The sequence below is a fragment of the Tachysurus fulvidraco genome, chromosome 1 (assembly GCF_022655615.1).
Source record: "Tachysurus fulvidraco isolate hzauxx_2018 chromosome 1, HZAU_PFXX_2.0, whole genome shotgun sequence".
Taxonomy (NCBI): Eukaryota; Metazoa; Chordata; class Actinopteri; order Siluriformes; family Bagridae; genus Tachysurus; species Tachysurus fulvidraco.
Window position 1 is genome coordinate 18797077 of NC_062518.1, and position 141179 is coordinate 18938255.

At 42.4% G+C, this 141179-nt stretch overlaps 12 protein-coding genes across 18 annotated transcripts in view; 4 read left to right on the forward strand and 8 right to left on the reverse strand.

Annotated features, from left to right (window-relative positions):
• Positions 1–5225, reverse strand: part of tsc22d2 (TSC22 domain family 2) — a 20037-nt gene extending 14812 nt beyond the window's left edge. The window contains exon 1 of one of the 2 annotated variants that reach the window (XM_027142432.2): positions 3431–5225. In XM_027142432.2, coding sequence (XP_026998233.1) covers positions 3431–4581 — 1151 coding nt within the window. In that variant the 5' untranslated portion in view covers positions 4582–5225. The remainder of the gene's footprint in view (positions 1–3430) is intronic. The other variant, XM_027142433.2, reaches the window with a different exon arrangement.
• An 8174-nt stretch (positions 5226–13399) lies between these two features.
• On the forward strand, positions 13400–20012 carry pfn2a (profilin 2a). 2 transcript variants are annotated; one of them, XM_027142449.2, is made up of 3 exons: positions 13400–13765; positions 15517–15709; positions 17707–18031. In XM_027142449.2, the coding sequence occupies exons 1-3, from the start codon at positions 13637–13639 to the stop codon at positions 17802–17804; spliced, it is 420 nt and encodes a 139-aa protein (XP_026998250.1). In that variant the 5' UTR covers positions 13400–13636; the 3' UTR covers positions 17805–18031. The 2 variants fall into 2 exon arrangements, with proteins under 2 accessions (XP_026998250.1, XP_026998249.1); XM_027142448.2 differs by lacking the exon at positions 17707–18031 and adding an exon at positions 18038–20012 and having other exon boundaries at positions 13404–13765.
• A 6478-nt stretch (positions 20013–26490) lies between these two features.
• ahsg2 (alpha-2-HS-glycoprotein 2) lies at positions 26491–29207 on the reverse strand. Its single transcript, XM_027142428.2, has 7 exons — positions 28961–29207; positions 28404–28514; positions 28071–28155; positions 27815–27969; positions 27229–27333; positions 27063–27131; positions 26491–26922 (listed from the first exon to the last, which is right to left on the reverse strand). Exons 1-7 carry the CDS (start codon positions 29165–29167, stop codon positions 26674–26676), a joined length of 981 nt encoding a protein of 326 aa, XP_026998229.1. The 5' UTR covers positions 29168–29207; the 3' UTR covers positions 26491–26673.
• A 931-nt stretch (positions 29208–30138) lies between these two features.
• On the reverse strand, positions 30139–37950 carry crb1 (crumbs cell polarity complex component 1). Its single transcript, XM_027142429.2, has 9 exons — positions 37090–37950; positions 35071–36015; positions 34260–34810; positions 33848–34013; positions 33265–33496; positions 32390–33064; positions 32186–32227; positions 31925–32047; positions 30139–31078 (listed from the first exon to the last, which is right to left on the reverse strand). The coding sequence occupies exons 1-9, from the start codon at positions 37136–37138 to the stop codon at positions 30826–30828; spliced, it is 3036 nt and encodes a 1011-aa protein (XP_026998230.1). The 5' UTR covers positions 37139–37950; the 3' UTR covers positions 30139–30825.
• Positions 37951–39076: 1126 nt separating this feature from the next.
• zbtb41 (zinc finger and BTB domain containing 41) lies at positions 39077–47278 on the forward strand. Of its 3 annotated transcripts, none has more exons than XM_047819681.1 (11): positions 39077–39233; positions 40117–41236; positions 41653–41860; positions 41962–42070; positions 42150–42297; positions 42391–42520; positions 42997–43092; positions 43831–43937; positions 44484–44589; positions 44719–44807; positions 45892–47278. In XM_047819681.1, exons 2-11 carry the CDS (start codon positions 40117–40119, stop codon positions 46383–46385), a joined length of 2607 nt encoding a protein of 868 aa, XP_047675637.1. In that variant the 5' UTR covers positions 39077–39233; the 3' UTR covers positions 46386–47278. The 3 variants fall into 3 exon arrangements, with proteins under 3 accessions (XP_047675637.1, XP_026998260.2, XP_047675645.1); XM_027142459.2 differs by having other exon boundaries at positions 42001–42070; XM_047819689.1 differs by having other exon boundaries at positions 39094–39233; positions 40074–41236.
• A 6333-nt stretch (positions 47279–53611) lies between these two features.
• Positions 53612–59134, reverse strand: LOC113640104 (complement factor H-like). The gene is made up of 11 exons (XM_027142466.2): positions 58977–59134; positions 58125–58301; positions 57706–57882; positions 57444–57623; positions 56610–56780; positions 56151–56330; positions 54733–54786; positions 54483–54644; positions 54240–54395; positions 53876–53889; positions 53612–53734 (listed from the first exon to the last, which is right to left on the reverse strand). Exons 1-10 carry the CDS (start codon positions 59026–59028, stop codon positions 53882–53884), a joined length of 1317 nt encoding a protein of 438 aa, XP_026998267.2. The 5' UTR covers positions 59029–59134; the 3' UTR covers positions 53612–53734; positions 53876–53881.
• A 3790-nt stretch (positions 59135–62924) lies between these two features.
• LOC113640105 (complement factor H-like) lies at positions 62925–70183 on the reverse strand. Its single transcript, XM_047822570.1, has 5 exons — positions 70041–70183; positions 64147–64317; positions 63684–63854; positions 63225–63404; positions 62925–63100 (listed from the first exon to the last, which is right to left on the reverse strand). Exons 1-5 carry the CDS (start codon positions 70051–70053, stop codon positions 62982–62984), a joined length of 654 nt encoding a protein of 217 aa, XP_047678526.1. The 5' UTR covers positions 70054–70183; the 3' UTR covers positions 62925–62981.
• A 2272-nt stretch (positions 70184–72455) lies between these two features.
• cdc73 (cell division cycle 73, Paf1/RNA polymerase II complex component, homolog (S. cerevisiae)) lies at positions 72456–98696 on the reverse strand. The gene is made up of 17 exons (XM_027142430.2): positions 98526–98696; positions 96281–96386; positions 95929–95998; positions 95759–95821; positions 93520–93572; positions 93344–93432; positions 92746–92959; positions 91267–91365; positions 88393–88471; positions 87877–87941; positions 82044–82101; positions 78405–78440; positions 77054–77141; positions 76723–76884; positions 74303–74403; positions 73097–73238; positions 72456–72799 (listed from the first exon to the last, which is right to left on the reverse strand). The coding sequence occupies exons 1-17, from the start codon at positions 98654–98656 to the stop codon at positions 72763–72765; spliced, it is 1593 nt and encodes a 530-aa protein (XP_026998231.1). The 5' UTR covers positions 98657–98696; the 3' UTR covers positions 72456–72762.
• Positions 83425–87156, forward strand: LOC113640086 (beta-1,3-galactosyltransferase 2). 2 transcript variants are annotated; one of them, XM_027142431.2, is made up of 2 exons: positions 83425–83873; positions 85476–87156. In XM_027142431.2, exon 2 carries the CDS (start codon positions 85494–85496, stop codon positions 86589–86591), a length of 1098 nt encoding a protein of 365 aa, XP_026998232.2. In that variant the 5' UTR covers positions 83425–83873; positions 85476–85493; the 3' UTR covers positions 86592–87156. The 2 variants fall into 2 exon arrangements, with proteins under 2 accessions (XP_026998232.2, XP_047668098.1); XM_047812142.1 differs by lacking the exon at positions 83425–83873 and adding an exon at positions 84771–85172.
• Positions 98697–100489: 1793 nt separating the features above from the next.
• On the reverse strand, positions 100490–110552 carry ro60 (Ro60, Y RNA binding protein). Of its 2 annotated transcripts, XM_027142468.2 has the most exons (9): positions 110175–110548; positions 104068–104652; positions 103761–103981; positions 103409–103555; positions 103135–103272; positions 102939–103055; positions 102380–102496; positions 101934–102080; positions 100490–101846 (listed from the first exon to the last, which is right to left on the reverse strand). In XM_027142468.2, the coding sequence occupies exons 1-9, from the start codon at positions 110233–110235 to the stop codon at positions 101694–101696; spliced, it is 1686 nt and encodes a 561-aa protein (XP_026998269.2). In that variant the 5' UTR covers positions 110236–110548; the 3' UTR covers positions 100490–101693. The 2 variants fall into 2 exon arrangements, with proteins under 2 accessions (XP_026998269.2, XP_047678816.1); XM_047822860.1 differs by lacking the exon at positions 101934–102080 and having other exon boundaries at positions 110175–110552.
• Positions 110553–116686: 6134 nt separating this feature from the next.
• On the reverse strand, positions 116687–118972 carry LOC113640097 (E3 SUMO-protein ligase ZBED1-like). Its single transcript, XM_047800307.1, has 2 exons — positions 118086–118972; positions 116687–117735 (listed from the first exon to the last, which is right to left on the reverse strand). Exons 1-2 carry the CDS (start codon positions 118942–118944, stop codon positions 116687–116689), a joined length of 1908 nt encoding a protein of 635 aa, XP_047656263.1. The 5' UTR covers positions 118945–118972.
• A 12971-nt stretch (positions 118973–131943) lies between these two features.
• Positions 131944–141179, forward strand: part of htr5ab (5-hydroxytryptamine (serotonin) receptor 5A, genome duplicate b) — a 15979-nt gene continuing 6743 nt past the window's right edge. Inside the window, exons 1-2 of the mRNA XM_027156822.2 lie at positions 131944–132018; positions 139520–141179. The exon at positions 139520–141179 is cut by the window's right edge and continues 118 nt beyond it. Of these exons, the coding sequence (XP_027012623.1) occupies positions 140590–141179 (590 nt within the window). The 5' untranslated portion in view covers positions 131944–132018; positions 139520–140589. The remainder of the gene's footprint in view (positions 132019–139519) is intronic.

The following is a 141179-nucleotide window of genomic DNA, read 5'->3' on the forward strand; positions in this document are numbered from 1 at the left end:
AGGGTGATAAAACTTGTATGAAAACAAATTAAGGAATTGAAACTGATTATTTTTATAATGAACTGCCGTCTGATTAGGACGTTTTGTCCGATTCATCTAGAAAAGTCACGCAGACGCGAAGGCTGCTTTCGAGAGCGTGGGGAAGTTCTTACGTATCTCGGATACCAGCAGCCCGAAGGTATCCTCATGTAGACGCCGCTGGGTCCAAATGAGTGACAAGGCTGCGGAAAAGAACAGGTAAAGCAGGAACCGGAGTGTGTGTGTGTGTGTGTGCGTGTGTGTGTGTGTGTGTGTGTGTAAAGAAGCATCATGTGGTTGACGGTTTGCATCTCGGAGCGTGCACTGAGATACACATCAAAGCGGCTCACGCGCTGCGTTTCCTCAGAAGCAGGGGAACCAACGTGCAACTCAGGAACCGAAAGACTGCCGTTTGAGAGGAAGCCGAGTAAAAGAGGGGCAAAAACAACTGCATCAGCAAACATCCTTCATTGCTTTTGCTTCTAAACCACAACTCATTTATCATAATCATCATCCTCCTCCTCTTCCTCAGAGCCAGGCAGCAAAGTGACCCGACTGCACGGCCCTTTTCCTTCAGACACGTCGCCCTTTTTAGTCACGTGAGGTTAAACATATTGCTGAATTAAATCTAATAATTATGGATTAAACTGTAAACTGTTTACTGCCAGATCATCATCATGTCTCTCAACTACTTTTTTCTTTTATGCTTTAGCTTCTGATGTAAACAACTTAACGTTCGTTCTGACAGGATGTCCTACTTTCGTTTTCTATCCGAGATGAAACAAACTCGGTCGTAGCGATTAATGTACAAGTTTATATACATCAATAAACCATCACTGAACACTAACCCGAGCTCCTGACCCATGAAACCACACACACCAACACCACAATCCCAACCCTGTAACACTCACAGACCAAACCGTAACCCTGTCTCCTAAACCCTGAAGGTCACAACCTGCCCCTGAAATCCCATTGTTATGGTCTGTCCCCTAAAACCCCAACCACTCGATCCTGATCCCACGACCTATAAACCCTCCCACTCAAGCCCTAGTAAACCCCTAACATTACACCCCAACAGCACAAAACTAACCCTTTAAACCTCAAAATCGCCACCTAACTCTTAAAGTTGGGGTCTCCGTTGTTTGAAAGCCAATGTTGACATTTGAAATCAACAAATCAAACACGCCCCTAACCCAAATGGGTCCTGCCTGTTTTGATAGCGCTGGAAAGCTGATCCTATATTAACACGTCCTACATCTTGCCTTATCGTAAGCCTTTCTTTGCTTTCTTTCTTTGTTTTTATCCTCCGTGTCAATGTTAAAACCGCTTTCTGCTAATGTCACACATGCACACTGAACACTCTCTCCGCCCATATCAACAAGACACGCCCCTTTCTGCTCGTTGACTACACGTTTGTTTTGTTTTTCGTTCCGACGCAGTTCTCTGAAGCATTTCTCAAACGATGGAGACCCCACCTTTAAGTACTAATCCCCAATTGCTTGAGTCTGACCACTAAAAACCAGCCATCACAGATCACAGCCTGACCTTTAAACACAAACAGCTGAAGCACAAACTTTAGACCCCCTTTAGAACCACAAGCACACATTTCTGCTCGAAGTGGCTCCCTGTTTACCAACCAGGAGAAAAAGTACCAATTCTACCAAATTGTAGCCGCGACTCGATCAGAAACCTCGCGGCCAATAAAGAATTTGTAAGCGCTTGTAATAACGCTGTAGTTCCTGGAATCATTCATATCTGTGGCAATAAGCTAATGTCGGTACACAGCTGTAGCCTGCAGATGATGTGTGATTTTAATAATAGCACCATCAGCACTTTGGAGTTCCTGAAACACACCAACCACAAATATGTATTTCTGGTATTGAGATCATAGTCATAATCTGGTCTGAGTGTCGTGCCCTCGGGTGTGCAACACACACACAGTTGCTACAAAGCTTCCCTACACCAATGGTGTTGAGTGAGAAGATAAACAACTCCGACGTAAGATTCTGATTTGCTCTTCCTTTTTTTTTTTTTTGATTTCTTCTCATGTTACGCCGCAAATTACCTCAAGGTTTGATCAGCAGCGGTGCGGCACTGTGTGTGGTGTCGCTCTTTTTCCCCCTCTGAGGTTTAACGAGACAAATGAGGAGTTTGTGCTTGACTAAAATAAAAGGAAGTGGAAAGCGAACTTCTGATTAGCAGCTAGCGGTACGGCGGCCACTTCTTTATTCCTGCGTCATCACGAAACAAGTGCGCTAAGTTAAAACTCGGTGTGTGGAGAGAGAGAGAGAGAGAGAGAGAGAGCGAGAGAGAGAGAGAGAGAGAGAGAAAGACAGAGTGAGAGACACAGAGAGACCCAGACAGAGAGACACAGAGAGAGACACACACAGAGACAGACAGACAGAGAGAGACACACACACACACAGACAGACAGACAGACAGACAGACAGACAGAGACACACACAGAGACAGACAGAGACACAGAGAGAGAGAGAGAGAGAGAGACACACACACAGAGACAGAGACACAGAGAGAGAGAGAGAGAGAGAGAGATAGACAGAGAGAGAGACAGACGGACAGAGAGAGAGACACACACAGAGACAGACAGAGAGAGAGACACACAGAAGCTATTTTAAGAACAAGTTGGCCTTATCTTGCACTCGACTGCTTTAAAAGGGCTAAAAAAAAAAAAAGGGGGACTTCCTCTGTGCAAAGGTTTGTATTAACATGCACAAATCTAAATAACACTTCTTTAAGCCACACACACACACACACACACAAACACAGACACACACACAGACACACACACAGACACACACACAGACACACACACAGACACACACACAGACACACACACAGACACACACACAGACACACACACAGACAAGTGAAGCAAAAAAATATATGTTAAGTGAACAAGTGATGGGACGTTCCCTAGATGTGCTTTAAATCAGACATGATGATCCCTAGAGTCAACATAACCCTAGACACCTGGACAGTAAACAGGCGATGAGAAGTTCTCCAGACTGTAAACAAGCTCTGTGGAGGAACATTTACCACGTGGAGCATAAAGTGACGACGTTCCCTACGTTATAAACGAGCGAAACCTTTTTATGAGGTTCCCTGTGTTACGTGTACATGAATGACATGAAGTTCCCTAGACGAGAGGATGTGAAGAGGAAAGTTCACTAGATTAAAATGGTAACCACTGGAGTCCCCTAGGTTAAAACCAATAAACCAATAAATGATATTTCCTTCATTTAGCACAGCTGTAAGTCATGAGGCATGAGATTAAGAGTGTAAAGTGCACGTCGTTGACTGGGCGACAGGTTTAAAGAATTAAAAGCAGATAGAGTTTGTAAACCAAAGGGGAGATGTTCAGAAGAAAGGAAGTAATGTCCACTAAACTCACCTGTCCTCGTCCCCGTCAATGGGGATGGGGATCCCAAACAGGCTGTTTACCCCAGGGTTGGGTATGAGGGGCAACTCCTCTGTAATCAAGGGTTTCCCAGACTCTTTAACAGCGGCTATAAGGGGAGCAGAGGCCGCAGCATCAGACTTCCTCCGACTCTGTTCGGGCACTAGGATGTTTACTGTACTCAGAACAGGTGAATTTTGGCCAGCAGTCATGGCTACACCTGAATACGGTCCAATCTGAACTGAGGGTGCAGGGGCGAGAGGCGCCATCACTGCTGCCCAGTCAATTAAGTTCGGAATGGATGCACCCGCCTGGCTGACTGGCACAGGCATGCTGATCTCCCCTTGCATGGGGACAGCATGGGGCAAGTGCTGCTGTCCGTAGTCAGGCATCATGCTTGTTTGGCTTGGTATGTGGAGGCCTACAGGTAAGTGAGGATTGTGCTGCGTCTGAGTTTGATAAGCTTGAGGAGTAGCAGGTGAAATCTGCACGTGAGAGCCTTGGGTTAAGCCTGGCGCAAGAAGAGCCTGAGGGGGGTCGTTACCGGATTCCAAAGGGAGCACAGAGGTATGTGACGTGGACGAATCGAGCATCATGGTGGTGGTGGTGCTGGTGGCGGCGGTGACATCCGTCGCCTGACTGGACTGAACCACTACAGAGGCACCTAATCCGCTGTCCCGGTCAGGGGTGTGTTCGGTGGCATGCTTGGGCGGCTCTGATGTTCTACCAGCCGCCACATCGGGTTCCCTCTCATAAAACTCTGTGCATGTCCACCTACCCCTGCGAAAAGGCTCTCCTGTGCCATGGTCGAGCTTAATCACACGGAAGCGTGAACTGCAGCTGGTGGGGGTGGTGTTAGAGGTGACCTGGTGACCAGGACCACCTGCTGAACCAGGAGCTCCAGGGTGGTGAGCAAGCTGCCCCTGCTGTGCCCCTCTGTGCCCGGCCTCGCTTTCTCCGACGCTGTGCACTGACGAGCTCCTCCGCTCACACACTTCCGGCTCGTAGATCTCCGACGATCCGTCCTCGGCTCTGGACTCATCCGGATCGTCCAGACTCTCGGAGTCATCGGCGCAGCCGCCCGTGGCCACCTGAGCCTGGGTCACGCTGGTGATCTGGAAGCAGCTCTTCTTCTTGGCTGACATCCTGAGACGTGTTCGACACTCGTGTAGGCGACCGAACGCGCTGTTTAAACACACTGACAAAGTCAAAGCGATGCTGCTGCTTTTCTCAGCTAAACACACACAAGTCAGGGGGGAAACTGGCGTCGGATCAACAGGAGGTTTTTAGCTGTTAAGCTAAATGATTATACGTCATGCCGCTTCCTCTTCGACTGCTGTCCTGGTGCGTTCCTAAAGCGCGATCAAACCAAGAGATGGCCATTAAAACCGAGATCCGACTTGAATACAGACTGTTTGTTTTTTTTCAGCCGGAGTGACCCCCGGCCTCCGTCCCGGGTCCGCGGTGCACACAAGGCCGAGTGAGAGAGCGCTGCTCCCGGGCGTGAGCTGCCACTTTAGTCCGAGGCGCGAGCTGGGGGCCCGCTTCCCCCCGGCCTCACATTTAGCATCTTATACAAAATAAACGCTTTTGTAGCGACTACAATAATCTCATGGTGTAAACGCCGACTCGCGCTGCTCCGCTTGTACACACGCTCCCGAGGCGATAACGCGCTGGGACCGAATCGGGATCACGGACTTTCGGGAAACAAAATTTGTGATGAGAAAAAAAATTCCACCTCTCAACAAGATGGCTAAAGCCCACGGTGCATGCTGGGTAATGCGCGCAACAGGCGGCCACGGGCGCTACGTCAGACACCGGGGCTACGCAAAAGGCGTAAACGGATGCTTGCTGCGTCACCAGTGACGTCACTCACGCAGGGGAACTTTACTAATATGTCGTAAGTCTAGCAATAATAATATTAATAATAATAATAACAATAAAAATAATAACAACAGTAATAATACAAAATAATAACAATAATAATAATAAAAAAATAATAATAAAAGCATAACAATCGTTAATATGTACGTTATAATCTATCTAATGTCTTTGTTATATTAAAAATATTTAATGTTTAAAAAATATCCGTCATATTTTGTATATATAGCATATTTTCGTGTGTTTTTATATATGTGTGTGTGTGTGTATTTTTATTTTTTCAATGACAAATGATAACAGATCACAAAATGCAACGCCATATTATTCAAATCTTATAGAATAGTAACATAACATAAAGGAAAGAAAAGAAAAATACAAAGAAGGGGAATCGAGCAATACATTAATACATTAATTAATTTAGAAAAGAGGAATTAAATTAACAGCCTTGTAAAAATGTTGACAGGTTTTCAGCTTGTGGGTCTTTTTTAAAGTTTCACAAATTATTTTCATTTCCAGCTTAAAACGGAGTGTTTGGGTTTTTTTTTTTTCAGATCACTTTACATTTATGGATATGAAACTTTGGAAATAAAATAAAAAGATTTGGTATCTATATCACAGAATGTACAATAATCTGAACTATTTATTTATTTATTTATGTATTTATTTATTGTAGAAATTGGTTTGTTGGATAAATTAGGTGTATAATTTCATCGTGTCTGTGTGTTTATGCCATTTGTTGTGCCTTGTTATTACGTAAGCACCGTCTCCACCAATCAGGTGTCGCCGTTTTATCCGGGGACTTCCACACTAGTTGGCTTCTTCATCAGCTAAAATCTGTTTATGGGATTTGTAGTTTTTACACCGTGATTAAACTACAGTCCCGTAATTGCACTAAAATCCCTTTAAAAGTGAAATGGAGAACCACAGAAAGTTCAAGCCAGCACCTAAAATGGACTCCGTCTGAATATACGGCATGGCTGTCATTTAGAAAGCTGTTTTAATGTGGAATTCAGGAACTAGTGTGTAAACAGCTGTAGCTGTTATTATGGAGCTATTTATAGTTTATAATTAAGTCTAATAATCCGATTATTTCAGTCGAATGGGTTCATTTTAATGCTCCAGGAAATGAAAATAAAACATTCAAATCTTGAAGCTAACTGTAATAAAATGATATTCTTAATATTACCTAAATTATATGAGAACCTTTTAACCCTCAAACCCCAAAACCGGTGTGGAATTAGATTTTAATACCAGGGTTAATTTGTCTGATTTATTCTTTTACTTTTTAATCCACCCGTTTAATCATCTTCAGCACCATGGACAGCGTCAAGTCCATTCCATTGTCCAAAAATTTTCGATGCTTAAAATCGTCAATTCTTAAAGGTAATCAGACTTTATGATTAAAATCAGATTCTAAACCCTGAACACGACATGACTTGTTCTTCCGCTAGGGGGAGCTCGTGAAAGAGTTGAAAAATGGGACTGTATGTATATTTCTCACACCAACGTAAAACCGTGTAAGGTTTACTGTAAGAAGGTGAACATAGAATATACGGTTAAGGTGTAGTCTAGGACCTTTTATCTAAACATCTAAACAACTTTCCTTTTCAACAACCATGAAACATTAAATGATATTCCACCTATTGCATTACAAATATACAGGCCATGAAACACTAACTGACATTTTAGTCAGGAATTAAAACTAAATTACTTTATGTTTTCTTTTGTCATAACCACAGACTGGGTTTATTTACAAAAAAGAGTGATTTTATACATATTTTAAAATGTTTACTTCAAAATGTAGTTCTTTTCTGTTTTCGTTGTGAGATTAAGGTAATGAACCGAAGACATCGTACAGTATATATCTTCAGTGAGGGTGCCAATACTTCTGGAGTTGTCTGTAGAAAAAATATAATGCTGGTGATCACAAAATGCGTCACAAATCAAACTCGTTTGATTCGTTTCAAAACTGGAAGCGGGAAAAAAAAACATTGGTAAATTTAGTAATAGTAACAAGGTTTGGAAGTTTAGAAGAGACAAACGTGGCAGACAATGACGTGGCCATGAGATATTTACATTACATTTGAATGTATTACTTAAGCACAAACTCTTCTCCAAAGCAAATGAGGAAGGCTGAAGTTCACGTCTGAAGCATGGCATCACAGGGTTAAAGTGACGAGGCTATAGCAGCAATTTATATATATATATGTATATATATATATACATATATATATATATATATATATATATATATATATATATATATATATATATATATATATATATATACACACACACACACACAGTATATAATTAATTATAATTATTATATCACCCCATTAAATATTCTGTTCTTTATTGAGAAATTCAATGTCAATGTCAATGTCAATTTCTGATCTTGTTTTAATTTGTACTTGTAGATGTAAGTGATGTAATTGAATGTAAACAACAAAAAAAATCACTTTGTTTGCACTTGTTTCAATAAATAGGAATATTTAATCTGAGTAAAAAGTTGGTGTTTCCTTCTTTGGCTGAAATAACCTCAGTGAGATGTTTCTTGTCAACTAAAACAAAGATTCCCTCAGTCCTCAATGCAGAATTCTTTCAGCTGTGTGTTTTAGGAGGTTCTCACATACACAGTAGGTTTTAAATCACCACACAGGATCTCAGTAGGATTTAGATCTGGACTTTGACTCGGCCATTTGAGAATTCTCCATTTTTTTACTGTTCAGCCAGTCCTCGGTGGATTTACTGGGATGTTTTTGTCATGTTTCAAGATCCAGTTCCACTTCAGCTTCAAGTTTTTGTCAGATATTTTCACATGTTCTTCAAGCACCTTCTTATACAATGTAGAAATCATAATGGGTTCTATGATGATGATCTGACCAGGTACTGCTGCAGCAAAACATCTCCAAACCAGAACACTTCCACCTCCATGTTTCACAGTTGGTATGAGGATCTTTTCCTGAAATGCTGTATTTGGTTTATGCCAAACATTCCATCTGTCATGGTGGCCAAATAATTTAGCTTTAGACTCATCTGTCCAAAGCACAATATTCCAGAAGTCTTGGCCTTTGTCCCTGTGTCCTTTGGCAAACTTCAGTCTTTCCCTCATTTTGTTCTTAGACAGCGAAGGTTTCCTGCTTGAAAACCTCCCACGATAATGAAAGTTGTTCAGTCTCGGTCCCGTGATGATATTTTAGGGTTTATTGGGGACTTCTTCAAAATGTTCTGTAACAATAATAATTTGCACATGATGTGATACAAAAAGACCTTTCTCAAAATTGTTAAAATGAAGATAAAATGCCTGTGTGTTTAACTATCTAAAAAAATCGTTTATTAATGTTAATATTAAAAAATATTCTTAAAAAGTCCTAATTTTTCACTTAAATCTGCATCTGAATCAACACCCTGGGAAAAAATTCTACAGTGAATTAAAATCTCCATAATGTTCCAGAATTCAGCTACACAGTGACGTTAAGATGGTGTGTGTAGATGAAAGAAATGTGGTGTGTGTGTGTGTATGTGTGTGTGTGTGTGTGTGTGTGTGTGTGTGTGTGTGTGTGTGTGTGTGTGTGTGTGTGTGTGTGTGTGTGTGTGTTTAGATGACAGTAAGGTGGGGTGTAGATGACAGTAATGTGGTGTGTAGATGACAGTAATGTGGTGTGTAGATGACAGTAAGGTGGTGCGTGTAGATGATAGTAAGGTGGTGCGTGTAGATGACAGTAAGGTGGTGTGTGTAGATGAAGTTAAAGTGGTGTGTAGATGACAGTAAGGTGCTGGTGTAGATGACAGTAAGGTGGTGCGTGTAGATGACAGTAAGGTGGTGCGTGTAGATGACAGTAAGGTGGTGTGTAGATGACAGTAAGGTGGTGTGTGTAGATGAAGTTAAGGTGGTGTGTAGATGACAGTAAGGTGGTGTGTGTAGATGAAGTTAAGGTGGTGTGTATAGATGACAGTAAGGTGGTGTGTGTAGATGAAGTTAAGTTGGTGTGTGTAGATGGCAGTAATAAGGTGGTGTGTGTAGATGACAGTAATAAGGTGGTGTGTGTAGATGAAGTTAAGGTGGTGTGTGTAGATGGCAGTAATAAGGTGGTGTGTAAATGACAGAAAGGTGGTGTGTGTAGATGACAGTAAGGTGGTGTGTGTAGATGACAGTAAGGTGGTGTGTGTAGATGGCAGTAATAAGGTGGTGTGTGTAGATGAAGTTAAGGTGGTGTGTGTAGATGACAGTAAGGTGGTGTGTGTAGATGGCAGTAATAAGGTGGTGTGTGTAGATGAAGTTAAGGTGGTGTGTGTAGATGAAGTTAAGGTGGTGTGTGTAGATGACAGTAATAAGGTGGTGTGTGTAGATGGCAGTAAGTTCCGCTGTGCCCCAAAACCACATTAGCGGCTCTGTGGATGTGGTTTGAGGCTTATATTAGCTACAGTAGCCTTGGTGTTGAGGAAGGGGTTGATAAACTGACAGATACCAAGTATGTCATGACTTACTGACTAATCTGAAAATATGGGAAATAGCGTGTTTTTGTTTTCTTTTCACCATCATGTACATTTCGCATCCTCTTATGCCATACCGTGCAAACATTTTGCTCATAATCTACTTGTAGACATTCAAATTCCTACATTTACATCTGTTTACATAGCAGTTGCTTTAGTTCTAGGAAAAACACAGACAGCACCACGCATGCATCTATACCACTCTTGAATTATCCAGTCGGAAAGTGTGTTTATTTTCTATAACACCGTCTCTGACAACAGCGCAGCTGCAGATCTTATTGATCACATATTGATCATAGAAATGCGCTCGTGCTAACGTGTTATCCTTGTTATAGAAACCGCCCAATCACAGGGACACGAGCAGTGACTTTTTATTTCACGTTTCTCTCCAAAGTCGGTGTGTGTGTGTGTGTGTGTGTGTGTGTGTGTGTGTGTGTGTGTGTGTGTGTGTGTGTGTGTGTGTGTGTGTGTGTGTGTGTGTGTGTGTGTTTGTGTGTGTAGGTGTGTGTGTGTATATGTGTGTATGTGTATGTGTGTGTGTGTGTGTGTGTGTGTGTGTATACAGAGGCTGAACACGGTTATGCATCAGTATTACCCTACAGTTCAGACTTCAGCAGGAAGAAAAAAGCACAGCTGCTCTCAGGCAGACCAAATAACAACACCAACAACAACAACATGTACATAATTACCTTCATCACCAAGTCAAGTCACTTTTATTGTCACAACACCACAGCACATGTGCCTTGGCGAGTGAAACTCTTGAAAGCGAACTCCGAAATTGCAGAAACATACAGGTGAAATTATTGTGTGAATGTGCAATATGCTCATACATATAGTCAGTACACACAGTGTACTATTAGACATACGTACAGTAGCACTACATATTATATGCAATATGTACCTAGAGATGTACAAATTTATATATATAACGTGCAACAGATTGTACGGATACAATCATCATCATCATTCACATGTTTACAGGCTTATTTTCCTATTTTTTTTTTAGATCTTCACACAATGAGTTGGAGAAACACAAGTGAGAGATTTATACTGTTCTGTTCTTATTCTTTACTGTTAGTGTTATTCATTCTTCTTTTTACTCATTGGCAGGTTTAATGTGATCTCCTGAACAGATAAATTCATCTGCATCAGAAGATCACATTAAACATTGTTATTTTACAGAGAAAATATAAAGGCATTTGTCCTGAAGAGTTAAAGCACAGCTTTACCTGTGACTGTTTCAAACTCCTCTCATAAATGTAATATATACTGTAAATAAAAAATGTTAATATATGAAATGGTTGGTCGTTTATTATGTACATTATTATAATAATTACTATTTACTACAGAAGACCCTCCAGTTTCTTTTCACCTTTGCACAAAACAATACGGTTGAATCGCTATATTGCATATGTTATTTTATTGTATGTTTTTTCCTTTTAGTTATGATCATTCTTTGTATTCAAAGGATACAGCAAAACATTGCGTCAGCTCGTGCTTTTGTGTAAGACATGCTTAACTTTCAGCTAAGATAAAAGATGAAAATGATGAGTTCTAGGTAAAAAGTTGCTGATCCTGTTCGTTCTCCCCCCTGTGGAAGTCCCTCCTGAGTGCACATGACTCGTTCGCTGCCTCCAAACCCTTTCCTGCCATGCAGAACAATCTCATGTCAGGAGAGAAAAAATTCCAGTGCTGCACTGTAAACTAGATCTGTGCTGAGAAAAAGCAGGAAGTGTCACAATGGCTCACTTCAACAGACCCCCCCCCCACACACACACACGGCATTGTGGATTTTAGAAAAATCTATAAGGAACCACTGAACTGTTCCTCCCTTCTCCGATTGCTACTTCATGTAATCCTTTTAAACAGATTTGAGTTTTGACTCTTATGGATCTGTGAAAGTCTTAAACACGTCACACACTGCAGTGACTTTTCCCTGTGGGTGTGTGACTGAATATCAACAGGCACCAGAAGCAGGCAGCTGTGTTTGTCCCGTTGCTGAGTGATCCACCCTTGTCCTTAGCACACTGTGGCTTTAGAACCTATCCTAACCAAGATACCGGGTACAAAGGACATGTGTTTGGTTTTAAAAAAATATACAAAAAATCAGTGCCAGCAGTGACGCTTTATGGTCAGCTGAATTAACATTAGTAATATTTTAATATTACCATTGGATTCTTAGAAAATTTACATAACTATCTCAGCAGCTGACATGTTAGGGCACTTATCACATGTCCATCTAGTGAACCTTGCCTCCTAGAAACACTCCCATGTTTCAAATGTTCTTTGGGCTGGGACGTAGAGACGATAAAATAAGCCAATGAGGTGTCTGACAAAACTACCTTTTATATTTAGCAGAATATCATATATGTGACGTATATAAGGAAAAAGTTTCTGATAAGTTTCATATTCTGGTGTGGAGTATGAAAGAGAATCAAGTGTAGGATACTTATAACTCTACTTGTACTTCTGACCTGTGTTTACCTATACGTCAGGTACCTGACGGTAATATATTACTATATGTAGGAAGAATCTATCTTCTGTTTCTCCTTAAACAAATAGGAGCATTAAGTAAACATAGAAAGATGTGAGAAAGAAAGGAAAAAGTAGTAAATTTGACATGATTGATTGTGCATGAGGCAAAACATGACAACTATAATCAGTCTTTTATTTTCTATGTATTTTTCCGTCGATAGTTTTCATATATCCATTTGCACACTGTAAAGTCCTAGTGTAAGACATGCTTCTCTGCTTCTCTGTTTTAACTAGAGGTTCGACAGATTCTTTACATATATTGTAGAGATTTATGCATATTTCGTAACACACGATGCCATGTGTAGGCATAGTCTTAGATGGTTCATGAATAATGCTGAAAATTCCTAGGATTTGGCGGATTTCCTGCATAAAGTCTGTCCTATATTTTCTTCGTAAACCACGGGTTACTTCATGAATGAATCCATTTTCTCAATTGTTGCTCATAATTTAAATGTATAATGAGCGTTTTCATGACTGAATAAAATCTAAAATCTGGTATAAAAAACAAAAAACAAAACCAGTTTCACCAGATGTTTGTATGGACTTTTAGGTCCAGGAAACTTCTATCTATCTTGATATCTAACTACTTATTATTATTATTATTATTATTATCATCATCATTTTGAATTAATTATATGAGTCTAATTAGATCAATAGTCGGTATGGTAGAAAATGTCATTTATGCATTTCACAAAACATGTATGGAAAAAAAGTATGAATTAAAAACAACAGGACGTATAGTTTACAGGGTAATTTTTTTAATCAATGGGCGATTTAGACCATGGAGTGTTTTTTTTAACCCGGAAAAAAGCCTGCAAAAAAAAGTTTGCGAGGGTTTGAGAGGGTGTGGCTTTAAAATTGAAAAAAAAAATCCTAAATCTTTTTTTATTATGTTTTTAAAAGCTGGAAGCGAATTTGAAAGAAACTCTGAGGAAACGTGTGTGTTTTTTGACCGTAACGTGTCAGTAATTAAGATTAGAAAGAGGAACTAGTTTGTTGGCAGCTGTGAAGGCTTTGCTGTGGCCAGCATAAAAATGAGTAAAAGGGAGTGACGCGGCGTGCGCGGAGTGATCTGGAGCACGGACTACACCCAAGGCGCTGTCTCGCTTCACATCGGCTTTTCTTCCCTCAGCCCCCCAAAAAGCAGATCGCGGCAGCACGCAGCTAGGCGCTTTTTGGAGAGGCGAGGCTCGAATCGGCGTCTTTAAACCTTCTTTAACCTTCAATCCATCCAAAGAGTCTCAGTAAAGCTCCGTAATATCTCTTTGTTTACAAATTGCAGCAAACATGTCTTGGCAAAGCTACGTGGATAACCTGATGGCCGACGGCAGCTGCCAGGATGCCGCCATTGTCGGCTACTCGGACGCTAAATACGTCTGGGCATCGTCAGAAGGGGGCACTTTTAGCGGTATAACGGTGAGATTTAGACATTATCGCACTGTTAAACGTCTGTATCGTTTCCTGTGTGTTCGGTGTAACGTGTAAAATCGTTGGTCTTTTGTGTCTGTCTGTGTGTGTGTGGGGCCACGTTACGGTTAGCTAGCAGCGGCTAACACGAACAAGCGCGCGCGCGCGTGCTTCGGAGAAAAGGAGCCGTTAGCGCTTTTAAAACACGTCGTTTGTCCTCGTGACGTTTTGCTTGTCGCTTAAAAAGAAAAAGAAGGGAAAAAACGAAGGTGTAGGTTTCTGTTGAAGGTCTCTGGGTTTCTATTTTGTGTCCCCTGATGAAGCGAATACAGCAGCGTTAAGCAGGTCCGTAGGCCTCGGACACACACTCTGTGTCTGTCTCTCTTTATCTATCTCTCTCTTTCTGTCTCTATCTCTCTTTTTTCTTCGTGCTTGATAAGAAGCTAAGTAACTCGTCTATGAATGAAACTGAAACGATAAAAGGGTAGTGAAACCCGACCCCCAGAGTATTTCCAGAATATTCCCGAATCCATTAAGTTGCCCGACTGTTAGTAACCGGTTTGTCTGTTTTATTTATTTATTTATTTATTATGAAGCAAATAAAATTAGCCTAGCGCTAGTTAGCACGGCGGCTAAGTTATACGTTGAAGATACTTAAAGAAAATGCACTTGAGTGTTTTTTTTGTTTTTTTTTGATAGAACACGCAACGCGTTTTGCTTCCAACGCTTTAATAGTCGACATGGATTCTATCGGTATTTCCGTGAAAAATTCATATTCGACGTGTTTGATTATAAGGACGTCTGGGGTTTTTTTTTTTTTTTTAGCCTAATTTCCTCTAATCATGCTGGAGATTTAGGCGTAGGCCCCATCGATGGAAGGAAGTTAGCCGCTGCTGCTGGGGCACAAGCTTTCTGCCTTTAGGCTCGGTCCTGATTCGGTCGTGTCTGTGCACTGACTAGGGCACTGGATATTAGTATTGCTCGAGCTGCCTAGTGCCCTTGGTGTGGAGGGTGTAGAGAGGGATTTGGGACGTGTCCCGTGCTTCCCTTTTCCACTCTTCTCCTTACAGGAACATGCCAGTGTCTTCAAAGATGGCGTCCGGTTTCCCATTTATCCGAGCTTTCCAGTCATTACAGATTACAACGTGTTCATTAAGCTGAAATGCAGTCTGTTCCTCATAGGCTTTATTTTCTGATTTTATTTTTACGTTCAAACTAGAATTAAAAAAAAAAAAAAAGCAAAGCTGGATGACCGCTTTATACACGATCAGATCTGGAGATTAGATGTTAAATGAGAATTTTTATACACCTCTGTATATTTACAGCTGGTGTTTTATCCGTATGTTGGCATGTTTTTAGGTATTCCATGATGAAGGAGAGAACTTGTGCAGTATTTATTTAAAAGAAGGAAAAAGAAAAACTGTGCACATCTTAGCTAAGAGAACTTTGTACCTTTTTTTATTTATTTTAAAAAGGTTATTTCTGAGCTTTACAACCACAAATTCTTTGTACATTACATTAACATACCATACAGATTCTTTACAAGTTGTAATAACTTTCCTTTTGCATTAAAAGAAAGTGAATTATGTTTTTTACATATAGATAACTTGTTCAGAATGCGATCATAAGCCTTAGTAAAGAAAGTGAGGCAAGCTGTCTGGATGTGCCCAACAGACCTTTATTGTAAAACCACGCCCCAGTGTTAAGGAATAATCAATATCTTTTCTGAACACCTTCCTGTGTCTTATCCCTTTTTACAGGCCGACGAAATCGATGTTATAGTCGGCAAGGACCGGGAGGGATTCTTTACCAATGGGCTGACCCTAGGGAAAAAGAAGTGCTCTGTGATCAGAGACAGCCTGCAGGCTGATGGCGACTGGACTATGGACATCAGGACGAAGAGTCAAGGTGGAGAGCCGACATACAACGTTTCCATAGGCAGAGCTGGCAAAGGTACACTTGTTTTGGGTATTTGCAAATGACCTCCACATTTACATACGAAAAAGAAAGTGTAACTCAACCAATGACTTCAAACAACCTCAGAAGGTTTGTACAGTTGTGCAAGTCTGAAGCTTGGCTTCCGGTTTGCTCATTTTCAGGTGACTGACAGGCGTTCTCTGAGGATGTTTGTTGTGATTATTTTTACTTTATTGATTTGCTTGCTAGAGCAAAAGGGTGGATTGTTACAATGTTGCCTGCAATGCAGTAAATAGTTATATGCCTGATTTTATAAATGCTAATAAAGTAGTCAACTTCTGTGCACAAACATGCCATTTGGCTTACAAAATCGTAAAAATTCAAAGGTAATGAACAGTATCAAAAATCGTTATCCGGACTTTAAGTCTTTTATGACTTGCCTTTTATGTTTGCTATTATAATATTTGTAGATGTTCTTCTCTGGTAATGAACATCTAACAGTCATTTGTTAATCCCATCACTTTTAACAGTATTTGGCACTAGAGAAGCCGGAACAATTAAAAAGCTCCTTATGAGATTTTTTGCATTAAAATGAAAGCATTCCTATGTAAGAGATTAGCAATCGAGCATGTACAGGTACAGAGTGAAAATAAACAAGTCAATTATTGTCTGGATAATTAGATCAAAATGGATTTACCCTGCTGTCTGTCTTGCATTAGTGTGTGTAAGTGTACAGTCTGCCTTTGTGGTCCTCGTTCTGATAGTGTCACTAAAAAGGTATGGTTGTTTTAAAAAAAAAAAAAAAAAAAAGGCTTTAAAAAGCTCTTCACTTTCCCCTTTCCTTGTTTCCCTCTTGAGTTTTTCCCACCTACTTAACCACCTGTACAACTGGAAGCTGTGGCTGAGCATGTACAGGCTGCTTTCTTTTCTGAAACCGGTTTAAAATTGGCACGTGTTTATTTAGAGTACATGTAGTGAATGAGCAGTTTTTAACCATTCACAGCCATTAGCTTATCAATGTCAGTAAATCTGCACGTCATTGCTTCGTTTGCACTTGTCCCATGGTGCAGTTTACTGTAAATGACTAACAGCCCTCGCCCTTCTCCATACAGACTAAATTAATGAATAAGCTAAGTTTAGGTCGTGCCTTTGTCAAACCCAAGGTCACGTTACACACGGCTGCCTCGCGCGGTGCAGAACACGGAGCTGTACGATTTTCCATAGCCAGCATAAATTTTAGTGTTTGTAACACTGACCCACTTTATGATTCAGTAACGAACAGATGATGGGATATCGAAGGTTGACGGTGCTGTTTAACATTCACCAGCATTTGCTGTACACTTGTAGTGATCACGTCTTCAAACACCAAAGGATTTTTTTATTTTTTTTTGCCGTACACTCCGTCTGTAATTTAGGTATTGCTTGGGTCGCTGGTTAGGCTGCTGTAAATAGTCCGTGCACAGTCAGCCGAAGTGATATCCTGTTCCCAAGAATAGTCCTTATCAGTTGATTCAGGAAGCTGCGTGTAGCGTAGACTAGACTTTAGAAGGGATAGAATCAAATTCTCAACACAGACTGATCCATAAAAGGAGCTGTAAATGGGATTAGCAGCTCTTCACTACTTAATGCCTGTTCGGCTAGATGCCTTGACATGGCTGTTCAAGAAGAAACTAAATTCTTACAAGGATCCTGCAGTGCCTTTGAAATTTGACTGACTAAACCGGGTAACCATGATATAATTACCAGTTCCTGGTGGTGGGATGAATTCAGGAATTCCCTTCTTGCATCCTCTGTCCTGTCTTCTGACTTGTAATCGGGTCTCAAAAGTATTCAAACGCTCAAAGAGGTTGATTCACTTTTTCTATTTCTGGGTTTGCTTGTTTATTATTATTATTATTATAATAACATGCAGCATGCAACACTTTGGACTGCAATTACAATTTATCTCTCCCCCCCCCCCCCAACCAACAGCACTTCTCAACTTTTTCTTTCTCTCTCTCTTTTTTTTCTTTCTTCTATCTCTTCTCTTTCAGTCTTGGTTCTTGTAATGGGCAAAGAAGGGGTCCATGGAGGCGGATTGAATAAGAAGGCATACTCGATGGCAAAATACTTGAGGGATTCAGGGTTCTAACGTAATTAACGCTCGCTTAGCTTCAATTTTGAGGGACAGAAAGAAGAGGGTTTGCTGTTTAAGCTTTCTCCTTCACACAGTTAAAATGTCTTTAATGAGAAGAACGGTGGTAAGATCTTATAATGTCCCCGTATTACGGGGGGGAAAGACTTTTTCTTTCCTTTCTTTTTTCAATTTTTTCATTTGTCGTTTTTTTCTTTCTCCCCCTCCCTCCCCCCTTTTATGTACCCCAGTATTGGTTTTAGTCATGGGAAAAGAAGGTATCCACGGAGGACAGCTCAACAAGAAAGCATTTACCATGGCTGATTACCTGAGGAGAGCTGGATACTGAAGCAGCCCCCTATCCATCCACACAGCAGCTCACTGTAACATCCTACCATCCCTTTATCCCTCCTTGTTTTCTTTTTTTTTTTTTTTCTTCTGCCTTCACAGCACTACAGATACTTAGTGGATGCATCATCGTCTATCCGTTCCCTTTATTTTTTATTTTTTATTTTAAACGTACACTATTTCTCCTTCCTTTTTATTTAGCATATCTATCCCATTCCCATTTCCCTCATCCTTCCATATTAGTGCCACAAAAAAAGCATGTTCATTTTACGAAGGCTTAAAACAAAAACACAGTACTGTACATACATAAAGCATTTAAAACGATAATCGGGCTTTTCAAATTTTGCATAAACGAATAGTCACTGTCCAGTTTTCCTGAGGCGCTTATCTAGAGGTCCGTCGATGCCGCTCGAGTGCTTTGAGCCTTGCTGAGCTGTCGGTCTTCCCCTAGCGACTTCTTTTTTCTTTCCAGCATGGCAAGGATGGTTTAAAAAATGCATGCATATCTCTTTTTAGCTCAAGATCATTAAACGACTAACTACCATATACACTACCGGTGTCGTCCAAAAAAAAAAAAAACGCTAATAAAATGATCAATTGAACCTCACTACATAATTCTTGCCCTTATACCTGTGACCCATTTTATTCAAATACAACATCCAATGCTTTTACTGTTGTATCTGGATGTGGTGTTGTGAGTCCTTGATGTAATGTTGGACTTTTTTTTTTTCTTTTCTTTTCTTTTCTTTTTGAATGTGATGGCAGATCAGCATTTACATCTAGCTTTAAAACAAAAATCCCTTCTGGACTCTTAAGGACATTCCACCGCTAATATAGCCACATAGCAACTTATTTACCAGCTAGTGATTTTGATTTATTGTTCTCTTTTGCTTTTTTTTTTTTTTTTTTTTTTTTTTTAAAGCACTGCCCTTCTGATGTAACTCTGGTTTGGTGTCCAGTCATTATAGATATATATATATATATTTTTTTTTCTCCAGTAGGACCAATTTTCTTTCCTGCATTTTGGAGGATTAACAGATTATGGAAGGACTGACTGCTAGCTTCATCTGTTCGTAGAACACTAAATGAAACATTTCAAATGCACAGTTTTAACGCTAACCTCTTGACGATTCACTAGTTAACGGACGCTATCCGTGTCCTGGGGAGGGATTACCAAGCTCTAATCTAATGTTAACTACCCTGTATTCTTTTCTTCCTTACGATGAACGTCTCGAATAGATGAAACGGCAGTCTTATCGTTGACCTTAAATCCTTTAACCCCTTTTTTTTTGTCTGTTAATCCTGTCATGTTTTCAAATGACTAACGTCATTTGTGCTTCATTCGACTGCGATGTATCAACTTGTCATAGCACGGTACAAATATTTCATCAAATAGGCAAAAAAAAAAAAAAACACAAAGAAGTAACTGTGTACACTAAATTTTCATGGGTTATGGTGGTAATAGTTAAAGAAGAAAAAAGACCACTAGTCAGTTGTATTGTTAACTTTAATCAAAAAGAAAAAAAAAAAAAAAAAGCAGTGTATCCTGTGCCATAATGTAGATCTGATCTGTTGCTACTGTGAGATGGATTTTAAAACCGCTGCCTTGTAAGGAGTCGATTTGCGAATGGCACCTTCTTTGGGATATCTGACAAAAGTTTTCAAACTCTCCAGGGCTTGTGGAATATGTACAGATTAAAGTGAAACATGTCAACAAATCCATGTTCATTTCTCTCCTTTCTTTCATTGCACCCGATTTATGACCTTCAAATCCTGACCAGCCGATATATCTATACAACCCTAAATTTTTGTGTGGAAAATGCCATGAATTAACCACCTTGTTTACAGACAGATCAAATAAATCTATTTCAACCAGAATGAAATGGTTTTTTTTTTTTGGTTTTTTTTCTCCTTCTCCTCCCCCTTCTTACCTTCCTTACTTCCTGAGTGGTGTGATGGGTGTGAAATTGCTATTTAACCCTTTAATGTGTAGCTGTTCTAAAGAAGCGTATTTGTGATGTTTGAGGTTCATTCAAAGGGTCAACAATGCAAACAAGTTTGTGATGCTAAATTGCTGGTATAAAAATAAATAAATGTAATTGTAGATAATCACAATGTAAAATCACAGTACCAAATTTGCTGGCTTTGGTTACACAATGCTATATATAAAAATTTAGTAGTTTTTGGGGAGAGCTTATTTATCAAATAGAGCTGCAATCTGCTGAGTAGGATGATTTTGTTAAAAATGAACACATTTGGTGCTAATGATTTACTCTGCTTTACTAAACTGAATGGAATCAAAATGCTCAGATGGTTTAACCTTTTTATATAAAGATTAATAGAGTACAAAACTCAAGATTATTATAAGATGTATATATTTAGTTCACAATGTGTATGTATTTATCCCCAATGAGCAAGTCTGAGGTGACTCAGGTGACTGTGGGGAGGAAAAAGTCTCTTAAATTGGTAAAGGAAGAAACCGTGAGAGGAACCGGACTCAAAGGGGAACCTCATCCTCGTATGGATGACACTGGAGGGTGTGATTATAAATATACAGTCAAACAAATGTTGTATTGGTGTAAAAGATCACACTGAGTTCACATCTCCTCTGTAGTATCAGTCTAACTGTAGCTGGTAGATCTCTAGATGGCTCAGGATTCTCACAGTCGGCCTCATCTCAACGGAGGTCCAAATTCTTCATCGCACGGAAGATGATCGGAGCAAATATCCACGACTGCTGTGCTTTAGTCTCAGTAAGTGTTCTTCGAATGGGATTGTATATCCAGATGGATGTTATGATGTAGTAACATCCATAGCGAGAGATTTGGGGGTGTTTTGATCACGTACAGACGGTCATCTGATAAGTTCCAATCGTTCAACACTACAAGCGCAAACCGTAATCGTGTGAGCTAACTAATGTACCTATGGATGGTACTGTGAAGATGGTTCTGGGTTGGAACTGCTACAGCCAGTTTGGTACTCGTATCTCCTTCAGTGTGCACCTGATAACTTTGGTTAATCTTCAGATCTGATGTCTCCCAGATGAGGATCGGTTCCGGTTCCTCTCAAGGTTGCTCACTCGTATCATCTCGGAGTTTTTCCTTGTCATAAGCACCTCCGGTTTAGTCCTTAAGGATGAATTAAAAATTGATCTTAAAAGTCCATTGTTTGAAGCAATATACCGATTGAACTGATTGAATTGTATTGTTCTGTGTATTCAACATGTGACTGATTTGGACAGCTAAAATCCCAGAGATCGGTACTGAAAACTAATGCATTACAAATATAGCTTTGAGTTATTTGGGAAATAAAGCAGGCTCACGTTAGAACTGTTTGCAGCTTTAGCAGGTTTCACAGTGTCTTCTTTTGGGGTCGATGGCAAATGGCTTCCGAAACAATCCCCGTGGAAGTGCCTCGGCAAATCGGCGGCTGTTTTTTGTTCTAGTAAAACCAGATTTTCCAGAAGGATTTCAACCCCGCTACAGAACAGAAGCCGTCTGGTAAACAAAAGCCTACATTACTGATGCTTTGTGCTGGGCTTTGTTTCATACTGCAGTGTGTATATACTGTAAACACAGAACGCTCACACAGTAATTCTATACCTTCAGCGTCAAGAGCCAATAAGGTAGGTTTAACGATCGCAAATATAATTGGAAATCAGCAAAATCGCCTTAACTTTCTTTTAAAAAAAAAACACTTGATGGGTATGAAATGAATCAGTTATATGATGCATAAATATATAAAAAGTTAAGAGATAATGCACGTCATGCTGTGCACACATACGTTCCTTTCATTTAGCCCTAGTGATCTTAACTCGTCTGGTTGAAAAGGGATGTTTAAATATCATTGTGAAGCGTGTTTTTTGCAAGTAATCCGATATCCGATCGTGATATCGTAAATGGTGATGAACAACTGGAGGTCCAGTGAGACGGACGACATCATGTTTAAAATTTGCAAAATGAATAAATGTTGTTCTACATGTCCTGTAAATGTTTGCTTGTCGTTCAGATGATGAACCATCAGCTTTTTTTTGCAGGTGCAAGAAAGTTAATATTTGTTTATGGTTATTGGGTTAAAGACAAAGAACACAATCTTGTTTGTATAAAAAGTGATTTATTACAAATCTGCATTTATGTTTTAACTCATTTTTGTGTACAGATATTAATGTAGTCAGTATACACCGAACTAAAACTAATGAGTGAAGTGAATACTATTATTCTGTAGCGCCGGCACCTGTAAAGGAATGGGATGTGTTAGGTTGACAGTGAACAACCAGTTCTCAGAGGAAAATGGTCTAAATTGTGGTGATGGGGTCGGATTATCTACAAAACCCCAGGTCATGTGGGGTCCTCCTGTTGTGCAGATGTTAGTACCTGCCTAAAATGGTCCAAGGAACGACGACTGATGAATCGGTGACAGGGTCATGGGAGCACATGGTTCACTGATTCCACAGCTGACCAAGTTAACGCTGGCTATGATAGAAATATGTCAGAATATGTGTCGGGTGTGTAGGTGTAGACTGCTCAGAGTGACCAAGCTGGCCTCGTCCACTAGAGTGATCATGTGAACATCAGAACCGGACAATGGAGCAGTGGAAGAAGGTGGCCTGCTTTGATGAACCACATTTTTGTTTACATCATGGGTGAGATTTTGTATACCTGCGGATGAGACGGCACCCAGATGCACTACGGGAAGAAGGCAAGCTGGCAGAATCGGTGTGATGTCCTGGGCAATGTCCTTCTGGGGAAACCCTAGATCTTGGTATTCATGTGGATGATAATTTCACAGGTACCATCTACCTAAACATTGTTGCAGACCAAGAAAACCAAGAACCTGACAAATAGTTTAAGGGTTTCAATTACCTCCAAATTCCCCAGATCTCAAACCGATCGAACATCTGTGGGATGTTCTGGACAACTACATCTGATCCATGGAGGCTGCATAGCACAACTTGTGCACTTTTGGCACATGGCTGTGTGATTGAGCAATGAGAATAAATGTACACTAAATACTAAATACTTGTTGCATACAGTCATAAATGTAATACAGCGATGCCTCGAGATACAAGTGCATTGACATACGAATTTTTTGAGATTTTTGAGCTGTGATTCAACCAAATTTTTCCTTGAGATACGAATAATTTTATAAGTGAAGAGTTTTAAGTGAAGAGAAAAGCGATGAAGAAAATTAAGCGAAATTCATTAATTCATTCATTTCATACCGCTCGTCCGAACCACCTCGGTTGACGGGGAGCCTGTGCCTTTAAAGAAAACAGAAATTGTAGCAATTAAGTTCAGTTCAGTTAAGAGAATTTCGGTTAAGTTGATTAATTTTAGTGAAGTTTAATTAAGTTCCATTTAAGTGTAAAGTAGCATTAAGAGTGTACAGTAGCGAGTAAGTGAACGAAAGTAAAAGTGTAATTCCTCCTAACTCCTCCGCCTGTTCACTCCTCCCTCAAACTCCGTGCGCATTTTCCGTTAGCTCGAGTCGTCTGATCTCCAAGGTAAATAATACACTTTATAGTAAAACCATTTTTTTTAACATTCTCTTTTATTACTGTATGTTTTTATACAATGTTTGTAATTTATAATTACAGGTACTGTAACATTGATTTAAATGGGGAGAATTGCTTTGAGATACGAGCAAATTGAGATACGAATTAAGGTCACGGAACGGATTAAACTCGTATCTCAAGGTATTCCTGTATATCGGGCATCCGATATAATCTAGTATATCCGTAATCTAGTTATTACGACAGGAGTGTCATCAAAAGCCAAGCCAAAAACAGATTGTTTCTGTTCCATACTCCAGAGCAGAAGGTGGCAGTAATGCACCTAATTACGCTGGCAGGACAATTAAGATTCAAACTGCTGGAAGGACAGTTACATGCCTATGTCTCTCAGTAGGAACGAAAGATGGAAAGGGAGTAAGGAGAGGTGGAAAGGAGAGAGGAAAAAGGTCTGCACTTTTCTTTTATTCAGTAAATTCTGCCCTGTTCTATTTTACCTGAAATGTCCTTTTGCCTGAGGTTCCTGTGTTATTAATGTAGTTAATGTTTCAAAAAGGGGCAGCTCAAAAGTCTTCTGTTTAACTTTTTTTCTTAAAGATTAAAAGCACTTTTATTTTATTCAAAAGATTCTGAATGTTTTACATTACATGAAATCTAGGCCCTAAGGTCAGGCTGCACGAAGCTGTGTTTGCACTTTTTATTTATTTTATTCAGAAGAAATTCAGTGTCTGTTGTCTGTTACTTGACATGTAGTAAAGACAACTACAGGATTGTTTTTCATTCAAGTGCCATACAAGTTCAGACTGAAAACACTTGAAATTTAACAATAAATTATATAGAAATGTGTGTATGTTATTGAGTTTATTAACATGAGGTACACTATTTTAAGTGACAATATAAGATTCGGACCTTTGCTGGGAGGAAATTTTAGTAACTGAACCTCTTTGAATTTTAATCGAATACCCCTGCTGTATATCTTTGCATGCTTTAACATTTATATTACACTTCACTAGAGCTGAGGGGTCAAAACCTGCAACCCTGCAAGCCCCAGATCATTATCCCTCCTCCACTAAACTTTACTGGTGTCAATTTTCTTAATGGTATGTATACACATTTTTTCCCCTGGTAAAATGTTTACGTGCCATGGTACACATCCAAATAGAAAGCAATAGGTGGCATTGATGGCTCAGATCATGGCTTTGGGTTACTGTTAATATGTCGTGAGTAGGGTTGGAAAGGGGTGGAACGTTTCCAGAAACTTTCCACAGGAACTTTTATTCATTCATTCATTTTCTACCGCTTATCCGAACTTCTCGGGGCACGGGGAGCCTGTGTCATCGGGCATCGAGGCAGGATACACCCTGGACAGAGTGCCAACCCATCACAGGGCACACACACTCTCATTCACTCACACACTACGGACAATTTTCCACAGATGCCAATCAACCTACCATGCATGTCTTTGGACCGGGGGAGAAAACCGGAGTACCCGGAGGAAACCCCCGAGGCACAGGGAGAACATGCAAACTCCACACACACAAGGTGGAGGCGGGAACCGAACCCCCAACCCTGGAGGTGTGAGGCGAACGTGCTAACCACTAAGCCACTGTGCCCCCCTCCAACGGGAACTTAATCTGGGGAATTTTGGAAATATTCGAAATTGGAAACTTTATGGAAATTTATGGGAATTATTTGAAAATATAGGGAAATGTATATAAACTATATCATATTCAAACATAAATAAACATTTTAAAAAATGATGTCTTGACTGATTTAATTGTAAGAAGAACTTTCATTCTTTCATTAATAAACATTATTACGCTTGTAATAAACATCATTAACTTAATAATTGTAATAAACATATTTCCCTATGATTGCTGTAAAATAAAAGTGTCCCTCACAACTTGCCCTTCTAAAAAAGTCCCAATCAAAATGTAAAATGAAGAATTTTTCCTCAAGCTTCTTAGGTCTCTGCTTCTGTTGTAGTCAAGGCCTGGAAAATGGAGGTTAATCGGATTTTTTTTTATTTCAGGGGGAGTGAGTGTGTGTGTGGAGGGTGTGTGTGTAATCGAATAATCTGTGTACGTGGTAACACTCCTAATTTACTGCTCATTAAGAGTTAGTAAGGTAGTTGTTAAGTTTAGGTATTGGGTACAGTTAAGAATGTAGAATAAGGTCGTGCAGAATAAGGCATATATGTGCTTAATAAGCACTAATAAATAGCCAATAATCTATTAATATTCATGCTAATAAACACCTAGTTAAATGACCCTAAAATAAAGTGTTACTGTGCATGTTATAGAAGAATGTAAGTACCTGCAGGGAGTTTGGCCTCAATGGCCTTCCAGTAAGCAGTGTGCAAGTGACCGAGAAACGCAGGGTTCAAATTTGAGTACTTAAATTGCATTAAATCTTGTTGTTTTAAACAAAATTATGCTGCAAGATTTTTAACTACATTTAAGTTCCTTGTTATAGGCAACTCTGCATTTTTTTTCTAAATTCCCAGTTTATTCCCATATATTTCCGTTAATTCCCATTTATTCCTGTTAATTCCCATATATTCCCATTAATTCCCATATATTTCCAGTTAATTCCCATATATTCCCGTTAATTTCAATATATTCCCGTTAATTCCCATTAATTCCCATGAAAAGTTTCCAGCCTTGAAAATTCCCGGAATTTTGCTCTAGTCATGAGCCAGGAGCTGGCACTTTTTCAACCTCGACAAAGGCCGTAAATCCCACAGCCGCTCAATCGTATTCTAACACGGTTGTAATTTGACCTTGTAAACATTGTTTTTTCCCCCCTTGTTGACCATAACTTGGCATACAAAAGGAAGAGTCTTAATATGGTGACCATTTTATTACACTAAAATGATACAGATCAAAACAGCCTACAAGTCATTTGAAACAGGAGCTGCTCTTGTTTGAAGGACAGCAGTGCTGAACACACGGGTCCAATGTTTCCACAAAGAACAACAAGCTGGAAAAATCAACATATATCAAGGGAACATTGAGTTGAACAGCGGAATTAAAAGTGCTTGAGTTTTCCTGGGCATCTCGGAACCAGAACTACTGGTTCAGCAGATAATAGCCCATTCGGTTGAGGATCTGCTGCTGATCTTTTGACGATCGGTGCTTTCTCGGCTGATTCGGTGCTTTCTGCAGATAAGAGGCCGGTAGCATTAGGATCATGCAGGGCTGTAACTCTGTGGTTCTTGAAGCCATGGCTGATGGACGGATTTGGCTCAGCTGGGAGAACAATATGTGTAGCATTGTTCTATTGAAAGGAAAAGGAAGATTTATGCTTAGTTTATTTCATGCAAATGGGGTAGTCAAGTCAAATCTTGTAAAAAAAATTTCATTCTTTAAATAAATTGCTAGGTAGTCATTAAAAATAATTTATTAGCGCTTAGTTACGGTTGGGAAGATTTCACAGTCGACTTTCACTTCAGGTTCACGGCCTTCAGAATGACAGAACCCGTGGCGCTAAGGGGAAAAAATAAAGCGCATCATATTCAGGCTGCATTTTACTTAAAAGTGGTTTCATTTATTGTTAGGTGTCTGTGTTGAAATCCACACTTACAGCATCAGCTTGGGCAAGAGGAACACAGTTACCATCATCCACATTTGTGCAATTGGTTTCGATAATTGCGTATTCGGCTCTGATAAGAGCCCCACCAGACACCACCTGCAAAAACAACACTTTCAAATTCCCGTGAATTCAAAATCAAGTGTTTATGAGGACTCATGACACGTCACCGAGCGCTAGAACTTACAAGAGGAGTACATGTGCTAAACCTGACATTCACGTCCAGGGTGATTTCAGTATCTTGCTAATTCCTGCACTTGTGTACATTTGTTATATCTTGTTTTCCTTTCTACACCTTGAAACTTTGCTCTGTTTACCAGACCATTTGTCCTTGTTGATACTCACCCCTGCACACCTTATCATCTTTGTGGATATTTGGGTAGTGTTCATAATCATAATCACTTTATTTGCCCCGATCTCCTGGATCAACATAATATTTCTGTCTCCGTTGTTACAGTATGCTGAGATTATAGGCTTGACTTTGGCTTGTTGTCTTTGTATTTGTTTAAAAACCAAAACACCACTTTATCCAAGGATTTCACCAGTTCTACCCTTGCTGTATTCAGGGTCACAGTATTACCTGAGAAGACAGCCGTCCGATGTCGAGGACAGTAAAAGCAGCGTTGAGGGTGTGTTTATTGTTGAATTGCCCCAGTGAGGCTTCTACCAGCTGAGAGCCACTTGTGTGGTTCAGCGGCTGCAGAACACTGCAGCCTACACAAGGGCTAAATGATTCTGCTCTTCCCCCCAAAAAAAACAACAAAACATGCACAAGAATTAGAATACTAACGTATGTACAGTATATTGGATAAAATCTGACATCTACGTCGTCTGACCTAATTCCGTCTTGCACTTGAATGCTACGACAGAAAACTGTCCGTCAGCTTCGGAGAGAGCTATGTCGCAGTCCGCTTCAACCGCCTAAAGGAAAAACAGGGAAAAGAACAAATACATAACAAAGACGGACGCAATCCAGAGCGTAACGGCGTTATTGTCTATTTGGCAACCGTTACTCCAACAAATAGGACGTCTTCGTCTGTGTCACATGACATTTGCAAACCGATTTACTGTCGAATTTCATAGTCAAAATGAACAGATGCACTCTTTAAAGCCAATAAAAAAGCATCCGTTATAATAACAGCACATATGAGATAAAAAGGGAAACGTACCGTTTCGATTTTGGGTCTGACCTCGCAATCAGGCACAGATTTCGGGTCGTAGACGTGGCACTTAGTCTCGAGGAACTCCAGCTCCAAGAGATATATATGCGTTCCGTCAACCTACAGCAAAACAACAAAGACTTTTAGTCGTAATTTTTGTCTAATTGATTAGGCTTAATAAGAATAAAGGACGTTGATATTTCATTAATTCAACGCTGGTCCGGCTTGATTCATATCCCAGGAATACTTAGCATGGGCCAGGAATATATGCCATTTTATATGAATTAATAATAGTCAGCCTGTAGCCTGTACGGCTTCATATGGCCAAACCCTAACTCTAACCCTAACCACATGTGACCTTATTAGTAACAATGATTAAAAGATCCTTGAATGTTTATCGCGTTAAATACTTTTGTATTGTGTTTCCAATATGAAGGGTTTATGTCCCAGGAGAGACAAGCTGCAATCGCTGGGCCCTTTAAATTTGAGAGATATAAACTGTCCTACACATGAATCACTCTGTACAGCCAGTGCTGTGCATCAGTAACTCATAATAAGGTCTTTACCTTATTAATAACCTTGATGTCCTCGATTTGGTTTAAAGTGTACTTGTAGCCATGAGTGTGCTGCGCGTTGATGAAATTCAGAGCCTCCTGAGCGGCGGCTTCGGCCTCTGGAGAGTCGCAGAGAGGCAGAGTGAAGTTGTGTCCCACAGGTTTACACGATCCGCACGCTACAAGCCCCAGAAGGGCGACGACAAAGCCGAGATTCATCGCGCCGTGTGGAAGTAAAAAGGCTGACACGGGTTCGCCTGGCTGATTGGTCATATATACGCCAAAGCTGACCCTTCATCACATGGGAGGGATAAAACACAAACAATTCTGACCAATGTCATGGAAGTGTGTGGGGACAGGAATAAGTCCATTCACCTGGAATGCTCTTGCTTGACTCCCTGGAATAGACTTACATAGTCCATTCATAGTCTATCACATTCACGTGCACCTCATTGTACATTATAACAAGCCTTTTAGGGTGTTATTATATATATCATATAATGAGTTCATGATGATGTACGTGTAACTTTTACATATAATGTGAAAATGTTCTGATAGGATTCATTTATTTTACCGCTGTTTAACTGCTGACTTTTCAGATCCATTGTAAGGCTTATAGTGCCTTATAGTACATGCAATTTGTGCGCTATTATATGTCTCATAGTAGATTATAGGCGTCGTTCTATAGCTTACAGTACAATGAAATTGTATTTCTATTTAAAAAGCTCACTCTTGTCCTATGGTCAGGAGAGTAAAGAGGATTCTATTATTTACTCTAGGGATTCAAGTTCAGGTCTGTGCCCACGTTTGTCTGTTTTACTGCAGATAACATCCAGGTTCGTGAGTTCACTGGCTTTTAACTGTATGGTCCGCTTTTTTTTCATCCACATTGATAAATGTGCTTATAACAGAACAGAACCTTACTTCCTTTACAGTGTCCTGTAGGTAAGGCGTGGTAAAGGTAAAGGCATTGTTCTTCTCAGGTCATCCTGGTCGAGATGTCATGCTGCGTTCTCTTGTTTATTCTCACAGAAGACACTTCAACCTGGTAACCCTTTACTTATGGAGCCATTCTTCAAAAACAGACTATTAAAGAAATTCTGCATTTCAGGATAGGACCCCTAGATAGGGTTCAGATAAAGAACACCTTACGAATAAATCAGCCTGTATTTTTATTTTTTTTATTTTTATTTTTTTTCATAAGGAATGTAATTCTGTGTCGGACTGATAGGGGGCGATGTTTTATGAAACACAATTGCGTCACAGCTCCCTTCACTCAGACCCTTGTGCACTTTGCCTTTTATGAGAATAGGGACCGGTTTGGAGTCAACACTTCTCAGAGGCTTTGAGGCAAAAGTAAACACTAATTCAAAGGGACGCATACTTGGAATACAAGACAACTGGCTCAGAAATAACTCTGAGGCTAAAGCAGAACTGTATATGGCTTGGGTGAACAAATCTTTAAACAGACTCCTAGAATAGAATAATACTAAGACAACATGTACTATAACATTTAGTGAGTACATTTATTTTCTGGCCTGCTAGACAAAAAAAAAAACCCTCAGAATACGATTTACAGAATACAAGCAGCTCAAACATGTAAAAGGAAAAAAAAACATGACGTATCTTCAAGGAATAATTTAATGCTTGTAGCTGTTGGCAGGTTGCAGCGGTATAAGATTTTCATCCAAACATCTTCAGAGGTTAAAACTTTTTCGTGAGGGCACTTTTCATTTAAAACGTCTTTCATTTAAACTTTCTATTCTGTAGTTATGAATGATGTCATTGTTACTACTGACATGCTGTGTTTCATACAGACCCCCACCCTCCCTTATTTAGACATCTCGTCCGTCGTCACTTATTCCTGTGATTTTTCTTTACTCCTCGTTGGCAGCGTTCCACTCAATCTCAGGCTCGTCGTCCATGCGCAGGATGAGGTAGGAGAGCAGCTGAAAGATATTCTGACACATCAGCAGGAAACCATAGAGGTAGAAATCGCTGATGTCGATCTGGCAGTGTTCGCCGGCGAAGCTGATCTCACACACACAGTGGAATTTGTCGATGAGGTTGCGGCAGTATCCGTCGTTCAGGCACGGGCCAGACGCGCACTCGTCCAGTTCCAGCTCACACCTATACACAATCGGGACAGTAGGAATAAATAGAGGATGTGATTTCAGGCCATTTTGTCTTTTGTCTCCACCCCATGTTCTGTCATCGCTCTGTTCCTCAAATGTGATTGATTCATACATGTATATTATAGTGACACTCCAGTCATGATTTAGATTAAGTTTTTAGATTTATTTTTTAATTCTGACTGAACAGACCCAGGGGCTTTTTACACTTGGTCACTTCCTGAGTTTTCTGTGATCCGATATCTACCCGATGGTAAAAAGACCAGGTCTAAATTCCCTCCGAAACGTTTTGGAGACGGATATAAATCCGATGGTACAAACCCCTTCAGGAGGTGGTCTGGGACGCGTTTCAGATGAAACTGGACAGGTGTAAATGAATGTGGTTGTTGAAGCCACATACGTCAGCGCTATACTCCTCCCAAACGGAAGTACGTCACTTGCAGGTGATCTTTCACCCAGGCGTCTCGTAGGGTCTTAAAACGCGCTGCTGCCACCAGCAAAAATGCAGCAAACAGTAAATGCTGTTTTTTGTAGCATAACCGTCGTAACGAGACACCAAAGTGTGTTCCATTTCAATTACCCCGGAAATGAGGTAAAATATATTTGCATATTGGGCGGGAGAAGAAAGATCGGATCGATATCTGATTCGCCGATTTACGTGGCCTAATGTAAATGGAACAGTTTTAACAAATCAGATAGCTATCGGATCAGAGAAAGCATAACTTTCAGAAGTGACCAGGTGTAAAAAGGCCCTCAGACAATGGATGCAGAAATAGAGCTCCACACTGGGCTAAAATGCCCGATTTACCCTTCAAATTTCATGCTACTATTACTGCAAGCTTACCACTGTCCGCTAAAACCAGACAGGCAGTCACACTTGTTCTCAAACCTAGAGCAGTTTCCACCATTAAAGCAGCTGTATGTCCACTTATCATTCCCACAGATGGACACGGGCAGCCTGGGAGACCTACCAAGACAATTTATACATTATACGACGGTATGATAATCATACAGGTTACAGCTCTACTGGTAATCATTTTTTTCTTCAGTCGTTACAACCATATTAACGTGCCATCAGGGATTACATCAAGAAAAGGTAACTCACGGAATTCTGTCGATGTACCAAGGCATTTCTGGCATCCGTTCTCTGAAATCGTGAGAAACAATGATGTAAGGTAACACTGATTACAAAATACACAATATATCGTTGCTTCGTCATCGTCGGCAATTTCTACTCAGAATTTCTACTTAACAATTTCTTATCGAAAAAAAAGAATGTATAAAGGAAATGTGTGTTATGGTCACGTACTGGCAGAGAGCTCCGGTTGTGTTTCTTGGGCAAAGACAGGCGTATTGCTTGATTCCTCTGAGGCAGGTACCTCCATTACGGCACTTGTGTCCCATACACACGTCCTCTTTATTTTCACAGAGATGACCAGTGTATCCTGGCTCACACACACACTCAAATCCTTCATAAACGGTGACACAGGATCCATGAAGACAAGGATTCGAGTAGCAGGCATCAGTCCTGACTTCGCAAAACTGACCGTGCCAATCAGCTGGGCATCGACATTTAAAGAGGTCGAAATGATCCTCACACTGGCCTCCATTGTGGCAAGGGTTCGGATTGCAAATATCAGAGCCCCAACACCCTAAGGTCAGCATTCCAGACAACCTCAAGAACCTTTCCTCCTGAGGTCTGGGCATGCTGAGATCTGTTTCTGCATAAAATGGCAAAACAAGACCACCAATTTCCACATAACCAAAACATCCTTCCAAATCGGCCCCAGTATCGAGCTCCCAGCCTCCCAGAAGGATGTCCGTGTCTTCCCTCAGGAAGTCCAGATCTCCAGAAGTGGTGCTGGAGATGGACGCTTGGTCTCTGCGGTCATCAAGAACCATGGACCATCTAGAGGTAGGTGCGGATGGGGTGTTCATACTTAGGATGGCACTATGCCAGCGTCCATCGTTCACCATTACACGGCTATAAAAATTATTAGAGAGAGAAAGTGTAAATAAAAGAGAAATTATTACCATATTTCTGATTCTTCCCTAGAACCCTTTTTGTACTGTTAATGTGGATGCCAAGTTGAGTTAGATCAAGATTAGCAAACATAGCTTACATCTAGCTTAGCTAATGTTGTTCAATACATTAATGGATGCTACGTTGATTCATTCCCTCACCGGTTTTGCACTCGGAGTGGGAAGTTTGCGCCACTCCGAAACTCCAGAACAAGTCGTCCGTCTTTGATTAAAAGTGTAAGGAAGTTGTTTTCTCTTGAAGCGTGCAGCAATGTAGCATCACGTCGCCTCGTGCGGAATGTCAGGGCCACGCTGCGGAGGGACCGGTGGATTTTGCCGTTACCTCTAAACACGATGATGGGGTTTCCTTCACGGACAGTGACGTTTGTAACACCTCAGAGATGGAGAGGAAAAGGAGCGTTTGTAATTCTTATTTCCACTCAAACCTGAAAATCAATGAGGATCCCTGAGCACAGGGGAGCAACTTTAGTCTAACCTCCATCCTAATTATCCATCATCACTGAGAAGAGAAACTATATGTGAACAACCGCTGCATAAACGTGTTCTTGGTATAAAGCAACTCATGCTGTAAATGAGATTTGACTCGTACGTGAAATCTTACAACCTCAGCATACAGATGGTTAAATCCAGACTGAAATAATCCCTGATCGAAAGAAATCCCATGCTCCTAATAAAGAGGTGAGACCTATATAGCGTCTCAGTGTTTCTGCATAGCCGTACTCACAGTCGAAACCCTGGGCGTGTGCGAGACACCTTGCAGAACCTGGGCACGGAGAACGCACACACCACTTCAGCTCCTCGCAGCGACGTCCTGCTGTGTTCGGAGGGCATCTGCAGGTGAAATCATCCCACATGGAGTAACACACCCCGCCATTCAGACAGGGGTTCATCTGTAAATTTATAACAGAGGGAGCGATAAGTTACCAAGGTAAAACAATGTTACTCTCGTGACACGAGTCCATAGACGATTGGAAAAGGTGAGTATGTGTACTGTGTGAAACAGATGGACTGTTGATGACAGACAGATAGACAGATACACAAAAAGACGTATAATGTAGATAAATATACCAGACAGATAAAAACAGATTGACAGACAGACTGAATAATAACCAGACAGATAAAGAAAGAATACATACCCTGCAGTAATTATCGCCTGTACAGCCCTGTGTGACCTGCACCATCGTTTTAAGCCTGTAGGAAGTCAGTGGCATGCTGATTGGGTAAAACTGCAGGTAATTAAAGTTAAGCCGCAGGTCCTGGATACATCCATTAAAGTAGCCACCGAATGCTAATGAGGCTTTTCGATCCTCTAATCCTCCCACATGAACCGTGTCACCTGCTTGGATTGTCAAACCTCGGCTGGCCATCACGACCTGAGTCCTAGCCGAATGCACAAGCGTGAGCGTTCCCCGCTCCACGTGCAGGCTCACCAGGTGAAAATGTCCATCATTAACTCGGTCGTGACCCTGCAGAATTTCAAAGTGATTCACCTGAACTTTGACCTTCCCACCATCCAACCATATGTGCAGGTAACGGCTCGTGGTGTTGGAAAAAACAAGGAGCAGACCATTTATATGGCGAGTGCGAATGAACACAGACACTGTAAAAGCGTCCATGGGGTCATCTTCCACATAAAAAATCGCATAGCTTTCCACATCTTCATTTCCAAACCGTGCAGCGATGTGTTCTGTGAACACACACAGTGTTTTAGCATCAGGCAATATGCATTTATAAACTAAAGGATATACTTCCATTTCCATTTCCTGTTAGAACCACTAGACTTATATCTTCAGTGCAAAACCAAAGGCTGACTGGCGAAGAGACAAACTAACAGGAAGAAAGACAAAAGACAGACACAAGAACAGACAGAGAGATAGACAGGAAGACAGATAGCAACACAGACCCAGCACTAATTAACACGCACGTAAAATCGGAGTAAAGCCTTACCCTCGGAGCAGACCTTTCCTTCATAAGGACGATGGCACTCACAATCGTGTTTCTTCCATCCTAAGCCGAGGCACTTCCCTCTGTTCCTGCATGGATTATTCTCACAGCCATCACTTTCCCTGCAGCCCAAAGTCATACTGAACTGCTCAGCCCTGAACTTTAACTCTGGAACCACCAGGTGGGACTGAATGTAGACATCCCGCATGCAGCCCAGGAAATAGGATTCTGGGTTTACTTGCCCATTCCCTGTTCCACCTATATAGACACTCTGGACCAGAGTGAAAGACGACTGCCCTGACCCAGATCCCAGATCCTGTTCCACTAACACTTCTTTGTGGCAAGTTTTCACAGTGCACAGTGGGTCCTGCAAATCGAGTCCTAGCACACTTCCATAAAAGAAAAGCTGCACTGTATGCCAATGTCCATCAGCTACATCTTGAAACAGTTCCACCAGATCTGACCTGCTGTGGTTGTCCCATTGGACGGAGTGACGTAGTCTGCCATTTTGCAACTGCAGTGTGAGTACATACTCTTCCACTTCGCAGTGCAGTAAAGTCACTGTTTTTTGAACTGTGCGAAAACTCAAAGTAGTGTTCAGAAGGGCTACTGTGTCTTCAAGGTCTGTTTTGATGTGTAAGAATCCACTTTTTTCAAATGAGAATGTGGTGGATATCTCACACCTTGTGCCGGTATATCCTTCAGGGCAGATGCAGCGGTATCTGTGTCGACCACTGCTGAGAAAAGGAAAGCATTTGGCACCATTTTGGCATCGGTTACGCTCACAGCCCTGCAGTGCAACTGTGCAGTTCGGCCCACCGTAGAGTTGCCCGTTTTGAGAGTGGTTAGAACATTGGCAAGCATAACTGTCTTTATTCTTTATGCAAACACCAGCATTTTGACATGGACTGTTTTTGCAGGCACTGAAGTCCTTGTAAGAAACAGCATCTGTTGCAAAATAAAAACCTTGTAGTTTACCTGAGTATAAGAGTGTATTTGAAACACTACCACGCTAAAGACTATTAACACATAACATGGTCTCTTTATTGGTTGAATTGCTTAAGCTACAACAGGAGTGGAAAGGTAAAACTAGGTGCATACCAGACAAACCTAATGAAAGCCAGGATCAACTGATTTAAACAGGTGGAATCAGGTGGGGCTCCTGCTTGGAATCCCACACTGAGAATTTGGGAATAAATTGGAAAACCTGCTGTAATTTTGTAAAGGAGCGCATAAACATAATTCTATATCGGTGAATCAATGACTAATTCAGATGTATAGATTTACTATGAAGAAATCTGTTGAGACAGCTGTTGTTTTATTTAGATTTGGACGGCTAAGATGCTCAGAAGTACTCATTTTTTACAGTTTGACAAATTATGTTTGTCAGAATAGATTGTGGTGAGGTGCCAACAAAAATAACTACGCAAGAAGAAGGATTGAACAAGAGTAACTGTGGGAGCATGGGGGAGTTGTAAAAGAGAGCCTGCAGAAGTGGGAATGGTTGGGAATGTCTGATGGAGCTGGAAGGATTGGTCAAAATTATCTGATGGAAAATGACTGGTCTGGAGTGTCTCATAAGAGGGCTGAGTTTGGTGGAACTGATCAATAGTGTCTGAGGGAATGGGATTGGTCAAGTGTGTTGGATAGAGCAGGTGGAATTGGCAATACCTGCCTGAGGGACTGAGACTGGTCAAGAGAGACTGATAGGACACATGGGACTGGTCAATACTGTCTGAAGGAACAGACAGGTTTGGTCTATAACATTAACTAAATTTTAATTTCTAGATGTATGCTGAATTTTGGACAACCAGGATGTAAAATATTTAAATATGGATCCTTGCTGTAAAGATTTCTTTATTTGATGAGGTTATGGAGGTAAACAATTGTTGTTTTTAGTTACACCAGCCTTTTAGATTCATTGCAAAACTAAAGCAACAAACTTTAGACACCAGGAATGTTTATAATGACAAACTACATTTAGAATAATTGGAGCAAACAGACAAAGTAGCCAATCTTTACCTGCAAAAAGCAACAGGACGATCCAGACTAGAATGTTCACTCCTGACATGACTCAAAACTGATGAGTGAAGACCTGGGTGTTTCTCACCATCACAGCGAATGACTTCTACAATATATCTTCATTCATGTGTGTAGGAGTGACTGACTGAGGTAAATCTTGGATTAACAGCAGACAGATCCAAAGGATTAGGCCAACACGCTTACATGTCCACTGGCTTATTAATGTGATGTCACACATGTTCATGAAGGAGACTTTACACAAAGATCTGCCATTACTTATGTCACAGCACTTTTCAGTTCTCAAATCTAATTGCTTTAAAGATATTGAGACATTGTTTATAACAGCAGTGCTGGCAATAGTGAAGTTTTTTCAATAAATGTTCATTAAACATCTGAAACAATGACAGGATATGATTTTTTTTTTGTCTTATTAACTTCAGGTGAGAAAAAAAGAGGCTGGTGAGGGAATGACCATTTTATCATATAGCATATATTTACTGTTGGTATAAAAGGTGTTCAGTGGGGTTGAGATCTGTGTAGGACAATCAAGCTCCTTTGGCCCTACAGTGTAGTACAGGGCTGTCAAGTGTCACGCACTGAGTGTGACAGTGATGCATTTCTGTCTTTTGTCACGCTCCCGCCACACATCGTATTTGTCACTCAGAATAACGTACTATTTATCACTGTCACACTCAGTGCGTGACAAATACTAAAGCAATTAGTATTTGTCACTCAGTATAACGTACTATTTATCAAATATTTAATAAGCCACAGCGCCCAAAATGTAAAGTGCCAATCAGAAAATAGCACTATTGTATCTGGGTAAGATTTAACACAACAACCAATGAAAAAAAGCAGATCCTGGAATTGTTCATCATCATCCTCATTCACCCACAGAGAAAAGCACTGGAGCTGCGAGCATCACTTTGAGCACAGAGTAAGTCATGATCTCCTGTTTAATGTTACAACTAATTCACAACTTGTTTGACACAAACAGTGACATTGTGACTGCTGTTACAGACGTTTCCCAGATCATCAGCAGGAGTTTTTCATGTTAGAGTGTCTGTAACTCAGTTTACCAGTTTTACAGTTTTACCAACAGTTTTACAGCCTGTTCACTGACAACACCTGCTCAGGACAAGTAGTCTAGGGCCAGTGGTTCTCAAACTGGGGGCCCTGAGATGGTGCCAGGGGGCCTTGGTTCGCTGACAAAACCTGCTCAGAACAAGTAGTCTAGGGCCAGTGGTTCTCAGACTGGGGGCCCTGAGATGGTGCCAGAAAACATCTGAGTAATAGAGGCCACTGGTTCCTTTTTTTAAAGGTGACTGGATTGAACCAATTTGGGAGGCTATCAAAGATCGCAGCCTTGGTTTTAGTGCTTCCACATTCTAATGCTGATGCCCAGAGGGTAATTTTGATCGTCGGTTTGAACAAAAACTCAACAGGAAACAGCTTGTCTCTGGATGGGACATTGTCCTCAATGACCCTAAAAATGTCTGGGCTTGTGCTGAACTGTTTTATATGAGAGCCCAAAAAGGCAACAAGCACTTACAATAAACAACAGCAGTCATAACCTCTCTCTCTCTCTCTCTCTCACACACACACACACACACACACTCTCTCTCTCTCACACACACACACACACACTCTCTCTCACACACACACACACACACACACTCTCTCTCACACACACACACACACACACACTCTCTCTCACACACACACACACACACACACTCTCTCTCTCTCTCTCACACACACACACACACACAAATTAATAAATGGAAATTGAAGTAGGTGTAGTGATGGTTATTAAGCATAACCAAGGTACAAGTTCACAATATGCAAGGAAGATCTTTATGAAGGAGGTTATGCGAATGTGGTGTTCTATACTTGGTATCGATAAAAAATAATGGCACCCTGAGATATAGTGCACTTCACAGACGCCATTACACAGTTATGGTTAACATTTGGCACGTGGTAACAAGCCAATGAGCTGCGAGCTTATTGAGACGTCAGGAGGAGGTGCAGCGCCGTGTGTTTGTTCTGGACATATTCTCTTCGCTCACTGTTTCCTGATGGAAATTCCATTCATACTTAGTTTTTTTAGAGATATAAATACCACGTGAAGCTGTTTAATAAAGGTAGGAACCACAGAGAGATATATAACTACAACGACTGCTGTGTCGTTAGTCGACATTCTCCCTCTAAAGGGGGACCTTTTGTCTGTTCCGGGTGTGGTGTATTTTCCTGCACTGACAGGACCCATTATTTGTGGTCGCGATGATGTTCGCCTGATCTAAAATAACACAATATCGACGCGTCAATAATCACAGGCGCATTATTATAATTACAGGCAAAAAAAACAAAACAAAATGTAGTAGTTTAAATAATACTTCTTATTTTTTTATCCTTTGCGTCTTAAGGACAATTTGGTGCCTTTCGTAATCGCCTGATTTAAAACCATACCCTCCGCTAGCATAGATAATGCTATGCTAATGTAAACAATGCTATGCTAATGTAAACAATGCTATGCTAATGTAAACAGTAGAAAACATCAAACATTTTATTTCACCTTAGGAACGTGAAACAGCAAATGAGCAATAATAATAATAACAAAAATAACAACAACAACAATAATTATAATAATAATAGTTTTAACACTGGAGACTCTTCCTTAATGTTAAATCCTTACACAAAACTTCACCATGTTAACAGCTGCTCACCTTTTCATCTAAACATTTACACTGATAAATTAACCTGTGATTTGTAATTTTACTGATGCTTATCGTTTAACAACCGTTCAACATTTTCTGACCGATCAGATTGAAGAATTACGACAGAAATAATAAATCTGTCGCAAGATTCTGCATCAGGTTTTGTTTGTTAGGTCATTTATTTATTTATTTATTTATTTATTTATTTATTTATTTATTTATTATTATTTTTTTTACATTTACATTGATATTATTTCTTACTCTTGGTATTTACAACTCCATTGCGAAACGCTTCTGTTAAACCCTAAAGATGAAGAAGAAAGTGAAGTACAACATGGTGAAGAAAAAGGTGGAAGAAGATGGAGACGTTTTGGTGCCTTTAGCGAACGATCATGAGGTCTCGACCGGTGACGAGTCCACACAGGAAAAACGGCATCTTCGGATTTCCCAAAGCGACAGCTGCTTCCTCGAGTTCTTAAACAAGGACCGACGTGCAGTGCCTTCGTTTTGTGACATAGCCGTAAGTGTGCGTGGGGAAGTGTACCCTGCACACAAGGTGGTGCTAGCGTTCGGGAGCAGCTACTTCCATGCTAAACTGAGTGAAAACCCTCGGCTGGACCGCATGAGCTTTGACAACATAGACGGTCCTACGTTTGAACACTTGCTCAACTTTCTGTACATGTCCGAAATGGAAGTGCGGCAGAACCAAATCCCGTCCTTATCTGAGGCAGCGTGCTTCTTTGACATGATGGAGGTGGTGAATCTTCTAGCAGGTGAAGCAATGCAGAATCAAACGCTGGAAGGTGGCGAGAAGGAGGAGGAAGTGCCAATGGACGAATCTAAGAGTTTTTCATCAGGAGCGCTTAAAAAAACTCAATCTCTAAGAGAAACACAGTGTTTGCTATGTAGCCGGACATTTTGTTACAAAACGTCGCTGGAGAATCACATGGCCAAGATGCACAGTCAAGCTGAGGACATCGAAACGGCGGTTCCTTCCAGCAGCAAACGCATTTCGACCCGTCAGAGGAGGAGACCAAGCAAATTTGAGAGCCAAGTGAACAAGAACCCCATTGGAATGGAGAACCTTGGGCACAATGTAGACGACGGAACTACCTCTGTCGAAGAGGATGACAACGATGAAGATGGTAATGGTGAAGAGAATCAGCATGACCAAAGAAAAGAAAAAGAACAGAAAGAAACAGAAGCCAATCTGGAAGCGGAGACAGGTTTACGAAATGAGGAGAATGCAGAAGGCAGGAAGGAGGAGGAGGAGACAAGCTCTAGTCATGCGACCAAGGACCATGATGCATCAGTGGCTCAGAGCAGTGGCGGCCATGTTTACCCAGAGGGCTTAGCGCCAGTGATCATCCAAAGTGGCAACAAAAAGACGCTCAAATGCCCAAAGTGTGACAAGACGTTTGACCGTATAGGTGAGAGTCTTAATGCTGTTCGTGATGACTGTTTGTAATGTGATTAATATCCAAAATTACGCTTTTATTTCAAAGATACTTTAGAAAATCGTAAGTATATATTTATATGTATATATACAGTAAAGATTTTTCTGATGCGCTCTGCCTCAGCTCTAAAGAGTGCTGCTCTCTTCTGCCTGTATTGTTTTTGTTTAAAAAAGCAGACAGCAGAGGGTGCTACATATTACAAATGGCTTCTCTACTATGTGACCACACTTACCCTGTCTTACACCGTCTTTTGAAACATAACATTGGACATATTTGCATATCTAGGCCTTATTTTAATTATAATTTTACATATTTGAATGTCTCCGCCTCCTTTACCGTGCATTTTTCATTAGCGCTTCTTCTGTCGCTCTGACTTCTTCATATGACAGGAAAATACGAGAGTCACACGCGAGTGCACACGAGAGAAAAGCCATTTCAGTGTGACGTGTGTCTGCAGCGCTACTCCACCAAATCCAACCTCACCGTGCACAAGAAGAAGCACACCGCTGATGCTCCGGTGCAGAGAAAAGACCACAAGTGTCCATTCTGCAACAAACTCCATGCCAGCAGAAAGACGCTAAGCAAACACGTGAAAAGGTGAGAGGGAGAAGTTTATTAAGAACCAACACACACGATGTTCAGGGAACTTCTGAGAAACGAGTCAGTCCCTGAGTCAACCCTAACTCTTTCCTTAAAAGTCCATTACCCCTCCCTCCCTCTCTCTCTCGCTCTCTCAGGTTCCATCCTGACCACATGCAGGAGTTTTTGAGTATGAGGAAGAGGAAGAGCGAAGGCTGGAAGTGTGACGTGAGTTTTTCAGACTATGAGACATTTGTCCCTCACCTCATTCCCGGTCATTAATCCCTTGTAATTACTCATCCTGTAGATCTGCCTCAAGTCGTTCACACGGCGCCCCCACCTGGAGGAGCACATGATCTTACACTCTCAGCACCGGCCGTTCAAATGCGCCTACTGCGAAGACTACTTCAAGTCCCGCTTTGCTCGATTGAAACACCAAGAAAAGTTCCACTTAGGTGTGAAACACTTCCTGTTTTTGGTTTCTTCTGTGTAAAAAAAAAAAAGGTTTTCTTTGCCGCTGATGTTTTCCATGTTGCGTGTTATGGCAGGACCTTTCCCATGTGACATCTGTGGACGGCAGTTTAACGACACCGGGAACAGAAAGCGGCACATCGAGTGCACCCATGGAGGGAAGAGGAAGTGGACGTGCTTCCTGTGCGGCAAGTCGGTCCGTGAGAGGTGAGCGAGTGTGATGTAGCCTGTCGTAATATCGTAGTTTCATATCTTTAAAACCGTGTAAGGTTCTAATACATTATAGTTTCTATGGTAACGGCTCACTGACAGCGACGTGTACGGTGGACGTGGCGTGAATCGCTTTAAGGAGAAGGTTTCATGGACGTTCCACTTTGTTTTTATTTTATAAATGAACATTTGTAAGCTTTGCCAAATCTCTATGCCTACGTAAACATGTTATTGATGGATCGTCGTGTTTAATGTCAATTTATTTCAATTAAAAACCTGTAATAATATCAACTAGATATTATAGTGTATATTATATATGTATTTTCAACACAAACTCACAGAGTTTGGAACACAGACCTGCTCAGAAATGGATCTAAATCCAAATCTGAATGAAGGTGGTGTAGAAGTAGCTTTGTGTCTAGTGTCATTACTTTAGGAACAGTTATACTCACCTTGACCTTTTCCTCTCCCAGGACGACATTACGGGAGCACATGAGGATCCACAGTGGGGAGAAACCTCACCTGTGCAGCATCTGCGGACAGAGTTTCCGCCACGGCAGCTCCTACAGGTACGGGTCCGGAGATATGTGCTGTACGTTACCGCCCTCTTGAGGCTGAACGCTGTAACTGCAAATAAGCCCCGCCCACTTCACTTGACTTCAATTTATGTGCCCAGAAATATGTAACAATCGTTTATACAACAGAATGAACTCAAACAAATACTGCCATTATTACTAAATAATAATAGTATTGGATTAGACGTGTTAGACAAATGTATCGGCTCTTTGAGTCGACTCTTTTTTTGGTGAATCAATGAGAGTCGACTCGCATGTGTGAGCCATTGTTTTTTTATTATTATTATGATTATGGTTATTATTATTATTATTATTATTATTATTATATATGAATCTCCTTAAACATTTGTTTACATAGATTTTCTAAAATTTCTTGCAGTTATTTTGTTCATTTAAAGGTAAAACCCTTAAACAAAACAATCAGTGGTGAAAATATCACAGACTCGACAGATGCGGTCTTGTGGGGGGGGGGTGTGTGTGCAAGGAGTCATTTGGGAGTTAGAAAGAGTCGACTCCGAATCAAATGATCTCGATAAGTGTTTTGAAAAACCTTAGGTCTCATAACAAAGATAAACTAACACAGAGAACCGATATGTGTTCGCCATATTTGCATGGTGCCATTTAGTCATTCTTTGGACGTCACTCACGCACGTTAAGGCTCCTCAATTTGCAGGTCAGTAAATAAAAACCTTTCCTTTTTTGTGAGATTGAAATTTGTTTTCTTCTCCACAGGCTCCACCTTCGCGTCCATCATGATGATAAACGTTACGAGTGTGAAGAATGTGGAAAAGCTTTCATTCGGCACGATCATCTTAAGAAACACAAGAAAATACACACCGGTAATGTGTGTGTGTGTGTGTGTGTGTGTGTGTGTGTATGAGAGAGAGAGAGTGAATGAGATGCTTTAAACTTTATATTTTATATTAAAACGTGTAAAAGTGTGAACAGTTCTACTTTACTGTCTGCTCCTCACTATGGTCACCATGTAGAAGCTTTATAAAGATTTTATTTATTTATATTTATATTTTTGAAGACATTACATCAAACACAAATAAAGCCTTATTTAACAGAAATATTTAGTAAGCAACTAAGATAAAATAAATGCTGTTTGATATCACTTTATATTTTTTTAATTTTTAAATCATCTTCATTTCTCCTGAATCCTTTTATCTTCTTATATTCTACACTCTGATGTTCTGATTGGCTACTGGTCCTGCCCGTCACCGTAGCAGGTCTTCTTTCGTTTGACGTTCGTATGATCGAGAGTACGGTGTATGATGACCGTGAAAAACTGTAACTGTATTGTCAGGATTTTACGTCTAAAAAAGAAAAGAGTAACTGGAAGGTTAGGATTTAACGACTTTGTACAACTCGTCCCCCCGCAGGCGAGAGGGCGCACCAGTGTGAAGAGTGCGGGAAGTGTTTCAGACGCGCCGATCACCTGAACGTCCACTACAAAAGTATTCACCTGGGAGAGAAAGTGTGGAGAAAGTAAAAAAACAAACAAACTAAACATCGACACTTCTACATGCTTTAACGACTTCACTGTCATTCTGTTCCGTTGCGTTTGAACACTTTTTCCAGTCTGTAGGTTTTTTTCTTACTGTGTTTTCTCTGCAGGTATAAAGCTGTAGTGCACCAGTGTGAAGTGTGTAAGAAAGAGTTCAGAGGAAAAACCAATCTGATGACGCACTTCAGAACGCATTCAGGTAGACATACAGGCCACGCCCCCTTTTTTCCATGACTGACAGTCACAGAAGCCACACCTCCATCTCTGGAGAGGCAAAGAGTTTACACGCCCTTTATTAAGATAAAAATCAGAGGTCACACCTCTTTTATTCAAATAAAAAGCAGATGCCACACCCCCTTTATTAAGATAAAAAGCAGAGGCCACACCCCCTTTATTAAGATAAAAATCAGATGCCACACCCCCTTTAGTAAGATAAAAATCTGAGGCCACACCTCTTTTGTTAAAATAATTATGATGCCACTCCCCCTTTATTAAGCTAAAAATCAGAAGCCACACCCCCTTTATTAAGATATAAAAGCAGAGGCCACACCCCTTTATTAAGCTAAAAATCAGAAGCCACGCCCCCTTTATTAAGATATAAAAGCAGAGGCCACACCCCTTTATTAAGATAAAAATCAGAGGCCACACCTCTTTTATCCAAATAAAAAGCAGATGCCACACCCCTTTTATTAAGATAAAAATCAGATGCCACACCCCCTTTAGTAAGATAAAAATCTGAGGCCACACCTCTTTTGTTAAAATAATTATGATGCCACTCCCCCTTTATTAAGCTAAAAATCAGAAGCCACACCCCTTTATTAAGATATAAAAGCAGAGGCCACACCCCTTTATTAAGCTAAAAATCAGAAGCCACGCCCCCTTTATTAAGATAGAAAGCAGAGGCCACACCCTCTTTATTAAGACTGACAAGCAGAGCCATTGTTCCATTTGAAATTATGATATAGGCCACGCCTCCAACAGGTACAGGGACCACACCGAGGACTGGAGACAGAGGCCACACCTCTGGGTTAAAGTTAGGGTTAGAAAAGCCACGCCTCCTTTCCTAAAACTAACACACAGCCCATGCGTCCTTAATGAGATTGACTGATAGAGTCAAGCCGCACCTTCTTTTATAAGTAGGGCATACACGCCGGCCAAACGCAGGCCACGCCTCCTTTAGTGTGACTGACAAGCGCAAATAGCCACGCCCCTTATCCTGCATGTCGTAAGCCGGTGCTGTGATTTGATGATAAATTTCATTCTGCTCATTTTGGGTTATTCAGGAGAGAAGCCTCACCGCTGTGTGATCTGTAACCAGACCTTCCGCATCAAGAAAACTCTGACCAAGCACATGGTCATCCATTCTGAAGTGCGTCCTTTCAGCTGCCCTCACTGCAGTGCCGCCTTCAAACGCAAGGACAAGCTCAAATACCACGTGGACCACGTCCACAGTGTACGCCCTGCCATCCCAGCCTCGTCCCAAACACCTGAAACCTCGCCCCAGACTTCCAAACCCACGGAAGTGTCCATCCCTGTCGCTCTGGTGCCGGTCCAGATTCCTGAGGAAACCGGTGCCGATCTGCAGCAAGAGCAGCAGCAGCCGGGTGGATATCAGCCATCCACCGATCTGGTGTTTCTGGAAAAATACACGCTCACTCCTCAGCCGGCCAACATCGTGCACCCGGTGAGATCAGATCAGATCCTGGACCCGAGGGAGCCCTCGTACCTCAGTACGCTACTCGGTCTCGACTCGGCCTCCTCTGAGCATGCTCAGTAGTGCTTTAAAAACCTCGTGGAATACCAGTGGACTTTTATTAACCTTTCCAATTGCAGTAGTCTTTTTAGTAAAAGTACTGTCAAGTGCAAAAGTTTGCATCCCCTTAGAGAGGGGAAAAAAAGCCAACGAAGACAAAAGTGTAATTAATATGATTCATTTAATATATTTTGCAAATAAATGTACCATACTGAAAACTGTATGATAAGATTATAATAAAAATAAATAAATAATAATAATTAGAGTTACATCAGACAAAGTACACCACAGTGTCGTAAAAGTCTCAAATCTGATTGGTTTGTGGTGACGATTAATTTTCAGATCTAACGCATACAATAAAGTTATCGCTTCTTCACAGGAAATTGTACAGCAGACGCTCCATTTAATCCGTAATAACTTAATTAAATAATAATAATTAACTTAAATAAATAATTAGAACAAACACGTTTAAAGAGGAGATTGAGGAGTTTACTATCTCTTTTTATTACCTTTTTTCTCTGTTGCATTTTTAACATGGTTATGAAGAACAGTGTGCACACTGAGCATGTTCGCTACGTATCCGTCAAACATGGACGTGTTTACGGCTAATACGCAGAAGATAATTCCCATAAACGGTATCTGACCTGGTGTTTTCTCTAATGAGAAGATCGCACTTATATCATGTAATGCAAACTTTACATATCATGTGTCCTTACTGATGTAACCGATAATGAAATGTCGTTATTTTACTGTTGTATCTTGTGTTCTTTCTATAGTCCTTAACGGTATTCTTGGGTTTAATATGTGGCACTTATATTGTTGGGAATGTTGGATAAATTTCCATGTCAATTTGTGTTGCTGAAGGAACAATATGGAATATGTTCTGGTATTAAAATGCAACGGTATTTGAAGTCAAACCAGTTTTCTCTCATCTTCATGACTGCATCACTGTTACCAGTTCAGTGTTTGGGTAAAACCCCAAGGAGAACATTCATTCATTCATTCATTTTCTACCATCGAGGCAGGATACACCCTGGACGGAGTGCCAACCCATCACAGGGCACACACACTCTCTCATTCACTCACACACTCACACACTACGGACAATTTTCCAGAGATGCCAATCAACCTACCATGCATGTCTTTGGACCGGGGGAGGAGACCGGAGTACCCGGAGGAAACCCCTGAGGCATGGGGAGAACATGCAAACTCCACACACACAAGGCGGAGGCGGGAATCGAACCCCCAACCCTGGAGGTGTGAGGCAAACGTGCTAATCACTAAGCCACCGAGACCGTCCAAGGAGAACATCTCCATCTCCAAACCCGGCACCCTGGATCTCAAAATATATTTATCCCTATCACTATGTTAGTGGTAGCCATCAGAAATGACATTCCATTGTGTAAATACTACACCTACCTACACCTGGTCCTGGAACAAGCCAGAGATTTAGACAAGACAAAGAAGCTACCAAAAGGACAGAGTTCTGGAAAACGGACGTTGGGTTTGATTTGTGGTATAATAGCTGCTCTGACCAATCAGATTTGAGAATTTAGCAGCACTGTGCTATTATGTTAAGTATTGGAAAATTTATTCCTGATAAGTAACAACCTTAAGACCCACATCCTGATTGTCTTAATTGATGTTGTTTACGCTCCTTATGAAGTTTGGGCTGTATTTTAGCTTTATCCATTAGATATACCGGTTTATATATCGATATGGTATAATATCGTATTATATAAGTAATAATCATGGGCGTAAATCCCGGAGGAACGGAGGGGGCATCCCCCCCCCCATCCGAGGGTTGTCCCCCCCCATCCGAGGATTGTCGCCCCCCTCAAAAAATTTTTTTAAATATTGCACTCTCTATTGTGAAAAATATATGTATGTATACCTAAATAATTGTGTAAGTAGAAAAAAAATAAACAAACGCAAAAACTGCATTCAGAAACAGTTGAGTTCCCCCTCCCCTTCTTCACACTGGTTTGACGCACAGTTCCCCCTCCCCTTCCTCACAGTGGTTAGACTCACAGTTCCCCCTCCCCTTCCTCACAGTTGTTTGACCCACTGCCTCCTTTCCCGGTACATCTCACCTACTCTACACACACGAGTCAGGTGTGTGGCTGCGGCTCAGTTAAAGCATTGTTGATTTTTATAGTGTTGGTTTTTGTTGTTCTCTCAGCTGATTAATCAGGAGTAGTTTCAGTCTCCCTTAAGGTGTGAATTGGGGGCAGGGCTTACCTATTTAAATTGAAGGTGAACCAGCCTACTCTTCAGTGTGCTTTAACTCTCTACATTTGATTATATTGTCTTCTGGTAAAGTAGGTTCCTGTCTTTTGTATACTATCTGCTTAACTCACTTTGTTCTAGAGTAATGTGATTTGAATCGTGTTATATTCTATAGCATTGTTGATTTTTATAGTGTTGGTTTTTGTTGTTCTCTCAGCTGATTAATCAGGAGTAGTTTCAGTCTCCCTTAAGGTGTGAATTGGGGGCAGGGCTTACCTATTTAAATTGAAGGTGAACCAGCCTACTCTTCAGTGTGCTTTAACTCTCTACATTTGATTATATTGTCTTCTGGTAAAGTAGGTTCCTGTCTTTTGTATACTATCTGCTTAACTCACTTTGTTCTAGAGTAGTGTGATTTGAATCGTGTTATATTCTATAGCATTGATTTTTATAGTGTTGGTTTTTGTTGTTCTCTCAGCTGATTAATCAGGAGTAGTTTCAGTCTCCCTTAAGGTGTGAATTGGGGGCAGGGCTTACCTATTTAAATTGAAGGTTCTCAGCTACAGACACTAGCGTCTGTAGCGGTTTGTTAGTAGCTCTCTCTCTCTCTCTCTCTCTCTCTCTCTCTCTCTCTCTCTCTCTCTCTCTCTCTCTCTCTCTAACATTAGTGTCTAGTACTGTTTTGATATATTCTACCATACCTCAATTCTCACTCTTGTTTGACTACAAATATGTGCCTTAAACCCATCTCTGTACTCAAGGCCTACTCTCGCAGACGCTCTCATCCACAAAGCAGAGGTCACAATCCCAATAACCTCATCTACCCTCCTCTGTTATGTAAGTCTCAAACAGTAGTGGTAGGTGGGCTCTGGAATTGTCAGTCTGCGGTAAAGAAAGCTGATTTTATCTCTGCTTTAACTTCCCATTACTCCTTTGATTTTCTTGCTCTAACAGAAACCTGGATATCCACACAGAACACTGCTACACCAGCTGCTTTATCCTCTGCCGATGCTTTCTCTCACTCACCACGAGAAACAGGCAGGGGTGGTGGTACAGGTTTATTGTTGTCAAAGAAATGGTGCTTTAAACCTCTACTCTTCTCTAATTTAACCATCTCTTCTTTTGAATTTCATGCCATTTCAGTTACCTCTCCTATCAACCTTGTTATCATTGTTGTCTACCGCCCTCCTGGTCCCCTAGGAAACTTCCTGGAAGAAATGGACTCACTGCTTAGTGCTTTCCCTTCCGATAGCTCCCCCCTGACAGTGCTTGGTGACTTCAACCTCCCCTCTGACAAGCTACATTCTTCTTCCCTCCTGTCTCTTCTCGACTCTTTCTCCCTCACACTCAACAGCTACATCCCCACACACAAAGGAGGCAATGTCCTGGACCTGGTTTTCACCCGTCCTTCTCCAGCTACAGATGTGACTGCTACCCCACTCCACGTCTCTGATCATCACCTGGTATCCTTCACCATCACTCTACCTATCTTACCTAAAACTACCTCTCACCCCCTTGCTCTTACTCGCCGCAACCTTCACTCTGTCTCACCTTCATCTGTAGCTTCTGGCACTCTTTCTTCCCTTCCTGATGCTAAGTCTTTTTCCTCACTACCCTTAGACTCAGCCACAGATACTTTCCTCTCATCTCTTTCCTCAACTATGGACTCCCTCTGCCCTATGTTCGCTAAACCCAAGAAAACTTCTTCTTCTGCTCCTTGGCTTTCAGATGTGCTGCGCAACAATCGAAGAGAGCTAAGATCATCAGAGAGAAAGTGGAAGAAATCACAACTTGATGCAGATCTTGATTTTTACAGAACACTTCTTGTCAAGTTCTCCTCAGATGTGACTTCTGCCAAGACTTCCTTCTACAAGGAAAAGCTTGAAGCTTCCTCACATGACCCTCGGAAATTCCACAACATCATCTCTTCTCTGCTCAACCCCCCGGCTCCACCTTCTTCATCCTCCCTGACTGCAGAAGACTTTGCTTCTTTCTACCAGGAGAAGATTGAGGAAATCTGCTGGACCTTCACTTCAGCCCCGACTGCACTTACATCTCAGAGTATGGATTCCCCTACACCTTCGTTGTCACATTTTTCAACTGTGGCAGCAGAAGAGATTTTACAACTCATCCAGTCCTGCAATCCTACCACCTGCCCATTGGATCCACTCCCTACCACTATGCTCCAGACCATCTCACAAGACCTCTTGCCCTTCATTTCCACTATCGTCAATAGATCCATAGCATCTGGTCAGGTACCAACTACTTTCAAGAGAGCAAGGGTTATTCCCATCCTAAAGAAACCTGCTCTGGATCCATCAGACATCAGTAACTACAGACCGGTATCACTTCTCTCATTTCTTTCAAAAATTCTTGAACGCATTGTCTGTAATCAACTGTCTGTCTATCTCTCACAGAACAACCTCCAAGATCCCAAACAGTCTGGCGTTAAAGCAGCTCACTCTACAGAGACAGCCCTTTTGGATGTCTCTGAGAAGCTACATACTGCTAGATCAGCCAAACTATCATCCGTCCTTATCCTCCTTGACCTTTCAGCAGCGTTTGATACGGTCAACCACAAGACTCTCTTATCCTCCCTCAAGAGTCTTGGGATTTGCGGATCAGCTTGGGAATGGTTTGCCTCCTACCTGGAAGGACGCTCATATCAAGTAACATGGAGGGGAGTGACATCTGCTCCATGCAGACTCTCCACTGGCGTCCCACAGGGCTCAGTACTTGGTCCTCTTCTTTTCTCCTTGTATACTCACTCTCTTGGTGAAGTTATTTCATCACATGGGTTCTCTTACCACTGCTATGCTGATGATACACAACTTATCTTCTCTTTCCCACCCTCAGATGCCACAGCTTCTGACCGGATCTCAGCATGTCTGGCAGAAATTTCATCATGGATGACTGCTCATCAGTTAAAGCTCAATCCTAGCAAAACTGAACTGCTGTTCATCCCAGGTGATTCATCCCCAGGTCACGATCTTGCTATATCCTTGCACAACGATCTGATCTCCCCTTCAGCCACAGCTCGCAACCTTGGGGTAACCATGGACAATCAACTGTCCTTTTCCTCTCATGTTACAAATGTGACTCGCTCATGTCGGTTTCTTCTCTACAACATTAGAAGGATTCGGCCATTTTTGTCCACACAGACTGCCCAGGTACTTGTTCAGTCTCTTGTCATTTCTAGACTGGATTACTGCAATGCACTGCTGGCAGGTCTACCTATGAACGCAATCCGTCCTCTGCAAATGATCCAAAATGCAGCTGCCCGCACTGCACCCCGCATTCCTCGCACTGCACCCCGCAACCTCCGATCTACCAGCACTGCTCGACTGGTTCCACCATCTCTCAGGGTAAGAGGCAAGTATACTACAAGACTCTTCTCTGTACTGGCACCAAGGTGGTGGAATGAACTTCCCATAGAGGTCCGGACAGCCGAGTCACTGGCTATTTTCAAGCGGCGGTTGAAGACCTACTTATTCAGGAAGCACTTCAACTAGCACTTCTTTCCTTATCTTTTGCATTTAAAAAAAACAAAACACCTTTGACACTTTTTCATTGTAACTTTGAACAAATGTTTTAAACTCATGGTATCTTAAGTATGTAAACTAGTGAACCAGCATTAATGTATTCAGTGTTAGAGATTTAAGCACTTATGTACGTCGCTCTGGATAAGGGCATCTGCCAAATGCTGTAAATGTAAATGTTCCACTCCATTAAGTAGGGGATTTTATTCACTTTAAATAAAGCGATTCTCTTTAATGTAGTTGATGCAGACTCATTCATAAATTAGTTGCGGCAAAAATGCCGATTACCGACGTAATTTTCCACGAATCTGTTATATTAGTGATTAAAATATGACTTCTCTAGTTAACGTTAGCTTGTTTACAATAGCTTGTTACATAGTGCACTGTAACTAACACGCCATGTCTTTAAAAGTACAATTTGACTGTATTATTGGTGTCCCCTTCAAAAATTGCTTATGACAAATTTAATATTTATTGCCCCCCACACTGTTACATGAAATTTACGCCCATAGTAATAATAAAGTTTTAAAGTATCCGTTTAACAATGTTCATTTATCAAGAAATACAATTCACTATTAACTTGATCATTATAAGTAAATGTTACTACATTCGAATTACACCGATGTCCTACTTCCTGTTTTCTGAAGTAGCCAATCAGCGCCACGCCTGTCTATTTTATTATTACTTTTACACAATTGACTTTAACATTATACCAAACGCATGAAAATTCGACATTCGAGTTGCATTTCAATTTTACAATGTTTTTGTACTCGCGTTAAGAAACTTGAGAAAAAAAAACAATTTCTTATTGTCCTTTTTTAAATTTGGAAATGCTTGTCTTAGCCAATCGGATGCCTTTACATTGATCACGTGATCGATTGGCGGGATAAATGTAATCGTTCTGCTTAATTGAAACGGCTCATTTGTGACATTTCTCCTGCTGAAAGTAGCAGCTTGAACTTTGGATATAAAGTCGGTGCCTTGAAAGAGCTGAAAGTTGAAAAAAAAAAAGGGATTTGGGCAACAACAACAACAAAAAACACCTCCCCCCACCCTCTGGTTAGGTTAGCATAGCTTTACCTCATAGCATGGTCAGAATGTGTTGTATAGTAAATATAATTTTCTTATGCTAAGTAGTTTAGTGAGATTGTGTTCTTGTGTTATAATGATGCTCCCTTTACAGTACTTTAGTTGTCCTTGAAGCTTTAACGTGAAACATAATAAACGGTTTCCTGTCCAAACTGATGCTAAGGAAGCTAACGACATCGAATTATCAAGTGAAGCGTTAAACAAACCTTTTTTTTTCTTCCTTCGAATGACAAGTGTTGTGTCTGGTGTTTGTTATTTTATAGTGACGAATTTCCTTTTTCAATCCCACAATGCACCTTTACAATAAGCATCGTCATCCAGTCAGCACGGTGGATCGATCTCATGAAAGAATCTCTGTGAATCTGTTTGTCTAGCGATAAGAAAACACAAACCCACGAGTGATATGCTTTTATTTTGGTTAAAAAGCAAGCTTTAATTGTGAGAAGGAATATTTCTGATCATCAGCAGGAGCTCTGCGGGTGTCGGTTTGTCCGATCGAGCCGTCGATACAGATCACTGTGGAAACACAATATATCTGAGTGAGCATCAGTATTAACACTGCAGCACAGACAGTCCTGCTCTACTGATACACTTACTATTCTATATTAACTGCATTTAGATTTTAGCCATAATGAAAATAGGTGTTTATGAACTTACCCAGGCCTAGCCACCTATAAACAAAAGAAACAGCCATCAGAGATCGTCTCAGTTAAATCCCCCACATGATAAACTGATCAAATAAACCCTGTGAGCCTTGTGGAGCATAACAACAACCAGCACGGGTTCTAATATAAATCCTGGATGCTGATTGGACCGAGGGAGTCGAAACATTTTGTATGAGAGCAGCTACAGATTCCTAAAGATCATCATTGTCATAATTAACAATTATTTTCCCATTACAGCAGACATTGAGGTTTTATACATAATACATTGATAATAACGGAAATAAAGAATAAAGTATAAACACATGTAACTAGATAAACTGAGTCATTTTAGTCTAGAAAACACAGGATACACTTACAAGCACCATAGATGGCTTGTCCATTAGTGCACTGGATGGTTATAGTATAATAGTAATTGTAGTTTCTTAAAGTACAGTAAAAATCCTTCTTTTCACCCTCTGGCAGATATACATCAACATTAGAAGAAAAGCGCGTCCTGTCCAGTTTACATGGCGCTGTGAAAATGGAGAACCAAAATGAACCATTTAGAAATGCTGCAGAATTCTGACGTTATTTGTATAAAGTGCGTAATTAATACTCACGTTTACACACTGGAAGCTGCGACCACACTCCAGAAACACATGTTACCGTTTCAGGTCCCACTCTTTTATATAAGAACTTACACTGAACCTGTAATGTATTTCCACCTGGTAGCTCTGTGAAGTCTCCATTTTCAATAAGGGGTCGAGGTCCACAATCAAGGCCTGAAATCAGAGACACTTTGTGAGATTAAAGGAATAATAGTAACGTATAATGAGAGAAAACTCTGATTGAACCTGTGGTCATTGTTACCAGATAAAGACGGATCTTTATTCTCAGGAACAGTTCGGCCGCCAGTCACTGCTCCTGTAAGAGTTCATCAGTCTAACTTTAGACCCAGCAGCACAGTTTCAGATGTTTAAGGGAACCCTTAAAGGTTCTGAAAGACTTTATATGGAACCATTTTAGCTGGATCAGAACCCTTAATTATCCAGTGAAACTGTAGAGAGCTTTCATAGCTGTTTAGTTCCATCACAGCAAAATTTGTTAAAAAAGCCAACATTTTTTTCCTTGAACAATTAATTTTTAAATGCTTCTCCTAGAGCTTTTAAGCTACATGCACCAAACTTGGCCAAGTTTCAACTGACATAAGCAGCTATTACTTTAATAAGCAATCAGAATTCATTTTTTTCCGGTATGGAAGATCAAATCTGCCTAAATTCCTACAGAATTCCATTCAAAAAGTTTTTTTTTTGACTATCAAGCTTATAATCTATCTATGTATTTAGTCAGCATTAAAGGTGGGGTGTACGATGTTTGAGGAATGCTTCTGAAAACTGAGTCGGGCTGACAAACATAACAAACGTGTAGCTAATGAGCAGAAACGGGCGTGTCTTGTCATGTGTGACATTAGCATAAAACGATTGAAACATTGACATTGATAAAGCAAGAAGTAGGACGTGTTAATATACTGTAGGATCAGCTTTCCAGCGCTGGAGAGAACTGAAGGAGCAGGAAGACCTGCGATGGGACGCTGTGATCCCTTTTTTCCCTCTCGATAGGTGAGTAACGTTGGATTTGCTTTGTTTCACAGAACTAATATATGCCTTTGTCCTTTACATGATTATGCTTGTGTGTCATTTTTGCTTGTTTGTTTATCTACAATCGTATTGTTCTTCCCTTCAGCTATGATAAAGACACATTTCTTTCTGTTAGTCGCCTTGGTTACGTATGTAGGTATGGGCGGAGCTATCGATACAGGGATGGGACCCATTTGGGTTAGGGGCGTGTTTGTTTTGGTGATTTCAAACATCGTACACCCCAACTATAATTGGAATCAGAAAATTACCTCAACATACATGTGAGGTATCAAAATGTCCGGCACAAGGAGGAAGACTGCGTTTTGTGTATTCTGTGTAATGTACTTGCTTTTTCGAACCAACATCAAAGTTTCTCGTGACAATCTTTAAAAATCTAGTTTCCCGTTTGGTTTGTTTTGTTTTTACACGCTCCAATGAGCTGTGGCATGAACACACTTAACACTCACAGATAATGAGGATTTAATCAATAAGATTAAGATTCACTGGTGAGGGTGAAGAAAAGCAGAGCTACTGAAACGTCTCCCAGGCAACTATTTAATCACGTGTCTAAGGTTTTACTGTGAAATAACAATTTCATCTTGAACATGTCTATGTTTATAAAAGAGTCAGATTTGTAATGAGGACACTTACGTTTACACACAGGCAGCTTCCATTGTCCATTATTACACTGTGCATAATGTGTTCCTTCAAACTCATAGCCGTCATCACATACAAACTGTACCGAAATTCCTGCAGCATAGCTAAATGCTGAAACTACTGCAAGACGGCCGTTTTGGACACTTGGTTGGTTACACCTCAATTCACCTCGACCTGAAAACAGAGCATTTATACATGGTTTTAATTTAGAATGTGTTGAGTTACATGTCTTTACACACAGAGTCATTTACATCTGAACATTTTACTAACCAGAGAATAAAAAAGTTTTCTTTTTTCTGTTTGTTAAATCCACATGTCCTCCATTTAAAACACAATAAAAACACAACCAGCTCAAAATTGATGGGAAATCACACATGAAGCTTTTCCAGTGCAATAATCTTGTCTTTAACAGATAATCACAGTGTTGTTCAGTAATGAAATGAGGACACTTACGTCGACACACTGGCAGCCTCCAGGATCCATCTACACACTCCGCAGTGTCACTGCCTTCGAACTCGTAGCTGGGGCGGCACCTAAACCGAATCGTCTCTCCAATGTCATAGGAGAATTTTAACTCCTCAGGTTCTGTATATTGCACTTGTGGTTTACGACACGTTATTTTTTCTGGGGGGAAAAAAACAGTTCTTATTTCAAGTTCTGGATTCTGATTGGTCAGAATGTGCTGATTAATTTTCTAGAACCGCAGCTCTGACAGCAGCACATGTTTGTGTTAACAAACAAAAATCTTAAAAACCTTAATTGCCACATTTATAACTTTATGCTGTCACTATAAACTTGTTTTAAAATTGTTACTTGCAAGCAATTGTTGGTAAATTACTGTGGTGTAAGGCAGTAAAACACTTTAGCCACAAGGGGGCAACTTTGGGAGATTTGGGCCCTGGACAACAGCTTGTATGACCGAATTCCTAAACACACAGTTATACTTGATGCAGATTACATAAAGACGTCTGACATCTGATCATCTTTACATTTTCAAAGATGCCTCCCATGGTCATGAACACATGAGGGTTTAATGTTGATATTTCCGGGGTACGTGGAAGTACAGATGTAACATGGGACACCTTTTGGTTTCAGTGAAATTGTTCGAATAAACGAATGTTTATTAAAATCACTATTGAGCGATGAAACTGTATATTTCTCCTAATATTTGCCCTTAGTTTCAGTTTATTATTATTATTTTGCCATTGCTAGCAAATCAAATCAATAGAACAGATGTAATCATGTGTAAAATTTTATAACGCAACCTGAAGTGTGTGAAAATCTTACCGCATTTAATCGTATTGGTCCATCTGCCTGAGTTGCAGTCACTATATTGTTGGCCACTTATCTTGTATCCTTTTGCACAAACATAATCGAGCCGATGCCCGTGTTCGAAAGCATCCTGGTAAGGTTGTTTAATCATCCCGTTGTCAACACGGAGAGGGGGATCACAAGTGTAACGCTTTCCTGCCGAATCACAAACTTTCTTTTATAACAACACAATGCTGCTCAGAGAAATTAATCATGTGAGAAATGAAGGGTCACTTACTTTTGCACGTCGGCAAATTCCATTTTCCATCTTTGCACACTGCGACTTGACTTGCTCCTTCAAACTCGTAGGCGACGTTGCACTTAAACCACAGTCTGGAACCAGGAGTGTAGAACGGATCTAACTCCCCTGTAGTCTGGGCATTTGGCACGTGAGGAGGAATACACCAAGTTTTCTCTGGAACAGTCCATATCATAACACGATTCAATTATTATATACATTTTAACATTCATATATGTGTTTATTTCTTCGTCCCATTTTGGGTCTCCTTTTATAAAAGTCTACTCTTCTAGTCAGTATTGCAGTAAAACTGAACACAGGATGAGAACAAACTAACAAACAGGATATTGATATCATAAAGAACCACTAATGATGATGATGATGATGATGATGATGATGATTGTTGGTAAATTACTCACCGATACATCGAGGGGTGTGTGACCATATGCCATTACTGCATGTTATCTGTCCCCACCATGTTTCCAGGGCAGGTTTCAGTCCTGAATCACAGCCGTATGAAACAGAATCGCCGTCCTTGTAAGTATCTCGGTGGGGAACGAAAAAGCCTTTCTTGAGATCCGGACGGAGACAGACCTCTGGTTTTTGAAATGACATGAGAAAACAACGGCACCCGATTCACTGTATATACAATAGCAAACATTTTTGGGAAAAAAATAATGTTTGTAAATCTAAAAACTTATTTTATTAATGCTCCCGATTAGGGTGAAAGAAAAACATTTGCCCCATCCATAAGGTGCTTCTACCATTATTTACGAAATACACTTTGTTCTAATTTCACTAAAATAGCTGTAGGTGCGAGTCTGTTACATTGAGTTATATGGAAAAAGCTCTAAATCTCTAAATTGTCATCGTAAATTAACTTTAATGATTTTTTTTATTGTCTCGAATAGATATTCTGACTAATCGCTATCTACCGTCTCTGTGTTGTTATCTGTAAAATAAATTCTTTTCAGCAAGATGTTACACACGAACGACATCATTTACATATAAACTGTGTATGGGTATATATATATATATATATATATCAAGATGTTTAAAGATTATATATATATATATATATATATATATATATATATATATATATATATATATATATATATATATATATATATAATCTTTAAACATCTTATGTTAATCTTTTAACATCTTATATATATATATAAAATCTTTAAACATCTTCATGTATATGAACATGATGAGCTAGCTTATGACCGTTTGAACAGAAATATAACCTTGTTTGAATTTCTTACCCTTCGCCGCCTGACATGACCAAATAGCTAAAACCAGGATAATAATCCTCATCTTCTCTGTAGTTCTTCAACTCAGACCACAGTGTAAAACCTTCAGGTCGCTTTATTTATTAGCACATTAATCATTTACTTTTCTGCCTCCCTTTACCAGAAACCACGACTCTACTGCAGTATTTCATCAATGCAGATTTCACAACTCCAAACACTGACGTGCCAAAGTAAAGAAAAGGCAAACTTTCTTTCTTTCTTTCTTTCTTTCTTTCTTTCTTTCTTTCTTTCTTTCTTTCTTTCTTTCTTTCTTTTTTTTCCTGCAGGATTTTTCCGCTCATATTGAATGATTTATACATTCTTCTTTTCTTCGCACTATACAACACTTCGCCGTTCAATTCTGAATTCTGATTGGTCAGAAGACGTCCATTCATTTTCCATAATGCAGCTGCAAATCTTTTTTTTTTTTTTTTTTTTTGAATTTTTTTTTTATTTTACGTGAGGGGAAAAAACAGTCTGATGAGAGAACGACTGTTCAGTAAACCTAAGGTTTAATTTGAATTCGGGCGAGACGCAACCTCAAAGTGTGATGCTGCAGCCACCGTGCCTCACCGTAGCTATGGTGATGGATGCAATTGCAGTTTGGATTTGTATTAAAACTGAAAAACCCGAAGCCATCGAAAAAAGCAATATATAAACAGCGGTATATGATTTGGAAACTCCTGTCCTCTCTCTGCAAATGTTGTCATCAAGGTTCAGCCTTTTAATCATTCACTAAAAATCAATTGATCACACAGAGCAGTTCATACAGCATTCAGTCGTGTCCCGTCCGTCTCTTTAAGTGCTACGTTACATTACACCGTCCAGAGTTTTTGATGGAAAACAAACAACGAGGCAGAAATATCCCTAAACATAAGATTTATTGATTTAGCAGATCTGCTGTTCTTTTTTTCATGTAACAATCCACCATCTTCACAGATGAGCCATGTTATTTATTTATTTTTATAAAATTTTCCTTATTTCATTGTTTCACTGTAGTTACCAAACACCAACAGCTGATTAATAAGTCAGGAATTAAACAAGTTAAGTTTATATTTTCAGCTCTGCGGGTGTCGGTTTGTCCGATCGAGCCGTCGATACAGATCACTGTGGAAACACAATATATCTGAGTGAGCATCAGTATTAACACTGCAGCACAGACAGTCCTGCTCTACTGATACACTTACTATTCTATATTAACTGCATTTAGATTTTAGCCATAATGAAAATAGGTGTTTATGAACTTACCCAGGGCTGGCCACCTATAAACAAAAGAAACAGCCATCAGAGATCGTCTCAGTTAAATCCCCACATGATAAACTGATCAAATAAACCCTGTGAGCCTTGTGGAGCATAACAACAACCAGCACGGGTTCTAATATAAATCCTGAATGCTGATTGGTCCGAGGGAGTCGAAACATTTTGTATGAGAGCAGCTACAGATTCCTAGAGATCACTATTTAAAAGTGTTCACTAACAGAGTAAAAATAAAGGAGAGCAATGGAAGGAGTCTCCAGTGTCAGTGTAAAACTTTTGTGTGGTTTAATAACAGTGCAGAAATAAAGGATAAACACACGTGTAACTAGATAAACTGAGATATTTTTGTCTAGAAAACACAGGATACACTTACAAGCACCATAGACGGCTTGTCCATTAGTGCACTGGATGGTTATAGAATAAAGGGTCTGTCTTCTAAGACAGGAAAAATGCTTCATTTCACCCTCCTTTAGATATTCATCAGCATTAGAATCAGAGTAAAAGCGCGTCCTGTCCAGTTTACATGGCGCTGTGAAAATGGAGAACCAAAATAAACCATTTAGAAATGCTGCAGAATTCTGACATTATTTGTATAAGAACTTACACTGAACCTGTAATGTATTTCCACCTGGTAGCTCTGTGAAGTCTCCATTGTCAATAAGGGGTCGAGGTCCACAATCAAGGCCTGAAATCAGAGACACTTTGTGAGATTAAAGGAATAATAGTAACGTATAATGAGAGAAAACTCTGATTGAACCTGTGGTCATTGTTACCAGATAAAGACGGATCTTTATTCTCAGGAACAGTTCGGCCGCCAGTCACTGCTCCTGTAAGAGTTCATCAGTCTAACTTTAGACCCAGCAGCACAGTTTCAGATGTTTAAGGGAACCCTTAAAGGTTCTGTGCAGTATATTACTGACAGAAAGACTTTATATGGAACCATTTTAGCTGGATCAGAACCCTTAATTATCCATTAAACCTGTAGAGAGCTTTCATAGCTGTTTAGTTCCATCACAGCAAAATTTGTTAAAAAAGCCAACATTTTTTTCCTTAAACAATTAATTTTTAAATGCTTCTCCTAGAGCTTTTAAGCTACATGCACCAAACTTGGCCAAGTTTCGACTGACATAAGCAGCTATTACTTTAATAAGCAATCAGAATTCATTTTTTTCCGGTATGGAAGATCAAATCTGCCTAAATTCCTACAGAATTCCATTCAAAAAGTTTTTTTTTGACTATCAAGCTTATAATCTATCTATTTATTTATTCAATATTAAAGGTGGGGTGTACGATGTTTGAGGAATGCTTCTGAAAACTGAGTCGGGCTGACAAACAAAACAAACGTGTAGCTAATGAGCAGAAACGGGCGTGTCTTGTCATGTGTGACATTAGCATAAAACGATTGAAACATTGACATTGACATTGATAAAGCAAGAAGTAGGACGTGTTAATATACTGTAGGATCAGCTTTCCAGCGCTGGAGAGAACTGAAGGAGCAGGAAGGCCTGCAATGGGACGCTGTGATCCCTTTTTCCCCTCTCGATAGGTGAGTAACGTTGGATTTGCTTTGTTTCACAGAACTAATATATGCCTTTGTCCTTTACATGATTATGCTTGTGTGTCATTTTTGCTTGTTTGTTTATCTACAATCGTATTGTTCTTCCCTTCAGCTATGATAAAGACACATTTCTTTCTGCTAGTCGCCTTGGTTACGTATGTAGGTGTGGGCGGAGCTATCGATACAGGGATGGGACCCATTTGGGTTAGGGGTGTGTTTGTTTTGGTGATTTCAAACATCGTACACCCCAACTATAATTGGAATCAGAAAATTACCTCAACATACATGTGAGGTATCAAAATGTCCGGCACAAGGAGGAAGACTGCGTTTTGTGTATTCTGTGTAATGTACTTGCTTTTTCGAACCAACATCAAAGTTTCTCGTGACAATCTTTAAAAATCTAGTTTCCCGTTTGGTTTGTTTTGTTTTTACACGCTCCAATGAGCTGTGGCATGAACACACTTAACACTCACAGATAATGAGGATTTAATCAATAAGATTAAGATTCACTGGTGAGGGTGAAGAAAAGCAGAGCTACTGAAACGTCTCCCAGGCAACTATTTAATCACGTGTCTAAGGTTTTACTGTGAAATAACAATTTCATCTTGAACATGTCTATGTTTATAAAAGAGTCAGATTTGTAATGAGGACACTTACGTTTACACACAGGCAGCTTCCATTGTCCATTATTACACTGTGCATAATGTGTTCCTTCAAACTCATAGCCGTCATCACATACAAACTGCTATGCTGAGTTCTGGATTCTGATTGGTCAGAATGTGTTGATTAATTTTCTAGCACTGCAGGTCTGACAGTAGCACAAGTTTGTGTTAACAAACAAAAATCTTAAAAACCTTAATTGCCACATTTATAACTTTATGCTGTCACTATAAACTTGTTTTAAAATTGTTACGTGCAAGCAATTGTTGGTAAATTACTGTGGTGTAATTCAGTAAAACACTTTAGCCACAAGGGGGCAACTTTGAGAGATTTGGGCCCTGGACAACTGCTTGTATGACCGAATTCCTAAACACACAGTTATACTTGATGCAGATTACATAAAGACGTCTGACATCTGATCATCTTCCCCCCCACTTACAAAACTCTTGCACGTCGGCAAATTCCATTTTCCATCTTCGCACACTGCGACTTGACTTGCTCCTTCAAACTCGTAGGCGACTTTTGCACTTAAACCACAGTCTGGAACCAGGAGGGTAGGACGGATCTAACTCCCCTGTAGTCTGGGCATTTGGCACGTTAGGAGGAATACACCAAGTTTTCTCTAGAACAGTCCATATCATAACACGATTCAATTATTATATACATTTTAACAGTGTTTATTTCTTCGTCCCATTTTGTGAAAATCACTTTCATAAAAGAGTCAGGTTTGTAATGAGGACACTTACGTTTACACACAGGCAGCTTCGATTGTCCATTATTACACTGTGCATAATGTGTTCCTTCAAACTCATAGCCGTCGTCACATACAAACTTGACCGAGCTTCCTGTAACATAGCTCCATGCTGAACCTACTGCAAGACGGCCGTTTTGGACACGTGGTTGGTTACACCTCAATTCACCTCGACCTGAAAACAGAGCATTTATACATGGTTTTAATTTAGAATGTGTTTAGTTTACATTTACATTTACAGCATTTGGCAGACTCCCTTATTTGGAAAGACGTACAGAAGTGCTTAAGTGTCTATCATTGGTTTTAGTTACATGTCTTTACACATGGAGTCATGAACATTTTACTGACCAGAGAGTAAAAAACATTCTATCGTTGCTTTTTATTTTCTTTTTTCTGTTTGTTAAATCCACATGTCCTCCATTTAAAAACACAACCAGCTCAAATTGACACTTACGTCGACACACTGGCAGCCTCCAGGATCCGTCTACACACTCTGCAATATCACTGCCTTCGAACTTGTAGCTGGGGCGGCACCTAAACTGAATCGTCTCTCCAATGTCATAAGAGACTTTTAACTCCTCAGGTTCTGTATACTGCACTTGTGGTTTACGACACGTTATTTTTTCTGGGGAAAAAAACACAGTTCTCATTTTAATCTGATGCTTGTATATGTAAAATGTGCCATCGCTTTCCCTTTCTTCTATAGTTCCACTTCTGGTCCACCAGTCTGAAGCTACTCAGATCCATACACAGCAAACATCACTTGACCTGTCAGTGTTTTTAATGTCATGACTGACAGGTCTGTGTATATTTCTCCTGATTTAAATTTTATCCACTGATTACTAACTGCTTTAAAACCAGCACCACCCCACGTATGTCTTGTCTGCTCAGAAATATTAATAATTTGTACACCTTACCTTTGCACACTGGCAGCCACCATGTTCCATGATCACAAACTGCATAAGATGTTTCTTCAAACTCATAGTTCCCGTCACATACAAATCTAACAGTGTGTCCACCTGCATAGGATGATTCTAACTTCTTTTCAGGTTTGGCATTCGCCACGTGTGGAGCTATACATGTTGCGTCTAAAGCCAGAAACAAGGAGCAAAGGAATATTTTATTTTTTGAGAATGACACTCTTTAATTTTCACAAAGTCTGCTGCTTCAGTGTTTTTAGATCTTTTATCAGATGTTACGTTACTGTGGTATACAAAAGTATAATTGCAAGCATATAAGTCTCAAAGGCTTTTATTGATGGTTACATTAAGTTTATGCAAAGAGTTAATATTTGCATTGTTGACCCTTCCTTTTCAAGACCTCTGCATTTCGCCCTGGCATGCTGCCAATCAAGTTCTGGGCCACATCCTGACTGATGGCAGCCCATTTTTACATAATCAATGCTTGGCATACGTCAGAATTTGTAGGTGTATTTTTTTTGTACACCCATGTTCTCAATGGGATTAAGATCTGGGGAGTTGATATTTGTCTCATTCACTTTTGTAAGTGACGTGATGTGACATACGGCTAAATATGGTGACCCAATTCACATTTAACCCATCCAAAGTGCACACACACAGCAGTGAACACACATACACCGTGAACACACACCCAGAGAGCGGGCAGCCATTTATGCTGTGGTGCCCACGAAGCAGTTGGGGTTGCTCAAGGGCACCCCAGTCGTGGCCGACGCAAGACTCGAATCCACAACCTTAGGGTTAAGAGTTATACTCTCTAACCATTAGGCCACGATCCCCCCCCCCAACTTTGGCCACGACCCCCCCCCCCCCCAACTTTGGCCACAACTCTACTACGCTACATGTATTACTCTCTCTCCATCACATCCCACGGATACCATTTGAATTGTTTTAAAGAATTTGTTGTAATTGAGACACCCTGTGAAACACCTTTATGCTGAATACAGCAGAGCTTAGGTAGGTAGTATATGGATTCAGCATGGTCACTCACAGCAAGTTGCGATGCCCTGTGTGCTCTGGTACCATTCTAGCAATCCAGCACGACTTCCATAACAATCCTTTAAATCCTCACCTTCGAGCGCACCTACGCATCGGCGCTGCTGCGATCCAACCAGCTTCACTGTTGCCGCGATTTAAACGGCGCTTTGCTGCTGCTGCAATTTAAACGGCGCTTTGCTGCTGCCGCGACTTAAACTCGGCGGCCCTTCAGAGTCTCAACCGCAAGCCATCTCCCTTCTTGTTCGCGATATGGAACTATAAGCGGTCACGTTTACCACCGGATACCCGAGCCGAAAGGAAAGTTTGAATATGCTTTAATCCTACGGTTAATCGATACGGCGCACTTGTTCGTGTTTTCATGGCGCGTTTTTGAACCGGAAGGGACCTTAGGGCTGGCGTGTTGTACAGTCTGTTAATGCCACAGCACGTTATGCTACGCTTCGCTATGCTATGCTATTATGCATGCTAGGTTACGTCACTTTATGTTACACTGTTATGCCACGCTATGTCATGCTAGGCTACGCAATTTTATGCTAGGCGTGTTCCGTCATAGTAGGCTATGGTATTCCTCGCGGCGTCAAGCCACGTCATGCTATGTAATGCTACGTTTTGCCATACATGTCACGATGGGTCATGCCATACAATGCTTGCCTTGCTATGTCACGTTATGCTAGGTAATGCTATGCCTCGCTGTTCCTTGCTACGCCAGGTTATGCTATGCACGCCATGTCCCGTTATGTTGTGCCAGGTTACGCTATGCCTTGCTAGTTCATGTCATGTCACGTTAGCTTTATGCCACGCCTTGCTAGGCTATGTTACACCACATCATGTTAGGCTATATTATGCTACATTATTCCATGCCTGCTAGGCCATGTTACGTTATGTTACGCAGGACGGGTTAAATGCAGAGAACTTATTCTGAGTATGGGTCCCATACTTAGCTGTATATCACGTCACCCTCACGTTACGTTACGCTATGTTCTTTTACGTTAAGTTACATCATGTTAGGCACGTATGTTACATCATGTTATGCTACATCGTGCTAGGTTACCTCATTCCTCTCATTCCTCTCGAAAAGTGGCATGGACGAGCAAAGCCGACTTGCAGATGCCTTAAAAAAAAATTAAAAAAGAAAAAATTGTCGCCAAAAGGAGCTCAAGGAGACAGAGCAGAGACACAAACCCACCACCATCGACAAGATACCTGCGGAGCAGCTTTTAAGTTCCCTGTGTCTACATCAGCTAGGATCTCACCTTGACCTACACACTGACGCAGCACCGAAGAAGGCACATCAATGCCTTTTCTTCCCAAGACGGCGAGGAAGATAGGAATGGGCCCTCGCATCCCCAGAACATTCTACACCTGCACTATAAAGCGCATCCTGGGGGGCTGCACCACTGGCCGGTTCGGAAACAGCACGCTGGCAACCGTAAAGCTCTGGTAGGGTTGGGCGAACCGCCGGCCCCATCGTCGGAGGTGAGCTTCCCTCCCTCCAGGACATCTGCACTAGGCAATGTATAAGGAAAGCTGGAGGATCATCAATGACTCCAGCCACCCGTCCCACAGACTGCTCTCTCTGCTCCCTCAGGAAGACGTCTCCGCAGCATCCGATCCCGCACTAGTCGAATGAGGGATAGCTGAGGGATGCTGCTCTATACCCGAGTGGACGTACAACATGCTCATTGCAAATATGCCGCCATCCACTCACCCCAGGGCGAAGCTTCCCCTGTCGCACTATATATTTATATATATAAAAAATAAATTTAAAAAAAGCCCAGATGCCTCTCCTCCAGGCCTGCGTTTGCCCCGACACCCTCGACCAAGCTCCACTCTGCAATCCTACCTTTCTGCAGCTTCGTAGTATGTGAGATCACGTATAGCCAAATCGATTTTAAAAGGCCTTTAGCCCTTATCAGGATCTTCTCCCGGAAGTGGTGTTTCTGTGTGCTTTTACGTTTTCCCTAGGCGGGTAAGTTCACGACACGCAACAATACATTCGACGCCGCCCATGACCTCACGGTGTCTGATATCACCCTAGATGATTTTTCCATTTTTCTAAAGCACTCAAAGTCCGGCAAAGATTCTAAAGGTATTCCCATCGCAATCGCTTGCACTAATACTGATTTCTGCCCTTTCTTTTCCATGTCCCGGTATCTGGGCCTTTGCCCTCACACATGCCCTGATGAACCGCTGTTCTTAACAGAGAGCAAAGCCACGTCGAGATCCTGTTTCGCCGGACGTCTACGTACGGCCAGCTAATCCTGCAGCCTCTCACCGGAGCTCTACACGCCCCCCTCCTTCCGCATCGGAGCCGCGACAACTGCAGCCTCTGTCACCACGGTTCCCACCTTTAAAAGTCTAGGACGATGGTCCTCCGTGGCATACGAACGTTACGTCCGTCCGGGAACCATGGACATGTTAAACGCCCAAAAAGCCATGGACCTCCACTGATCACGTCTGCCTTCCTAATGCATGTTAACTTCCCTCTCTCTCCTCTCCTGCTTGCCTACGCTCTCATTCACGCCCCTGCCACAACCCAGCCTCGCACATCGCATGCCGCTCGCTCGGCCAATATGCCCCAATCGTGTTTTGCGGCTTACGGCACCACGCATCAGTTATGTTGGGGGGTCCCCTCTGGCATATGGTTTTGTTTTGGGGGTCTATTCATTCCCCAGCGCTGCCTTCCCGCCCCCGTCCATGCATGCGCACAGACAGGCGCGTGGGAAAATTCTCCCAGAACAGAACCATTCCGCCAACACTAACTGTATGCTCGCTAACCTTCATTTACGAAGTGGTCCTGACTGAACTCTTATTACTAAGCAGCACAATCAACTACATGATTAAATCCACTGTCAGGTGATGTGAATAAGGTTTATCGTCTTGCTATACTGACAGCTGTCAGGGGGTATTAGGCAGCCAGTGAATAGTCAGGTCCCAAAGTCGAGACAAGTTGGAAACATAGAAAAACATGCAAGTGTAATTATCTGAGCGAGTCAAAGCATCTCCAAAACAGCAGGTCTTGTGCAGTGCTCCCAGTATGCAGTACTGTGCTCCAAGCAAGGAGAAGCAGTGACCCAGTGACAGGCTTTTTTTGTTCTGCACTGTTTACACCAGGTTGCACAGATACACTTTATATATCTAATAGAGGTCTTCTTGGGTCTAAAAAAATGTACCCGAACCGAAGTGACCCAAATCACTTTTTACCCGAACCCTATGTGCACATATATATATATATATATTAAGAAAGACCCGATCCGAGACAAACTCGAAAAAATTAGACCCGAGTCCGACCCGACGGCAATTTTTTTTTAACCCGACTGGACCCGACTGGACTTTAGTGTAACCGCTACAGCGTGGATTCAAAATTGAATGACAGGTCTGTTTCAACAAAGATTAGCTTACCGCCAGCCACACGATGTCACAAGCGGTCTTGGCAAACAGAGGAGAGGCTGGAAAAGGACTAGAATCGATGAACACACACGAGATAGAGTAGTTTGGGTCTTCTCGGGTCCATTCGTTAAAAACACGATTTTAAATGACCCGAGACCGCTATTATTATACCCGACCTGTGCCCGAGGCACTCGTGAAACTTTTAGACACGAACCCGCTCGGGTCTCGGGTCGGACCTCGGGTTTTCGGATCTAAGTGGACCCGTGAAGACCTCTAGTATCTAACCTAACTTTCTAAGTCCTTATAGCTCTGTCTTTGTTTTATGTAACACCATGATCCTGGAGAAACATTGTCTCATTTCACTGTGTACTGCATCAGCTTTATACAGTATTGTTCAGAATAATAGCAGTACAATGTGACTAACCAGAATAATCCAGGTTTTTAGTATATTTTTTTATTGTTACATGGCAAACAAGTAGGTGCAAGACCCAGCATTCATGATATGCACGCTTGAAAGGGGTGTGTTAAAAAAATAGCAGTGTCTGCCGTTGACTGTACAAAGTTTTTGTTTCTAGGATTTAGCAATCCTGTGAATCACTAAACTAATATTTAGTTGTATGACCAGAGTTTTTTAAAACGTCTTCACATCTTTGTGGTATGGAGTCAACTTGTAAGAGGGTGCATATCATGAATGCTTTGTCTTGTTTGTCTTCTGAGAATCTACTGCACCTACTGGTAACTTGTTTGCCGTGTAGCAATAAAGAAATATACTAAAAACCTGGATTATTTCTGGTTAGTCACATTGTACTGCTATTATTTTGAACAATACTGTATGGTTGTAATGACAATAAAAGCTTCTTGACTATTGACTCTGATGGCAGCCTGTTTTTACATAATCACTGCTTGGTGTTTGTCAGAATTTGTAGGGGATTAAGGTCTGGGGAGTTGATATTTGTGTCATTCACAAAACATTTTCTCAACGCTTTAGACACTGAGCCCCCCCCCAATAAATAAATAAATAAACAAACAAACAAAATGAACACATTTTCCATACAACCTTATCCAGAGAGATTTACATTTCGTCTCAATTGTTGTTTTTTTTCCCAACTAAGCAATTCAGGGTTAAGAACCTCGCTCAGCGGCCCACATTGGCAGGTTGGTAGACCTGGGATTCGAGCTTGCAACCTTCAGGTCAGTAGTCTGGCTATTACTAGGCTCCCACATCTCTGATGTGAACGTTAACTGAAGCTATTGGCCACATCTGCACTGTAACTGACACTGGCTGATTTTAGATAATGACATGAGCACAACAGATTATTAAAGTGTCCAGTGAGTGTTATATTTACACACAAGGCTCTTTTACTATGAACATTACATTACTGTTAACTTCTCCTGAAAAAACTTTGAGCATTCGGAGAGTAATACTGAAAGCTAACAGATCTTACCCCTCACAGTCATAAGCAAACTGAAAAGGTCAGGATGAAAATCTTCATCTTCTCTGTTGCTCTTCTTCAAATCGCAGCAGAAAACTTTCAGGTTAACGGATATATGACTGCAAAATCAACTTGCGTTAAACATTTACCCTTCAACCCTCCTTTACCAGAAAACACCAAACATTTCGTCATTACATATCCCGGAACTCATTCAAATGTAAACAATAAGGAACAAAATAGATTTTTTTTTTGTAACATCAGAGTTCAATCTTTCAAACATTCTCCAGAAATCAAATGAACACAGACTATAGACTGATAGAGAAATCAAGTGTTGACAGTTTTACAGCCCTGAAATTGTTACCAAGAGATTTTGTTCTCGATGCACTTCCAAAGAGTGTCGTATATCTTTTAAAGAATTCTAGTTCATTGTAAATTAATATACCCTTTGTTTTGTTTCTTTTCCTTCAGCAAGGTTTTTTTTTGGTCTTCCTTATTTGGTACTAAATGCTGGGACAAAACATGGAAAATACTGAACAAGTTTTCTGTCAATGATAAAATTAAGGAGGTGTCTTACACAATTCTACATAGGATTTTTGTGAGAATAATTGTATAAAATACTTTTCTGATAATGTTGCAGACTTTATGTACAGAGCATAATGTTCTTCTCTCTCTCTCTCTCACACACACACACTCTCTCTCTCATACACACACACAGATACATTGACCTTAGCATAACCTCCTCTCCCTGGTACATCTGCTCTGCTTTGTATGAAAGAAGTTATGACAAACATGATACTGCAGCTGGGAGGTTCCTGCTTCACGATAACTGTCAAGCCTGCTTCTGCAGATACTAGCATTAAGCTCCGCACACACACATTACGCCAACTTCTCTTTAAAAGACTTGTATGTTTCATTGAGACTTCCCCAAGGCCTTGTGGAGGACAGAAACCTAGCAGAGGGAGAGGGGCTCAGAAATCCTGTCCAAGCAGCAGACGAGAGGGAAATAATTCCTTACAAACATGTTTTGGAAAGATTTAAGTTTAATATTTCTTATGCTTGCGAATTTTGTGGTTATGAAAAAGAAACCATTTTGCATCTGTTTTATTATTGTATCTACTCAAGACTTTTTTGGAAAGATGTGGAAAATTATATTAGTAGAAAATTGGGTTGTGTGGCAGAAATTGGTGTATTTGATTTTTTTTTTTTTTGAGGGAGATAATTTGGAAAATAATGAACCATTTTATAACTATTATACAGCTATTTATTTGTATTAGGAAAGTACACAAAGTTTGCCCTTTGTAAACCAAATCTGTCCCAATTTATAAATGATTATAAATTATACAGCACTCTTTTGGAAAAAGTAAAAAACAAAAAAGCTCAGAAAACATGTAATACTTTAATTCATTCATTTTCTGACGCCTATCTGAACTTCCCGGGTCACGTGGAGCCTGTGCCTATCTCAGGCGTCATCGGGCATCAAGGCAGGATACACCTTGGACGGAGTGCCAACCCATCGCAGGGCACACACACACACACACTCATTCACACACACACACACACACTCTCATTCACACACACTACAGACAATTTTCCAGAGATGGCAATCAACCTACCATGCATGTCTTTGGACCGGGGAGGAAACCGGAGTACCCGGAGGAAACCCCCGAGGCACGGGGAGAACATGCAAACTCCACACACACAAGGAGGAGGCGGGAATCAAACCCCCAAACCTGGAGGTGAGGGGCAAACGTGCTAACCACTAAGCCAACGTGCCCCCTAAAATAATTCGATTTTTTCTTTCTTTTCCGGTAACCGATTTGACAGATACCTCTTGTTCATGTGGCATTGAACAAAATGTGTATTTTGTGTTTGTCGTTATGCAATAAAAAAAAAAAAAAAAGCTCTGAAATTGTTGCCCAATATTGCCACCTAGTGCAGGAACATTCAGTTACAATCTGTGAAAGTCACTTCCATCGTCCATCCTCATCAAAGAGCTTCAGTTTACAGCTTTGTGGAGTCACTTTACTTCAGGAGAATAAAGAAATATTAAAAAAAAAGTTTTACTATTTATTATTTAATATGTTTACATTTGAATGACATGCAGTGTATAATTAGTCAGTTATACACTTTGTTTATTCCTTCTTTTTCGGCTGACTGTAAAAGAAAAGCAAGAAGAGCGAAAGGCTTGATGTGGAGCTGCTACACAAGCCAGTCGTTGTGAAGGTGTTGGGTCTCATTTGGGTTTTTTTGTGTTGTTGTTTTTGAACTGTATTGCTGTGTTGTGCAGTTGCGGTCAGTCAGGATCCTTCCTTTACATCAGTTTGTTAGTGGATGTGACTCGTTGTGCAACAGCGCCCCACATGTGAAACCGTGTCACTGCAAGTGAGCTGCAGCTCCTGAAGAAAAGAAACTCGTTTTACAGCGGGAGCTTTTACAAATGGCAGTTCATTTATTAACCTCAGTAAGGGACATTTTCCACTTTTAACCATTTTACACCAGAATACTACTACAAAAAAAAAAAAAAGAAAAAAAAAAAGAAGAAAACCCCAAAAGAAATGAAAAATAATAGAAACAGAATACAAGTTCTAAATGATCTCAATTTCTCGTGAGATCTTTTTTTCTTCTTTCTCTCTCTCTCTCACACACATCTGCTGTTGAATGCCTGACAAAGTGCTGCTGGCTGCATCAAGATGAATCCACACATGTTGAGCATGTAGATGAATATAAAACAGATTCAGAAGCGCAGATGTGACTTGTGCTTCACCATGTACCTGTAACACACGCACACACACAGAGGACATGAGTAAGAAGGAAAACGTGTGTAGTGGACAGTGTAACCAGTGTGTACGTTTACAATACACAATTAAAGTACAAAATGTGTGTGTGACAGAGGTGTGCGTGAGGGAGAGAGAGACAGACTGCAGGCACATACACAAATCTTACTGCAACATACGCACACACAACTCCTCCCTCTCCCCATCAGTATATTTAGTCCTTAAGGCAACAAACCCCCCTCTGTGCTACACACTCATCACGCACTGCCTCAGTAGAGTTGTGTTGCGTCATACCTGTCCAGTGTCTCCCAGAAGCGCAGGAAGACTGGCCGGTCCAGGTGGCGTTTATGGTGGCTCAGCTCCAGCACAGTCACATCCCATTTCTGCACGTTGGGGTCCATGCGTGCTTCATCATACTTCAGATGGAACGCTCGGACTGAGAGACAAAAGGACACGACACCGAGTCAGCACCGAGAACAGGATCAACAAGGTCTACGGTGGACGAGTCTCAACACAGCTGCTGCTCTGAAAACAACATCTCACCGTGCGACCCTCCAGCCAGAACACTTCCTCCCCATGTGTTCACTGCTTAAAGCTTTCAAACCTTTTATTTCTTTTTTTTTAAACTTGCAACTGGAACCTTTTACTCTGAGACGCTGGAATTGATCATCTGTCACTCCTTCACCTGCGAGCTGGCTTCAGTTTGTAAGTGTTTTAATTCAATTCTGTGCAAATTAGATACGTAGCTCTAAAGCATCTGATCCAGGGGTCACAACCTTAAACACTCAGAGAGCCATTAGGATCCGTTTCCCGCAGAAAAAAAACAGGGAGCCACAAAAGCCATTTAACATCTAAAATTAAGATAAAACTGCATATATCGTTTTTTACCTTTATGGAAAGTGTAGAAAAAAACTGTAGTTTGTTGTATTTATGAAATCAATGAACTTCTACCGAGTAAATGAGATATTATTTCTGCAGACAAACAAAAATATTTTGAGCAGTTTAAACTGACCTTAAGAAAAAAGACGCTGGGTCGAAAGTACCTTTCAAAACGTCTAATCGAGTCATCTTCGTATCCATGACAACATTTTAACTTGCGCCTGCAGCAAACCAAAAACTCGTCTGCTTCCATGTCGGATTTCGCAAGTCGGCGGTTATGTATCTTTTTTTTTTTATGCAACATTTATTTTAATGTTACAAGAGCATCATAATCTTAGGATTTAGGATTAAAAACTAACTAACTAAAAATAAATTCAAATTAAATATTTATTTTCCAAATCTACAGGGAGCCGCAGGAGAGGGATGAATGGGCCACTTGTGGCTCCGGAGCTGCGGGTCGCCGACCCCTGGTCTAATCAAAGCAATTGGCTCAGACTTAACTGGACGACGCTCGCCGCTTTACCTCCTGTAGAAAGCATGTGTTCTCCCGTTAGCTTTCGAAAGTGTATGAGTTCTTCAATTAGGAATCTGAAAATAAATAAATAAAACAGACAAACATACTTTTTGCAAAAATGTCCACAGGAGATCCGTCTGGCAGAAGCCACGGCCAGCCCTTAAACTGCCAGGCAGGACCCTGGACGAACACGGCCACCACACGATCCCTGCAGGAGCGAGAACACAACATAACGTCAAAAATAGCTCAACCTCAATAATCACTTCTTTTGTTGTTCTTTGGTCTTTTGGGTGAATTACTACTGCATATTTAAAACTAAAATTGTCAAAGTGAGCAATTAGGAATTCCAACTGTAATACCATCATCACCTCCTCCATGCTGAGGTAATTTAATAAATTAGAAACAATCATGGAGAACAAGCCAACAAAAAAAAAGCTAGAGGTACCTTTAAGCCCCACCCACCCGTTAGCCGAACAGGTTCTGCTGACATTTTACTACACGTTTAATCTTAAAGTTTATTGATCATCAAAAACCCGATAGTTCAGATAGTAGAAGTGTGTGTGTGTGTGTGTGTGAAGAAAACTTCATGAATTAAATCAATTTCCTTGGTAAAAAGGAAAGCTCTTACAATACGGAACTGGACGTTGTAGAGTCGGAGAACATTTGTTTAAAGAATGAACTGCTTTGAATTTTCTGAACGATGGCGAAACTTTTACAGTGAAAGCGTCCAGAGAGAGACGAGACGATGTGAGTAAAGGTGAGGTCTCTGATGTGTGAGAAATGCTTCAGAAAACTGAGTCGGAACGACAAACTAAACAAAATCAAAACAAACGTGTAGCCAATGAGCAGAAAGGGGCGGGGCTTGTCGATATGTGCGGAGAGAGTGTTCAGTGCGCGTGTGTGACGTTAGCAGAAAGCGGTTTTAACATTGACATGGAGGATAAAAACAAAGAAAGAAAGAAGAAAGGCTTACGATAAGGCAAGAAGTAGGACGTGTTAATATAGGATCAGCTTTCCAGCGCTGGAGAGAACTGAAGGAGCAGGAAGTTGGCCACATATTCACAGGTTGGAGATTCCTGAGTCAATAACTCCTGAGCTAAACTCTGTTACTACACAAATAACACCTCTTTTCTATCGTAGTAATGTAGAGAGGCAGCTACAACCGTGTTTTGTGTAGTAACAACGTTTAGCTCAGGAGTTATTGACTCAGGAAACTCCAACCTGTGAATATGTGGCCGACTTAAGACGCCGAGGCACTTTTTTCCTTCTCGATAGGTGAGCAACGTTGGTTTTGCTTTGTTACACAGAACTAATATATGCCTTTGTCCTTTACATGATTATGCTTGTGTGTCAATTTTTGCTTGTTTGTTTATCGTAGCTGAAGGGAAGAACAATACGATTGTAGATAAAGACACATTTCTTTCTGTTAGTCGCCTGGGTTACGTATGTATGTGTGGGCGGAGCTATCGATACAGGGGTGGGACCCGTTTGGGTTAGGGGCGTGTCTTTTTTGGTGATTTCAAACACCGGAGACCGCACCTTTAAGCGGTGCATACGTTCCACATCCAAGTTTATTACGGAGGGGTCAGACCTCTCACTCCTACTGCAAGCTTTAAAATATTTAAGGGTTTAAACCAGTGAACAAACCAAAAACAAAAACATCATAATGACTATTTACTGCAAATCAGTGTGACTTCTGCTGTTGCCGTTCAGAGACCAGTTCAGAAATGCGTGGCTTCACCTTGGCAAGTGCCACTCTCATGTCATTTTCGCAACAAAGTCTGTTACTTTTCTTCGTTTTTATGTCCAGCATCCTCAAAAATGATTGCTCGCAAAAATATGTTGTAACAAACGGTATGAAAATCTCCAGAGCTTTCTTAGCAATTACAGGGTACGTTACCATTTGTTGACACCAAAACGTTGAGCGCGTTGTTGTTCTGAAGAGTTGCTGTTGGACCTGGCTCTGCTGAATTTCAATGATTTCATCCAGGTATTCATCATTGACATCTGTTGTCTCAACACTAAACGTGAACAGCTGTCTCACCCATGCTGGATAAGACTCTCTCTCTTATCCTCCGCCGAACCCCTAAGTCTGACTCACCGAACCCCTGGGGTTCGATCGAACCCAGGTTAAGAACCACTGGTTTAAACATTGTCTGACCTGCTGCAGTCTCATTTACCCTGCTATTGATTAAAAATAACCATAAATACCTCATTACAACTGGAATTAATTATGAAAGGGGGAGGGGTGGCGGGGGAGGGAGAAGTAGTGCACAGACTTCATTAACTTTCAGAGAACAGGCATAAAAACCTCATTTCAAGTGGAATTATTTCTTGTAAAATTACCGCCTCATTTCTCCTTCTTTCTTTCTTTCACATCTGCGCTCGCTTTGCTGGACAGGATAACGAAATAAAAAGAACGGCTTTACTTGTGGTGAAACGACCCAAGAGGTTCTCTAGAACAATCTCTAGAACCTGTAACTATGGCTCAAACGAGTGTGTGTGTGCGCGTGTGTGTGTACGTTACCAGTCCTGAGGTGCCAGTTTGAGCGGCTGGTCGATCACTCTGTAGGGAACAGTGACGCTGAGGCTGGACCCTCCGGGCTGAAGCTGTTCTTTACGCCTCTGCAGCAGCACCTCGTTGTCCCGCTGGATGCCCTGCTTCTTCTTATCATCAGACGTCACAAACCTACGAGCAGGTGGAAATGAAATTGGCTTTTCACACCTGAACTGCTTCCTTACCAACTTTCCGTCGTGTCACTCTTTACTTTCATCAAGAAGCGTCCAGAATGTCACGCAACTAGTCTGTCAGGACAAAAGAGCTCCACTGGTGTGAAAATAAGGTCCATCACACTTACTTCAGGTCCTGCAGGAGGTCCTTGGCATTGAGCATGGTGATTAAGGAAGTCGTAGCAGCTGGGATGATGATGATCGGCGTCCTCGAGCCTTGAAACCAATAAAACAAAACAGACTTCCTGATTTTCTTGCTATATTTACAAAAACATTGCACTCGAGCGTGTCCGAGTGAACCTTAAAGGTGCGGTCTCCGATGTGTGAGAACTGCTTCAGAAAAATGAGTCGGGAAAACTAAAGTGTAGCCAATGAGCAGAAAGGGGCGGGGCTTGTCGATATGGGTGGAGAGTGTTCAGTGCGCATGTGTGACGTTAGCAGAAAGTGGTTTTAACATTGACATGGAGGATAAAAACAAAGAAAGAAAGAAGAAAGGCTTACGATAAGGCAAGAAGTAGGACGTGTTAATATAGGATCAGCTTTCCAGCGCTGGAGAGAACTGAAGGAGCAGGAAGTTGGCCACATATTCACAGGTTGGAGATTCCTGAGTCAATAACTCCTGAGCTAAACGCTGTTACTACACAAATAACACCTCTTTTCTATCGTAGTAATGTAGAGAGGCAGCTACAACCGCGTTTTGTGTAGTAACAGCATTTAGCTCAGGAGTTATTGACTCGGGAAACTCCAACCTGTGAATATGTGGCCGACTTAAGACGCCGAGGCGCTTTTTTCCTTCTCAATAGGTGAGTAACGTTGGTTTTGCTTTGTTACACAGAACTAATATATGCCTTTGTCCTTTACATGATTATGCTTGTGTGTCATTTTTGCTTGTTTGTTTATCTGCAATCGTATTGTTCTTCCCTTCAGCTATGATAAAGACACGTTTCTTTCTGTTAGTTACCTGGGTTATGTATATAAGTGTGGGTGGAGCTATCGATACAGGGGTGGGACCCGTTTGGGTTAGGGGTGTGTCTGCTTTGGTGATTTTATACGTCAACATTGGCTTTCAAACATCGGAGACCGCACCTTTAATATGATCAAGATTTCTGTAGGAGCTTTAAAGGTTTCACGATACAACGCACGTCAATACGTTATAAATGATTCACAACAGCCGCCGGCTCGATACACCGCTCAGCAATTCAACCAGTGCACATTCCACAGTCAAGAGGATAAATAAATAAAACTGGAGCGATAAAAACAGCAGGGCATGTGGCATCAGATGTTAAGTGATGCAGAGATGCCTGGATCTGATCCATCACCTTTCGGTCGATGCGCACTGTTCTGAATCGCTCTAGTGTAAACATTGACCTGGAGTTCAGCATAGAAATGTTTACACAAGATTAGTCTTTAAACAGATTTGAACTCATGAGAGAAACATTAACACCACGATGCTTATCTAGGAAGAAACAGCAGCGGTACCTTTCTTTTGGTTTGGCGGAGGTCTGGCTTGAGAGACTGCAAAGAGAAAAAAGAAAAAGGTCCAAAATTAGTCACGCTAACGCTAATGACATTATTGTAGGATACGCTAATCCTGTGTGTGTGTGTAAATGGAGGATGGGTGAATAGGCAGGGTTTAGAGACTGGTGGATGGATAGAGGACAGGGGGAGACACAGAGAAGGGATGGTCATATTTGGTGGATTGATGGACGACAGGTAGAGGGATGAAGGCAGGGGACTCAAGACTGATGGATAAAGGACACGGGAGGAAGGACAAATGGTATACGGATGGGAAGGATGTTCAGAGAATTGGTGGATGGATAAAGAATGTGGGACAGATGAACGGATATTGGGATAAAAGGTTGAGGATGGGTGAATAGAACTGGTGGAAGTGGGGTGGACGTGTGGCTGGATGGTCAGAAAATTGGTGGACAGAAACTATGAATGCGTGAATATGGGTGAATGGCTAGACATGTATAGATGTCTAGGTGGACAGATAAGGATCATGCATGGACAGACAACCGTGTGTTAGGGTTGTCTTGATGGATGGATGCATCTGTATATGAATGGACATATAGCAGTGTGCATGGATGCTCTAAGGCACTTCAGTAGATCCTTCTGACGTATGCAGATGGACGGTGAAGGATGTATGAGCACTGAGCATGACTTCAAGAACGATAACGGCCTGCACGTTTACACGCTCCTCTGCTGTCCTGCAGCTAGAACCAGTGACGTTCCTCTGCACATTCTATTGATTTTTTCCCCACTTCCTTCAGGTTGTAGTTCCTCTTCTTCCTGTAATTGTCCACAGTCTCTTATGCCCCTTTTACCACCGAGGCAGTTTGAGTGTAGGTTCGGAGCCTAATTTAGAACCAGTTCTTTCTGTTTCGACCGCCAAAGCAGGAAAAGTGGTTCTTAAGTAGCACCAAAACATTGCTGGTCTAGACTTAAGAAGCGCTTGTGTTAGCGCCTGGGGGCGGGGCTACTGTTAGTGTTTTTGATAATGTACCTTAAGTATACTAATGTTTAACACACTTTAACTTTACCACGATATGATCAGTTATCAGCACAAATGATAGTAGGTAGCTACATGCTAAGGCTAACTTTTTTCTGTGTTAATGATAAAATAACGTTATGTACTTTCTCGATCACAACCTCCATTTATACAGATTACACGGAGCTGCACGTACACGTCGGATTCGCCGCGTTTGGGTGTTAATGTAGGTTCACAAAGCCATGAGCATTAACAGTAAAGTAACATCCACCATTGTTGTTGTGTTTGTGTTTGTCGCTGCTGCGCTAAAATTGCTGTGTAGCATGACATGTATACAGTGACGTCACACTCGGCTCTGTGACGCTCTCTAACCGATGGAAAGGCGAACCGGTTCTTAGAAGGTTCGCTGTGGAACCAACTTAGAACCAGCACCAGCGCTAGCTCTGAACCAGCACCCGGTTCTTTCTGGTGGAAAAGGGGCATCGTTCTCACTTGAAGCGAATAAAAACGAGAAAGAATTTTGTGATTCTTCTTTTCTCTGAAGGCTCTTGCCTTTTGTTTGGAGGACGTATTTTGGTCCTCGACTCCTGGCGTCTTGTTGAGAAACGAGGTTCCACAGATTCCCTGACCACGAACATCCTCACCACGTGCTTACCAGAACGTCAGCGTACCAAACTTCCGGTGGCATTTAGGGGAACTATGAACTATGCACAGTCTCCAACTGTGCATAGTTCAGCAGAGTCAAATGAATCAAATTTGCAAAGAGAAAAGCACCGAGAGGGAAACAAACCCGGATATTTATTTTACCATCGGCCATGCAAACTTGACCCGCGCTGAAAGCTACCTGTCGTCGAAGACCATGACAGGGCCTTCAAAATGCAAACAAGACAATCTACAATTTATTTTGAGAGTAAATGTTAAACAGTAACGACACCAAAAGGTCCACACACTGCTTAAACATGGTCACACCTTACTTGGCAGCTAGCAGGGTTTTTTTTAACCAACCCAAAGCCCAGGGTTCTGCATTCATTTCTATTTAGATCGTCCTAAATAAAGCCGGCACAAACAGGCTGCTTTCAGCTCCCTTTTTTTCCCCCTACACTGAATCCTCTCTAAGGCACTTTAATTTGCCAGGAAACACGCTACTACCATAGCGCGAGATGGCAAAATGTGAAGTAATGTGACTTCAGTTCAAACAAAGGAATCTGCAATGTGGAGGAAGCGCGGTGCGAAAATAAGATTTGAGAAATAAATCCGATTTGCCGTGCTGTCTGAAGTCTTGGTGACTGCAGGGTTTCTCTTTCCTCCTCGTGGCTTGGAAACAGCGTCCTGTGTGTTAACTGCTGAACATCGCCAGCACTACGGGGTCTCGCAGACCTACGATCACATGGCCGCACCGGATCCTTTCGATTGCCTAAGGAATTTATAAGGAAATTTGTTTCATATTCTTTTCCTACGTGTCCGACATCTCGTATGCGCACATCAGTCTCCATCAGCCAGGACGACGGGACGCGTCACACGGCTCAGCTTGGCCCATCACTCAGTCTCACACACACAGGTTCTGTGCTGGAGCTCCACCCAGGCTTACAGCTTTAACTTTCTGACTTCCTCCGGCTTTAGATCTCAGTGGCCTTTAAGGGTCGTTGCTTTGTAAAAGACGATCTGGACTTTTCCGACAGACTGTGTGATGGCATCAACACAAACCGTCATCAGTCCATGCAGGAAATTCTGCTTCCATTTCGGCCTTGTAGCTGCCCCGGGTTCAGGATCACCCCATGCTCCCCTCCTGTTATGCCCCTTTTACCACCAAGGCAGTTTGAGTGCAGGTTCGGAGCCTAATTTAGAACCAGTTCTTTCTGTTTTGACCGCCAAAACACAGGCTCTGAACCAGGAAAAGTGGTTCTTAAGTAGCACCAAAACGTTGCTGGTCTAGACTTAAGAACCGCTTGTGGGTGGGGATGGGGACGGGGCTACTGTTAGTGTTTTTGATAATGTACCTTAAGTATACTAATGTTTAATACACTTTAACTTTACCGCAATATGATCAGTTATCAGCACACATGATAGTAGTTAGCTACATGCTAAGACTAACTTTTTTCTGTGTTAATGTAGGTTCACAAAGCCATGAGCATTAACAGTAAAGTAACATCCACCATTGTTGTGTTTGTCACTGCTGCACTAATGTTGCTGTGTAGCGTGACACGTATACAGTGACGTCACACTCGGCTCTGTGATGCTCTCTAACCGACGGAAAGGCAAACCGGTTCTTAGAAAGTTCGCCAGTGGAACCAACTTAGAACCAGCACCAGCGCTATCTCTGAACCAGCACCCGGTTCTTTTTCGTGGAAAAGGGGTATTACTGGAGCCACGGAGCTGCTCGTACTCTGAGAATACTCGTAAGACCCACAATCTGTAGGCCTTAATGAAAAAGTGAAAATCAAGACGAGGGAAATGGGTAGAGATACACCTGGTAGTCATTACCGTTATGAAAGGGGTAATAAAAGTTGATAAAAACTGACTACTGGTGCAAGAAATTAGACTAGAGAATGCAACACAATGCATTATGGGTGTGTGAACAAGTTATTCAACCGTCATATGAAATGGATATGGATTTGTGGTCATCCCACCTGGTCTGGGAACAGGCTGCATGGCAGGAGTCTGGGCCTTCCGTGCTGACGCTCCTTCCTGGAATGATATTTGAAAAGGTGTTAATATTTCATTGCTTCATACAACAAGAGTTACCGTCACGGGAATGACTCGGAGGTCAGAACGATTACATGACTCTCGGTGATATTAATATTCATAACACAACAATTTACATTCAGCTGGAAATTTACTAGAGGAAAAATTAACAAAATAAAAAGTCGCAGTTAGTTTTTTTTTAACCGACGAATCTAACACAACACCCCGCTGAACCGCGGCTCGTGTGCGAATCAAATCAGACGGAGATTCGCGTACGAATCATCATCTTCACACTTCACAACGTTCCATTTTTTGTTCGAGGGAGCAGCAGCTTGATCTGAGCACCGATGCTTTTTGTTTGTATGAATGTGGCGGCTGTCAGAAGTTTTATTGGTGGTGTTGTATGAACAAGGAAACGCCACGGCAGATGACTAAGATGACCAAAGTACATTATGAAACACATTAACATCTAACATCTGCTCATCAAAATGACCTCCAACCCAGAAGATATCCATTAACCACCCTCCCATGTGAACCCGAATTTGTCTGCGCTAGACGAAGACTACGACACAAACTTGCCCACCGAGTGCTGTTTCCGTGCTTAGTTACCCCTCCCATAATTCCTGGTGGCAATAGATCGGGAACTGGCTCCATTAGGTCACGCCGTCTGCACGTTATTTAATTAGAGCTCTTAAATTTAATTGAGATGATTGACTTTTAAACCGAACCCCGTCATAATGGGTTTATTCTGGTTCTTCACCTCTGAGCACGGGGCAGCGTGAACCCTGTCCCAGTGGAGCCTCCATTAGATGAAGTCACAGTTGAGTCAAATGAATCCATCAAGTTCTAGCACTGTAACAAAATGGGCGGATCTGACCTGCCTAAAGTTCCATAATTGTAGAGGATCTTCAGCACTGGAGTCGTTGGCTAATACAGACACGACTAAAAATTTCTTCAGGCTTTCGAGTTCTTACACCTCCAGCTTAGAGTCGAAAGATAGCGGAATCTACACCACAGCTTGTGAGCACGTTTCCTGCTTTTGTAGGACACGGCGTCCTAGGCTGAACTTCAGAGAATTACTTTCTAACATTGTGTGTGCGTGTGTGTGTGTGTGAGAGAGAGCTTCTTGTTCCCCATTCCATGGAAACCACCATCCTCTGCACTTTCCATAGAAATATCATTTTAAAAGTAGACTCGCAGCTAGACACAGCTGGCAGAGAGCGCGAGAGCATGAGAGTGAGAGAGGGAGGGCGTGTTTCACTGGCTGTTAATGTGGTGGGTGGGATGATAAAAGGGTCACGTGAGGGAAGTGAACACACACACACACACACACACACATCCCTTCCCCCAGCACACAGCAGTAGCGAGAGGACAGTGAAGCAAGCGAGAGCGCAGAAAAACAACTCGCAAAGCAGCAGCGGGTAAAAATAGAGCATCAGACCTAGAGGGGAGAGAGAGAGAGAGAGACAGGACGCAAATGCATGAGCCACGGAGAAAGTGCCAGCGTTCTGCCTAGCAACACACACGGAGCAGTAGATCTGCTTGCCGAGCTCCGATTGTCTCTGTTCCATCTTCAGGAATGACTAATCTGCACAAGGAGGAGCCTTAAAGCTCTTTTTCAGCTCAGAACGTAGCCCGGCGTTTTTAAGGGAAAAGCGACAGCGGTGGTAAACAATGTGGACCGAGTCGAGCTGCCAGCACGTGCCAGTGAAAACAAGGCACACCCATGGCGAGTGTAGCGTTTTCTCACGGCTCTGGATTTCCTGCTGAAAAAGGTAAGAACGCCAGGCTGCGATCGAAACCATCCTCCCCATCCCCAGTCGTCATCAGGTGTCAGCCAAGAACGTAAAACGTTTCAATTCCGTTTTGTGTCAGTGTTTAAATTTGTAGTTTTACTATTAAGTACATCGCTGGAACTAAAAAAAACATATGTAAAAAAAAATTGCTAACCCAAACTCTTAACACGTAGGGTTACTGCATGAAATGGTGTTAACACCCGACAGGAGAATCATCAACTGACAGAAAACTAAAATCTATAAATCAAGAGAGAGAGGGAGAAAGAGAGAGACAGACACAGAGAGAGAGAGAGAGAAACAGAGAGAGACATACACAGACAGAGAGAGACAGACACAGAGAGAGAGAGAGAGAGAGACACACACACACACACACACAGAGAGAAAGACACAGAGAGAGAGAGGGGGAGAGAGAGAGAGAGAGAGAGAGAGAGCACTCCTTTACAACATGCTGCTGTGTGTTTTGTGTTATAAGGGGTTGGACATGAACACTGAACAGTTAAATGTGGTAACCCTGGTGTGGTACACACACACACACACACACACACACAAACACGCCACGTTTTCTCATACACACGCGCACACACACACACACAGAGGAACAGTGATCTAATGGTGCTCTGACTCTGTGGCTCAGTGTGTGTGCTCTGTGCTCCAGTCATTTCTATACACACCGTTTGTTTCTCAGCCCTCAGCTGAGAAAGCATGGTGTGAGCTCAAAAAAACAAACCCTCCCTAGTCACCTTTCACCTTTACGCCTGCCTTCGGCTTCTTCTCCATCACAAGCAGCTCTTTGTCTGGAGTCAGCAGCCGTGCAGCTGTGAACTGCACAGAAACTGAAACTAGTGCAGAACCAAGTGTCAGAACAGTTTACAATAAAAGCTGCCTCTAAAAGACAGCGACACGACTTCCTTAGCTGCGTTTCCATCGAAGGGCTCATTTTGACAAGCAGGTCTCCATGACCATTCTTCATGCTCGGAGCCCCCGACTCTCGCGGTGAATAATGCTTGTGTGTTTATGGTGACCGCAGCAGAAATGTCGAACCGTGTTAATAAACGAAACCGGAGACATTTGGGTGAGTGACGACGTGTCACATTCGACCTTTCGGAAGAGCTGGAAATCAATCAGTCCCATTCAGTCGCGTAGAAGCCTACAGTGTGGGTGGTGCCTCGGTCCCAGACAATTAAAGAGGCAGCTTGTGCCTCAGCGGCTCACCTACACGTCCCTCGGGGGCAGAGCGTCCTCACTGCGGAGGAACAAGCTTCATCCGCTAGCTAGAAAGTAAGATCCTTCGACTCAGAACCTCAAAACGCATCGCAATAAATGAATAAAAACTAAAACAGAAATAGATCGAAAAACAACACAAAACAAATCAGGTCGTATGTAGAAAAAAAACAAAACAAAACAAAACAAAAACACAATCACACCCAGAAATGACAAAAGCAAAAATCCCTCTGTTGTGTCTTTTCTGAAAAGGAGGGGAAGAGTAAATATCATGCTGAAAGGTTGAAGGCTGGGTGCAGTTTTAAGTTTTGTGTCCCACTCATTTCTCTCTGGGTAATCGAGCTCTCCTTCTGTCCGCAGGAACCTTTCAGGGGAACCATGCAGTGCAGACGTCGGCATTGCTACACACGGATCGCGGCTTTGCTGGCTTTCCTGTTATGCGTCGTTCTCATCCTCTTTGTCCGACACGTCTGGCTGACTAGGCTGAAGCGCCACGTCACCGCAGAGCCGACCGTCAGCAAGGAAGCGGAGACTTTCCCTTCAGCAACCAGGTTCCTGGCTAACAGCACCCTCGTCTCCGCTCAGCTGGGATCTAACCGGAGTTTAGCCAAGGAAGAAAATGCCGAAAGCATTCTGAAAGTAGAACCCTACAAGTACATCATTAACGAGCCGGACAAGTGCAGGAACAATAAGACTTTCCTAGTGCTGCTGATCCCGGTTGAGCAGCACAATTCCGAAGCCAGGAACGCCATTAGGCAGACGTGGGGCAACGAAAGCATGGTTGAAGGAATAGTACGCATCTTTCTGATGGGCGTGAAAAACACCACACAAGTTCCCGGCCAGCTCCAGCAGCGATCCCTCATGGCAGAAAGTCAACAACATCGCGACATGATCCAGCAGGACTACGTCGACTCGTACTACAACCTCACCATCAAGACGCTGATGGGGATGCACTGGGTGTCCAGGTACTGCCCCAACACCAAATATGTCATGAAAGCGGACAGCGACATGTTCGTCAACACCGAGTACCTAATCGAGAAACTCCTTAAAGCCAACATTCCCAGGGAGATGTACTTCACCGGGTATATCATGCGAGGCTACAAGCCCAACCGAAACAAGGATAGCAAGTGGTACATGTCTCCAGAGCTGTACCCCAGCGGGAGCTACCCCACGTTCTGCTCGGGAACCGGGTACGTCTTCTCCGGTGACATGGCCAAAAGGATCTACACCACTTCCCTGAGTATACGCAGGCTGCACCTGGAGGACGTCTATGTGGGACTCTGTCTCTCCAAACTGAACATCGAGCCCATGCTGCCACCCAACGAGTTCCTCTTCAACCACTGGAAGGTTTCTTATTCCAGTTGTAAATACAGTCAGTTGATCACCTCGCATGAGTTCCGCCCCAGCGAGCTGCTCAAGTACTGGCAGCACCTTCAGCAAAACAAGGACAGAGCCTGCAAAATGCCCAAAGGATAGAGAATGCCAACATGTACCAACAAAGTGGTGCTTCGTTCTCAAAAGAAGTGACGGAGCTTCAGTGCTTTCGGGTTGATCAACGAACGTTTTTTTTCTCTCCAATGGACGTTTTTTTTTGGTAGGAAAATGCTGTGTTGTATCACAAGTACATTAAACACTGGTTGTAAGTGCTCTTATGTGATCATCCAAAAGATTCCTTTAGTTTAAATCACTAAATATATTTTAAAATAAATCATCAAATTAAAACTAAATCTCCTCCTCCATCGGGACCTTCCGAAGAATCTCAAGCGGTTCCCGATTTAATTAGCGTAAGCGTGAATGTCGGGTTCTCTCATCTTTAAACTGTTTTGTTTTTTACCGGTTTACAAGCCCCCCCATTTGGCTTTCTTTTTCAGAGGACAGAAAGCTGCTTACAGTAAAAAAGCGTCGCACTAGTAAAAGGGACGGATGCTGACGACGGTGATGTTACTGTTTAAAGAAAAATGGGTTTAGCTAAAAAAAAAGAAAGAAAGAAAAGGAGCTCAAACCGGCGGCACAAGCCGATATTAAAGACGCGTCTCACTAACTCAGGGTTTTTTTTTTCCTGCTATTGTAACAGTACAGATTTCTTTCACATCCGCCTAAACGGAACATAGATTATTATTATTTTTTAATCGAGCTAAAACGCGTTAAGCCTTTAATCCGCTTCGGTGTGTCGCGACGCTCCATGCGCTCAGCTTCAGAAACGACCCCGAGCCTGTCGCCTCTTTGTATTTGCCCAGCAGCTGTTCTGCTCCTCATGAAGTCTGATTGGATTCTACATGTAATTTTGTTTCGTTCATTTTGGTCTGAAACCCCGACGCAAGGGCGACGACGCGCATTCGCCGTCCTGACGCGGACAAGATCGTCACGAATATGTCAAGCGGTGCAGATGACCATCGTGTCAAACATGTTCAAGATCGGCGTGTTTACAGACAAGTCAGACAGACAGACCAAATATAGAAAAGAAAAAAAACAACAACAAATATCCCATATAGTCTAAATAAACTCCAAATACATCAATAACACTTAAAAAAAAAAAAACTCTAAAAAAAAAAATAATAATAATAATAATAATAAAAAAAATAAATAAAATCTAACCAAAAACAACCCCAAAAACCAAAACAGGTTTGTTTAGTCCGAGTCTCTCTTTAATTAACGTTTATCTTCAGCCATCTTTAATCATTACTGAGAACATGCGGGAAAGAGCAGGAGGGTCTGAACCGTCATCGTAGGCATCAGATAAGATCAAAGGTCGGGTTCTTACCGTCACGGATTTGAGCGTCATCCCGTGGTACGTTCCCATGGTGTCGATTTTGAATCCCTCCGTTTCTGAGAGAAAGGGAAATAACGAGAATGCGATAAACGACTAACTCCACGTTACGTTTGTACACAGAAGAGAATTCGGTGAGGAGACGTCAGACGGAAGGAGTCTCTGGTTCCGGCGGGGTTTCGTTTACGACTCAGAGGTTTTTCTCCGGCGTTCATATTTAAAGTGATTTATGAAGGAAAGGAAGAAGGGAAATAAAAGGAAAACGTTGTGTCGTTTAAAGCCGGTTGATTTCATTACTGTGACACATGATGCCCCTTAAACCCTGTTTCTTTTGGTTTTAAATATATTGTGGATATTATATATATATATATATATATATATATATATATATATATATATATATATATATTTTAAATAAATACATTTACAAACTAAACCGTAGCAGATGAATTGATGGTGATGTAAAAATCTTGAAGAAGACAAGGCGAGTTAAAGGGACACAGAACTCACCTTCTTTCCCTTTGAATCTCTCCTGATCGTATCTGTTGTACGCCGCCGGTACCGGCTGCTTGTTTCGAATCGTCGGATCCTTTAAGCGGGGAGAAAAACAAACAAACAAACAAAAAAAAAAACGATGAATCAGCAACAGTGTAGAACAAAGTCAGAGCTTAAAACACTTCCTCATTTTGAGGTTCAACAGTCCTGTGTGTAAGTACCCGAGCGATATAGTGGGGACGTGGAAAGGCAGAGTGGAGACGGAAGGTGTTAAACGGAAGGATGACCTGAAAGCCCCAACAACAACACCAGCTTTCTACTTTCCACTGCTATGATCATCTTGACCTTTTTGATAGTTCTGTACTGTCGGAGTTTCAGCTAATAGATGAACAGACTATCTTTCTCACCAAAACCTCACTAGTTAAAGAGCTCATTAAACCATAACCTAGGCTTTGACTTAGGGTCAGGGTTAGGTTCAGGGTTAAGCTAATCCAAAGCTGCTGCAACATTCTAATCCTATTTCTAAACAGTGACTTAAGCCACGTTCACACCGCAAGTCTTAACGCTCAATTCGGATATTTTGCTCAGATCTGATTTTTTTTGTTTGGCTGTTCACATTACCTTTTAAAATGTGGCCTATATCAGATACCAGTGTGAACCGTTTGCTGTTTCGAACTGACCCGCGTGAGCAAACGAGCGGCAACGATGACGTCACACGCAGGAGGAAGTAAGCGTTTTCGCTTTCCTTTCTAAACGTGTGTGACGGCGGCACAGAGACGCGGTGTTCTGATTTTCAGATGTTGAGGGCGACTTTTGCTTATTCGATCCACTTTGTAGGCGTGGTCACGTTTGTGTGCGTCCTCGCCGGCGCATAATTGCGACGGATGTCGATGCAGATTGACGTAAAAGTCGCATCAGATCCGCCTCGGTTGTTCACATTGGCCACATTGGAAAAAAAATCAGATTTGGGTCTGATTCAGGACCTCATATAGAAGTGGTCTAAATCTGATCTGAAAAAAAAAATCTGATCTGGGCAAGATTCGAGTGTTCACACTACTCCTTAAGAAGTCTGACCTGGTCACTTGACCTCAAAAAATAAATCAGATTTGGGCCACTTTTACCTGCAGTGTAACGGGGCTTTATCATCATCATCATCATCATCATTGATGAGGGAGAAATTCGCTCTCTTTGGATTCTAATTAGATCTTCGTGTTGAATTTGAGACGGATGATTCTTTTACGATGCTTTTCTCTCTCTCTCTTTTACACTCGACTCGCTCCAGTAAATGTATGGTAACTCTGAAAAGCTGTTTTTTTCCACTCTTGCGTGAGGCGCAGTTCACATCGTAAACATTACAGCCATACCGACGTGAACTCGTCGTAATTATCCAGTCGTACCTAAAGTATAGTTACTAAGAGTATTAAGAACAAAAATTTTTTTCAGTAACTTTTCAAAAATTGGCTGTAAACTCTAAGACGGTTTGTGTGAACGCTTCTCCACTGCAGTATGGCTTATTTTGTCAGTCGGTAGTCATTATCATTTTTACTTTAGAAGCGGAGCGCTTTAGATCAGGAATCAACGCACACAACTCGTGAATCGCGACTTGCTTGACGCTCGATCCATCCATGCTACATCAAATAGATTCAACAATTGTTTGACGCTCAAAGCTTTCACTTTAGTATGAATAATGATCACCGATCCGTGATTCGTTCAATGTTCCTGAGCCACAAAAATCATGTTCAGAAAAGATTCTTTACCGCCATGAATTATATTCAGTGACTCAGATTCACTTGATGCTCAAAACAAGCATGCGGTTCTGAATCATGAAAAGGTGAGTCATTTGATCCATAAGGTCGTAAGCATTGGTCACTGAACCAGGACGCTCATGACATATTAAATCATGACCGTCAAGACTCAATGAATCATGTTCACTGAATCGGGATTCGTTCGATGCTAAAGCGTTCATACGGTTCGATGAATCGATGAAATGAGTCAAATGATTTGATTTCTTTTGAGAGTGACAAAGCTGCAGCAGGAGGACGGGCTTTTAGTTTAAATAAGGACGTAGAAGGCTACAGTTCCCTAATCCTTATAAAATGTGCTTAAAAACGTAACAGCTGGCACAAGATCACGTGTCGAAGTCAGCTTTGTTCAGGAACTAGAAGACACAAAGTATTTTCGAATTCATCCGAAACAGGACAGCTGTCCTTATCTCAGAGCCACAGAGTAATGAAAAATCCAGGCAGTCTATTAGAGAGAGTCTGTGTAGGACATCACGTGGTGTTATACAGCACATCAGCAGCACAGGCCTAACCGAGATAAGAGCCATCTGTGTGCTTAAAAAAACACGCCTTCTGCGTTTCATCCAAATAAACAGCAGACGCTGTTGTGGTGGTGTGAGCACTGTGCCGTGTCACGCAGCTAGGGAGCCTAAACGCTTTGGCCTTCAGTGGGTGACATAATCGAGTTCCCCTCTCAGCATGCTGGAGTTCATTTCAAGCTTCATTTCCTTGACAAATGGCAGAGACATGCTGGGAAATTGATAGCTTTTATACTGCCACAGTTTAAAACAAAGAAAGTGGTACTTTAACTACGCCTGGGTTTCACGTTGCACTTCCTTTTATAAACGATCAGTACCTCGCTTTTCTGTACAGAAATAACTGGAATAAACAAATGTACTTTACATCAATTTAGATTTACTTCAATGAACTGCTGTTGTATTTAATTCTCAAAAACGATACATCGACGACGTGTGTGTGTCTGTTAAAAATGACTTCAGAATAAAGACTGGGTGGGTCAAAGTGTGGAGAAATGGCCACCAAAGCATTGCTGTAATCTTCCTTTTTCGACACGAAAAAACAGGAAGTAACGTCCCAAGCGTCGTCTTACTGTCTGTGTCGGGTTCTGCGCTGGTCTCTGCTCTGGAGCACGACCTTCCTCTCTCGCCTTCACCGACTGCAAGATGGCGAAGATGCTTTTGGAAAAGTTCTGTGAGGGGAAGTAAAAAAAAATAATAGGGTTCGGTAAATAAAACTGAAGAGGATCTTCAAAAAACGTCAACCTTTAATCCAATTTCTGCACTTTATACATTTTTATTCTAGGATTACAAACAGTTTTTTTTTGTCTGCGAATTTAACATATTAGCTGTTATTAGCAGGGTAAGTGTGGGGAGGAGGGGCAGAGAGTTGTGGGGAGGGGTTTGTTCGTGTCGGTGTTGAACATTTATCTCAAACTATGCTACTTGGTTTCAGAATTCATTATTTTAATAGTTTGCCCTACCCGCCGCGCACACCCTACCCGCCCCCTACCCGCCGCTCGCGCCCTACCCGCCGCTCGCGCCCTACCCGCCATGCTGAACAAAAAATTATTATTTGGTTTCTAAACAAGAACAGTCTGTGAGGCAGCGGTGTGAAAGTGGCTGACCTTTCCAACCTGTCAGTTCTGATTTGTTTATGAAACTCATAGAACAACACCAGCACAGTGAGATACTCAGCAGGAAATGTTCGACTCAGCAACAACAAACTGCATTCACTAGATTCAGGGCTTAAAAAAATAACCAGTGTGTAACAGCAAGAGAGAGACTGTTTGGGGTAGGATGTGTCTTATAATCTGATATAACTAAATATTCTCAATCGTAAGACAGACTAACGCTGTTCATCCTTCCCAGTGATTTACATTTATGGCATTTAGCAGACATCTTCCGATCAGTAGCCCAACACCTTACCCACTGAGCTACCACATATCCAGTGATCACAGCCACTTCTATTCCCTTGAACCCCCACCCATGGTAACTGGGGCATTAAAGCGTGACGGCTTTCCTGTTGTGCCGATAGAAAGCTTTGTAGACAATTTTAACCCGAAATCATTCCAGAGTTCCGATTAAACATATTTAACCTTAAAAAAAAGTAATAAATGAACGCTAAATGTTGTTCTTGATGGCCTTCAGGTTTCATCAAAGAAAACAAGGAGGGAAAAAAAAAAAAAAAAAACATTCACATCATGGAAGGGATTTCGCTCGTTAACGGGTTTAAATCACTGCGGTGCTGCCACCTGGGGAACGAAGCAGGTACTGCAGCTGACGCAGGTTTTTCCACGACAGTAAACCAAGCTGCTACCATCTCATTTAGTCAGGAGAAAAAGTTGACACGTTTCCCCAGAAGTGCCATCTATAGCCATATTAAGCACCGTAAATGGGAGGAGCCTTGGGAAATCTTTATTACAGAGGTGTCAATACTTATAAATCAATCAATAAAATATACGCTGTACTAGATAATATTTGAGAGTTCAAACTATTGTGACAGTTGAATAGCACATACTTTTATGAAGGGTGCCAATAATTTTGTATCTGACCGTGTAAATGATGCCCACCTTGCCGGTGCTCTGTAGTATGGTGGTCCGGGTCCTCCACACTCTCTCTCTGCTCACGATGTCCCGGGTCACATCCACCTCGGCGTCCACGAAGCTCCTCTGCTTCAGCGTGATATCGTCGTCCAGGTCCGTTTTGATGGTCGAACGCTTTTTGGCCATGATTTTGGCTTTGATGGCGGCGATCTTCTCCACGGACATGGCCTCGGAGAGCGAGCTGAGAGAAAGAGGAGCGTACGGGATACGTCACAGGAGCGCAAAAGCTACATTAAGATATCACGCGCCTTAGACCGCGGAGCTGTTAAAACCCTGCGCTCTGATTGGTCAGGAGCTGCCCTGAAGCTACATCAACGTGCTCGCTCTAATACGCTAACGTCTCTATAGCAACAGCTCAGGTTTTCTGTGAGGAGACGTTTAACGTCTGTACAGAAGAAGTCTCCGGTGTCAGAGCTAAAAGCTGCAATTTTACATGAACTTGTTCCCAGTTTATTTTACAGTCAAAGCAATTTCATAGCAGACAGCTCTTATTTCTGCAGCATGACAACCTTCATCCATCTTCCTCTAAATCTCTGTGGCTGTTTGATTACGAGAGCTCTCGTACCGGATCTGATCCGTCTGCACGATGCCCTCCTTATGGCCTTCCAGACGAGCAGCCAGACGCTCCTTATCCAGACGCACCCGTTCTTCATCCTTACACACACAAACACTTACTTACACACAGCAGACACACGCAGACTATACAGAGACACGTCTTCAGCGTTAACTTGCTTGGTTTACCTCAACTCGTGGCTTTTTTGCTTCAGAAGACACTTCGTCTGCAGCCCTTTTGACTGTTTCAAACACAAGGAATTCATTTTTCAGACTGGAAACAACTTGCATTAATGATTCAGAATGAAACTCTGAAGTGTAAGAACAATTCCTGTAGTGATTTCTGTAATCGGGTGGGTGATAGGTGGTGTTACACGATTCCAAAGTCAGCTGGAGTCGACAGCGAGCCGTTCAGTATCTCAGTGAAACAGAGTTATGTTAGTAAAATAATAATCCGCCACGTCATTCAGTGGGTGAGTGAGGCAGTAATTCATTAGGTCAGTGAGGCAGTGATTCAGCACGTCATTCAGTAGGTCAGTGAGGCAGTAATTCAGCACGTCATTCAGTAGGTCAGTGAGCCAATAATTCAGCACATCATTCAGTAGGTCAATGAGGCAGTAACTCAGCAAGTCATTCAGTAGGTCAGTGAGGCAGTAATTCAGCACGTCATTCAGTAGGTCAGTGAGGCAGTAATACAGTAGGTCAGTGAGCCAATAATTCAGCACGTCATTCAGTAGGTCAGTGAGCCAATAATTCAGCACGTCATTCAGTAGGTCAGTGAGGCAGTAATTCAGCAGGTCAGTGAGGCAGTAATTCAGCACGTCATTCAGTAGGTCAGCGAGGCAGTAATTCAGCACGTCATTCAGTAGGTCAGTGAGGCAGTAATTCAGTAGGTGAGGCAGTAGGTCAGTGAGGCAGTAATTCAGTAGGTGAGGCAGTAATTCAGTAGGTCAGTGAGGCAGTGATTCAGCACGTCATTCAGTAGGTCAGTGAGGCAGTAATTCAGTAGGTCAGTGAGCCAATAATTCAGCACATCAGTGAGGCAGTAATTCAGCACGTCATTCAGTAGGTCAGTGAGGCAGTAATTCATTAGGTCAGTGAGGCAGTAATTCATTAGGTCAGTGACCTAATTCAGTAGGTGAGGCAGTAATTCAGTGAGGCAATAATTCAGCAAGTCATTCAGTAGGTCAGTGAGGCAGTGATTCAGCACGTCATTCAGTAGGTCAGGGAGGCAGTAATTCAGTAGGTCAGTGAGGCAGTAATTCAGCACGTCATTCAGTAGGTCAGTGAGGCAGTAATTCAACAGGTCAGTGAGGCAATAATTCAGCAAGTCATTCAGTAGGTCAGTGAGGCAGTGATTCAGCACGTCATTCAGTAGGTCAGGGAGGCAGTAATTCAGTAGGTCAGTGAGTCAATAATTCAGCAGGTCAATGAGGCAGTAACTCAGCAAGTCATTCTGTAGGTCAGTGAGGCAGTAATTCAGCACGTCATTCAGTCGGTCAGTAAGGCAGTAATTCAGTAGGTCAGTGAGGCAGTAATTCAGCACGTCATTCAGTAGGTCAGTGAGGCAGTAATTCAACAGGTCAGTGAGGCAATAATTCAGCACGTCATTCAGTGGGTCAGTGAGTTAGTAATTCAGCACGTCATTCAGTAGGTCAGTGAGTAATTCAGTGAGGCCCGTACGAAAGACAGTCCGAGTCAAATTGTAATTTGTTAAGTCGTCCAATATCTCAGTGAAACAATGATTCAGTACGTCAGTAAGTCATTCAGTATGTTTGTAAAATAGCAATTCAGTATGTCTAGAAGTCATTATATCAGTACAAGTCATTCAATACGTCAGTCAGTCAGTGCATGCCAGTCGTCCAATATCTCAGTGAAACAGTGATTCAGTACATCAGTTAAATAGTACATCAATAAGTCATTCAGTACATCAGTTACATTGTAATTCAGTATAACAAGTCATTCAGTATATCAGTAAAACTGTAATTTATTGTGTCAGTAACAATCAGTACGTCACTAAGACAGGATGTCAGTAAAATAACGAGTGCGTTTGTAAAAGTGTGAGACAGTAAGTCAGTATTCAGTATTCGAGTCGGTCAGATATCGTACATCAGTATTTCAGTAGGTATAAAGAAACGTCAGGCCATGTCAAGAAACGTATTAAAGTAGAACAATAAAATAAAAGAAGTCAGTACACGTGTGAGTGAGTAAATCGATCAGCTCGTCCATGGGTAAGTCACTACATGTCAGACACCGTACTGTTAGGAAGTACGTCATAGTGTGCATGCAGTCAGGACGTCAGTAATACGTCAGTAAACAAGCTATAAGTACGTTAGTAATAACAAAGCACAGATATCTCAGCGTTTTACACCACAAACACGTCTTCTGTATTAACCCTGTGAATACCGGCGTCGATCACGTGACCTACCCTGCGTGGGCCGCTGGAGACCGATCTCGATGGGAGCGCTTCTGTCAATGCTCGTCGATGAAGCTGAGAGGAGAAAATAAATAAATAAATAAATAAATAAATCCATTTCTGTATGCTCTGTTCATGCTTGTATTTTAAACCAGTTCCAGTGCCACAGTGTACACACTTACAGCTTTCTCCATTGAGATAAGACAACAGATCCTTCCTGTCTGGTCTCCTGACTACAGGAATGTTCTCTGTCTGCACCAGGAACAACAAGAGAGAGAGAGGGAAAGTTACATTATTCTGGATTTAAACCAACAACCTTCCATCCCATCCCGCAGACCCCCTCGAGTCTCCACTGGAACCCCATTTCCACTTGGGTTCCCATCAGACCACCCCAATGTTCCCTCAGGGTGCTTCAGTCGTGTTTCCTCCAACACAAGCTCGATATACGGACCGATATATCGTACGTGTGGAGGACAAAACAGATTTTATCTCCAGTTTCAGGTACGAGTCTGGATTAAGACGGTGAAGACTTACAGCAGCTCGCCGCACGTACGAAGGATGAGGAAGGTGCACGTTGTTGAGCAGGAAAAGGATGGAGTCCAGAGTGTAGTACTCCTTCGGCTGACCTTCTTTCCCTGTTCTGTAATTGAGAAGAAATAAAACTTGTGTCATTACAGCAAAAAAACAATAATAAAAAATTAAAGTGCTTATAATTTCGAAATGTCAGAAGGTAAACTCCCGAGCGTGCATGTACATGTGCTCAAAAGTTTGCATACATTGAAAGAAATTGTTAAACATCGCCATTTATTTGGAAAATATGAATGCAGCATATTATCAAAAAATCCAGACACATCGTTTGCATTCCAGAGCAAGAAAGCCGCACATGGGACGATCTCGGATGTTCTAAATTGAGGTATTCTTGGGTCTAAAGAAATGTACCCGACCCAAAGTGACCCGAATCCGACGTGCATTTTTTTTTTGGACCAGAATGTTGCGTAACTCTACAGTAAAGTAACCACTACAGAGTGGATTCAAAATTGACTGACAGGTCTGTTTCAACGAAAATTAGCTTACCGCCAGTCACACGATGTCTCAAGCGGTCTTGGCAAACAGAGGAAAGGTTGGAAAATGACTCAAGTCGATGCACACACACGAGATACAGTAGTTCGGGTCTCTCTGGTCCATTCGGTAAAAACACATTCATTTTAAATTACCCGAGACCCAATGCCGCTATTATTATACCCGACCCGTGTCCGAGGTACATGTGAAACTTTTAGACACGAACCCGCTCAGGTCTCTGGTCGGACCTTGGGTTTTCGGATCCAAGTGGACCCGTGAAGACCTCTAGTTCCAAAGCACAAGACAAGGTCGACCCTCCAGTGGCTACAGCAGAACAAGCTGAAGGTTCTGGAGGCCATCGCAGTTCTCCTGACCTCAAGATCATCGAGCCACTTTGGGGAGATCTCGAACGTGCGGTTCGTGCAGGACAACAGAAGGATAGAATGTGGCTGGGAAGTACGGCATGATTTAACGTTAAATGTCTCCTACATCTGTAGAACAACAAGGAAGTCGTGATCTCCTGGGACAAGAAGCAAAGTCTACTGTTTAAAGTGGACATTAAAGTGACTGATTTAGGACACTTTAATAATATAGCATTAAAGTCTCCCACCACACATCATATTTCTCACACAGAAAAACTTTTTGACTATTTATCATATATTTAATAAGCCGCAGCACCCAAAATGTCTCAGTCCGCACCTCTGTCTCTATGGAACCGGGCAGGAATCAAGCGCATCTCCCCTAGAGCTCTTAGTCGAGCCTGACACTTATCAGCCAATCAAAACAAGAGGCTACACAACAGCCAATCAGAAAATATCACTATTGTATCTGGGTAAGATTTAACACAACAACCAATGAAAAAAAGCAGATCCTGGAGTTGTTCATTATCATCCTCATTCACCCACAGAGAAAAGCACTGGAGCTGCGAGCATCACTTTGAGCACAGAGTAAGTCATGATCTCCTGTTTAATGTTACAACTAATTCACAACTTGTTTGACACAAACAGTGACATTGTGACTGCTGTTACAGACGTTTCCCAGATCATCAGCAGGAGTTTTTCATGTTAGAGTGTCTGTAACTCAGTTTACCAGTTTTACAGCCTGTTCACTGACAACACCTGCTCAGGACAAGTAGTCTAGGGCCAGTGGTTCTCAAACTGGGGGCCCTGAGATGGTACCCAGGGGGCCCAGCTTTATGACATTTTCTAAAATAATGAATTTATCAAATTAAATCTCAGAAAAATAGTAATAGCTACTAACCACCGGCACTACACTGTATAATTTAATTTGTTTTGTTTGGGGGTGGGGTGGTAGTGATGGAGGAGATCTCGTTCTCGCGTGTTATCGCGAGAATTGACGTGAGAACAGAAACCACTAAAAGGTATATATATAAAAAAAACCACCCACACACACACACAAAAAAGTGTTTTTTCCGTCCACTGACCTAAAGTTTAAGAAGCGGATTTATTACGAAAACGTATTAAACTTTTACACGTGACGAATGATTATGTACTTTATATGTTTACTTAACTGATAAACGTGCTTAAGATTCGCCAGTTCATTAATTACCTCATTTGTTCGTTTATAACAATAATATATACTATTTATATAGTGCAACTTTTATATATAAATAAATACAAACACACAGAAGTTAAAAAACTAGCCATGAACCTGTGAAGCTACATCAAGCAAACAATCACGTGTGTAAAGCGTCACTCACCCCCAGATGACATAATTCGTTTTGACATTTTTCGGCCAAGAAAATTCCCCAAAAATAACTTCGTCGCCTTTAGCTATGATCTCCTTTTTCTGGATGTTGTACTGCCGCAACACACTCAACACATCCGCCATCTTCCGCTCGCCTTCACGCAGGAATAATGTTGTATTATCGAAGCCCAGCACAAACACTCTGTCGGGCCGCGTTCCAAATCTCTTCACCGTTCACTATACATGGAACCTACTAAGATCGTAAACAGAGCGGTTTTCAGGACCCTACCTAGTGCCCTAAATGACTAACGTAGACACAGCCATAACAGAGGTGACTACGATAAAAGCCTGTTTAAAAATAGGAAACAATCGCGATTTAAAAATCCGACTTAAATTCTATGTTGTAAATTTCTTTGTGTGTGTGTGTGAAGATACAAATGATGCATAAGTTATATATTATTATAAATACTATAACGTATTTAAACGTAAAGTATGAATGAATTGACAGACATTTGTTCAGGCACAATACGGGACCCTCGGTAAGGAGAATCCATACAACATTATATACTGCAGTTTGCACTATAAAGCAATAACAAACTGCTCTATCTACCATATCTATGGTTATCTACCTACACATACACTATGCCCTTATTTCAGACCCTATGTAGTCACTCTGTGTGTGTGTATGTGTATACATATATATACACGTATATATACATATATATACGTATATATGTATATATACGTATATACATATACGTATATATATATATATATATATATATATATATATATATATATATATATATATATATATATATATATATATATATAAATAGATACAACACAGAATTGAATCCCAAATGACTCCCTTTTTGAACATACAGAGTAGTGAGCTGTTATTTGACACATCTGTAAGGGCTCTAGATTAAGGAACATCCACCAGATTTGCACTAGTTTCATCTCAAATGTGTAATGTTTCATCTTTAGCTAGTTTCATCTCTAAACCTATAATGTACTTTAAGTCTATTACACTCACCAGTAAGGAAATTAAACAGCATTTCCTTCTCCGGTCCGTATTTTCTATCCATATCATACTTTATGTGACGTGAAATACTCAGAATTCGTTCTCTGCATTCAACCCATCCAAAGTGCACACACACAGCAGTGAACACACACATGCCGTGAACACACACCCAGAGCAGTGGGCAGCCATTAGTTTGGGGGGGGGGGGGGGGTTCAGTGCCTTGCTCAAGGGCACCTCAGTCGTGGTATTGCCAGCCCGAGACTTGAACCCACAACCTTAGGGTTAGGAGTGAAACTCTCTAACCATTAAGCCACGACTTCCCCGGGTTTTGACATATCCCAGGTTATGGGGTCAGAGTGCAGGGTCAAGCCATAGTACGGTGCCCCTGGAGCAAGTGAGGTTAAGGACCTTGCTCAAGGACCCAACGTTGATGTCTCTGCAGCTTGGGGGCTTGAATCCTGACCTTCTGATCAGGAATCCACCGCTGGGGCATCACGCCCTCCATATCATAATTTTTTGTTTGTGTTTTAAAGGCTGTGGTCACTAGATGACATTTTAAGATACTTTAATAATATAATATTAATAATAATTTACTTTAATAACTTTATTTTCTATAGCGCCATTAAAAGTAGCATCTCAAAGCGCTTCACAGAAGAAGAAAAAGCAAACACACAATTATACAAATAATACTCCAAAAATCTAAATAAATTTGGTTACATTAAAATAATTCAAATAATAATCAAAAAACATCCAAAAACTGTTAAAAAAAAAAACCCTAATAGCCAAAAAACATTTTTGCAGGATTCGGTTCACTTTCAAGAACATCTTTCTCGTTATAGCGATTAGACGTAGACTAATTAACTTTATTGGCTTGTAAAAGACACGTTTCTGTCTGGTTTCTGTCACATGACCCAGTAAGAACAAAAACATCACAATACTCATGCTGTATGTTTTTTTTTTTTTTCAAAGCCTTTTTATTAAATGGTGGGAGTTTCCAGGTACAAACCAGGATTCTCTAGTTACAGCGATCACATCACAGTGCAGTCTTTTCATTTCGCATAAAACTCATCAACTCTACACAAACGTCAGAAGCTCCGTCTTCTCTTTTCAACGTCTTCCACTGTTCAAGATAATCATCACGATTCGCATCAAAACCCCTGAAACTTAAACTAAAGTGCTACTGTTTCTAATGACGGCTGTGCTCTTAATCTCTTTACTCGCTAACTCTCGTCAGCTTCCTATTGACAAACACGCTTGGCCACTTTAGCTAGTTAGCTTTGCTAGCAGACTGATCACTTTCCCGGGAGAAGAAACTCCGAGAAAGATTGAAATCTTCCAGCCATTGATCAGCACATGGTAGCTAGCGTAACAGGATTTAACAGCTAGCTAATTAGCACCTACGTTAGATTTCTCTTATTATTTGGTAATGATCTCAAACTCTGGTCTAAATAAATAAAAAAAGTAAAAAGTTACATAATCAGTGTAAAGACACATACAGTAAATGTTCTCACACGATAAAAAAAAAGTGCAGCAATATCGCAAACTCCAAAAAAAAACTGTCTTAATTAAATTCTGTAATGTTAAAATAATCATAATCAAAAAACATCCAATAACTGTTCAAAAAATATCTTTTTTCAGGACTCAGTTCGATGAAAGTTGACACAGCGACCGCCACAAGACGGACATCTTTCTCGTTATAGCGATTAGACGTAGACGTTAATATTGTTAAGAGATCTGTTAAGAGATTATTTAAGTGACACAGAAAGAAATTTTTCTATGTACGTTTGAGGAAAAAGAAACACGTCTGTTTACAAACGAACAAAAAAGAAAAAACATGAACACGCACGAATCTTCAGTCGTTAGATCGCTAGATGCTTAGCTACCTAGTTTTGCTACCTACTCGCTATCGTCACATGACAATGTCGTTGAGTTCACTGATACCAAAAATATGTGTGTGTGTATATATATATAATTATATAATAAAACCAAATATAGTGTTACAGTGGAATCATGGAGTCAGTCATCCGTTCTGTGTTTCACACGTAAAATCTCCATCCAGCCTGCTGGAGGTTTAAAAAAACAACAACAACAACAACAGAAGCAGGTGAACACGTCATTGCACACGGGAATTTCTCTTCCCATGATTCACCCCTTTTATATGACGCCCAGGACGAAGTGGCGGATGATGTCGGCGGTGTGCGAGTCGAACCCACAGACTTCCAGCATGCCGCCGTCATCCGGATCCACCACGTTAAGGCCATGTGTCGTCATGCCGCAGACGACCAGCTTTGCAAATACGCCGGTTTTCTTTATTAAAAAAAACAAAAAAAACACCACCACACATTTAATGTGTTTTTTTCCTGCAAGGTATAAACAGTATTTATGCATTTCTACCTGTCTGTATGTCCTGAGTGCCTGCGCTGGATTCGATCTCCCGGGCCAGGTTTCATTATTGGTGAAAATAACAAACACGTCCACCGTCTTGCCGTTTTCCGAGGCCCAGGTTATGGGCAGAGAGCAGTCCGTACAACTGCTGCACGCCTGCACCAGAGCAGTACAACATCACCACACCTCTCATTAACAAGCGCGGCACAAAACAGGAAGTTGTCATTCGTATGCAAGGCAGAACATTTTTGGATTTTGTTGTGATTTTAATCAGCTGGGTTTTTTTTTGGGTTCATACATATGAGGTTGCCAGATTTGTATTTATTATTATTCAGAAAGAGAATTCAGGGATAGAAAATGCGGACCGAAGCAAGAAATGGTGGTCGTTTTCTTCTATGGAGTATTTAAGGAAAAGACAAATCTAGAATATGGACTAACTATGGAGAAACAGTCACCTGCACCAACTGCATGGTTATTTGGAGGAGAGACGAATCGTCCGAGACGGTGCAGGGAACGACGGATCCTTCCGAAAACAGCAAGACGTCGGCGCTGGATTCAGACCGTGTGATCACCTTTAAAGAAAAATACAATCCTAAAAAAAAAAGATTCTAAACCATGTTCATGATATGACTCATATGTATCGAGTTCTTTATATGAATCATATTCTTTATGCTAACGATACGCATAAATTCCTACCCGGGTCTTTTGAATGATGTTCTTTATATAAAGCATGTCAATTATGTTCTTTGAGTCATATGAATCATTTTCTTCAAATGAATCATGTTCCTTATATGAATCATGTTCCTTATATGAATCATGTTCCTTATATGAATCATGTTCCCTATATGAATCATGTTCCTTAAATGAATCATGTTCCTTAAATGAATCATATACTTTATATCAGCCATGTTTTTTTTATATAAATCATGAGGTGTGTGTCGCAGGTTTAGATGGTTCCAGCTACACTACAGGTGAGTAAACCAGTTGGATGTGGCATTCTGGGTAAAACATCACCATGCTCATGGCTGCAGCTAAGGTCACCGTGCTGACGAAGCTGCCGAGAGCAACGCTGCCGAGTCGAGAGCTCACGTCCACACCGACTACGAAGTGCTTGCCTGTAGACTCGATGTTCTGGGAGGGAGAAGAGACAGATGTCATGCATCTGAGCATAACTGATCCTGCCGCCGTACTCTATACTGTCTGTACTCACTGAGAGACATCTGCAGAAGGCGGAGTCTAGCGCTTGAATGACGTCTCTGTCCGGCTTCCACTTTAACTTCCCTCGGCGGTCGCGACCTCGCTTGTAGTTCTCTGCAGCCAGCAGGATGCTAAGCGGATGAGTTTTAGCCTGAAGGACATGACAACAGCACTAGTTCAGAAATAAAACACAAGTGACACAAACTGGTCGCTGGTGAATAGGATACAACGAGATCCGTAATTTAAAGCGTATTTTAATGGTGTAAATAGAGTGTTTTAATGACTGCCTTCAGTAGAGCGTGTTCATCCTGGATCCTCTCGCACGCGGCGGCCGTCTCCGCACTTCCCGAGCGCAGGAGTTTATCTGCACTCATTTTCCCCAGGTGTGTGAGCAGCATGGAGATGGACATCTCCTTCAGCAGAGCTTTCCACACCTTCTCTCTCACACACACACACACACACACACACACACACACACACACACACACACGCACAGACAGATGGGAAAACGCATCAACTCTACACTACATACCCATCTATCCTTCCATCTAAACCTTTTCCTCTCAACACCTTTGTTCCTACTCCCCCAGAATCTGCATGCGTGCGTGTGTGTGTGTGTGTGTGTGCTTGTTCTCCCACCTCTCTGGACTCGAGGTGTTTAGTGAGGACGTGTTCCCTCTCTAGTTTGTGCTTCTCGATCAGATGCGCCACCTCCAGCTCATCGCTCGAGTTTCTGGTCTTCTCCACAGCCTCCAGATACACGAACACCTTCATCACATCCTCTGAATTTTCTCTGTCTGCGTACGTCTCCTGTACCACCTTCCAGCCTTTCGTCAGGTATTTACTCACCAGAGCAACGGCTGTGAAACACAGACACCTTTAGCACCAAACAAACCTGTAGCTGCAGAAGCCCTCCACAGAGTGTGACATCACTTCCTGTCCTCACCCTCGTTGCCCGGTTTCAGATGTGCCAGTCGGAACAGGTCCTGATGAGACCAGCCTCCTTTCCTCTTACATGTGGTGACTTTGTGTGCCAGCATGAGAGCGTCATGTCTGTTGTACCAGTCTGCGACAGCTTTCCTCAGAGCTCTGCCCCACATGCCGCGCTGCCCGGTGCCGCTCAGCTCTTTCTTATACTGAACAAAGCTGAAGAGCTCGCAGGGGGAAGTACACACCTCCTTCAGAACGCTGTACGCCGCTCGCTTGGCCTCCATGTCCGAGTGCTGCGAGATCACAGCCAGAACAAACAGGGCGGGGCATGAGCTCTTGACTCCGCCCTTCATGCTCATGTTTCGCACTTCCTGCACCGCCTCGCTGCCTCGGCCGGCATCAAGCAGCTCAGTTAGGGACGAGACACGCTCCAGGCATGGGTTTCTCTGCTCCCGTGCTCTGTAGATGGCGCTCTCTGAGCCGTAGCACAGGAAGCGGCGCAGGCGAATTTCCTCAGTCACAGTCGGCACGCTTCCTGTGTCATTCGTGCAGTTTCCGGTCTCCTGCTCTGGTGGAGATGACGGATCCATGGCAGTGATTACTGTGAAGATATAGAAAGCTACTAGATTAGACGTTACGTGGGGAGTTATGTGAGGGGAGGCTGTGCGAGGGGAGTTATGTGTGAGGGGAGCTATGTGTGAGGGGAGCTATGTGTGAGGGGAGCTATGTGTGAGGGGAGCTATGTGTGAGGGGAGTTATGTGTGAGGGGAGTTATGTGTGAGGGGAGTTATGTGTGAGGGGAGCTATGTGTGAGGGGAGTTATGTGTGAGGGGAGTTATGTGTGAGGGGAGCTATGTGTGAGGGGAGCTATGTGTGAGGGGAGTTATGTGTGAGGGGAGCTATGTGTGAGGGGAGTTATGTGTGAGGGGAGTTATGTGTGAGGGGAGCTATGTGTGAGGGGAGTTATGTGTGAGGGGAGCTATGTGTGAGGGGGGTTATGTGCGAGGGGGGTTATGTGCGAGGGGGGTTATGTGCGAGGGGGGTTATGTGCGAGGGGGGTTATGTGCGAGGGGGGTTATGTGCGAGGGGAGTTATGTGCGAGGGGAGGCTGTGCGAGGGGAGTTTTGTGTGAGGGGAGTTATGTGTGAGGGGGGTTATGTGTGAGGCGAGTTATGTGTGAGGGGGTTATGTGTGAGGGGGTTATGTGAGAGGGGGGTTATGTGTGAGGGGAGCTATGTGTGTGGGGCGTTATGTCTGAGGGGGGTTATGTGCGAGGGGAGTTATGTGCGAGGGGAGGCTGTGCGAGGGGAGTTTTGTGTGAGGGGAGTTATGTGTGAGGGGGGTTATGTGTGAGGCGAGTTATGTGTGAGGGGGTTATGTGTGAGGGGGGTTATGTGTGAGGGGAGTTATGTGTGAGGGGGGGTATGTGTGAGGGGAGTTATGTGCGAGGGGAGTTATGTGCTAGGGGAGGCTGTGCGAGGGGAGTTATGTGCGAGGGGAGTTATGTGCGAGGGGAGTTATGTGCGAGGGGAGTTATGTGCGAGGGGAGTTATGTGCGAGGGGAGGCTGTGCGAGGGGAGTTATGTGAGGGGAGGCTGTGCGAGGGGAGTTATGTGTGAGGGGAGTTATTTGTGAGGGGAGCTATGTGTGAGGGGAGCTATGTGTGAGGGGAGTTATGTGTGAGGGGAGTTATGTGTGAGGGGAGTTATGTGTGAGGGGAGTTATGTGTGAGGGGAGCTATGTGTGAGGGGAGTTATGTGTGAGGGGAGCTATGTGTGAGGGGAGCTATGTGTGAGGGGAGTTATGTGCGAGGGGGGTTATGTGCGAGGGGGGTTATGTGCGAGGGGAGTTATGTGCGAGGGGAGGCTGTGCGAGGGGAGTTTTGTGTGAGGGGAGTTTTGTGTGAGGGGAGTTATGTGTGAGGGGGGTTATGTGTGAGGCGAGTTATGTGTGAGGGGGTTATGTGGCAGGGGGTTATATGTGAGGGGGGTTATTTCTGAGGGGGGATATTTGTGAGGGGAGTTTTGTGTGAGGGGGTTATGTGTGAGGGGGGTTATGTGGGAGGGGGGTTATGTGTGAGGGGGTTATGTGTGAGGGGAGTTATGTGTGAGGGGAGTTATGTGCGAGGGGAGTTATGTGCGAGGGGGGTTATGTGCGAGGGGGGTTATGTGCGAGGGGGGTTATGTGCGAGGGGGGTTATGTGCGAGGGGGGTTATGTGCGAGGGGAGGCTGTTCGATGGGAGTTTTGTTTGAGTGGAGTTATGTTTGATTGTGGTTATGTGTGAGTCGAGTTATGTTTGAGGGGGTTATGTGTGAGGGGGGTTATGTGTGAGGGGGGGTTATGTGTGAGGGGTGTTATGTGCGAGGGGAGTTATGTGCGAGGGGAGTTATGTGCGAGGGGAGTTATGTGCGAGGGGAGTTATGTGCGAGGGGAGTTATGTGCGAGGGGAGTTATGTGCGAGGGGAGTTATGTGCGAGGGGAGGCTGTGCGAGGGGAGGCTGTGCGAGGGGAGTTATGTGCGAGGGGAGTTATGTGTGAGGGGAGTTATGTGCGAGGGGAGTTATGTGTGAGGGGAGTTATGTGTGAGGGGAGTTATGTGCGAGGGGAGTTATGTGCGAGGGGAGTTATGTGCGAGGGGAGTTATGTGCGAGGGGAGTTATGTGCGAGGGGAGTTATGTGCGAGGGGGGTTAAGTGTGAGGGGAGTTATGTGCGAGGGGAGGCTGTGTGTGAGGGGAGGTGTGTGTGAGGGGGGTTATGTGTGAGGGGAGGTGTGTGTGAGGGGAGGTATGTGTGAGGGGAGGCTGTGTGTGAGGGGGGTTATGTGCGAGGGGAGCTGTGTGTGTGGGGGGTTATGTGTGAGGGGGGTTATGTGTGAGGGGAGGCTGTGTGTGAGGGGGGGTTATGTGTGAGGGGAGTTATGTGTGAGGGGAGTTATGTGTGAGGGGAGTTATGTGTGAGGAGAGGCTGTGTGTGAGGGGGGTTATGTGCGAGGGGAGGCTGTGTGTGAGGGGAGGCTGTGTGTGAGGGGAGTTATGTGTGAGGGGGGTTATGTGCGAGGGGAGGCTGTGTGTGAGGGGAGGCTGTGTGTGAGGGGAGGCTGTGTGTGAGGGGGGTTATGTGTGAGGGGAGTGTATGTGCGAGGGGAGGCTGTGTGTGAGGGGAGGCTGTGTGTGAGGGGGAGTTATCTGCGAGGGGAGGCTGTGTGTGAGGGGGGTTATGTGTGAGGGGAGGCTGTGTGTGAGGGGAGGCTGTGTGTGAGGGGAGGCTGTGTGTGAGGGGAGTTATGTGCGAGGGGAGGCTGTGTGTGAGGGGAGGCTGTGTGTGAGGGGGGTTATGTGTGAGGGGAGTTATGTGCGAGGGGAGGCTGTGTGTGAGGGGAGGCTGTGTGTGAGGGGGGTTATGTGTGAGGGGGGTTATGTGCGAGGGGAGGCTGTGTGTGAGGGGAGGCTGTGTGTGAGGGGGGTTATGTGTGAGGGGAGTTATGTGCGAGGGGAGGCTGTGTGTGAGGGGAGGCTGTGTGTGAGGGGAGTTATGTGCGAGGGGAGGCTGTGTGTGAGGGGGGTTATGTGTGAGGGGAGGCTGTGTGTGAGGGGAGGCTGTGTGTGAGGGGAGTTATGTGCGAGGGGAGGCTGTGTGTGAGGGGAGGCTGTGTGTGAGGGGGGGTATGTGTGTGGGGCGGCTGGGTGTGAGGGGCGGCTGTGTGTGAGGGGAGTTATGTGCGAGGGGAGTTATGTGCGAGGGGAGTTATGTGCGAGGGGAGTTATGTGCGAGGGGAGTTATGTGCGAGGGGAGTTATGTGCGAGGGGAGTTATGTGCGAGGGGAGGCTGTGTGTGAGGGGAGGCTGTGTGTGAGGGGGGTTATGTGTGAGGGGAGGCTGTGTGTGAGGGGGGTTATGTGCGAGGGGAGGCTGTGTGCGAGGGGAGTTATGTGCGAGGGGGGTTATGTGCGAGGGGAGTTATGTGCGAGGGGAGTTATGTGCGAGGGGAGTTATGTGCGAGGGGAGTTATGTGCGAGGGGAGTTATGTGCGAGGGGAGTTATGTGTGAGGGGAGTTATGTGCGAGGGGAGTTATGTGCGAGGGGAGTTATGTGCGAGGGGAGTTATGTGCGAGGGGGGTTAAGTGTGAGGGGAGTTATGTGCGAGGGGAGGCTGTGTGTGAGGGGAGGCTGTGTGTGAGGGGGGTTATGTGTGAGGGGAGGCTGTGTGTGAGGGGGGTTATGTGTGAGGGGAGGCTGTGTGTGAGGGGGGGGTTAAGTGTGAGGGGAGTTTTGTGCGAGGGGAGGCTGTGTGTGAGGGGAGGCTGTGTGTGAGGGGGGTTATGTGTGAGGGGGTGTTATGTGCGAGGGGAGGCTGTGTGTGAGGGGAGGTTGTGTGTGAGGGGGTTTATGTGTGAGGGGAGTTATGTGCGAGGGGAGGCTGTGTGTGAGGGGGGGTTATGTGTGAGGGGAGGCTGTGTGTGAGGGGAGGCTGTGTGTGAGGGGGTTTATGTGTGAGGGGAGTTATGTGTGAGGGGAGTTATGTGTGAGGGGAGTTATGTGTGAGGGGAGGCTGTGTGTGAGGGGAGGCTGTGTGTGAGGGGGGTTATGTGTGAGGGGAGTTATGTGTGAGGGGAGGCTGTGTGTGAGGGGGGTTATGTGTGAAGGGGAGGCTGTGTGTGAGGGGGGTTATGTGTGAGGGGGGTTATGTGTGAGGGGGGTTATGTGCGAGGGGAGGCTGTGTGTGAGGGGGGGTAAGTGTGAGGGGAGTTATGTGCGAGGGGAGGGCTGTGTGTGTGGGGAGGCTGTGTGTGCGGGGGGTTATGTGTGAGGGGGGTTATGTGAGAGGGGAGGCTGTGTGTGAGGGGAGGCTTATGTGTGAGGGGGTTGTGTGTGAGGGGGGTTATGTGTGAGGGGAGGCTGTGTGTGAGGGGGGTTATGTGTGAGGGGAGGCTGTGTGTGAGGGGAGGCTGTGTGTGAGGGGGGTTATGTGTGAGGGGAGTTATGTGTGAGGGGAGTTATGTGTGAGGGGAGGCTGTGTGTGAGGGGGGTTATGTGTGAGGGGAGGCTGTGTGTGAGGGGAGGCTGTGTGTGAGGGGAGGTTGTGTGTGAGGGGAGGCTTGTGTGTGCGGGGGGTTATGTGTGAAGGGAGGCTGTGTGTGAGGGGGGTTATGTGTGAGGGGAGTTATGTGTGAGGGGAGGCTGTGTGTGAGGGGGGTTATGTGCGAGGGGAGGCTGTGTGTGTGGGGGTTTTTGTGTGTGGGGTGGCTTTGTGTGAGGGGAGGCTGTGTGTGAGGGGGGTTATGTGTGAGGGGGAGTTATGTGTGAGGGGAGGCTGTGTGTGAGGGGGGTTATGTGTGAGGGGAGTTATGTGTGAGGGGAGGCTGTGTGTGAGGGGGGTTATGTGTGAGGGGAGTTATGTGTGAGGGGGGTTATGTGTGAGGGGGGTTATGTGCGAGGGGAGGCTGTGTGTGAGGGGGGTTATGTGTGAGGGGAGTTATGTGTGAGGGGGGTTATGTGCGAGGGGAGGCTGTGTGTGAGGGGGGTTATGTGTGAGGGGGGTTATGTGTGAGGGGAGGCTGTGTGTGAGGGGAGGCTGTGTGTGAGGGGAGGCTGTGTGCTCTCTCATCTCTACTAAGCTCCCTAAAAGTCCTTTAAAGTCTACGATTGTGACGTCATCAAACCATATTAAGCCAGAACAGACTTTACTCGTTTACATTTATAAATATTCTTCCATAATAAGAGTCCGCTCAGGGTTTTATTCGTTTTAATAAAAGATAAACCCGGATCTATTGTGAGCTTATTGTTAAGCTAAAATCCCTGGATGCTAGGCTCTTGGATTAGCTTAGCTCAGCTTTTCGGGAAAAATGTCTTCAGCTTCATACAGAATCAATGTTCTATTGGACAACCTGGAATTTTACACACTTATCAATGCGAATTAACAGGTTATAAAGTGTAGAAGTCGCACATTTGCCTGTATTTAACAAGCCTTAAGTGATTAAGCTCCGCGGCTCATCTTAGCCATCTGAATCACTTCAGTGGGAATGAACTGCACACAGGTCATATTTTCTTCAAGTCTTTAAATACAGTCGAGTTTGTACCTCAAAGTGTTCAAAAGTTCGCCATGGAGTGTGATAGTTACTCACCGAGGTCGGGAAACAAAGTCTGGCAGAAGGATCCTAGAAAGAATCGATTCTTTGGACCCATGCACTAGGGATTCAGAGTCGACTCCAATGCTTCGAACGAAATTAAGAGCAATTCTGTGTAATACAGGGGATGTCATGTACATAATTAGTATAACACTCAAGTTTCTTTGTTTTGTTTTTGAATAACCACACTGTCGTGTTCTTTCAGGATATTTTAGGGTTATCAGATGCTCCGAAATTCCAGGGTCGTGTCCGAATCCGCGCTCTGGCGTCCTGACTAGGGCACTTGGCTCGTGCCTGGAATTCCAAGCGAGTTTGGAGAGAGCGGCGTGTGTATTGTCGCGCAATGCGCCACAAGGGGGCAGCAAAAACAAGCAAAGCGACTGCGACACGACAGGACACACGGTTTAAAGAGACAATACATCGACGTTTCCTGAAGGCGGCGCTGTAGCCACAGTCTCACTCACTCACACACACACACACTCACTCACTCACTCACTCACTCACATACACACACACACACACACACACACACACTCACTCACACACACATACACAATCACACACACACACACATACATACTCACACACACACACACACACACACACACACACACACACACACACACACACACACACACACACACACACAAACACACACACAGAGTAGACACACACTCACTCTCACACACACGCCTACATACTCACACACACACACACACACACATACATACATACACACACACACACACACACACACACACACACACACACACACACACACACACACACACACACACACACACACACACACACACACACGTTTATCCTTATGAGAATCTTATAATTAGGAATGCTGCTAATTCATGCAATGCCACACCTAAAACGTGGGTCCCTCATGTTTACAAGTATAATTAGCAAAAACGTGCTAATTACCTCAAAATACTATTTGGCTAATTTACCCGTTTTGGAGAATATGTTCAGATAAACAAACTGCTAAACAAATGAACTCCTTTTGAGTGAGAAATTAGAAGTCTTTTTTTCTTTTTTTTGTTATAAAAGCAACAATGTTAATTTAACGAACTAGATAGCAAGCTAAAGTCAACCGTAAACTCAGCATACACAAATATATATATAGATATTTGTATCGCTTGTAGTTTTTATAAAAATTAAAGCTTTAAATTTATTCAATTAAATTTTTTCCTTAGCCGAATATAACCGTGAGGTAAGGTTGGTTCCCAGCGAGATAGGAAAACCTGCACACACACTCACACACACACAGAGGCCATTAAACTGTGTTTTATTCCTTATGTTATAAAATATTAATCAGCTGCTGCTGTGTGGATGAAGACACACTGCTGCCTGAACCCACAACATTGACCCTCCAAAACCCCCAAGGCTAATGCTAATAAACGCATTTTGTCTGTGCTTCGTTATAAGCGAAGAAGTTAACGATTGTTGATAATCGCTAAGCATTGCTTATTGTCCTTTGTGTTCAAATACATCCTTGAGTTAGAATTGTGTATTTGTTGTTCATTATTATTTATTGGTTAATAAATAAAAACAAACAAATTCAACATTATACATATTAAAGAATGATATAAATATATAGAAATATTAAAAATATTCAAAACATTGTAGATTGTAAGCTTGTTGTTCTAAACTGTTTTTACATGTTTGTTTTTTTACCTTTATTTCTGTTCTGTTATAAATTTAAAGCCTTTGACAAACTTTAAAACTCTGAACTTCGAAACATTTTTCAACCTTGAGATGAGGCTGGTTCTTAGCGGCCGGATCCAACAACATAAAACTAAACAAAAGAACAACAGAGCAACACTTCGCTTTGCCAGTAGCATCGTAGCGTCATCTAACCAAAGAGAAATGACGAGAGGAGCTGAAAAACATGTGAAAGCAGACACTCAGCAGGATCTGGGCACATGCTAATTAGGGCTAATTGCTCCCGTGATATCTAGTCCAGAGTCACTGAATCCGAGTGCGGGCGATTTGCACACAAGAAGGAGTAGAGGAATAGAGTGGGGTAATTAAAAACAACAACTCTCGTCAAAGCGTATTTGGTTAATTAGCCGTGTAGCTTTATCTGACGCTTCACGCTGGACTGTTGACTCCGAGACACTTCAAGTGCTTTCGCAGGATCTCAGGATTGCTTTTTGAGTAGGATCTCTTCGAACTACACGGAGGAGCGGCACTCGTGTTTACACGGCTAATTACCGTCCTGCGAACGATTATCCAAGCTAGGCTAATTCGAAGCCGTTTCTGAACTTTTGGATGAAACGGTAGTAGCTAGCATGTCTAATTATCTGCACAGTTGCTAAGCAACAACATTACCTGTGTTTAAACCTACCTTTAACACCTTTCTATTGACGTACAGTAGATTGTGAAGGAAAATACCAGACGAAGATATGGAACCAGAGCGATTCCCGGACACCGTTTCAGACAAATGTGTCAGGAATGAAGGGATTTCGGGACACAGACACGCGACAGCTTGAGGGCATTAGAGGTGAAATTGTGAATATAAACATGAGACGGTGGCTTAGTGGTTAGCACGTTCGCCTCACACCTCCAGGGTTGGGGGTTCGATTCCCACCTTGCATGTTCTCCCCGTGCCTCGGGGGTTTCCTCCGGGTACTCCAGTTTCCTCCCCTGTTCCAAAGACATGCAAGGTAGGTTGATTGGCATCTCTGGAAAATTGTCTGTAGTGTGTGAGTGTGTGAGTGAATGAGAGTGTGTGTGCCCTGTGATGGATTGGCACTCCGTCCAGAGTGTATCCTGCCTCGATGCCCGATGACGCCTGAGATAGGCACAGGCTCCCTGTGACCCGAGAAGTTCGGATAAGCGGTAGAAAATGAATGAACGAATGAATAAAAATGAGACCAGACGAGACAGGAGTGAATGATTGCGAATTCAGGAGAAAGGATCCAGATCACACAGGACATGTGACTAAAAATCGTGATCGCTAATGTTTCATTTTACTGGTTAAAACAGGGTCAGGAAACTGATGTGTTCAATGTTTTGATACACAAAGGGTTAAAGTGGATCTTTAGCCACTGACAGTCTGGTGTATCCCGTCCCGTCCTGTCCCGTCCTGTCCTGTCCCTTCTTTCTCATCCCTCCAGCATCCTGTTGGTACCAGAGACATCTAGTTTGAGGTAATTATCCTTAATAAAGTCACTATTATCAGATTATCAGATATTTCTTCAGTCTTTCTGTTCAGTTCTCACACACACACACACACACACACACACACACACACACACACACACACACACACACACAGGCTGCTAAGTGGAAAATGAGACAATCACACGGTGACGTTTCCTTTCTGAAACGGTGCGACTTTTTAATCCGAAACCAATCATACCTGCTCAGTTGTGTGAAAAGCTGAAATTCTGTTTGTTTTGTTTCTTTGTTTGTTTGTTTGTTTGTTTTGTATTCCTGAAGTGATTCATTTCCTGTAACTGCACCTTTATACTTTTTTCTTCATAGCTAGGAACAGTAGAAACTCTGTTCGCTTTCTTTAGTAGTAAATAAAAGGTTGGAGTCGCTCCTGAACTCTGACGTAATGATGACTGCAATGATGTATCGATTCATTTACTGAAGAAAATAATCTTAGATCAACGTCTAAATTAAGGGCAGGAGTTCAACTGAACAGTGAATAAAATGGATTGGTTCAGAATGTAAACGAGTGTAATCATGTGTCACACCACACACACACACACACACACACACACACACACACACACACACACACACACACACACGCACACACACACACACCACACACACACCACACACACACACACATATGTTCTAGTGATTAATTAAGAAAGAACTTGCTCCACTCTCTTTCTTTCTCTCTCTCTCTCTCTCTCTCTCTCTCTCTCTCTCTCTCTCTCTCTCTCTCTCTCTCTCTCTCTCTCTCTCTCCCTCCCTTCCTCCCTCGTGGCTGTGTTTCATCATCAGTATGGACGTTGCATACACCTTTAAGCCCCATAGCGCTCAATTTTGTTACAGTCAGAGCTCAGACTCTGTAAATGTAATGCAACCCCATTACACTAATCCTGACACACACCAGGCTGAGATTAGCATTCGCACTATAGAGAGAGAGAGAGTTTTTTTTTTTGAGGTTTAACAATACTTTATTCGCTATTTGCCAGATATATACATTTGTACTTCATAATTTTTCATCATAGGTCATCCCTAGTATATCATTGAAAAATGATTTATAAATAAATAAACAAACAAATAAATAAATAAATAGGCAAAGAGTAAAAACAAAAAACTAGCCACTTGCAGAGAAGCTCTGGATCAACTGTAGCTCGTTGTAATGCCTTGTTTTTTCGTGTTATCCACACGGCTAGTTTAGCTGTGCCCATCAGATAGTTCAATAAAACCAATTTCCTCCTTTTCGAGAAGCAGTATTTTACTCCTCCTATAAAAACCTTCTCTGAGAATTCTTCATCCGATTTTTGAAACCAGCTCTTGAGTAGCTTAAAAAGACCTTTTAATCTCGGGCATCTTAAAAACAAGTGTTCTAGGTCTTCTTTTACCCCACAGAACCTACACTCCCCCTTTACCGCTGGATTGAGGTGTGCCACATGTCCGTCTGTAGCTATTGCCCCGTGAATAATCCTCCACTGCAGGTCAGCAGTACGCTTCTCTACAGGGGGTTTATACAGGGTCCTCCACCTGTCTCGCACAAGGACGTCTGGGTTCAACATCCCCGGCCACCTTGAGACTTTTTGTCTCCTCAAGGACTCTTTGTGCAGCACTTTCACTGTTAATTGGTACATGGCTTTCTTAGACATGTCTTTAAAAAGGTTTGACTGTGGAGTATTAAAAGACAAGATGGAGTCTGTGACTTCGTCTTCCTCCTCCGCTCTCACCGCAGGCAGAAAATGAAGTCCAAGAAACTCCACGTCGTTCCCCCGGTCATGAGTATTCCCATGTCTCTGTCCAATGTACATTTTGTAGCTGCTTGGCAGTGAATTGTACAGTTCCTCTTTCAGTTTTACTGTTAGACGTGAAGATCTCAGCCCCGTCACTGTTTTCAGCTCTTCCTCTTCTGCCCCTGCCCACCTTCCTGTAACGGCAGGTAAAGTACTGCGGCACGCAGCCAGTGTTGTCCACTCCAAAAGAAGTCCACTATTCTTTGTATGTCAGCAACCAGTTCTTCAGGTGGTTCCATGACAATGGTCCTGTGCCACAGAGTTGAGGCAGCCAGGTTGTATACTATCAGGACTCTTCCACTGTAAGACACTGTAAGACACTGTAAGTAGCCATTTCCAATTGGACAATCGGGCAGACACCTTTTCCAGCAGCCCCTCCCAATTTTTTTTCTGGAATTGTTCATTTCCTAAAAAACCACCCAGTATTTTTAGTCCATCCCTTCTCCACTGTAGCCCTCCTGGAAGTTGTGGAACTTCTCTGTGCTCCCAGTTGCCTAGCATAAAACCTTCACTTTTTGACCAGTTGACCCGTGCAGAGGAGGCTTTTTCATATGTCCCAATAATCTTTTTTAAAAGTGTGATGTCTTTTTTCTCGGCGATAAAAACAGAAATGTCATCTGCATAGGCTGCTAAGACCACCTTAAAATAACCAGGATGGGCGATATGGCCTAAAATCCATATTGCGATATACATTGCAGCCTCTTGCGATAACGATATATATTGCGATATATAAATGATAATAGAACCATTTCAGAACAGGTTACACAGACCCTTAGGAAAGCCAAACTGCTAAATGTATTTTTTTAAGAAATAAAGAAACATGTCATTGAGAACATTTATTGTGCAAAAGCAAAACTGTAATTATACAACAAAATGTTGCAGATAAATAAAAGTCTTTCCTTCTAAAAGGCACTATACTTGGTTCTTACATGCCACCCAAGTTGCAGACAACAGAAAACCTGGTGTCTTTTTAGTTACGGAACATACACTGTACTGAAAATACTTTCAGTATTAATTAGGCAAAGGAAATTTTGTGTAAATGCACAGATACTTTAAATAAAAACATATTTCAAACCTGCAGCCGAGGTAACACATTTGGTTTTAAACATTTTGTTCTCCTAATGAAATTAAAACTGGTTTCTTTTTAATAAAGGAACAGACACTGTGAATTAGGGATATAGTATTAGGCATGGCTATTTTAAATAAAGAAAATTCTTCCAAGTGTAGTGCACATATACTTCAAAAGAAAACATTATAAAGTGCTAAATGAAAGCACAAAATAAATAAATAAAATACTTTCAGTATAAGGAACATATAAGTCAACTAAAGAAAATTTTTAAAGTATAAAAGTTTCTTTACAGTAGTGCCATGCCATATATACAGTAAAAAGTGCAAATGTAGTTTTAGTTATTTTCTTAAAAGGACAAAATACGCAAAGAACAGGAAAAACTGTCTGGTGTCTTCTCAAAAAGCAACAACAACGAACCCTAAAATCAGGCACTCACTGAGATTTTGTTTAATACACACCATTTGTCATTTGTTAGGCTAAAGATTATTAGCCAGGAACACAAGCTTGTCCACAGTCTCTGGCTTCAACAGAGACCGGTGGCATGTAACAATGTTGCCACCAAAGCTAAATGCCCTTTCTGAAGGAGCACTTGTGGCCGGGATACAGAGATATTTCTGGGCCAGTCTAGCCACCCTTGGAAAATTAGCTTGGTACAGCCGCCACCAGTCCAGTGGATCAGTCTCTGCATCAACCTGCATTGTCTGCAGGTAACTTTTTAGCTCCACTTTTATGGCCTCTCTGTCAGTGAGAGCAGCTGTGCCATCGGAGGAGGCCTTTTTGAAAAAGCTTCCCAGGCTTCGTTTTACTTTCTTTGATTGCCTCTCAACAGCTACTTCAGCAGCTTCAGCACCATCAGCTGCAGCTTCTGTGCTTGTGTGTGGCAGTGGCTCTCTGACTGTTGCAGCTTGCACCTCTAACAGTGACAGAATTTCTGCTACCGCTCTGGTCTTGATGAACTCCTGGCGGTCATCAGCTATATATGCATCTTTAAACCGTGGGTCGACCAAGGAGGCCATATCCAACAGGTCAACCATTTTTGGGTCCGAGTACTTCTCGTTTAAGCACTCTAGGATGACTCTTTTCATGTCCTTGGTCAGCTCAGTGTCATCATCAGCTGCAGCAAGAACAGTGTTGTTGAAAATATGGAGAACAGGTTTGATGTACGACACACTGACATAATCTTCACCAGACAGCGCGTCTGTGAATTCCAGCAGTGGCCCGAGGGTCCGGCTTATAGATTCCAAGACATCTGTATCTTGCCAAGTGGGTACCAGGTGTTTGGTTTTCTTGTCTGCTTTCAGTACCTGTGATAGTGCCTTCTCTTGTTCAAGCACCCTCTGGATCATCATCTGGCGTGACCCCCACCTTGTTGGTGTGTCTGTGATGAGCCGATGAAAGGGAAGATGGTGCTCTGCCTGGGCTTTCTTCAACTCTTTTCTTCTTTTCCAAGAGTATGAAAAGGCACTCACAATCTTCTTGCATACGCCAACAGCACGGTCAGTTCGGGGGTCTTTCATACTTTTTTCTGTTGACAAATTTGTAAGATATTAGTTAATTTCATCTATAATCTCTCTCTCCCCACACACACTGAACAACTATCATTACAACTATTGAAATGCTTGATTAGGATTGAATGAACATCACTTAACACAAATGCAACATTAAAATAGCATTGGGTATACAACTGAACAGAGGCAAATTCTACATCTCTAAACGCAAATGCAACATAACTGTGCAGTAATATAGGCAACTATTATATATATAACATAACAAAAATAATTAATATAATATTAATATAATACCAAGTAGGTGTATATATTTATAAATATTTTTTAAAATATTCATATTATGCATATGCACAAATTTTTAACCTACCGATGGCGAGGTGCAGTCTGTGTCCAAAGCATTGCAGCCTGGTCCAATCATTCAGAGACGCTGCCTTGACCACGTTCGTTCCGTTATCAGTAGTAATGCAAACTTGGCTTTCTTCTTTAAAACCCCATGACTCAAGCGCTTCCTTGAGTCCTTGTGCTATCTCCTCGGCCGAATGTTCAGCGGGGAAGTACGACGTCTGCAAACACCGGCTGCCAAGATTCCAATCATCCGTTATATAGTGAATGGTCAGACTGAGGAAAGGCTCCATGGTACGGCTCGACCACAGGTCCGTTGTAGTAGCAAAGTATTTCAAGTCACACAGCTCTTTTTCAACATTTTCGCGGAGCTCGGCATACAATTTTGGCATCTCGGTTTCTGTGAAGTATTTGCGGCTTGGCACCTCATATCGTGGATCAATAGCTCTGATCATGGCTTTAAAGCCGCGTCTCTCTACCGTTTGAAAAGGGACCATGTCCTTACACAAGTAAACAGTTATGGCCCTGGTAATTTCAATCCATCGCGGGCTCTTCCTAATATAAGGAGTACCTTTTGAAAATGACTGTTGGATTGAGGTTTGGATCAGTTCCTGTTTTTTCTGTCCTGCATTCTTTGTACTGGATCTTGCGGTTGGCTGCATTGCCTGGCAATGCTGGTGGTATTCAACGACATGTTTAGTTTTGAGGTGGTAGAACAGATTAGTAGTGTTACCACTCTTAGCTGGAACTTTTGCCCCACACACTCTACAGAGTATATTTTTCTGCTGCTCATCGGACGGCTTAAATCCAAACCAAGTCCAAATAATAGACGTTGCACCGGTCTTTTTCACGAGCTCCTCTGTTTCGCTGACGCTTTCAGCCATGTTTATTCAAAATGGCGAATATGATGATTCTTTGCAGCCAGCTGCAGCTCGTGGCTCTAAATTTCACGGGTAGATTGCGTCATCAACAAGCATTATCGCGATAGTGCAATAGAATTAAAATCTCTATCGTAGGCCAATTTTGTATCGTTTATATCGCATATCGTTTATATCGCCCATTACTACCATCCACTTTTGGTATTAAAGTCCCTTTCAGTGACGCCCTGAGTCTGCATAATAAAGGTTCGATGACTAGGCTGTATAATTGTCCAGAAAGCGGACAGCCCTGCCTAATACCTTTGGTCACCGATACTGGGGCATTTAAACCTCCCCCTGCTTTAACCAGCACAGATACATCAGAGTACAAGAGTTCGACATATGATATAAAACCTTCTCCAAAGCCAAAGTGCTTCAATGCTTTAAAAAGGTACGCATGGTCGACCTGATCCAAGGCTTTTTCCTGATCTATTGACAGGATTCCCAGTGTACTCTTATTTAGCTGATTAAAATCAATTATATCCCTTAGTAAAAAAAAGGTTGTCTATTATAGACCTTCCTGGGATACAATAAGTTTGGTCATTTTTTATAACTGAATCTAAAACAAGTTTCAGTCTGTTAGCTAAGCACTTGGAGAAGATTTTATAATCGGCACACAGAAGAGAAACTGGCCTCCAGTTTTTTAAAAACCCCAAGTCTCCTTTCTTTGGGAGCAGTGATAGGACTGCTCTCCGGCAACTTACAGGGAGGGTTTTGTTCTGCATACATTCTGTTAAAACCTCATGTAAGTCTTGTCCCAATAAAAAACAGAAATGCTGATAAAAGTCCACAGGTAATCCATCTATTCCAGGGGATCGTCCCTTAGATAGCTGAGACATTGCCTCTGTGAGCTCCTGCAGGGTGATGATCCTGTCTAGTTCCTCTTTTTGTGTTTGCTGTATTTGAGGCAGGTCTTTGAGTATGTCCTCAGCAGATTCAGCATCACAGCTCTCAGCGCTGTACAACTCGCTGTAGAAATTTCTTGCCAGTCTCCTCATTTCTGCCAGGTCAGATGTGATGGATCCATCCGTGCGGCAAAGATGGCACATTGTCTTATGCTGAACACTTTTTTTTACAGATTAAAAAAGAAGGTACTGGGAGCGTCCATGTCTTTAATAGAGCAGTATCTCGCTCTTATCAGTGCCCCTTTAGCCTGTTCCTGTAACAGGGAGCTGAGTTCTTGTCTTTTTTTCGTTAGTCCAACTCCCTGTGTGGTGTCATTGGTGTCCATGATGTGTTTTTCCGAAAGTTCGATGTCTCTTTGTAGAGACTGCACTGCTTCTTTCAGGATAGTAGTAGAGAAAGACGTATAGTTCTGACACAACATTTTTATGTTAACTTTCCCCACATCCCACCACTAGCTAAGACTTTTAAAAGAGCCCTTCTTCATTTTCCAGTCATCCCAGAAAGTGTTAAAAATCTCATGAAAAGAAACATCCTGTAATAATTTAACATTAAAAACCCAGTAATAGTTTGCTCTCAGTGTATTCTTCACATTTATGTCTAATAAAACCATGTGATGATCCGAGAAACCATTGGGTTCAATAGAAACCTTCATTACTCTATTATTCCAGGTCTTTTTTAAATAAAACCTGTCTAACCTCGCTCCACTGACCCTGTTATCGTTCACTTTAAAGGGCCTGGGCCTTGTGTGGACACACTAACTTCTTATGGCCAACATCGCCGCACTCAAAGCACTTCATCTGCCCTGTGCTAGCGTACAGCATGAATGACCTGCCCTCACACACCACTCTGAAAGACACTTTAAGTTCCGGTTGATTTAAGAACATAAAAACTTGTCTCCTAAAAGACCCGACGTTCTTCAATCCCCCAGTCTTACAGCCCAGGTAAACTGTTCTTACCTTGCTGGCTAATTTTCCGTAGCGTTTTAGCTCCCGTTCTATGTCCTCATCGGGGATAAACGGAGGCACGTTAGATACGGTAACGCAAACAGTCGGAGCAACCAGCGGAGAAACAATCACAAATTCGCCACTCACCACAATCCCGGTGCTGGTCAGGTGTCTCGCCTGACTCTCCTCCCTGAGAAACACCACGACCGCTTTGTTCATGCGGGAAGCAGCGAAGATATTCTCATTCCCGACCTCCGTCCCCATTGCCAGTAGAACGTCCTCCACACTTACTCCGTTACCCGGCATACACCTGACGCCATGGCGGAGGGAGACAGGTGACGCCACCCTCTGTGTGAGGGACGCCATCCCGTTCCCGCCCTGCTACTACACACCTAACTAACTTACCTGTATACTAATCTACACACTTAAACCGCTTTAATTGACTTTCTGTTCTCTTTACTTAACCGGAAGAGACTAACTCTATCGATAAAAGTGAAGAGAAAACCAGAAAAGAAATCCCACGATAGCTCTTACCTCCTGTGACCACTCACACACCCAAAACCTCCCAGCATGCACAGAGAGAGAAAGAGAGAGAGAGAGAGAGAGAGAGAGAGAGAGAGAGAACACTCTGTCGTTCCCCATTTCTATTTCAGTTTCCAGTTTGATGCATTAAACGTCCAGTGAACATCGATACGTTTAAATAGGTAAAGCCGTCTACATTTATTGTAAACCCCTCAGCGTTGATCAGAAGCTGACATTCAGGACCTGATCGTCTGGCGCTTAAAACTGCAGGGATTTTTAATAAACATACAGAAAAGTGAGAAAGTGATATTTTCAGCAGTTGGAGGAGAGAAGTGTAAATCACATCGCAGAGCAAGTCGTCTCTTCCTTCATCAGGTTGCTTTTAGCACAGCGTGCAGAGAAAGTGTGTGTGTGTGTGTGTGTGTGTGTGTGTGTGTGTGTGTGTGTGTGTGTGCGTGCGCGTGCGTGCGTGCGTGCGTGTGTGTGTGTGTGTCGCTCCTTCCCAGTGGACGCGATCAGGTATGTGATGTAGGACAGATGTATGATAGGCCACGCCCCTTCACAGCAGTGTCCCGCCCCTTTATTCTTCCTTCAGGCTTTATTACAGTGTTATAACACCAGCTCCTTCTTCCCCTGTCAGTAGAAATAAAAAACTGACAGATTTATACAGAGGATCTGCTGTTGAGCCCAGAGCTACACCATGATAGCACACTGTACTCCTCGCTTCTCTTCTCTCCCTCCTACCTTCCTTCCCTCACGTTTTCTTCTTTTCTCTTCTCTTCTCTTCTCTTCTCTTCTCTTCTCTTCTCTTCTCTTCTCTTCTCTTCCATTTCTTTTCTTTTCTTCTCTTTACTTCCCTCCTCTTCTCTTCTCTTTTATTTTCTTTTTCCTTCCTTCCTTCTCTTCCTTCCGTACTCTTTTCTTTTCTTATTTTTCCTTCCTTCCTTCCTTCCTTCCTTCCTTCCTTCCTTCCTTCCTTCCTTCCTTCCTTCCTTCCTTCCTTCCTTCCTTCCTTCCATCCCTCTTTCCTTCCTGCGAGAGGTATGTAAGATTCTTGAGGTGAAGTAGGCTGGACAGAGCATTATTGGTCTCTCGTGTTCCTGCCTTGTCATCATTAACACCTCTCTCTCTCTCTCTCTCTCTCTCTCTCTCTCTCTCTCTCTCTCTCTCTCTCTCTCTCTCTCTCTCTCTCTCCTCATCCTCTGAGCCTCATAAATGATCAGAGGCATGAATCACATTTGGGACAAGGCCGGAGAGAGTTATTTCACACCTGGCTGATCTTCTCTGTGACGGGCTTCATGGAGTTTTATTGTGAGAGGAGGTCAGTCGCTGATCTCCACACCGCACCACAGACGGCGTTATCAGTGACTGCATCTAATCTGCGTCTGCACTTTCTGTCAGATCTAAACAAATCTACAAACGGGACTGGACCAAATCAGACAGGACGGGATTAGACCAGACTCGAGCCACACGTTTCATTCACACCTTTTATTCTTTCTCTTTTGGATGCATTCTTTCTTTCTTTCTTTCTTTCTTTCTTTCTTTCTTTCTTTCTTGTACTATTACTTGCTTTTTATCTATCTATCTATCTATCTATCTATCTATCTATCTATCTATCTATCTATCTATCTATCTATCTATCTATCTATCTATCTATCTATCTATCTATCTATCTATCTACTTTGCGATCTTGTAATAGATCAATTTGTCGTTTTTTCAATACTAATTTATTCCTGCACACTGGGGTCAATATTTCAAAGGTTCAACAGTTTACTTGCTTCTTTCTTTCTTTCTTTCTTTCTTTCTTTCTTTCTTTCTTTCTTTCTTTCTTTCTTTCTTTCTTTCTTTCTTTCTCTCTCTCTCTTTCTTTCTTTCTTTCTTTCTTTCTTTCTTTCTTTCTTTCTTTCTTTCTTTCTTTCTTTCTTTCTTTCTTTCGATATGTTCTCCATCAGTGTAGATAATTGTTGATGATGTGGGTCAAGATGATCAATATATTTTGGTCACATGGTCAAATATTTTATAAACGTGTGTGTGTGTGTGTGTGTGTGTGTGTGTGTGTGTGTGTGTGTGTGTGTTATTGTGGGTAGATTTCCAGATTTCCACACTTGGGGTTTTTGAGCAGGAGCAGATCAGAAAACCTTCTCATCTTTCTTCCTCATGTGAAGTCACTGACTTTTAAACTTGAGCTTTTTCACCAGGTCTGAACTTTTTGGTGTTTCTCTGCTGGCTTTTTATTATTTACAAGGCAAAAAAAACAAGAAAAACAATAACAGGAGCATGAAGATGAAGTCCCCTTCGACTTCGGCACACGCTCTACACACCATTTATAACATTTAGTGCCTCGGGTTCCTTATATGGTCATCGATTCCTGTTCCTCTTACTATGTTGCCATGGTGACTAGTTCATCGAATATCACTTAGTGCTTGGTTAACTCATCTAACTGAATCAATGTGTTACCAAAATTAGTATTTTATTTTCCTTCACTAACAAAAACAAGAAGACATTTCTGAAATAAAACCCGAGAACGTTTCAGTTAAGACGACGAACTCCACAGGTGTGAGAAATAAAATTCTACCGTGTCTACCGTGTTAGTACTGACTAATCACCAGATGAAGGGGGGGGTGGAGAGGATTTTGAGATATAAATGGAGATGAGGTAGAGAAGGAGATAGAGGTAGAGGTGAAACTATGGGCATAGAGATGGAGATATAAGTAGACATAGAGATGGAGCTGGAGGTTAAGATGGAAGTGAAAAATGAAGATGGAGATATAGATGGAGGTGGAGGTGAAAATGGTGGTAGAGATGAAGATGAAGATATAGATAGATAAGTAGAGGTAGAGATGCTAAAGGAGATGGAGGAGGAAGTGAAAAGGAAACTAGAGATGAAGGTGGAGGTAAAGATGGAGGTGGAGGTGAAGGTGGATGTGAAGATGGAGATAGAGGTGAAGATGGAAGGAGATGCAGGTGACAATCATTTGTAATGTAAAATATGTAAACCTGAGAGTTACAGATGATATCCAAAGCCTGGAACTTAATTAGCGATGCTAACGAGGGATAACGAGTGATTAGTGGGGCGTGTGAATTCCTTGTAGCTGATGGATAATGTAGTTCTGCCTCTCTTTCTCTCAGGATTCGTCCTATGTCAATAACAGCTTCTCATTAATATTTCCTCCAGAGCGACGACTTTTCACAGTGCTCCATCCTGCTACTGCTCCAGCCTCAAACAGATGGCTAGCTTCCCACTCGCGATTAGCCTCCTGTATAATACCATCGGCGAGACCTCATTTCACATGCCCTCGGAATTCTGCCACGAATGTGGGGTTAACGAATGTACGGCATTTACACCTGCCGTTTACGTCTTCACGCCGCTCTCCAGTGCTGCATGCTAACACGCTAGTCCTGATTTTGAAGCTTAAAATAAATGGGTTGCTATGTGGGATATCGCTTGACTCGGTTTAACTTAGCTAGCGTGTTAAAGCTGCTAGATAAGCACTGTTAATAATTTACGTTATGCTAAACTGCTGTGAGGAAAAGAAAAAGGGATAGAAAATACAGACCGAATAACGAAAAAGCGAACGATGTCGCCATATGATCAAGTGTCCGTTCGGCTGATGGAGTTGAGCTCCCCCACATTGTTGAGCAAGAGGTTTCTGTTATTTAGCAAAACATAGCCAGCGGGACGATCGAGGAAGGGCCGAGACTCTGCAGGCAGTATGCTAAGTGTCCATGTAGATGTATTAGTCACATCCTTCCTGTTCCAGAGGCTCAGTCGTGTACGTGAGAATAAAGCTCGTGAACTCTGCCTCACCTGCGCAGACTGGGATAAAATCATCCGTGAAATGAATCAATATAAAATCCTCCTCAGGTTAGTGAACAGTAAAATCAGTGCTGCTTTTCCTCTGCACCAGATTCAAACAGAAGAACAATAAAAAAAGAACAATATTTTCACTCCCAGCTCCCAGCTCATTATCATAAAAGAAGCCGTCGATGCTTCTACACTCCAATTCCACTTCCTGCTCCTTCTCTGACCTGCTATTAGTCTCACGCCCTTCTCGTCCGTTAGCATCTCAGATCATCAGCTAACAGCCCTCATGGAGCTCACGCTACAGGTCAGGACATTATCCTTCCAGGCATTTTGTCAGAAATTCTCTTCCAGTTTGTTTTTAGCAGAGCTCAGCAGGATTATCATGACCCTCAGCCTCAGTCATTTGAATGCAGGTATAAGAGATCAAGCTCTGAGCTCCGACACAGACTTGACTTCATATCGATTCTTACTGTATATCTGATCGACTTCGGGCCAAAATGTTCTGCTGCTTAAACATTCGCCTTGAGCTGCGCGTTAGCATTTCAAACGATTCCAGAGCGGTCCATCAGGCAGGCGGAGAGGTCAATGTGAGGGCTGAAAAGCTCATTTGAAAAGCAAAGCTGTTCGAATAGTTGGAATGAGGTTTCCTATTCCCTTCGTGAGAGAAGACAAAAATGCGGAGAGATAAAAATACTGTATTTTTAACCTCAGCTTTCACGTTCCCTCAGGTTCCTCTGTCAGTCCCCGCTGTCGGTTCAGCTGCTGGTGCTCGCTGTGATGTCAGGCAGCTCCTGAGGCAAGACTCCTTCCTCTGCCTAAGTTTGAAACATCAAAGCTTCCTGACTTAGCAGGCGAACTTATCTAGCTACCAAGCCTGGGTGATTCTAGCTAGCTTGCTAAGTCAGCTAACCTAGCTAAAGAAAATCAGAACAAATTCAGAACAGCATTAGCATTTAGATATACTGTTTAAGAAATATTTGATGGCTGTAAGATGACAGGGGCACGGTGGCTTACTGGTTAGCACGTTCGCCTCACACCTCCAGGGTTGGGGGTTCGATTCCCACCTCCACCTTGTGTGATGGGTTGTCACTCCGTCCAGGGTGTATCCTGCCTCGATGCCCGATGACGCCTGAGGTAGCACAGGCTCCCCATGACCCGAGAAGTTCGGATAAGCGGTAGAAAATGAATGAATGTAACATGACATTTCCTACCTCAGGTTTCATTCCAAGAGATGAAAAGAGAAAATTGTTTTACAGATTTGATGCTGGAAAGTTAGTCTAATTTACTCGGTTGCTTGTAATTCTGTATATATACGTACGTAATCATACGGATTTGGTCGCTAGGTTTGCTTCCAACGAAGAAATGTATCATATTGAAAATTACTGTTCCATGTGATAGCATAAGCTAGTCGTAGACATTTGCTGCAAAAGCAGCTAGCAATATAAACATATGGTAACGAATGTATACTTTGTTATCTTAACAGATGATCCGAAAACCAGCAAACAAAGAAACTCAAAACTAAAAAAATGCATTTTTGAGACAGATTGACATTATTTCTTTCGGACAGCTCAGGCCTTGCTCGGGTGTGTTTACCACGCCGTTCGAGTCAACGTGGGATCGAGAATGTTTGTCCATAATGGTGTATTTGAGGCCAGGAGGATTATATTTATGATGTTACGGCTACCCTGGAGATTGATGAAAGGCTAAAATTAGGACTAGGACTGTAATTGGACAGAGATGAGGAATTTGGTCTGTCTACCTGTACATGAAGTTGACCTCCCTGAGGTGTAGCCAAACAGCAGTACAGCAGCATCGCTAACCTGAAGCCTTTTGATCAATCACAGTGTGTGTGTGTGTGTGTGTGTGTGTGTGTGTGTGTGTGTGTGTGTGTGTGTGTGTGTGTGTGTGTGTGTTTTCAAACCGCTCAGGTAGATAAGAGCGATGAAGCCACTGCAATGTTTCCTGAACACACTTAGAAGGTGACTGTACCAATTTTCAGGCTCTGAGCCGAGTCGAGCCTCAGCGTTCGAGAGCAGACAGATTTCTCAGGTTCCATCTTTCCCTCTAACGAGACTTCGAGGCTTTCACTGTGATTCACACCACATTTCACATTCACTCGTTCACATCCGGTACATCAGTCACTCTGATCTCTGTGGGTCAGTCCAGTTCTACACCTGCTTAGCTAATTTACTCATGTCCTCATTCACTAAGCCACTACACACTTGTTCACTCGTTCCTCGTTCAGACGCACTCAGATAATCATTCATTCATTCATTCATTCATTCATTCAGCAGATCAGCAGACTGAGCAAATCAAGCAGGCAGGATATGCGAGTAAAACAGCGCCGACCGAGGGACGGACCCACGGGGACACGAGCGCATGCAGCCAGGCATGGGGGGGCCAAGGGCGGACGCACGCACGCGGAAGCACAGGCAGGCAGGGAGGCAGGAAGCAGGCAGGCGGCAAGCGCGCACGCACGCGGACGCACAGGCAGGCAGGCAGGCAGGCAGGCAGCCGGCAAGCACGCACGCACACACACGGACGCACAGGCAGGCAGGGAGGGAGGGCAGGCAGGGAGGAGGCCGGCAAGCACGCACGCGCGGACGCACAGGCAGGCGGGCAGGGCCGGGAAGCACGCACGCACGCACGCACGCACGCACGCACGCACGCACGCACGCGGACGCACAGGCAGGGAGGCAGGCAAGGAGGCGGCCGGCAAGCGCGCAGCACGCACGCGGACGCAGAGGCAGGCAGGCACGCAGGCACGCAGGCAGGCAGGCAGGCAGGCAGGCAGGCAGGCAGCCAGGCAGGCAAGCACGCACGCAAGGACGCACGCACGCGGACGCAGAGGCAGGCAGCAGGCAGGCAGGCAGGGAGGCGGCCGGCAAGCACGCACGCACGCACGCACGCACGCGGACAAGGGGCAGGCAGGAGGCAGGCAGGCATGCAGGGAGGCAGGCAGGGAGGCGGCCTTGCAAGCACTCACTGCACGCACGCACGCACGCACTGCACGCTGACTCACATTCATTCATTCATTCATTCATTCATTCATTTATTCTTCCTTCAATCACTCACTCACTCACTCACTCATTCATTCATTCATTCATTCATTCATTCATTCATTCATTCATTCATTCTTCCTTCAATCACTCACTCACTCACTCACTCACTCACTCACTCACTCACTCACTCACTCACTCACTCACAGTGGAGGACTGTGTGAAATATATATTTATAGTCACAAATGTGTGTGTGTGTGTGTGTGTGTGTGTGTGTGTGTGTGTGTGTGTGTGTGTATGTGTGTGTGTGTTTATTTATTTACTTACTTACTTATTGCCTAGAAAACGTTCTGTTCTGTTTATTCAGTTCTGCTAATTTCATTTCAGCACAAATAGATTCTGCTCATCCCTGAAGGGGTAATTATCCAATTCTCAGCTCATCTTTAAGAGATACGTGTCAGAATCCTCGGGTGTCGTGGAAAACAGACTGCAGCTAACAGAAAACCGCTCTCTGACTTTACATCACTATGAGGTCACTGATAAATGTAAAACACATTCGGATAGCTGGCTCTGTTAGCTCCCTTTTTTGGCTGTGCTCTGTTTTACTGCTCCAATAATTACAAAGCAAACAGGAAATCATTTGTCATTTCTCCCTATAAAAACACAGTAAAGGAGTCTCTATCCGACTCTATCACTTTTTCCCCGAATGGGATGAAGGAGCGTAATATTTAATATATTATCACCACATGCATCAACCGCATGTCTGAAAAGCAAGGACTAAAAGAGTCATTGACTCAAACACTTACTTACTGAATGAAACGAAAACAAATCTAGGTCATTAGAAAAAAAATTAAATGATTCAAACAGTGAGTCAATATGCAAAAGACTCACTGATTCAAACACTGAATAAGACAAACTGAACCACACTATGCCATATGTGTGAATCTTTTTTTGTGACCAAATGATTCACTGACTCAAGTCCACAGAATGGGAGAATGACCAAAAGATTCACTGATTCAAACAAACTACAACTGAATTTGAGACTGAATGATTCAGTGGTTAAGGCTTCGGGTTACTGATCAGAAGGTCGGAGTTCAAGCCCACAAGCTGCTGAGACATCACGTTGGGTCCTTGAGCAAGGCCCTTAACCTTACCTGCTCTAGGGGTGCCGTACTATGGCTCTGACCACAGGCTCGTAAAAACATGAGATATGCGAAAACTGCATGTCTTTGTATGTGACAAATAAAATTTGTCAACTTGCTGAATGACATTGGAGCAAGTCAGGGTCATGGCTAAAAGATTCACAGATTCAAACCATGAGAGAACAGAAACCTACATAAAATCTCTGTACTTATTAATTTATTCATGTTAGTGACTGCTTGGTTCAGAAAAATGGAGTGAATCATTTACAGTGACACACATCTAACGAATCCGGGCTGACTCCAGTGATACTGCTACTCTCAGTGCACCGCTTGAACGTTTCTGGAATTACACTTGAACTTTTTTACAGGAGGTTTAACCTTTGAGGAAATGGCGGTGTGATTGAGTGTCACCTCAGCACTAAAGCCACTGACATTTGCCTTAAAGTAGACGACCAACACGTAAAACAGCCTATTTTACCTTCTCACCCACTAAAGCAGTAAACCACAGATCATTTTAGAGACATAAAGCACTGCGGTTGTATTTCTGTCTCGGGTTCCGGAGAATATCAGGTGCCTTACGGTTATGGTGTGACATGGTCCGTAAATCATTTCGCGCACGGAGATAAAATACGGCCTTGCTAATATGTTGCCTTAAATCTCACGGCTTGATTTAAGCTTTGGAAGAAAATCTGCTTTGCTGCATCAGTGCTGCAGCAGGTGATCAGACGAGATTTTACCGCACAGCACTTTCATCAGGAAGCGGACCAATCGCCTTCAAGAGTTTGACGACTTAGAAAGTGACAAAGCAACAGGTGAGCGTTCACTTCCCCCATAAGCATCGGTTTTACATGCATTGAGAATAGATGGAGCTTCTCCACTTCTCTAATCTCACATCTCACCTTCGTTCCCATCGGTCTATCTCGTTGGGTTTTATGTTGTAATGCAGCTGAGCTTCAGGGATAGAACGCGGAACATTTCATCAAGCAGTCGTAACTATGGTAACAGCATCTGTCAGTCACTTCAACCTGCTGTTGAAGCTAGATCGAGCTAGATTAAAGTCTCCCTGAAGGTCTGCTGGATTGAGATGAATTCAGAGTTTCAGATGGTTTCAAATAAAGAAGAACCTGAAGAAGGTTTCGGTGATCTAACGTGTTTCTTCAGCTTCACTCATAAACATTGCATAGAATTCTGTTCCTTTCTATTCCAATGCAGGTCTCTCTCTCTCTCTCTCTCTCTCTCTCGAAACTCTACCGTAATGCTTCTCTAAACTCTACTGTATTGGGATCATCTGCTATTTGATTTCTATTCTATTCTATTTTGTTAAGAAATAAAGACATATTTTGTACTAAACTTTATTGCGATTTGCCTCTATTCTCGGTGGCTTAGTGGTTAGCACGTTCGCCTCACAACTCCAGGGTTGGGGGTTCGATTCCCACCTCCGCCTTGTGTGTGTGGAGTTTGCATGTTCTTCCCGTGCCTTGGGGGTTTCCTCCGGGTACTCCGGTTTCCTCCCCTGGTCCAAAGACATGCATGGTAGGTTGATTGGCATCTCTGGAAAATTGTCTGTAGTGTGTGAGTGAATGAGAGTGTGTGTGTGCCCTGCGATGGGTTGGCACTCCATCCTGGGTGTATCCTGCCTCGATGCCCGTTGACGCCTGAGATAGGCACAGGCTCCCCGTGACCCGAGAAGTTCAGATAAGCGGTAGAAAATGAGCGAATGAAACGAATGCCTCTATTCTATTTTATTCTATTTAATACATTCTTTATTCTGAACTTTATTGCAGCGTGTCTGCATTATATTCTGTTCTGTGGCATTAGAACAGATAATGCATTATTTCAAGTTCTATTGTAAATAGTAGGGCTGGTGTAAATGGTGGGACTGATTTCTATTCTATTCTATTATTTGTTAATAATAAAGACATACACTTTATTTTTATTTCTTACAGTTCTAAGTTCTATTGTATTACATCATGTGCTGTTATGCAGTGTAAATGCACTCTGTCTTCTCAACTCTACCGTAACTGATTTACTCTATTCTGTTAATAAATAAAGATATATTTTGTTCCAAAATCTCTTGCCGTTTGGCTTCTTTGTCTTCTATTCTATTCTGTTCTGTTTTGTTACAACAGGGACATTCTAAACTCTTCTTTCCTCTTCTGCTATGACAACGGCGCTGTTTGTTTTCAACTCTATTGTAATTCAGCCGCGTTCTATTCGCCCGAAACCTTCCCAGTCGCCCGTGTATTAATATGCGAACCATCAGGACGAGTCTCATGAATATTCCAGCAGTTACGTCACATCAGGCATCACAATTCCTCATAATGTGCCTCCAGAGAGGTTTTCAAAGACCGATCAAACACGCACACACACACACACACACACACACACACACACACACACACACACACACACACACACACACACACACACACTTATGTCCGTAGGGAATAATTAAAAATAAACACGTGCAATTTAATTTGTGACAATAATATCAAATCCTGCTGTGGTTTTCACGTGTTTGCTGCTTTTGCTCCTCTCTACGCTCACGTCAAAAATCCCCCCCAACCCCCCCTCCTAACCCCCCACGTGTGTGTACTTGGTTTGATCCGCGCACAGCTCCCGCAGCAGGTACAACACACACACTACACACACTGCTCAGTCTGCAGCTCTTTCAGCTCTCGCAGCATCAGCAGCAGCAACACTGATTACCGCGGGAACTGTGGGTAAGTGATGCTTTATTCTTATTGGACACGCCCACTCCAACTCTTACATAACAGTGTGCGCTTTTGCCTAAAGAAAATGTTTATCATATTTTGAATATTCAGAAGTCAAAATCTTCTCTGTCCCTAATTAACTGGAACATTTGGAGCTAATATAAGAAGTCATATATACAGTAAGTGCTTTTGTACAGAAGGTCAGATCTGTCTCACGTCTAATCTCCTCTACTGTAGTGACAGTCTGATCTGAGATGGATCGGACAAACTTGTGGAGTCCGTGGTAGCTCGAGTGCGTGCGCTTTGTCAGAAAAAGTGGCCAAAGCCGATACGAGAAGATAAAGAAAAAACTCTACTTTTTCTACTCAACTGTTGTATTAAATGAAATACGAATGCAAATTTAGAAGCGGTCGTTTCTACGGCAACCTCTCGTTCACAGGGACGCTCGGATGTTCCACACAAACAGTTATAGAAACATGTTAGAAGAAGCCATGTAGCTTTCTGTCTGCACTCAGACATTTCGAGCAGATGTTATTATTATTATTATTATTATTTTTATTTTTATTTTTTAATCTGTAACTGTGTTGCCTGGTAGACATGAGCTTTCACACCAGTTTGCTTTCACACCCCTGGATCCATTGCCTGCTCTTTTCCGTGACAGATATTTTTTTCCATTTCCATCTCTAGTCTCCTGAGCTGTGCTCCTCAGTTAAAACCTTTTTTGATCGGTCTCTCACCAATATACCACGTTGGTCTTCTCACCTTGACGACTAAGCTGGAAAGTGCGAACTCTTCCTGCATGCTACATCTTCACAAGACTGGGTTCACGAATCTGAATTGAACATCAGGCTCAGTGTTTTTTCATTCATTCATTCAGTCATTGGGCATCAAGGCAGGATACACCCTGCACGGAGTACCAACCCATCGCAGGGCACACACTCTCATTCACTCACACACTCACACACTACAGACAATTTTCCAGAGATGCCAATCAACCTACCATGCATGTCTTTGGACCGGGGGAGGAAACCGGAGTACCCGGAGGAAACCCCCAAGGCACGGAGAGAACATGCAAACTCCACACACACAAGGCGGAGGCGGGAATCAAACTGCATTCAGGAAGATATGGTGTGTGTGTGTGTGTGTGTGTTTGTGTGTGTGTGCATGTGTGCGTGGCCTTGACAGTAGCATTTAGAGTTTTTTTGAAACAGTATGAAATGTTATAAAAGTAAGTTTCTGTCCTTACTCTAAGCCACTCCCATTTCACAGAGACTGACAGATGCTGAGACCACGCCCCCTTTTCTAGCACTGACACTGCCATACCTCCTTACTCAGCTCACACAAGCCAAACCTCCTTTACACACAAACCACACCTTCTTATATTAGGATTGACAATCTCATGTGCCACACCCTCTTCAAACACAAGCCACACCTCCTATATTAAGATCGACACTCTCATAAGCCACACCCCCTTTTCATGGACAGAAGTCATGCCCACTTTGCTAGTTACTATATAACTGCTTTTATGGATAGCAAGTGACTACATTTTGATACGTACATGAGCTTACAATAAAAAAAAATTCAAACAGACAAATTATCATGTGTGTGTGTGTGTGTGTGTGTGTGTGTGTGTGTGTGTGTGTGTGTGTGTGTGTGTGTGTTTGTCCGTACAACTCATGAAGTTGTGCAAGTTAATTGGATTAGCTGATTACCCTAAGGAGCTTATTAATTGTACCGTTGGACTTGTGGACCGTGGAATACACACACACACACACACACATACACACTCTCTCTCTCTCTCTCTCTCTCTCTCTCTCTCTCTCTCTTTCTGTGCCATTTATGCTCACTGTGTATCAGTGTGTAATGCAGTGATGCTGCTCATCACACTGAGGCACTGAGTTGTGTGTGTGTGTGTGTGTGTGTGTGTGTGTGTGTGTGTGTGTGTGTGTGTGTTTTTGTGTACTACTCTAGTGTGCTTTATCACAATGCCCTCAAGGCTTTAGCTTGTAGCTCACAATCTCTGAACAAAAGTTTAACACACTTTCATGTCTATGACGTTTTGGATTCTCTCTCTCTCTCTCTCTCTCTCTCTCTCTCTCTCTCTCTCTCTCTCTCTCTCTCTCTCTCTCTCTCACACTCACACACACACACACACACACACACACACACACACACACACACACCACACACACCCCTAAGCCTTATCCTAACTTAATTGGATGATCTGGAATCTGCAGTGATTTAAAGATGAACAACTTTCTTCTTCTTCTTCTTCTTCTTCTTCTTCTTCTTCTTCTTCTTCTTCTTCTGCCCAGTAATAAAGTGACAGACGTCAGAGTGTGTTCTGCTGCCGTGGGGTACGTGTCGGAACCCATTAAAAAAAAGCTGCCAAGAAATACTAGCTTCCTACTGAGTGTGCAATAGACATTGCAGAAAAGTTGACATACTACCGAGAGATGATATTATTCCATCAGTTACGGAAAGTGGCGACTAAAGGCCGTTTTCTCCGAACATAATTTTTTGCTAGTAAAAGTCTGAAGCGGTTTGCATTTCAGGTTACTCCAAGAAAACGCTGCTAAAACACAGACTAGGATGATAGCAAACAGCCTAAAATCCCGAGTTTTATTATAGAAAACAGGCTAGTGTTAGAGTTAACAGGATAAAAGACAAACTAGAGCTATAACAAACAGGATATATTAGAAACTAGCATTATAGTAAACAGACTAGCATTAACAAAAACATGCTAAATAAGAAACTAGCATTATAGTAAACAGACTAGCATTAACAAAAACATGCTAAATAAGAAACTAGCATTATAGTAAACAGACTAGCATTAACAAAAACATGCTAAATAAGAAACTAGCATTATAATAAACAGACTAGCATTAACAAAAACATACTAAATAAGAAACTAGCATTATAGTAAACAGACTAAAACAACCGTTATAATAAACAGGTTAGCATTATAGTAAAGAGGCTAAAAGATTCCTGATTCTGAATATATTTCAGGATTTAAGGTGTATATGATGAAGTGTATGATAAATGAAAAAAAAAGACAAAGAATGAGGGAGAAGTGAAGAAGAGGAGGAACAAATGAATCTGAAAGTACGTGAGAGAGTGAGCAATCTTATTGAATGAAGGCAGACCTTTATCTCTCTCTCTCTCTCTCTCTCTCTCTCTCTCTCACACACACACACACACACACACACACACACACACACACACACACACACACACACACACACACACACACACACACACAACATGCTATGGCTTAGATTTGTGTATTTGAAGGCTTATATTGTGAAACCAGTGGTGATGTGATGCCCCAGAAACTGTGTCCCTGAAGCTCTAGTTCCTGTCTCTCAATTCTCATATATTTATAACCTACAGCTGTCCATGATTCATATCTCCAGGGTGTCCTACTCGCCTCAGGTTGAGCGCTTCACCGACTACTTGACAATGATTTCACACATCTGTATCACACAACGGTACAAAACATATTTCACAACTTTACTCAATCAAATAACCATCGCTCAAATCGCCTCGACGAATCACAAACGATTCCTTAATTTTTTTTACTTCTTGAAAGCGTTTTTCTGCAGTTATCTTGACAAAAAAAAGATATGATTATTTAATTTTTTAATTAATTTAAATTATATGATTCAGTTATCCTGCCAAACGATTCAGTTGTAATTAGTATTTGTTCTGTGAGACGAATCACCTTCTCATTCCGATACGTGAGTCAGCTCTCCTAAAAGAATCGACTCGTGAACGACACACCGCAATAATCTTAGCATTACTCATACTGTAATTCCCTAGAAATGACCCTGGAAAATTTAATGTTTTTTTTAATCTGTTTACACGGAGCATCAGATGCGCAAGTCTCGGTTACTATAGAAACGTGTGACATGCCATTACGGAAAAAGAATCCCTTGATTCGGACCAATCAGAAATGAGAAGAATTCAGGCTACACTGCGACTGAGTGGTCAGAAACTGGAGAAAATATCAATTTTCCTGTTCGGAATTTCCATTTAAACAGCCAGTATAATCTCATTTACTTTGACTCCAAAGAATTCTATGAGATGTGACATATATGTATAATGTATAAGGCAGTGGAGGTGTTTCGTGAAGAGCTGTTTGATCAGAGAGTAGTCAGGCATAATTGCTTTTTCAGAGTCGGGTTTTCTAATTCCTACAGAGAAGCGCAAATGGCTTCTATTGGTTCTTTATATGGCAAAGAAAGAAAGAAAGAAAAGAAAGAAAGAAACCCTCTATAAACCAACTGGAAGTATTGACATGACACGGTGTTTACAGGTTCAACATCTGGCATGAAGGCGCTTCGCTTGAGAGCATATGCTCTGTTCTTGCAGTCTGTGTGTAAATATAGATGTCTGTGGATACATCAGGCACCGAGCCTCACCCTTTTCTGGTAAAATGTCTGTCCAATATTACGAGTTCCTTTCTCAATCGCATTATTTTGATTGCCAGAGAGCACACACACACACACACACACACACACACACACACACACACACACACACACACACACACACACAATGCAGCACAATGCACAAGAGCAGCACCACACAATTCACAGAACACACCGGATGAATAAATTTGTGCCAGAGCAAACACTCGAACCTGTTTCCAAGCAAAGTTCTCACTGTACCAATCAATAGGAGCTCAATAAGACACACGGCTCATGCTGTCACCCCATCGATCAGAGGCCTCGCTCTATTCCATCACGCTGCAGTAAATTAATTCCTTTCTCTACCTATCTTTCCATCATTCTTCTCCCTCCTTCAATCAGCTCTTCATTCATCACAAGTCCTCCTGCCACATCGGGCCTCGTCGTCCGATCAGACGATCAGCATCCTCAGAACTGAACCTTCGGGTCCAGTCAATGATGCGTCTCTACTCGTTAAATCAACGCGTGTTCCATAAAGTCGGAACAACAACAGAGCGTTAAACCTCGAAAGCCGGACCTTGAAGCCAGAAAAGGTAGAGACTGGAGTGAGGGTTTCTTTTACTCTGTGTTCATAGTTTGTTAATTGAGCACGGTCAGCTTATCCTTCCCGTGGGAGGGTTTACTTTACAGGAGAAATTAATCCTGTTCATTTACGGATTCGAAAAAAAATCAAAACCAGTGAATGAAAGGAAGGATAAATACCTTCAATCCCTCACCCATACACACTGCTCTTACGATTTCATCAGCTCCATTTGGTGGCTTGTGTTTTGTGGCTTCGGTTAATTTTAGCCGGTGATGCTTAAAAAAATAAGAAAGGAAAATAAGAAAATAAACTGAGGCGATGGATCACGTTCTGATGTATAATAATATAGACTAATAATAACTAATTTTATATATATACATATATATACATATATATTCATATTAGATTCATTTATTTATGTTATAAAGAAAATGTTATAAAGAAAATGTAAGGTTTCTTGTGGGTTAATGGTGCTTTATGAAAGCTTTATGAAAGCTTTAGCTATAAGGGTGTCTATTAAGTGTGTGAAAGTTCCTCATGCTGGTGTGAAGAGTACAAACTTTTGCATCAAATCAACACGGGTCACAGAACTTTTCATGGTTGGAAAGCCGTCACGCGTTTGTGAGCTCGGATCAACTCTTTCTGCTTAAACTCTAGAGTGTCTCTCTGCTGATTTCTGACCAGCGAGCGACGGGGCGATGAGAATCCTTCCCTCCTTCCCTCTTTCCCCCGGCAGCTCGGTGTTATTGCGTGAGACCGGCGAGTGAGTCATTCAGCCGGGGTCAAGGTGGTGTTGCTTTAAAGCCTGCTCCACCTTTAAGCCCAGCTTATTCTCTCAATTCGAGGTTATTGATTTGCGAGTTCTTGTTCCTGTAGATTTGACACACAGCTTTATTACCATCAAAAAAAGAGGGAATATTTTTCCTTTGCTTCGTCCTCATTTTCATTTCCTTTGAAACTTTCTCTCAACTATTTTAGGTCATTTAATACATATTAAATGTATAATAAAGTGAGAAAGAAGGAGAGAGAGAGAGAGAGAGAGAGAAAAAATGGAGAGATGAGAGAGAGAGAGAGAGAGAGAGAGAGTAGCGGGAGTGAGGAGAGAGAGAAGAGACGAGAGAGAGAGAGAGAGATAGAGAGAGAGAGAGAGAGAGAGAGAGGGAGACGAGAGAGAAAGAGGGATGAGGAGAGTCGGGAGAGTGGATAGAGAGAGCGAGAGAGAGAGAGAGAGAGAGAGAGAGAGAGAGAGAAAGAAAAAAGAGAGGGATGGGAAAGAGGAATGAGAGAGAGAGAGCAAAAAGGAAAGAGAGAGGGATGGAAAGAGGATAGATGAGAGAGAAACAACAGAGAACCAAAAACGACGCTAGAGAGTGAGAGAGAGCGAAGAGAGCGATCTGAGAGGATATATAGATCATCTTATAGCTCTTCTCTCGATATAGCTAGATATCTATATATCAATCACACATCGGCTATTAGTGCACTCTTACTTATTATGACTATCAACGTCCTCTCTATTTCTTTCCGCTATCTTTCTCTATATCTTTCTATCTCTCCCTCTTTCTCTCTCTCTCTCTCTCTCTCTCTCTCTCTCTCACCCTCTCTCTCTCTCCCTCTCTCTCCCCCCCCCTCTCTCCCTCTCTCACACTCTCTCTCTCTTATTCCCATGATTCATTTAGTTGGTGTTGGACCTAATTTTCAGCCAAAAACAGGGGACATAATTTGCTGCAGCAAGGACGGATTAGATCATAACTGGACGTGGTGTATGCTTGTGTCAGCAGAAGACGATGCAAAAAACCTCCTCAAGCTAGCGAAGGGCACTTAAGGAAGATTACGCAGCGTATTAATGAAATAATTAGCCTGTAGTGGTGTGAGAGCATCCGTCACACCACACCACTCATCTCTTACATAACACTTCAGCAAAAAAATCCCCAAAAAAACAAACAACAACAACAAATAAAGCTGCTTCGTGTGTAATGTAATAAAAAGGGGTTTCAAACAGTGCAGGATAGAGACTGAAAGTCTGGTCTGAGCATGTGGTGAATCCATAAATAGCATACCTTGATAGCGTGAATCCTTTTCCCACCCACGCTTCCCTGAAGTAGAGCAGTCAGTGCAGGCGTGAAGATCCCTCCATCCGTCCATTCAGGTGGCCAATTGATGAAAAACTCCGGGCTCGGACAGGGGATGCGGCGCGCATGTTAGCTGCATGTTATTTGCACATGAAAGTCACGAGCCTGTCTGTTGATATAGCAATAGACAGAAAAGCAAGCCTTCTCTCCCCCCCATGTCTTCTTTTTTCCAGTTCTTCAGACACGTCATGGTGTTTTGCTCATGGAGAACTTTGGCAGACAAAGATGTCAGAATACTGGAGTATTTTTGGCAAAACCTACAAGTCTGCAGCACCTCATGGCTCCGGGATCTTTAAAATTTCATTATCTTGCTGTAGAGAAGCGAGTGATTTATTCTTTTTGTTATTCAATTCTGTTTTTTTTTCTTTTGTGTGTGTATGTTTCAGCAAGTTGCCCCTTTCCACTGGCAGTCCACCCTCCACCCACACGAACCCCGGAAGATCAAAACTTTAGACGTCCACCGTGGCTGAACATGATGGGATTGCTTGCTTTAATCAGCTTGAAAGCAGATGGAATGACGGCGGCGTGCGGCGATACAGAGTCGTAAAACCTCGCAGGCAAAAAAGCAAGCAAGATGCATTAGCACCAACGGGTCTCTTGTAAAGAACACATCGATTGATCATGTGACTTATGCTGACTCTAGGGGCTCATCTTATACGCTGCTTCATTTTATCTTTGTTTCTAAATTAAAATGAAACTCATTGATCAATTAAAGCAGGATCTAACGTTAGCTTCTTCTTTATTAATCCCAAAACTCTAATTCTTTAGCTTTCTGGCCTGCAATTACTTCCTCCAAGCTAATCTGACTGACTAACCAGACCAGATGTCTTTTGCTCAGTTTCTGTTGTGCACCCTAAATCCCTATTTTCTATTAAACATTTTGACCTCATTCGTTAGCCATAATCCTAACAGACATTCTTGTACCCATCGAATCTTCAGCCAGTCATATCTGACCCCAAAGATCACCATGTACTTGATGCAAACTGAAGATACTGTAACAAGAAGCTGAATGACATGCTAGTTCAATTTACATGCTAAAAGACAAGCTAAAAGACATGCTAGTTCACACGTTGAAAGCAAATCAGCTAATCCTTAAAACGTTCTAGCACAAAATCTAGACTAATCTCATCTACCTTAGATGCAAGATGAATTATCTGAGGAAGGCAACGATGAAGCCTGAAACTACCCACATCATCCTTAAGAAATCCTGTGACACCTTTTAAATATTTATAACAAAATTTAAAATGCTAGTTTAGTTTCATTTCTAATACGAATGTATCCACTACGACTATTGGGCAAAAATCAACAAATAACCAAAAAAAAAAGATTTTAAAAGTTTTAGCTACAACCAGAGCAATGCTTAACCGAAACATCACCAAGAATTCCAGAGACTTGATTCACCTCAACATTGCTGACTGATCTGTAATGCTAATTCGCTAATCCCTCACCTGCCAGCATGCCTCATCTCAACATTACTGCTGTTTTATCAAACCTGACCCACAAACCAGAATCGGGGAACCTGTATCGGCCATTCTCCGTATTCAGTGTCCTCACGCTCACACTTCTAGCCATGCTTGTAGTGGCTACGTTCATTTGGAACCTTCTCGTTTTGGTGACCATTTTAAGAGTCCGAACTTTCCACCGTGTCCCTCACAACCTGGTGGCCTCGATGGCCATCTCAGATGTGATGGTTGCCGGTCTTGTGATGCCGCTGAGCCTCGTCCGGGAACTTTACGGCCGCCGGTGGATCCTCGGAAAGGCGCTTTGCCAAGTCTGGATTTCTTGTGACGTTTTGTGCTGCACGGCCAGCATCTGGAACGTGACCGCCATTGCGCTTGATCGCTATTGGTCCATCACACGCCACCTTGAGTATACACTCAAGACGCGGAAAAGGATCTCCAACGTGATGATCGGACTCACATGGCTGCTCTCGTCTGTCATATCCCTGTCGCCACTCTTCGGTTGGGGGGAAACGTATTCCGAGGAGGATCTGTCGTGTCAAGTGAGCCAGGAACCGTCGTATACCGTCTTCTCTACCTTTGGTGC

Excerpts from the sequence above, each read along its gene's own strand:
- pfn2a (XM_027142449.2), top strand. The coding sequence starts at position 13,637 with ATGTCTTGGCAAAGCTACGTGGATAACCTGATGGCCGACGGCAGCTGC. Across the intron at positions 13,766-15,516 it reads GCACTTTTAGCGGTATAACG|GCCGACGAAATCGATGTTAT; the intron begins GTGAGATTTAGA and ends CCCTTTTTACAG. Across the intron at positions 15,710-17,706 it reads CATAGGCAGAGCTGGCAAAG|TCTTGGTTCTTGTAATGGGC; the intron begins GTACACTTGTTT and ends CTTCTCTTTCAG.
- ahsg2 (XM_027142428.2), bottom strand. The coding sequence starts at position 29,167 with ATGAATCTCGGCTTTGTCGTCGCCCTTCTGGGGCTTGTAGCGTGCGGA. Across the intron at positions 28,156-28,403 it reads TCAGACCCAAAATCGAAACG|GCGGTTGAAGCGGACTGCGA; the intron begins GTACGTTTCCCT and ends TTTTTCCTTTAG. Across the intron at positions 27,970-28,070 it reads CAAGTGCAAGACGGAATTAG|AATCATTTAGCCCTTGTGTA; the intron begins GTCAGACGACGT and ends GGGGAAGAGCAG.
- crb1 (XM_027142429.2), bottom strand. The coding sequence starts at position 37,138 with ATGTCAGGAGTGAACATTCTAGTCTGGATCGTCCTGTTGCTTTTTGCA. Across the intron at positions 33,065-33,264 it reads CCACTCCGAGTGCAAAACCG|CCGTGTAATGGTGAACGATG; the intron begins GTGAGGGAATGA and ends TAATTTTTATAG. Across the intron at positions 32,228-32,389 it reads ACAACCGGAGCTCTCTGCCA|AGAACGGATGCCAGAAATGC; the intron begins GTACGTGACCAT and ends TCACGATTTCAG.
- zbtb41 (XM_047819681.1), top strand. The coding sequence starts at position 40,117 with ATGAAGAAGAAAGTGAAGTACAACATGGTGAAGAAAAAGGTGGAAGAA. Across the intron at positions 41,237-41,652 it reads CAAGACGTTTGACCGTATAG|GAAAATACGAGAGTCACACG; the intron begins GTGAGAGTCTTA and ends TTCATATGACAG. Across the intron at positions 42,298-42,390 it reads CCAAGAAAAGTTCCACTTAG|GACCTTTCCCATGTGACATC; the intron begins GTGTGAAACACT and ends GTGTTATGGCAG.
- LOC113640104 (XM_027142466.2), bottom strand. The coding sequence starts at position 59,028 with ATGAGGATTATTATCCTGGTTTTAGCTATTTGGTCATGTCAGGCGGCG. Across the intron at positions 57,883-58,124 it reads ACACACCCCTCGATGTATCG|AGAAAACTTGGTGTATTCCT; the intron begins GTGAGTAATTTA and ends GGACTGTTCCAG. Across the intron at positions 56,781-57,443 it reads GACCAATACGATTAAATGCG|AAAAAATAACGTGTCGTAAA; the intron begins GTAAGATTTTCA and ends TTTTCCCCCCAG.
- LOC113640105 (XM_047822570.1), bottom strand. Across the intron at positions 63,855-64,146 it reads GTGGCTGCCAGTGTGCAAAG|AAAAAATAACGTGTCGTAAA; the intron begins GTAAGGTGTACA and ends TTTTTTCCCCAG. Across the intron at positions 63,405-63,683 it reads GAGGCTGCCAGTGTGTCGAC|GTCGAGGTGAATTGAGGTGT; the intron begins GTAAGTGTCAAT and ends CTCTGTTTTCAG.
- LOC113640086 (XM_027142431.2), top strand. The coding sequence starts at position 85,494 with ATGCAGTGCAGACGTCGGCATTGCTACACACGGATCGCGGCTTTGCTG.
- cdc73 (XM_027142430.2), bottom strand. The coding sequence starts at position 98,656 with ATGGCGGATGTGTTGAGTGTGTTGCGGCAGTACAACATCCAGAAAAAG. Across the intron at positions 93,573-95,758 it reads TCTCCAGCGGCCCACGCAGG|TCAAAAGGGCTGCAGACGAA; the intron begins GTAGGTCACGTG and ends TGTTTGAAACAG. Across the intron at positions 74,404-76,722 it reads AAACTGGCACCTCAGGACTG|GGATCGTGTGGTGGCCGTGT; the intron begins GTAACGTACACA and ends TCGCTCCTGCAG.
- ro60 (XM_027142468.2), bottom strand. The coding sequence starts at position 110,235 with ATGGGTCCAAAGAATCGATTCTTTCTAGGATCCTTCTGCCAGACTTTG. Across the intron at positions 102,497-102,938 it reads TAGCTGCAGCCATGAGCATG|GTGATCACACGGTCTGAATC; the intron begins GTGATGTTTTAC and ends TTTTCTTTAAAG. Across the intron at positions 102,081-102,379 it reads TAACCATGCAGTTGGTGCAG|GCGTGCAGCAGTTGTACGGA; the intron begins GTGACTGTTTCT and ends GCTCTGGTGCAG.
- LOC113640097 (XM_047800307.1), bottom strand. The coding sequence starts at position 118,944 with ATGGCTGAAAGCGTCAGCGAAACAGAGGAGCTCGTGAAAAAGACCGGT. Across the intron at positions 117,736-118,085 it reads CAGACTGCACCTCGCCATCG|AAAAAAGTATGAAAGACCCC; the intron begins GTAGGTTAAAAA and ends ATTTGTCAACAG.